Here is a 144,179-nt window from a genome sequence, read left to right on the forward strand (position 1 = left end):
CCTAGAGAGACTCAAACCCTATACCTTGTGTTTGTAAGGCAAACACCTTAACCATTAGGCCACTCTCCCTATAAGACACCTGCAACAGCTGGAAAGACCACAGAAGTATCTCACCAAGAGAATCACTGGCCACAAACAGATGCCCTATGCAGCTCGACTGAAGAAAGTCCAGCTGTACTCGGTTGCATACCGCCTACTCAGAGATGATCTCTGCCTGACATACAAGGCCATGTCCAACCCAGAACTGAAGGACATGCTCCACCTAAAGAAAAGCTTATCCCCACGAGCCACATGCTCTAGGGATCTAAACCTCACCACAACAATAAATAGGATGTGCTGAAGGAATAGATTCCTGTCACAGAGACTTCCCATGCTTTGAAACAAGATTCCAATCTACATTAGGCAGAGCTCCTCACTAAAACTCTTCAAGAGGAAACCTTGACGAGTGGATGGGAAACAGAAAGTTTACCCCAGGGATCACTTCAGTGACTCTGCTGGACAGAGGCACAGGGAACTAATCTAAGGGGGTGGCGAAAGCCAACACATTCTGGCTAGGCTTCTAAATGCCTTTTGGGCAGATTGCCTAGTACCTACCTATGAACCTATTATGTTAAAGGCAAAAACAAAAATCACTATTAGATATGTGATGAATAGTGATGTGGTGGATATTTATAAGGAGAAAAGCACAAAGGGTGTGTAAGCATGTAGAGAATAGAATAATCAAAATGAGATTATACACTGCATACTGTCCTGCAGAAGTCTGCATCTAGCATACGTTTGCCGTAGTACATGTATTACTGTTTGCATATAGTACATTTCAGCACGGGTCTACATTATGATATGATCACAAACTGGGCCAGTAAGAGTTTTCAGACAAACCAATCTCTGGAAATGTATACCAGCAAACCAAGCTGTCTGTGGGCAATTACAGCCAGCACTACTTTTATGTGAATCATGTAAATAATATTAGACATAAATGTCTAATTGGCATAATGGTTACTTCTGTAATCAAAATTTGTACATGGGCATCACAAGACTTTCATATGGTGAGGCAGTGGTGATTTCAGTAAGCATGTGATACCTCTACCTTACAATTCTACTTTGAAATGCAAATCATCCCCGTTTGGCAAAATGACTAAGGTCTTCATAGTAGAACAGAAGAAACCTTCTAACACCGAACTACTCTCTGTGACTACACCTGGCCTGGAGGCTTACACCTAACCAAAATCAAAACAAGCTATATTTCCCTCATCCCCGTTTGGAAAAAGGACTAAGGTCTTCATAGTAGAACAAAAGAAAGTATGTACAATCACTGCTAAACCTTGTATTATTAAAGATTTCTAAAGTCCTGCTAGGTGGTCAGTATGCTCCCTTGCCAGGAAACCCAGCAGCTAAACACTAATTTCACCCTGTACCACCAATATTAGCCCTCCTCTAGCCCACCTTTCACCACTCTCCCCCTTAACTTAATCCAGCCTAGGGATCTACCCTGGTGATTCTACAGGTGCATTTCTGCTTTAGTCCACTAGGTTGCACCCTCCCCACACTTTTCCTGAGTTTCCGTACCTTTAATTTACTCCCTAGTATACTATACAGGTTTTAACTTACCTACTTTCTTTCTCTATCTGCCTTTTCTAACGCCGCTGGCAGCAACTCCCCATTAATCCCCTGTCACTTGTACTTACCTTCTCCATTCCATAGGTTCTCGCTCTCATCCTGCCTCCCTTGGCTCTAATTCTGGTTACTATTCTCGTTGCTTGCTCTCTATTCCCTCACTATTTTCTCACTCTTCTTGACACATATTGTCTACAATAGACTGTAATATCCTTAACCTCCACTACCCTAATTAAACTCAGTACTTTACCCCCCCTTCCTGTTCTTAACATTCTGTGTACATACTCAGTCACCCTTTCCTCCTCCTCCTTCCTGTTTTCACCTACCCATCTACTTACCCAGCTAATTTGTGCTACAGATCTTCTGGTCTGTACCTACAAACGCCCACCCTGTATTCCCCCCCCTTACCTAACATCCTCCCAGAATTTATAAAACCCCCTGATCCCAGGGCGCCATCTTTAAAGTAATTCTGCCCTCGGCTGCTGCGTGTCCTGGCATTTAGCATCTGCAACACTAGTAAGGTAAAACTTGTTTGTTCAATCACTGTACCACTACTTGTTGTGATATAACAGAGGAAGAAATAAGTAGATTATTAACCTATGCATGCATGTATGGTGGGACGGGCGCAAGAGGAATGGAGATAGTTGCCTGATACCTAACAAAGTCCTCATACTGAATTGGGCTGGATAAATGTACTGTAAGTTGGTTCAGCGGTTAATGCAATGTGTTAGCTAAACCCAACCTACTACTGAGCGTACTTTTTGTGAGCGCTGCCAGAGGGTTATTAACAGCAACTCCTGCAGGTGATTGTGAAAGCGGTGAAACGCCACCCAATTTTAAACTCACTTCCTCGTGCTAGCTAATCGTAACCCAGTATTTAGTGAAAGTCCTGGGAGTACTAGGGCGATATCACCAACTCCCGTATGCACATTGAATAAGCGATGAAACACTATCCAGTTCCGACCTAGATCTCACAAATTTATGGGTGTACTGGCTACTGATATCTAAATAATGCCAGCCCTGCTCGTGTGATGGTCAAACGTTCATCGCTTATCACTTGCAAACCTTAAACCTGTATTATATTCATTTTAATACAAAAGAAAGTCTATAATAAGGACTTGCGTGTACTGGCCAGAGATATTTCAACAACGCCAACCCTTGCACGTGTGATGATTATGCGCTCAACGCACATCACTTTAATAACATTTACCAGCATTATATTTCCACCAATATAAAGGGTAGACAATCAGCAAGGACCTTCATATTTAAATAATAAGCGTGCGATAACTGTATAAGGAAGGGCAACGCACAGCTGGTCCTAAGGGAATCACAATCTATAACAAACTAACTGGTGCTCGCTGAGAGCGTTAGACAAACAAACAACGGAAAACGCCAACCTCTGCATGTGTTTGCTTGGGATTTCCTAATTAATACCCAGCTCAAAAACTTTTTTCCGATGCTGTTTTCAGGTATAGTCTACTGAAATAACACCTAGCCCATATAACACTGCCCATTCAGAGGAAGTAGATTGTTTGTTTTTCCCCTGGATTGCTTTACTGTAGTGCGCCTGTTCTAAAGCATGTGAGGACCTAATTCTTTGTGATTTTGTGTATGTTACTATAGCGGCCAACGATTTTCAGAACTGCTTACTAAGGTGCATTTACTTGTATGGTTTAATGGATAGTATGATGCAAATGCTACTCTGAATACCTGTGTTTAACTGTTTTACCGCAAAGTTTGTTAGAAAGTATGATGAACATGCTATTCAGAATACTTGTGTTTCACTGTGCTATTACAAAGTATATGCAATTGAGCCAATGTGTCTCTGCTACTGTTTAAACTAAGTGAAATTTCTCTCTCTATATACCCTCCTATTTTCCAGCCTTCTAACCCCGAACTACTCTCTGTGACTACACCTGGCCTGGAGGCTTACACCTAACCAAAATCAAAACAAGCTATATTTCCCTCATCCCCGTTTGGCAAAAGGACTAAGATCTTCATAGTAGAACAGAAGAAAGTATGTACAATCACTGCTAAACCTTGTATTATTAAAGATTTCTAAAGTCCTGCTAGGTGTTTGGTATGCTCCCTTGCCAGAAAACCCAGCAGCTGAACACTAATTTCACCCTGTACCACCAATATTAGCCCTCCTCTAGCCCACCTTTCACCACTCTCCCCCTTAACTTAATCCAGCCTAGGGATCTACCCTGGTGATTCTACAGGTGCATTTCAGCTTTAGTCCACTAGGTTGCACCCTCCCCACACTTTCCCCGAGTTTCCATACCTTTAATTTACTCCCTAGTATACTATACAGGTCTTAACTTACCTACTTTCTTTCTCTCTCTGTCTTTTCTAACTCCACTGGCAACAACTTCCCATTAACCCCCTGTCACTTGTACTTACCTTCTCCATTCTACAGTTCACTGATAGGTTCTCGCTCTCATCCTGTCTCCCTTGGCTCTTCCCGCTCAGTTCGCCCTACGGGCTCACTCCGCTCCCCTACCCTGCCCCCTATTCTCACCCACCCCCACTACCTCTAGATTTATATCTTCATAACCCCACCCACTATACAACCCAACCAGTCACACAAAATAACTTTCTCTATAGCCACTTCCTCACCACGCCCTTTCAAACATTAGTCATCTCCCTAGTAAACCCTACCTCACCAATTAAAACCATCTACACCAGTCTACACCCTTTACCTAAACCCCACCCATATAAACCATTACTCTATACCATCCCTCCACAACTATTTCAAAGACATACATAGTTACTGCACGTAGAACCCCACAGCTCCTACAAGTTTACTTTAAACAACATAGCAATTCCTAACTATCATCTTTATCTCATGTTTTTTCCAGAAACTATCTCTACAAATGTTCCCTAAATTAATACCCTCCTATACTTTACCACTATTTCTCCTCAATATAGTCTACATCTATTACCTCACCCAGCCCATATATATTAACCACTCACAAGCCTTCCACATAACAATACATCTAAACTCACCTCATACAAAAACACACGACAATATTTCCTCATCTTTACCCTATAAAAAAACACCTACTTTTTACCTATAAGCTTATCAACACTCAAAAACCTCACACTTCCACAGTACCTAAGAAATCCTTCTTCAACATAACAAAGAGCAACTCAAACTCTATATACTCCAACCACTTCTCCAACCTAACCCTATATATACTAACCTCTCTAATATCAGGTGACATCCACCCCAATCCCGGCCCCACCACCTCATCTACCACTCATAAATCTATACTATTCACCTCACTTAACTCCCAACGCATAGTAAACAAAGTCCCAAACCTTCATGCTTGGCTTACATTTAATAAACCAGATATCCTATCTATCTCTGAAACTTGGCTAAAATCCCACATAAAAGACCATGAAATAACACCACCAAACTACTCAATCATGAGAAAAGACAGATCCCACAAAAAAGGGGGTGGAGTAGCTCTACTTTACTCATCCTCATTGACAGTCACCCCTTATAACAAATCCATACCTAATTTCAATAATGCTGAACTACTCCTATCACTGCTTCAAATCAATAAAAACAAGCACATATGTATAGCCTCCCTCTACATCCCTCCTGGAGACAATATTACTACTCTTGAGAATATCCTACTCTGGCTCTCCACCAACATCAGTAATGAAATCATAATTTTGGGAGACACTAATATCAATTGGTCCTCCATTCAATCTCCCACAAACCCACTCAATATCAACCTTTATAACTTCTCACAACTAATTAACAACATAACCTGCCCCTCAAAAACTCCTTCAAATGGTAGCATTCTAGATTGAATTTTAGTCTCCCACCCTCACTACTTCTCAGATAGCGGTTCACTCCCAGACTCCCTTAGTGATCACCTACCCATCTTCACATATCGTCTCCCCACTCCTATACAGAAATCACATAACTATATTACCACCTGAAACCAGAAAAACTTTAACCCAACAACTTTCTCTGACTCCCTAAAAGTAATAGACTGGAACATTCTAAAAACTTTACCTCTAGATAATGCTGTGGCCCACTTCAACACAACCTTTTTAAACCTCCTAGACCTCAATGCTCCTCTAAGAACTAAAAGAATTAAATTAAAAACCTCCCCCTGGCTAACTAAAACCACACTTACAGCCATGCGACATAGAGACAAAGTCTGGGCACTCTACCTGAAAAATAAATCTCCACTCATTCAAAATTAATTCAGAATTCTTAGAAACAAAGTAAAAAAGCTTATTATCTCTGATTGACAAAACTACTTTTCCACTCTCCAAAATACTAATAAAACAAATCCTCAGAAATTTTGGAAAGGTATCTTTACCCTTATCAATCCTAGCAAAACAGTCAACCCCAGCCCAGATCCCAACACTACTGACATTAACTTGGCTACTCAATTCAATTCTTTTTTTTTATAAACTCTATTTCTAAACTAACCTCTTCTTTCTCAAACACCACCACATCCACAACTCCTCCCCATCCTCCTCTAATAACACCCCTCCCCCCACTCCCAACACCACACTCACTTCCTCTCCTATTCCACCACCCTCAAACTCACTACCCCCCTTCTCCCCACCTTTCACTGTAAAATCTATCTCCACATCAACCATCAAACAATTCCCCAGACAATATTCCTTCATACTTTCTTAGCATAGCTGCTGAAGCCATTGCCTACCCTAACAGTATTCTAATCAACCGCTCTATCCAAGAAAGCTTAGTACCACAAATTTGGAAAAAAGCCTTCATCATACCTTTGCATAAAGGTGGCAACAATAACAATACTACAAACTTCTGTCCCATAGCTATCCTGTCCCCCATCTCTAAACTCCTAGAAAAGTGTATCCATCTACAGCTCCTACCTTACCTATCAGACAATCACCTACTAACTCCAACCCAACATGGTTTTAGACCTGGCCATAGCACCATGACAGCCCTCCTCTCCTTCTCAGAAACTATAAATAAAGCTTGGGACTCTGGTAACATCATTTCTACCCTGCTACTGGATCTCTTAAAGGCCTTTGACACTATCTCTCACAAGCTACTTCTAACTAAATTCTCCCAGCTTAACCTATCTACTTCCACATTGAACTGATTCTCCAGTTACTTACCTAATAGATTTCAAGCAGTCAAATGGAAAAAAGCCACCTCCTCATTCCTTAACACTCCAACAGGAGTCCCCCAAGGTTCCATATTGGGTCCTCTTCTGTTTAACATATTCATAAATGACTTCCAAAATTCTATCCCATTTTCCAATATCATTCAATATGCAGATGATTCAACTATTATCTGCTCAGCCACAACCCACCCAGTACTCCAAAAGCTTACACAAGACGCATTCTCAATCACAGAACAATGGATGAAAGAAAACCACCTAGCACTCAATGCCTCTAAAACCAAATTAATGATATTTGCCCCCTCTAAACTCAACTCTATCAACCCAAACTCCTTTTCTATCACCAGCAATAACAATACATCCTTAGAACTGGTGCCAGAGGCCAAGTTACTTGGGGTTCAAACTGATAATCAATTCAAATTCAACTCCCACATACAACTAAATATCAAAAAAACTCATCAAAAACTAGGCATGCTCTACCGACAAAACCGCTACCTTACACTCTCCACTAAAATCACTCTCTCTTCTACATTCCTTATCCCCTCTCTTCTATATGGAGCCCCACTCCTAACTAACCTACAGTCTTCCCTCAAAACACAACTCTCCTCATGCTACAACAAAATAGCCAAATTCGCTACGAGTCAAAAAGCATCTACCCACCATTGTTTTCACTCCACAAACTAAAATGGCTTGAACTACCCAATCAACTCACCTATTCTCAACTTACTCTAGCTCATAAGCTCATTTTCAAACCCTCCCTTTGTCCATCCCTTTCCTCTGCCTTTAAAATGCATCTCCCCAATAGAGTACTCAGAACTAATAACCAAAACCTAAATGAAGTATACAAACCAACTCGTCCCCCAGCCAAAAACCTCCTATCCTATGGTCTAGCATGTCTCTGGAACTCTCTACCTCCAGCCATTCATACCACTTTCAACCATTTTACATTCAAAAAATCTCTTCACTCTCATCTACTAACCCAATGGGAATGCTCTTGCTTCCATCCTTCATAATTCTACACTGCCTCACCTCCTCTCCCTTTTTCCAACAACATGCTTGCTCCTGCCTCTTCTACCCAAAAAAAAAAAAAAACAGTATTTTTACCAAAATCTTTCCATTTTCTAGTCTGTATCAACTGTAATTGTCATCTGAATCTGTAAATAAGGTATCACGGAACACCCTTTTCGGGTCAGTATTTTAACTTGTAAATATTTAATGCTAAAACTGCATAATTTGTAAATATTGCAATACATATTGTAATTCCTTCTTTCTGGAGCTTTTCTCCCCAGGACTCCTTGAAAACGGGTTCATTTTGGCCCAATGGACTATCCTGGTAAACCAACTGCAAATAAATAAATAAATACATTATTATGTTTTGTCCATTAACACTGTTCTGTTTACAGCACTGTTATAAATGTGAGTATTTGAGGCAGACATGATAGCCCAGAAAAAGTAGCTTGTTTTACTTGGAAAAACACTATGTTTCCAAATACTATGAACTATGCATCCCTGTTTTATGACAGGAGGCCATGGTGCTGCATAAATAAGTGTCCCACTGTCAGAAAGAAAAGGCTAGAACTAGGAAACAATGGATGAGTTAAGTCTCCTGTGGTGATGTGTCAATCAAAGCAACAACAGGTCAAATAGGGAGGGGAAGTGTGAAGGGGGGAGGGGAGATGATCTAAAGAACTGCAACTCAGGCATGACAAAAGAGTGAAAAGTAAGATCTCTGTAAAGAAGAAGCAGTTAAAAAAAACACTTACAAAGTGTGTTCTGTGTCTTTGTCTCAGTTAGTTTTTTAAGTAGTCATTGAACAGCAGGATATCTTAGTTGAAAAATTTCTGACTGATAAGACACCAGTGTATGCATGCAAAATGAATGCAGTCACAGTAGCTTCTGAACATTGAAGCCTGCATGATGTAATGTGTTAAGGACAATCACTGCATTCTGGGATACATGGAGGTTTAGAAAATTTGTGAATTCTCATCAAAATGCTAGACCACATGTGGCCACACTCTGAAATTACATATAAAAGTATTTAAAAACCTGTAAAGAGTTCCACAGTGCTGTTAAAATATTGGAAACATCTAAACATGATGAAATAAACATGTTTTTTGAGTCTGTGGCTGCAGTTCTCCTTTAAAAAAGGTGACTGAGGAAGTCAAGGAAGTCATCAAAGGAAAGGATGAGTACAGGGCAAAGTACTCAGCGCTCAATTACCCCAAGACAAGTAGATGACTAAACAGACTTAGTTGAAGAAGAATGGCAGCACCTGAAACAAATGGCAGCACCTCAAAACAGCATGTGTTATGACTACAGAACAAATGCCTGGCCATGCAAGCGATAGAAATAAGGTACTTAAAAAAAGATGACTGAGGAAGTCAAGGAAGTCATCAAAGGAAAGGATTAGTGCAGGACAAAGTGCGACATGGAAGAGATGGACTAGGCCAGGAAGGAATACGGGATGGCTAAGAAGGAAGCTAAGAATGAAGTTCTACCAGCGTCTAGAAAATGACCTCAGTACTTGGCAAAAAGAAACAAACAGGCTGCAAAACAAAGACAGAAAGAGAAAGTCAGACCAGGCCCACCAGGCAACAAGGTACATAGAATAAGGAAAACATGGAAACTGTACTGCCTTATGATGAGAGTAGAGAAGGAGCATTGGTCAGGCTAGACTCAATTGAGCTACTCCTTGTCCAGCCTGACCGATGGCAAAGTCTCCCACAATACCATCGCTAGTTCCAAGATCTCCACTGGGTACGATGAGAAATGCTCAGTATACCTGAAGGATCTCCACTGGGTACGATGAGAAACACTCAGTATACCTGAAGGTACAGAGAGGGCATTCAGCCCAACACAGGACTGATGGCTGATGTAACATGACCTCAATCATAAACAGACTATACAACAGAAGGCAAAAATTTCTGTCTAAAACTAACCATTCAAGCCAAAAGGGGTCACAAAGGCTAACCTCTCACTTGCACTGGGAGTCATGGCACCTGCCATTAATCCTTGATAAGATAAGATACTTAGCCCCACCCAGCTGCTCTAGGGCTTCATCTTTCTTAGGTGTGCAAGTAAGCATCTGACTCTATGTCACTATTTAATTTCCTGTAGTCCACACAGCACCTGGTGCTGCCACCCTTCTTAGATATCAGCATCACTGGGGAGGCCCAGGGACTGCTGGACTCATGAATTACTCCTACTTCCAACATTTCCTGTAGCTCCTCCCTCAGAGTCTGTATGACTCTCTTAAGCACCCTATAAAGGGCCTACATAATAGGCCTTTGGAGTCCTGTATCCACATGATGCTGCACCAGGTGAGTCCACCTTGGTTTCCCAGTGAACATGTCCCCAAACTCCTGTAACACTGCTTGGATTTCTGGAACCTGGGTAGGGGATAACTGCTGGGCCATTGCTATCCCTTCCACTGAGGTGTCAGCTTGAGACTCACTGAGGAGATCAGTGACCAGATTCCCCTCAGACTCCGACTGCCATCCACTGCAAATACTCAGCACAAGGGCCTCTCTATCATGGTAAGGTTTCATTACGTTAACATGGTACAATTTGTTCCCATGCCTCCTGCCACTCAGTTCTACCATATAGCTAACATCACTGACCTTCCTTACTACCTTTTAGGGTACTTCCCAAGCTGCCTGCAGCTTGTTGTGTCTGATAGGAATGAGAACCATTACCTGCTGCCCTAAAGCATACTCTCTAGCTCGAGCATTCCTGTCATACCCGACTTTCTTCTGCTGTTTGGCTTCTGCCAGGTTTTCCTGGGCCAAGCCCATGAGTTCCATCAGCATTGTCCTAAAGTTTAGGACATATGCCACAACAGACTCCTTGTGAGATTCACACTTACCCTCCAACTCATCTAGAACCAAATCTATCGGTCCCCTCACCCTATGCCCATACAACAATTCAAAGGGTGAAGAACCTATAGATTCCTGGGCAGCCTCTCTACGACTACTGGTGGACTCTATTGGTGCAGTAAGAAAACAAGTGATGGGGCAAATATTTGCCCCACTCCATCTTAAACTGGTCTGTAAATGCCTGTAGCATGGACTTGAGTGCAGAGTTTAACCTCTCAACAAGACCATTAGTCTGTGGATGGTAGGGGGTGGTCTTTAGGTGCTTCACCCCCACAGTGCTTTCACAGATATGTCAGCAGATCTGACATGAAATACCTCTGTCAGTCAGTATTTCTTTTGGGAAACATACCCTGCTGAAAATCTCTAGCAAAGCATTTGCCACATTTTCTGCCTCAATGGAGGTCAGAGCCACTGCTTCAGGGTATCTGGTAGCATAATCTACTACCACTAGGATATACCTTTTCCCTGTGGAACTTGGGGTACTCAGAGGCCCCACAATATCCAAAGCTACCCTCTGAAATGGCTCCTCAGTCAAAGGCAAAGGAGCTTTCACCTTGTCTCCTGACTTTCCTACCTTTTGGCACTGCTCACAGGTCCTGCATTGCCCTGTTACATCCCTGGAAATCCCAGACCAATAAAAGTTCTGCATAATACATCTCCAGTACATTTTATGCCCATATGACCTGCAAAGGGGATATCATGGGCTATGGCTAGTACTGCCAGATGGTAGGCTCTGGGCACTACCAACTGCTGTATTATCTCGCCCTCTAGCCCTCCATCAGGGGTCGACACTCTATACAGTAACCCCTTGTCCCAGTATACAGATTCCCCCTTCCCTTGAGAATTTGGTGCCTCACTAGCTACCTCCCTCAGGCCTTGTAATGTAGGCTCTGAAAGATAAGCCTGTGTCAACTCTCTCCTTGTAACCCTTTCAAGCTCCCCTTCCACAGGAAGTCTGGTATCCTCTGACAGCGGTGCCTCACTGTCAGCCTGGGTACTACTACTCATCTCTGCCCTTGCAGTCACTCTATCCAAGGGAACATCAGTACCCACAAGCAGTTGTGGCTCACCTTCAGCCTCACTGCTACAGAGTAGCTCCCTCACTGAAGTAACCAATTCACCTGGGTCTCCCCCAGACGACCAGACCCACATGCTTGTCTCCAAGCCTGTCTGCATGTAACTGCATGCACACAGGGTACTGCATTATCAAAATCATTCCCTATCAAGACATCTGCAGGAATATCCTCAAGCACACCAAGTTGCTGGCTTCCTTTTCCACCCTCCCAGTCAAGGTGAACCCTAGCCAAAAGTATTTGGAATCGGGTCTCTCCTAAAGATCTGACTGGAGTAGACTGCCCAAGTAGTACTCCTCTGTAACCACTGTAGGCTTCACAATGGTTAGGTCAGAGGCTGTGTCTCTCTTAGTGGTGTCCTCTTTCCAATCCGCTAAGATAGGATATAACCCCTTATGGTAGTTTGGTACACTTGTTGTCTCAAGCCAACTTACTGCTGGCATTTTGTCATTCCCACTTACTGGCTCTCCCACCTTTTGTTCCCCACCTTCCTCCATGGACAACTATATGCTACATGGCCTCACTGGTTGCATTTATAACATTTAACCCTTGGTCCTGGGCATGTACCTGGACTAGTGGCTTCCTCTGCTACTGGTGGACTCTATTGGTGCAGTCTGGGCTGCCCACCATGGTTTCCCTTAGACCCATGAGCAGCACTGGGTGTCCCTTTCCTTTTTACAGTGAAGCCCTGATTGTTAGGTATAGGTTTCCCTTCTTCCCCAACTCATCTGCAGTATTGCATTGTCTATCAGCTAACCAGATTCTTGTGTCCTCAGGCAAAGTGCTAAGGCCTTGTTCCCTCACCAAAAGGTCTGCCAGCAAATAAAATAAAAAAATACCACAAGGAGGTATACCGAAAGTAATCCACAAAATCCAAGACACAATAGCGTACCAAGATTTATTGCCCGCTTTCATCAAACGACTTCATCAGAATAATGTCAATGAAAAAAACAACGCTTTAAATACAATAGTTAACAAGCAATTATCAAAGTTAATTAAATAATGATGAAAATTTAAAAACACACACTCTCATGACTCAAAAAAGAAAGATGTGTCACCATCTTTGTTAATATAAAGTTTGAGATATTTTATAAAACACTTAACATTAATAGCCTCATTTAAACCTGGAATTTTATCTGATTTTAACTTAATCTGCCAAATGGTCTCCCTTTGTTCTAAATAATTCTTAAAATCACCTTCTCTCATATCAGATCTACCTATTTCTAACACTGAGAAGGTGATTTTTTTAAAACAAGGACAAACAATAGAATGTTTGTATAAAGCATTAGTTTGATACCTAATTTTAATACTGTACAAATGTTCCTTAATACGTGTACTTAAGCTTCTTGTGGCCATTCCTACGTAAAACGCAGGACAAACAGTACACATACTAATGTAAACGACTCCATGGGTATTACAATTTACAAAGCCTGGTACTTCTAATATTCTATTAGATGTTTCAACGGTAATATAAGGCCCTTCAGAAATATATCTACAAATGTTGCACTGATGGCAACAATGCATACCCTTCTTTTTAGTTACTAAAAGATTTTCTTTTTTACTGTTGTGTTCCTAGATTTTTTTAATATTATAATTATTCCGAAACACAAAGTGGGGTTTGGTTCCCAAAGTGTAAAAAATATTAGGGTTACCCTGGATAACTCTCCAGTTCTTTTCAAGTAGAGACCTAATACGTTGACAGTCAGCACTCATTTCAAGAGAACGAATTAAGTTGGTATTAATTTCCATGGCTTGTCACTCAATATTCCCATCTAAATTTAGTGGTTGTGACATTGTTAATAGCGCTGGATAATGTGTCAACCATTTGTTGTAGATTTCAGTGCCACTATCTATTAGCAATTGTTCTTCATAACCCCTTTGTAAAAACAAGGAAATAATAAAATGAAATTCCTGAATTAAATCAGAATCTTTCGTAGTCATACGACAGGCCCTAATGAATTGTCCTCTGGGTATATTTCTGAGGGTATATCTAGGATGGCTACTCTGAAAATGTAAATACCCATTAGTGAATGTTTCCTTCCTATGGATACGACTATGAAATTTATTGTCTGTGGTATCCCACCAGAAATGAATGTCCAAAAAATTAACTTTCAAACCTATATCACCTTTTGTGAATTTTAAATAACCAGGTTGTGAATTTATCTGTGAAATAAAGGCTTCAACAGTATCATTTTTGCCTTCAATAATAAAAACTAAATCATCTATGAACCTACAGAAAAAGTTAATGTTAAACTTATTTCTTAACAAAGGAATACATTCAAATTCCCACCAAGCCATAATCAAATTTGCATAAGTGGGTGCAGCTGGAGAACCCATCTCCACCCCTCTTTTTTGTTTGTAATAAATATTATCAAACAGGAAAAAATTGTTGTGTAAAATGATTTCTAAAAACCTACAAATTGTAGAAATGGCATTACTCCTAAAGTGTTTCTTTTTAAACAAAAAACTTCGTACTGCATCAACACCGTCATCGTGTGGAATACAGGTGTATAATGAGACTACATCAATTGTAAAAATTATGTGCCAGCCCAAAGTGGTGACCTGACATCCACTTCCACACCTATAAAAATAAGTGCTTAGTTCAGCAATATGTTCACAGACACTTTCATCTGCCTTGCGTCTATGCTCACAAAACTTTTTCCTATAAGCTTCAGGTGTTAACTTTCTAACAAACACATTTTGACTGTATTCTAATTTAAGAAATCAGTATCAGACAATGTAGAAATAGCAGTTACAGCTTTACCATGGAGTAAGGGGGACAGGAACCCATACCCAGAGCCCTTGTTCAACATTATACTATTTACATATTCTCTCAAACATATGGATGAAACTGTCAAAATTATCCCCCTCTGTAAATTACGGAAGAAATTTACTGACCTTTGTTGCTTCTAAGGTTTGATTACTCCCTTCCCCATTACCTCCATGACCCTGGCAAAGAGAGAGCATCTCCTTTTCATGTTGCCTATGCCTCTCATTATCCTTTGCTTTGAGGCATTGCAGTTTCTCATTTTCCTCAGCCTTTAGATGTTGCAGTTTCTCATTTTCCTCAGCCTCCAGTAATCTCAATCTTTTTGCTGCCTCTATTTCCAAATGCTTGGCCTTATGCTCAAGTGTCTTTAAATCCAGACAGATTTTTCAGTCCTCTGTGGACAAATTGAGCTGTCCATTTTCTGAGAGCTGTACATCTCCAAGGCCAGCCTGGTTGTCCTCCTGATTGTTGGTCTGCAATGCAGCTGTGCCCAAAGCTACAATAATTTCTGCCTTAGTCAGGTCAGCATGCACCAGTCCTTTAGCCTGGCACATCTCAGCCAACTGGCTCTTTGTCAGCTTGCCATACTCCTCTTCTAACATGCTTGCCTGCTCTCCCTGATTAACTAAGCTAACAAAAAAATAAAACAATTGTGATGTGAAACTCTGAATGTTCACTGCATGGCTGACTGAGAGCACAAACGTCTTCAGTGACCACTGTACACAGACTACAGGAATTCAATATCCACACCACTACAATCCAATTTATATGTAATGTGGCTCTCTCACCACTGTCAACCATTTAATATGTGATGTAGATAGCCCACTACTGTCCACCAATTACTATGTGATATGGATATTCCACCACTGCCAACCAATAAATATGTGACACCCCTGCACTGGCCCACAAATCAAAGAGTCTCATTCCTCACCACTGGCAACAGTGAGGGATGTGCACAATGGGAGGATGACAAGTGCACAAGTAAAGTGCAATTTCCCCTAAGAACACACAGAGATCACAGTCAATCTGGGGCTGGTTTCTCCCTCTTTCTCCAGATCCTCAATAAGACTTCCCACTGGCACAGCTGTAGGATTGAGATCTCAGCTGAGTGGCCAAGCTAAGACCTCCAGCACCCTTTCTGTCCAGCCAGTGCTTCATGTCCCTGCCCAAGTAGACACACACACACACACACACACACACACACACACACACACACACACACACACACACACACACACACACACCTGGGGAAGGCTGACACCACTGGTTTACTAGCTATGCCCCCTTTTGCCCAAACTTTAAGGTAGTTCCAGCTGCCACCAGCCAATTCTTACTTATCATCTACTATATGGCCTTTACAAATGGTGTCCATTCCTACTGTGTAATGTTACTGTTAATCCAAATGGTAGTCTGACCAAACAAGGCTATTGGAGCAGCCTGTACAATGTCACCTAATTGATATGCAAGTATTCTAAGAGCTTAAATATGTCTCACAAATATCATCCACAAGACAGGTTTAAATACATTTAATAATAACTAATTAAAGAACAAGACAATACTCAGTCAATCAACAGATGTACTTCAGAGTTCAAAATCACAGGAAATATTTTAAAACAACATTGCAGGACAGTCTCAAATAAATAAATACAGAAAACATCTAAACTAATATTTACTATAGTCAGGTCTATATCTAAAAGAGATACTGTGCCCTAAATCTTACTTACAGACAAACAAGTGCAGATGATTATAATGAGTGGATGTTCTTGCTAGATCTAAGACAAAATACAAAATGCCCAGTCTCTATCTGAGAGAGTTCTTAAATTAATATCACATTTTACTGCTGTGTTAGTCTGGATGGCATCACGTTTTGTCACCTGACTTCAGTTCCCAGGCTAAAAGAGAAACTAATAGAATTTTAACATAGCTGTGTTAAAAATACATATCTCTCAGATGTTTGCCAGATCTTGGAAGTCGTAAAACAATAAAACATTTACATTTTTACCTAGTAATTACTTTTCTTTCAAGACAATAGTAAAACTTCCAGCTCTAGACATTGTGTTTGTTATTGAACTGAAACTGAGTGATAACATCTTTTGTTTATGGCCCAGCTATAAAGTAACTTAACCTCAACTATTCTTAAGTTTTGCAGTTTAATCTTCTGTGTTCCAGCAGGGTATGTTGTGGTTACATTCTTAAAGCTTAGTACATAACATACAGTTCTGTATAAATCCTATCAGTATTCACAAATGACATCGAATTATTTATAAAGCTGCAGAAAGCAGGGATGGCAGCATGACAGGTTGTACAGTAAATTAATTATCCAAATGTGTCAGTGGGGATGGGTTTTAAATATATGTACCATGGGCAGTTTTGAATCATAATAGTATAAATGGGTGAGTGTATAAAAATCTGAAGTGAATATAGTGGCATTTACTGTCAACATGTGGATAAAGCTGAAATGTGAACCCACTTACCTAGGATCAGTTAGGAACCCAGACAATAGAAGATCCAACAGGGGAGGCTGGGAGTGTGCAGCAGATTAAAGTTCACCCATCTTGAGGGAGGGAAAAACCAGGCTGAGTGCTGTCCTGTTATCCAATGAAGGCTGGGGATCATCACTGGATTCACCAGCAGCAGTTGGGCTATGTCACAAGGGAGCACACCAAGCAGTGTAACCAGAATGATTATCCATGAAAGAGCAGATGTTTGAGACTTGTATTGCAACTGCCACTTACAGTTACTGTGGTGATGAATGGATTATGGCACATCTACAGATAACTCCTATCTTAGTTTGGATTGTGCTCTCCACTTGTACAAGATTCTTGATCCCTGTAATATAGCCAGCAATGAATGAACAGAAAATGTCTCCCCTCTCACGTGCCATGCTCTAAATCACATGGGTCAGGAGGAGAGACGGCTTAGTGGTCAGCAGGCATGGCTGAATAAAAATGAATATACGAAACATAAAAAATAATACTAGTCAGTCAAATAGTTCCTTTTTGTTTTCAGATGTTAAGTTTCTGTAAACTGTATTTCAAAAATCATATTTCCCTACTTGTCAACATTCTAATATGGAGAATAGATTTAGACCGGTCTAGAGAACAGTATCATGAAATATGTATCTCCCGTGCCCATTAACTGTCCAGAATTGTGATTAATGTCCAGATTCCTGACTCACATTTTCAGTCTGTTCCTCAAAAAATGTGTACTTTTATGGCAAATCAGCATGGATTGATGTTACTAAATAGTGACAGACATTTGAGCTTAGACATCATATCATTCAGAAAATACATGCTAATCCAAAATTAGTTATTCTCTCAGCTTTCTAAGTTTATAAGAACATATTTATAATCTGTCATGATTCTGGACCTTTATCCAATCATTATTTTTGGTTTTGTCCTTATTTTTTCTCATGAGGTTACGAGGTATGCCATTTCTTATGTGAAACAAGTACTGCCGTTGCAAAAAAAAGAAGAAAGAACGAAAAAAAAAGATTTGACCTTGCTATTTTCCTAGTTTTCTAGCACCATAGTATATAAAATAATTCTCTACATATATTCTTCTTTGAACTGTAATATATCTTGAACATAACAAGCATTTACCTCTGTGCTTGTGTTGTAAACAATATTGTACACTACTCTAATCAGATAGAAAGTAATCTTCTGTCACATACAAGTATGAAATGCTATGGTTTTATATTTTTGCCATGTGTCAATGGCCTCCCATCTGTCATACATGTATCAGTCTTCTCCCCTAGCCTCTTAGCCCTGACAGGCACTGAAATACAGTTTTCATAATGAATGTGCCCAGATTTTAGGGAAAGACAGTTAATGGAGTAAGACTGCAGGAGTGACTTGTCTGCATGGTCAGTCTGATGGATGACCTTGCTAAAAAATGAGCACTGCTCTGTGTTTGAGTCTGAAATTTCATACAGTCCTATGATTCCTGACCTATGCCTGTTGGACTCTGTTTTCTTTGCAAACTTCATAACTGTTTATTAAAACAAACTTTATAACATCAGATTTGCCTCAATTGACATTACCAAACAACTTTTTTCTGTACTCTAGTCTTCCCTCACTGGTCCAGAAAAGATGTTACCCCTCATCCTGTAATCTCTAACTTTGGACATCTGTCAGCAAGCTTTCATTCTATTCCTTGCTCACTAGACCTGCTCCTCTCATAGTCCACTTTCCAGTGACCCTCTTCTGCTGAAGCACCATTTGCTGATGTGGCAGGAAGTAAACTAGTTATGCTCACAATAATGGGTCACCCTTAGTTTACTTATTTTTCAATCAGTAAGAATATTGTATTAATGCATCATATCAGAATCATTTCTATTATTAGACACATTCATATTACATAGACTGTGGTCCATGCTTGTTTTAATGCAGGCCAGTAACAATTTGCTTAATCCTCTATAGAATAACTAGACCCAGACATGCCTCACTCATAAATCCACTTTAACAGATGAGCTATGAGTTCTCCTATTCAGTCTGCAAAGTTTTCAATGTATAGTGCCATACTTAATATAGCTACATTACTCAATGTTTCTTCAGTGAGGTCATGCTAAAGCATAACATTTGTCAGGTGCAGCTCAGCATTTTATTCTTCTTTCGGTCCTGCACTTAATGTGCTTTCCTTGCCCTTGTTAAAGTGCAATGATAAAGTCAATAATTCATGGCATGTGGGAAAGAAATTGCTGCATGTCCAACAGCAAACATCACAATGCAAAGCCAAAAATATTTCTTCAACCTCAGTTCTGCTGATTAAAAGCATTTCTTAAGTTACCTTGTTACATAAAACAAAGCTTAATAATTTAATTAAATCACTAAAGTGTTCATGAAATATTTCAAGTCTTGAAGAGTTGAAAGAATGTCTAGGTAACCATGGCAGCATTAAATTGGACCAGAATGTAAACAAATATTGCGGTTGGAGAATGCATACCAGGAGAATGCTAAAATCATGAACTAGCCCCAGATGATAAATGAAAGAAAAGGCAAATCATAACATTTGGAGGGTGGGGAGTGATTCATAAACCCTTTGGAGCCTGCACTAAACTGGAATAGATGCAAAACAATGCACTTATAACGTAGCATCAGTGGGAAGCTGACAACTTCATTACTTAGTGAAGTGTAAAATAGTTTAGTTAGGCAACTGCTACTGCTTGTTTTATATGCAAACATTTTTTATGAGTGTTTCTTTTGTCCTCAGGTTTCATATGGTAAATCAGCTTTCAAATAATTAAATGAAAACTTCAGCAGGAAATACTAATGAGATTTTTAACATATAAAAGCTATCCTATACTTATGCATGTAAAATGTAAAATCATGTATAAAACTATTTCATATCATACCTGGCTTTGATGTGGTACTTTTGCAACCTTAGACTTGGAAAGCATTTTAACACTTGAATAACAGTAATGATTTGTAAATGCACAGTAAATAACTGGGAAGCATTTTAACACTTGAATAATAGTAACAATTTTTAAATTCACAGTAAACATCTGATTTCAGATTGCACAAATTAACTCACTTTTTTGGCATATTGCTTTTTCTTTGTTTTTGAAATTGCTACATCCTTCCCAGCATTCTGCAGAAATCTTTAGCACTTACATCAAACAAATTATGCCAACCAAAAGATATATACATTTTGGTCCTCCTAAAAAAAAATTACATCTCCCAGTTACCATATCTGACGCTCAATGTTAGGGAAGCTAAAATACTGATTATATTTTTTAATAATAATAAAGAAATAGTTTACCCCTTCTATATCCAAATAGACCTGTCCCCCACCTTTTGCTTTCTGTAGTGTGTGTGTGTGTGTGTGTGTGTGTGTGTGTGTGTGTGCGTGCGTGTGTGCGTGTGTGCGTGTGTGTGTGTGTGTGTGTGTGTGTGTGTGTGTGTGTGTGTGTGTGTGTGTGTGTGTGTGTGTATAATGTTATCCATCTTTGTCCTTCTCTTATCTGAGTAACCCTCAGACCTATTCGATGAGTGTGGGTGCTAGGAAAAGGGAGTGGGTAGAGCATATAAAAGGTCTACCACCTGGACAGAAGCATGGATGGTCAAGCCCCCAGAATACCCTTAAAATTCACAACTGGCTCAGCAATACTGGAGTAGTCTAGCAGTTGCTAAGAGGATGGCTTAAAGGTATGGCAAGCTTAGAGTTGGTATATATAAGAATGTCAGGTCTTTCCTCTCTGAAAAAAACAACTTTATAAGAGAACAGACATTTTCAACATTCACAAAAGTCCTATATTTTTGGACTTTTTACTTTTTTTTATAATTCAATGACTTATACTAACGTGTTTTGGAACTACAGAATGGAGACATTTAGTGACCTTATTGGTGACTGGGGCCTTCCTCTGTATTCCACTGATAATGTCTCAGTTATAGTGGCTGCCTGTGGGCTATGTAGCACTGCAGACTACATTTCCTTGCCAGGACATTCCATCTTGGGTAAACTGTAATATCTTTATATACACTGAGAGCAAAATGCCACAATACATATATGTACTCATTCAGTGGATTCAGAACTTTGTTATTTTAAGAACCAGGTTTAAAGACATTTTTATTGCTGTAAAGTGATTATTAGTAAGCAAGGAAACTGCTAATTACAGCACTACTCTAAAGACAGCAAAATGTCCTGCCCCTTCAGAGTTTTGTTGTTGCAGTGGGATGGCAATGGGATACTTTTGCTCTCTCTTGGCTGTTATATCTGATATCTCTAAGAACACATAATCTAATTGCTAACCAGTAGGAACATTTTGGTGTTTTGTCCGACCACTTTTTCTGTAGTAATAATGCACTTAGGGTATGAGTACCCTATGCAGCTTTAGAATTATTGTTCTTCTCCTTGTATTATGACCTCCCTACCTGTGATATTGGGCTTCAACTGGTGGCAGGCAGAAATGCTATACACTTCAGTGGTATATGTCACCACTAACTTATCAGAGTAATGTGATTAAATTCATGTATAATACACATTACTAAGCCCACACATTCATGTTTTGCAATCTGATAGTGAATGGAAGATGTCTGAAATACCTGTAAATAGTCTCATTGTATGTAAAGCCATTATTTATATCTTACAATACAGCATGAGTCATCCATGTGTCTTAAGATGTCATGGTCAAATTTTCTTCTTTATCTTGAGAATCCAAGTTATTCATTTACTATCTTTTCAAAAAGATGCTGGCATTCTTACAGTTATGTGTGATGTCTAAACTATGGGATACTATATTAAAGTATTGAAGTAGCTGCTACCTCTACATGACTATTCAGCAGTTGGATGTCCATATAGCACATGTGATTGATGTCTTTAGTCATGGCCATTACAGGATAGATCAGCTATAAAGAAGAACAATCTGTGGTCACATCAGGTTAATTCTGTTGCCCAGATAATGAAAGAGAGTGCAACAGGAAGTAACCTTCTGGCAGGCTAGAAAACAAAAATTATAAGTCAGAAACTTATAGGCAATACAAGCTCCAACTGTATGCATGAAAGCACTTTATATAAGATGTCCCAGTAGTCAGATGGGCTATCAAAATTTCCAAAGAATGGTACAGTACATAACAGTTCTGGTATATACATACAGGAGGTTGGGGGAACCTGTCGTACAGTAATGATTTGTGAGTTGACTGTTAAGGTGTATTATAATACAGTTGTACTCAGGATCATTGCTTGCTACTGGAATCAAACACACACACACATGTATATATATATATATATATATATATATATATATATATATATATACATACATATATATATATATATATATATATATATATATATATATATATATATGGGATCACTACATAATCTCGAAAGTTTGAAATACCGAATTTCAAACTTTTGAGACTATATAGCCGAAACCCCTAATTACCAAAAGACCAGAAGCGCAAATTTCAAAATCACGATCACTGGGAGTTTGACATTCGTGCTTCTGGTGTTGTGGTATGGTGGAAGGTCAGGTAAGTATCTATGGTTAAATGTGTTGGTTAGGGGTTTAGTGTGTAAGTTTGTGTTGTGACTGTGTTGTGTGTGTGCGAGGGGAATGTAGGTGTGTGGTGGTTTTTGTGTTTGTGAATGTAGTGCGACCTTGGAGTTAGAATATTTAAGTGGGGGGGGATGCAGGGGGGGCTTGCTCCCCTGCTTGTCTGTAGTTTAGGTTTGTGTGTTTGTGTTCTGGGGGAAGGTGTGTGCTTGTGTATGTGTGTGCTGTATGTTGAGTGTAGTTTTCAGTAGTTTGAATTTTCCGGTTTTGATGTTTCGGTATTTTAGTTTTTTGGGTATTTTGTCTCAGGATTTTGGGCATCAGTAGTTTGGGTGTTCGGGATTTAGTAGTAGTTCCATATATATATATATATATATATATATATATATATATATATATATATATATATATATATATATATATATATACACACAGAGAGAGAGAGAGAGAGAGAGATCTAAAATGGAGACTACAAAACAATGCAGTTTATAGGCTATATATATATATATATATATATATATATATATATATATATAGATATTATAGATAGAACTGTTTATCTATATATTCATACAGCTAGATAAGTAGATAGATAGATATAGATATCTGTAGATACAAGTAAATGCAAGAAAATGCAATGTAAGGCGAAACAATGAAGCCACGGAGGGAGATTCAAACCAACAAGTTTATTCTGCTATAACATTAATGTTGACACAATTTGTTGTCACAATACATTTGACACAATTCGTTGTCACAATACGTTTGTTGGTTTGAATCTCCCTCCGTGGCTTCATTGTTTCGCCTTACATTGCATTTTCTTGCATTTACTGGTGTCATTGTACTTTGGTGATCACTTTTGGTTATCTGTAGATACATATAGATATAGGTTCATAGGTTCAAAGGTAGGTACTAGGCTATGTAGGTAGGTACTAGGCTAGGGCCTATACAAGCCTAGCCAAAAAGGTTCCCTGGCTTTCACCACCCAAGAAAATTATTTTCCTGTGCCCCTGTCAAGCAGATCCACAGACATGATCTCCTAGGTGAATTTCTCATTACCCATCCAATCAACCAGATTTTTCTTGAAGAGTGCTAAGGAGGAGCTCTGTTTGACATAGATAGGTAGTCTGTTCCAGAGTATGGGAAGTCACTGGGACAGGAATCTATCCCTCCAGCATGTTCTGTTTATTGTGGTGACAAGGTTTAGGTCCCTAGAGCGTGTAGCTTGGAGGGATTGGGATTTCTTTAAGTGAAGCATGTCCAATAGCTTTGGGTTTGACATAGCTTTGTATGTTAGGCAGAGACCACCTATGAGTAGGAGATATGCAACGGAGTAAAGCTGGAGTTTTTTGAGACGGTCTGCGTAGGGCATCTGTTTGAGGCCAGTAATCCTCTTTGTGAGGTATTTCTGCGGCCTTTCCAGTTGTTGTAGATGTCTAGTGATGTACATACCAAAAGGGGCATTGTACTCTATAATGGGTCTAATGAGTGATGAGTAGAGTGAAACAATTACCTCTTTTTTTCTGGATGAGAAACCTTTTGTGATGAGGTGTGCCATGTAGAAGGATTTCCTGACCACTGTGGTGATGTGATTATCAAAGGAGAGACTACTGTCCACCTGTGTCCCGATTTTAAGTAGATTACCACTTATGTGGTAGTTCATGGGTAAAGAGTTTTTACCAAAGGGGATGACAGTGCACTTTTTGGCATTGAGTTTGAGACCATGGCTTTGACACCAGGCATCTGTCTCAGTGAGGCCCTTTTGTAGGATGAGGATGTCCACATCTTTAGGAGTTTTGATTATGGCTCCTAGTTTGCAGTCATCTGCTAATTTAGTTAGCCAAAGACCTTCTGTGTTAGCCTGTACTTCAGAAAAGTAGATACCAAACAGGAAAGGACCCAGGACTGAACCCTGTGGTACTCTACTTGTCACTGGTCTGAAGTCTGATTTGGAGTCAGCTACTTTCACAATGTGAGTTCTGTCAGTAAGCCTGTTGGCAACCCATCTTGTGACATAGGGATTTATACCTAGTTTAGTAAGTTTATCTATAATTCCAGAGTGGGGGATGGTGTTGAACACCTTGGCGAGATCTAGATAGGTTGTGTGAACCACCTTACCCTCATCTGTGGCTTTGGTGACTGCTTCAAAGAAGTCTATCAGGTTTAGGAGACATGATCTGCCTTTTACAAACCCAAACTGTATCTCTAATATCTTTGTTTATGAGTTCCATGATGATACGTTCCATGGCCTTGCAGACCAGGCTTGTCAGGCTAATGGGGCGGTAGTTCGCGGGGTCTGTTGTGACCCCTCCTTTGTGGAGTGGGATAACCATCATGGTGCACCATGCAATGGGCACAAAGCCTGAGGTGAGGCTATGATTGAACATGGTACTTAGGTGGGGGGCTATTTCATTCTGTAGTTCGTGTAGAAGGCAGCTTGATATGTTGTCAGGTCCCATGGATGCTGTGTTCTTGGCTTTGGAGAGTGAGGTTTTTACCTGTGCAGCCGTGATTACAAGAACTTTGCATTCTTCCGGTATAAAGATGGGCCATTTAGGGGGTGAGAGGGGGGTAAAGTTAGCACTGAACCTATCTGCCAGGATGTTGGCAATATCAGTTGGTTCTGTATATTTAGTGTCATTGTGCTGTAACTCAGAGCAGATCTGAGTGTTTCCATTGAGATTCTTGACACAGCTATAGAATGCTTTGTGGTTGTCTTTAGAATCAGTGGTGATTTTGTTTTCATAACTAGCTTTGGAGGATTTAATGAGGGATATCAGCTTCTTACTGAGGCTGACCAGGGAGTTCCTCCAATCGAGGGATTTTACTCTTTATTGCAACAGTTTCTTTCTTCTGTTGTAGAGTTTGTTTATGGCAGAAGATCACCAGATTGGCTTCGTTTTTTTTGGAGGATAGCATCTTGGTTCTGTTAGGGATAGCACGATCCATGCACTCGTGTAAGTGCTTATAAAGTGCATTTATGTAGGATTCAGCAGTCGTACCTCCATTGTCCATCTGCATGGGTGTTGTGAAGTTTGCCACTTCTGTCTTAGGAAGCTTGAAGTTGGTTTTGGAGAAATTCTTTACGGTTGTTTTCCTAATAGGGGGGTGGGCGCATGATGTGGATAAAAACTGGAGACCACACAGCAATGTAGTTTAGTAGCTGCATAAGGGTGGTTGATCTATATACCATCTCCTGAGGTTCTGCAACAGCACACTAGATTGAATTCCTAATTTGTAATGTTTGGACAATGTGTGGATGGATGACTATGTGGCAGCCCCCAAATACTCAGTACAGAAACATTTCTAAAGATGGTTGCCATGGTAACATGACCTGGTAGATTCAGTTCTGACCTGTCTAGAAATTTTCTGTTGTCCTTATCATAACAAAAGACAATAAAATTAGCTAACGACTTGGAAAAGGCCTGTTGCATTACTGGCAATCCTGCTTCCCTTTTATGATAAAAAAAGAAGCAGACTAGGATATGTTGTAACTTTTGTCTTTTCCACATATTACCTTAGAGTTTGGTATATTAATGCAGTACAAGATTCTTCCCTCTTCATTTTCCTGCCTGTGGTACAAAAAATGCAAGCAGAAGAAATGTATGCAACATAAATTCAGATACCAGGTTGTGCATGCAGGCTAGGTTAGTCCTAAAGGCACATTTTCTTTGTGGATGACTGTTTAAAACCCCCTTACATGCTTTGGGCTACAGCTTCGAAAGCATTCTAGTTTTATTCTCAACACTAACAAGATAACCTTCAAAGACAAATATTTCATGTAAGCAGAGAGGATTGCTTAAAATGGAGTAATAATTTAGATGTTGTGCTGAAGTAAGCAGATGTCTTGAAGACTTTACATGTAACATTCCCTGTAGCAGTTAATGAAACGTTGTTTATGGCTAAAGTATGCTCCATAATCAGACTGGAAAAAAGGCCAAAAGCTGTACTTTAACAGGTAAGCAAGGCAGCCCTGTATTAAATCAGGTATCAAACAGCACAATGCTTATGAGAGTAAAGCAGTATCCATGTTAATGGGTATGCTCTGAAATGAGTATCATAGGGAACGATTGGATCTTCTAATATTAGGATTCCTAGCCTTTAATAAATAGGCAACACCTCATTAGAGAAAATAAATGACTGTTAGGGATTACACAGAGGATAGCATATAGGAATTTCCTCCTTGCAATGTAACAGTATTAGTTTTGAGATATAGTGTGAAGGGCTCAGCTATTGGCATTTGGGTTAGCAGCGAACAATGCTTGCCTTTTCCAAAATGAAGCAGATTTACATTTGCTTTTTTTTCCACTTTCATCTTTAGAAGAATACTTCTTATCAAAGAAGGCAAATACATATAGTATAACCTGACTGAAAGGAAATGAAAAGTCTTTCATTACATTACAAGATGATAAGGTAACCTAGATCAGAACCATAGGAGTTGATTGAAGTGACATGACTACATCTGAATAACCATATTTCTTAACCAGACTGCAACACTTGTGAGAGTCTGATCTTTTTCTGGTTAAAATATGTTTTATTCTAACTAACATGCAATGTCAGTTTCTTGTTAAGTGCCTTTTTCCAAATTATCATTGTCAACATGCCCAGCTGACATCATGAAGTACCCCTATATCTATTTAACATGATAGTATTCCCTGTTACTCTTCACATGGTACTCAATATAAGTACTGCCCCAGTAACTAATATATTTATTTTTTTTTAAATCTGGGATACAGACCAAATTTCCTACTCCTGAGGCTCTTGAAAATACACCCCTCCAGTGTAATGTAAGGTACCTGAAGATAAATTCTGATGTGAGAAAGAATGAAAGACAGGGAGACTTATTTTTCATGAGCAGTTGCCAAAATTACACCATACCTTCTGACAGAACAGAATCATGAATCAGCAGGAAAACATAGGATGCAAATCTCAGTAACTTCAGGAAAGTTGTCACCATTAAATATGTTTGCTTCATGGCCAGATTGAAAAATATTATTTTTTATTTATTATTTTATTTGCAGTTGGTTTACCAGGATAGTCCATTGGGCCAAAAGAACCCGTTTTCAATGGAGTCCTGGGGAGAAAAGCTCCAAAAACAATTAGCAAGGTTACAATAAGGTATTTAGTTTCAATTATACAATTCCTATGGACTTGGAAATACAGTAGACTAGTGTACAAACATATACAAATATTACAATCTTGTATCGCTGAAAACAATTTACAATATAGAAACTGAGAGGCTTTTACAACTTAGGGTGGGTTACACTGGAGATATCTTTCATACATTCAGGATGAGTAGCTTAATGCAATCAAGAGAAAGGTATATGAGCTGACATAGAACCTTTCAATATAGAAACAGAGAACATTTTCCATCAGAGGGTATATTTACACTAAGGTACCTTTGAGTATTCAGAAAAAGCTAATACAAGCAAGAGCAAGATCTATGAGTTTATGAGAGTAAGTAGAAATTCTCATTATGAATAGGGGAGGAGAAATGAAAATTCTCAGTATGAGGAGATTATGTTGGGTGGGAGCAGGAGCATTCCCACTGGGAAATTAGGTGTGAGTGAAGGGATTTTTTGAATGAGAAGTGATTTGTGATGGTACGAATGGATGGGGGTAATGAGTTCCGGAGACGAGCAAGACTGTAGGATAAGAGATTTTTTCCAGGGGGATGAATTGGTTTATACAGTTCAATTAAGTTTTGGTTGTTAGATCTTAGAATTCTATCAGGGAGGTGCATTTGGAAGGTAGAGGAGAGGGATGGACAGAGGGAGGGATTGAAGATGAGTTTGTGTGCAAGAGTCAGTTGGACGTAGGTGAGGTGATTGGGTAATGCTAACCATTTTAGTTTGTGGAGAGCTGAACAGTGGTGTGAGGAGGACTTATGGGAGGTAGCAAACTTGACAATTTTGTTATAGCAAGGGGAGAGTTGTGTTTTATAGGTTCATAGGTTCATACTAGGCTATCTGCCCAAGGGCATTTATAAGCCTAGCCCAGAGTTTTGTGGCTTTCGCCACCCCTTTAGTTTGGAGGATACTATGCCCATTATTTTGCTGTGCCTCTGTCAAGCAGTGACACTGAGATAATCCCTGGGGTATATCTGCGATCTCCCATCCATTGGTCAAGATTTTTCTTGAACAAAGCCAGCGAGGTGCTCTGCCTCACATGTACCGGGATTTTGTTCCACAGCATAGGGAGTCTCTGGGTGATGAATCTGTCCCTCCAGCACGTCCTATAAATAACCGTATCAAGGTTTAAGTCTCCCGCCCTTGTAGTTCTGAGGGATCTAGATTTTTTGAGGTGAAGCATGTTCATCAATTCTGGGTTGGACATGGCCTTGTATGTCAGGCACAGGTCACCTCTGAGCAGACGGTAAGCGACTGAATAGAGCTGGAGTTCCTTCAGTCGGGCAGCATAAGACATATTTTTGAGACCCTTTATCCTTTTGGTGTGGAACTTTTGGGGCCTTTCCAGTTGCTGCAGGTGTCGTGTCAGATACATTCCGAATAGGGCATTGTACTCAATCATTGGTCTGATGAGTGATGAGTACAGGGGGACGATGACCTCCCTTGATCTAGATGTGAATCCCTTCATGATCAGGTGGGCAATGTAGAAGGTCTTCCTAACTACTTTGGCAATGTGAGTGTCAAACGAAAGGTTACTGTCAACCTGCGTCCCCAGATCCCTGATAACCTCTTCTGTGCTTAGTGGGTTGCCGCCTATATGGTAGCTAGGGGTAACCTTGTTTTTCCCGAAGGGTATGACTATGCATTTTTTGGCGTTTAACTTTAGGCCATGGCTCTGGCACCAGTTATCCATTTCTATAAGACCCTTCTGAAGGATATCTGTGTCAGATGTGTTCTCAACTATGGTGCCCAGTTTGCAGTCATCTGCAAATTTTGTCAGCCATAACCCTCCTGTGTTTGCTTGTAATTCTGAAAAGTAGATGCCGAACAGGAGTGGGCCCAAGACTGAGCCCTGTGGGACACCACTTGTGACAGGCTTTGAGTCTGACATGGCGCCAGCAACTCTGACCCTGTGGGTTCTGTCACTTAGCCAGTTTGCAACCCATCTTGTGATGTATGGGTTTACATTTAAGCTGATGAGTTTTTCAATGATACCTGAGTGGGGTATTGTGTCGAAAGCCTTTGCCAGGTCAAGGTAGGCTGTGTGGACTGCCTTTCCCTCATCAATGGCCTTGGTGACTGTTTTGAAAAAGGCAACCAAGTTTAAAAGGCATGATCTGCCTTTGACAAAGCCAAACTGGGTTGGATCCAAAGTCTGCAAGTCCCCTATGTCTTTATTTATGAGTTCCATTATGATCCTCTCCATAGCTTTGCAGATCAGGCTTGTCAAGCTGATGGGACGGTAATTTCCAGGGTCGGTGGAGGCACCGCCTTTATGAAGTGGGACCACAGTTGCCGTACGCCACTCCTTGGGCACTTATCCTGAGGTGAGGCTAAGATTAAACAGCTGCACTAACTGCGGGTTTAATTCCTCATTGAGTTCGTGGAGCACGCAACCGGGGACACCATCTGGTCCCATGGATGCTGTGTTTTTTGCCTTGGAGAGAGCGGTTCTCACCTGAGCGTTAGAGATGTTTGGGGGGCTACAGTCCTCTGGTATAGATATCTCACCTTTTGGGGGGGGGGAGAAGTTTGCACTGAACCTGTCAGCCAGTATGTTGGCAATGTCTGTAGGTTCAGTAATTTTTACATCGTTTTGAACTAATTCTGAGCATATCTGGGAGTTTCCTCCCAGGTTTCTAACATAGCTAAAGAAGGCCTTATGATTGTCTTTTGAGTCCTTAGCAACTTTTCTCTCAAAATTTGCCTTGGATGATTTTATGAGAGATCTTAGTTTTTTACTTATAATGATCAAAGGTGTCTTCCCTTTTAAGGATTTTGCTCTATCTTGTAGTAGATTCCTCCTTTTGTTGTAGAGCTTGTTTATGGCTGGGGTCCACCAGACTGGACGCTTGCCTTTGGTACAAAGAGTCTTTGTTTTGCTTGGGATTGCCTGATCCATGCAGTCCTGTAGGTGCTGGTAGAAGGCATTTGTAAGTGATTCAGCGGCTTGAGTAATGGTTTCCGCAGGCTCGGGGGCCTTAAAAGAGACCACACCAGTCTTTAGAAGTGTGAAGTCGGCTTTTGAGAAGTTCTTCACTGTGGTCTTTTTAATCTCAGGTGGGGGCGGGATGTGGACTTCCAGTGAGATTAGTTTATGGTCTGATCTCACCAGTGAGGGGCATACTTCCGGTATTGAACATTGTGACCCCATGTTCGTGATGATGAGATCTAGTATGTTTTCTCCTCTTGTGGGGATGGTGACTAGTTGTTCCATGGCATTTGAGTTTATGAACTCTAGGAACCTTTGGGCTAGAGTGTTGGGGCTTGAGTAGTGATCCCAGTCTATATTCGGGTAGTTGTAGTCACCTAGTATGATGGTGTTTGGAGATACATTTATCCCCTCCAGTGTTTTCAGGAAAGCTATGTGAGGTTCCTGAGATTGAGAGGGTGGCCTGTAACATGCTACAAATTGCAGAGCAGTCTTGCCTATGGTTAATTGCACCTGGATGGTCTCTGATGCATCGTGCATTGCCACTAACCTTGAGGTGTGGGTGTCCTTGATGAATATAGACACCCCCCCCCTTTCTTGGTGTTGTCCGGATTTTGGGTCCGGAACGCATGATATGAGGTAAAACCTGATAGTGCTGGGGTGCTCTCGGGAGCCTTGAACCAGGTTTCAGTCACAGCACAGACATCAATGTTCTCCATACTGAGAAGGGCCTCGAGTGCGTGCATCTTGAGGTTGAGACTTCTGGCATTGAGCAGCATTACCCTTAGTTTTTTTCCTTTTTTGTGTTCTGGGGTGGTAGGTTTAGAATTTGAGCCTTGCCTAAAAAAGGCACTATGGGGGTGGCAAGAGCCTTTGCCAATATCCGGAAGCCCAGGGGTGACAGGTGCAAGCTGTCCCTTGCGAAGCAGCGTGGCTTGTCCAGCATGTCATCCCAGGCAGACAGACATTGGATCCCCTTTGAATGACACCAGAGTTTAAGCCAATTATTAAAGCTGATCATCTTGTCTCTGTATTGTGCCATCATTCTTGGTGAAGGTAGGATACTGCTCAAGGTCAGGGTCATACCTGCCTGGGCTACATAATCAGACAGCTCCTCTATGTCTCTTTTCATGTAGTCCAAGGAGGTACGTCTCAGGTCGTTCACACCAGCGTGGACAATGACAGAGTCGTACTTGTACCTGCTGTTGAGAGACCTGAGTGCTTGCATTATGTGGCGGATTCTAGCGCCCGACAGGCAGCTTACTGTGACCTTCTCCTTACTCAATCTGGTGAGCGGGACGTCAGTGTGTCTGACTATGGAGTCACCAATGACGAGTGTGTCTGGCATTGTGTTTGGCCTTAAGGGCTGTGACTGTTTGGCACACTGACTATGTGGTCTATGTGTTCCATGTGTTGTGTCCTGAGGTGGCAGTTGTTTGGGTGTCTGCTTTGGTGGCCTCTGCTGTTTTGGTAGATTTTTGATCAGAGCCTCCGAGTATGTCTTTGTGTATTTATGTGTATGATTTGCAGTTGTGATAGCACTATGTGAGACTGGGTTTGTGGTTTGTGTGGTTACCATCTCCTCCTGTCTGGTCTTGCCAGTCCTATTTTGAGAGAGCTCAGCCTACAGTTTGGCTATATAGTTGCATCTCTCGCATGTATTTGTGTTTTGTGGGAGAAGGAGAGGGTTGTCCGTGTACATGAGACAATTGTAACATTGCCTCAATATTCCCAGATTCACCAGCTGAGCAGGAGAGGACACTAGCAACTGATCCCTCGACATGCTAGAAGGAATAGACAAAGACTTTAAAAAGACTCCGGGGGATGTGGGTGATCGAAAAGGGTTTTTTTGGCTGGTGGGGTACTATGTATAATAAAAGTGCTATATCAAAGTAAAAAAATACTTTAGGAGCAAGTGCTAGGCTTTACAGATAGAGAATAGTCTACTTAAGAATCAAGTAGAGCTGAACTTTTTAGATATAGAATACACTGGTTTGATCAGCAGTACAGTTCAAGGAAGGCTGTTTTAAGGGAAAATTTGAAGAGTGGACTTTAGGTAGCCCGAATAGTTTAACCTTGATTAACCGCCGCTGCTCTTGTGTGCTCCTGTAGCAACTCAGCTAAATCAGCTAAAGCGTGCTTTATAGCAGGGGGCTGGAAAAGACAGGAAATGACCCAAAATGGCCAATAAACTACAAGTTACTGCCTTAAACCACTCCTCTGAGGACAAACAGGCAGCTCAGTACTCCCCACACTCACTGTTGAGTAAAGAAACTTCCCCCTGACCAAACAAGGAAAATGGAGAAACACAGGAACCAAGACAAAGCCCAGGGATCAGCAAAATCTAATCACTGGAACAAACTATTAGGAAAGTATGGAAAACAAGAGTATTTTTTTTTGTTTTTTTCAAGTTTTTTTTTTTTTTCAGATAGGCAGAAAATACAATAAATGCTGTGTTTTTCGACTAATTGCTATCAAAAGCTAGTACACTTGAGTGTATTAGCCTGTTGTTTAACTTTTAAGCAAAACTTAAACAAGGAAGTGCAACAAACAATTCAAGCTATTAAAAACAGTAAAAACAGGTAATAACTGAATAAAACAGGCAGAAATAGTCGTCGAAAGGCTTAAAAAGAGAAGATTGTAGGTTAGTTAGAAGTGGGGCTCCATAGAGGAGGGATGGGATGAGAAATGTGGTAGATAGGGTGAGTTTGGTGGAGGGTGTAAGATAACGATTCTGTCTGTAGAGCATGCCGAGTTTTTGGTGGGTTTTTTTTATATTTAGTTGAAGATGGGAATTGAATTTAAGCTGACTATCAATTTGGACACCAAGTAATTTGGCCTCAGATACCAGTTCTAAGGGTGTATTGTTGTGACTAGTAATAGTGAAATTACTTGGATTGAAAAGGGTAGATTTAGAGGGGGTGAATACCATTACTTTGGTTTTGGAGGCATTGAGTACAAGGTGATTTGTTTTCATCCATTGTTCGGTGGTTGAGAATGCATCTTGAGTAAGCTTTAGCAGTGTGGGGATGGAGGTAGTAGAGCAGATTATAGTTGAATCATCTACGTATTGGATAATTTTAGTTGAAGGGATAGAATTATGGAAATCGTTTATGAATATATTGAAAAGCAGGGGACCCAGTATAGATCCTTGCGGAACACCGGTTGGGGTGTTGATGAAAGGGGAGGTGGCTTTTTTCCATCTCACTGCCTGATATCTATTGGATAAGTAGCTAATGAACCAGTTCAGAGAAGAGGGTGACAAGTTAAGCTTGGAGAGTTTAGTTAGTAATAAATTGTGGGAGATAGTATCAAAGGCTTTAGAGAGGTCTAGTAGGAGGGTAGAGACAATGTGTCCTGTGTACTGGGCTTTGTTCACAGCTTCCAGGAAGGAGAGTAGGGCAGTCATAGTACTGTGTCTTGGTCTGAAACCATGTTGTGTTGGAGTTAGTAGATTATTGTCTAAGAGGTATGGTAGGAGTTGTAGGTGAATACACTTTTCTAAAAGTTTAGAGATAGGAGATAGACTAGCGATGGAACGGAAATTAGTAGTATTGTTATTGATGCCTCCTTTGTGCAATGGAACAACAAAAGCCTTTTTCCATATTTGGGGTACAGAGCTTTCTTGAATGGAATGGTTGATTAAAATGCTTATGGGGTAGGCAATGGCTTCAGCAGCTATACTGAGAAAGTAAGAAGGAATGTTATCAGGGGCATTTGAGCATGGTTTTAGTTTCTGCAGTAGTTTTTTTATGGTGGATGTGGGTATAGGTTTTAGTGAGAATGGTGGGGGGGAGGGGGGATTTGAGAATGTTGATGATGGAGTGGAGATAGGGGGATGACCAGTGGTGAGGGGTGAAAAGTTGGTAGGGGAGGATTGGGGTGTAGTGGGGGGTATGATGGGGTTTGAAGATGAAAAGGATGAGGTTAGTTTGGAGATAGAATCAATGAAGAAGGTGTTGAATTGAGTGGCCAAGTCTATGTCAGGAATGTTAGTGTCTGGGCTCAGGTTATCTGGTTTGTTGGGGATTGAGGAGGGTAGACATGCATTTCCAAAATTTTTGAGGGTTTGCTTTGTTGTTGTTTTGGATTATGGAGAAGTAATTTTGTCTATCAGAGATGATAAGTTTTTTTACTTTGTTTCTGAGTGTTTTGTATTTGTTATGGGCTAGGGGAGTCCTATGTTTCTGATACGATGACCATGCCTTATCTCTAAGGTGCATAGTTACTAGTGTGTTTTCTGTTAGCCAAGGGGCAGTTTTGTTCTTATTCATTTTGTTTTTATGGGGGCTTGTTGCTCTAAGAGGTTTAGAAAAGTTGAGTTAAAGTGGGCGACAGCATGTTCCAGGGGTAGAGTTTTTAGGGTGTACCAGTTGATTGCTTTTAGAGAGTTGGAAAAGGTAGTGGGGTTAAAGTTTTTTTGGCAGTGAGTAGCACTAAATAAAATTGTAAGTAAGATGTAGGGGTGAAGTTAGTCGGTGTGTGAATGTGGGCAAGTGGTCACTAAGGGAAGCAGGCAGGGTGCCACTATGTGAGAAGTAATGAGGGTGGGAGACTAATATCCAGTCTAGGATACTATCACTGGTGAGGTTTTTGAGGGCCGAGTTATGGAGTTGATCAGTTGAGAAAAGTTGTAAAGATTAATGTTAAGTGGATTTGTGGGAGACAGTATTGCAGACCAATTAATATTCATGTCACCCATAAGTATAGTTTCATTGTTAATGTTATTGGAAAGCCAGGAGAGGATATCTTATAGTGTAGAAATATTGTTGCCTGGGGGATGTAGAGGGAGGCTATGCATATGTGTTTGTGTTTATTTACTTGAAGCAGAGCCTGGAGTTGTTCTGCATTATTGAATTGGGGAGTTGGTTTGTTGTAAGGGGTAACTATTAAGGAGGATAGGTATAGAAGGGCTACTCCACCTCCTTTTTTGTTTGTTCTATCTTTTCTGATTATAGAGTAGTTGGGTGGAATTATTTCTGAATCTTTTATATGAAGTTTTAACCAAGTTTCAGAGATGGACAAAATGTCTGGTTTGTTATATGTAAGCCAGGCATGCAGATTTGGGATTTTGTTAACTATACTTTGGGCATTTAAGGAGATGAGTAGTATGGATATTTATCCATTGGCGGGGATGAGGAGGGGCCTGGGTTGGGGTGTATGTCTCCTAATAATAGAATAGAAGTCAGGTATAGCGTTAGGTTGTGGAGGTACTTTGTTTGCTTAGAGACGGGGTTGAGTTTAGCTAGATTTAAGGTAGTTGTTGTAGGGTTCGGATAGTTGTGAGGAGTAATAAGTTTATAAGAGAAGAAAAAATGGTGTTTTATGGGGTATAAGCATGGAGAGATTGGGAAGTGTTAATGTAAGACAGGTAGGTTAAGATGGTTAGTAGTATGAAAGGATGGAGTGTGGTTATAGTTAGTTGGCAGGGTCAGGTAGTAGATATAGGATATGTTGAGGAACAGTACTAGAGTACAGAAGGATATGGCTTTTGAGAGCATAGTGGGATAGGATATTGAGGGAAGGTATGCTGTGGGTGGCTAGTTTACTAGGTATGTGAGTTATAAATTTTGGGAGGAGACAGAGAGGGGAAGTATGGAAGAGTATTGGTGAAAGGGGAAGGAGTAAGAAGTGGGTGTGAAAGGGAGGAGGTTACTAGTTGGTTGGGGCGGGGTGATGGGTGTGGCTAAAGGGTATAAATGTAGAGGTGCTGAGGCGGGTGGGAATTGGGGGCAGGGTAGGGGAGCAGAGTAATCCCACAGGGCGAACGGAGTGGGTAGACCCAAGGGAAGGCTAAGAGTGAACAAGAACCAAACTGTGGAGCTCTAGTAGCTGAAGGTAAGTCCAGGGGACAGGGATTAGGTGGGATGGGGTGGGCCTAGAGTGGAGAGAGGGTAGTAGAATAAAGTTTATTATAGATCAAAGCAGATATCCAAATAAATAAGTAATTAAGAGATAGTGGAAATAAAGAAATCATGAAACAGGAATTATGAGGAGAGGATGCCACCTAGTGGACAAATACTATAGTACACCTGTGGCTCCACAAGGACAGATCCCTAGAGTGGGAGAATAAGGGGGAGTCTTTTTTAGACTGCTGCAATTGTTCTTGTGGGGAGGGGGAGGATAAGAATAGACCAGAAAAGTGGTGGATAGCAGTAGTACGATGAAAAGGGCTGCCCCTGATTTCACAGATATGCAAGCCTACAGAAACAATAAGAAAAGTCAGTAGTTACTCTGACTTGCTTATTTTGCATACCTGTCTTATTGAAATAAAATAATCCAATTTTACCAAGGAGTTATGTGGAAATTAGGAAGACAAGAATTTATAAGAGAAAAGGTTTAGTAGAACTAGAGAAACAGCAGATTATGTCCTGACAGTAAGTATATAGTCTTGGCTCTCAAATAATTTTCACATCATGAGAGGGAACTGGATCTAACATTTGTATAATAGCAGGACATGCTTACTTGCTGAAAATGCAGAGAATCATATTCAGAGATGTTGTTTAGATCAGGCAGTTATCCAAATACAGATAAATTTGATCTCCTGTCAGTGTCAAACATGTTAATACTGGAGCTGTACTGTAAATCTCTGAGTGCAGAAGAAAGCCAAAAAGGCATGGTAACTGCCTAATCTAAACCTCAAGATGTTCTTGTCATAGTCTAAGATTGTAATATGAAGGCAGGCATCCTGTGTGCTCAGTCACTAGAAAGGATGTTTGCTGCAGGAAAGACAGGCAAAAGGTTCTGCAGTGAAATGTTAAACTTTTCTGTTTCTATAAACATGTTCAGGTGAGATAGCTCTAATTTACATTTCTACATTTTCTATTATTCTTTAGGACCAGAAAAATAAAACCCCTTAAGTAAAACCCTGCTCCATGCTTTGTCTATGCAACTTTTGCTTTCCCAAAGGTATGGAATCATTAAAACAGCCAAGCAGCTTTGGAGTAAAGGGGATGGGGCCTGTTACTGGTTTAATCTGAAATCATATTGAGGACAGTCTTGACATCACCTCTCTGATCTGTAGGTCTGATGTTAGTAGATGTCATTTGTGCTAAAAAACTCTGCCCTCTTTTTTCACTGTGTGACAAAATTCATGGAACAAGCAACAACAGGGCTCTGACTCATAAATGTGAGAAGTATCTGTCCATTTTAGAGGAGGTGCTGTCATATTGTTGCTATTGGCATTTATCCTTTTATGTTTGTTTGTTTCCTTTAAAGCTGCTTCTTAATATGAAACTGCTGCTGTCTGGTTTGCCTCCTTTAATATGGGCAGTTTTTTTATGGTTAAACTTTACAAATAAAATATCTGTTTTACATTATATACAGCTTTAATATTTTCTTCTTTCTGTTGCACAACATGCTGTGTTAGTTATCCAAAATGAAAAGACTTATCAAAGGTGACATTTGGTATCCTGTTTTTTTTTTTTTTTGAATCTTCACTATACATAACTGCAAATAAAAGTACCAGATATGGCAGCTCTGTTTAGCTGTGTGGGATCTAGCTGTATCTGACGTATGACTCATTTATTTCTTATAGTGACATCTGCATTTCCTTAATCAAATCATCAATCTGCTACAAAATATCAGCTTGATGTACAGCCATAAGGGTTTGTATCATTTAAAGCCTTGACCCAGAATGTAGTTCAAGTATAAACCTTTAATCAAAATTATCAAAAAGGCTAATTTCTCAGGTGTCATAATGGCTTTGGATCAGGGGGTGATGCCAACTGATAATACTCCAAGTCAGTTAAATAAATGGATAAATCAATTTAAAAAACACCTGTAAGGATTATGTGAGCAGTAGATCTACCACAAACATATCCTTCCTGTCAAATACCATCCTTAATGGTCCTAGTTGCATTTTCCAAACTTCCTTCCTTTCCACTCCCCATCATCTCCCTAACCCTGATATTCAGTCACATCTCAACTCTTTCTCTAGACTTTTACTATAGAAATGTCTATTGTCATGAAGTTAAAAACCTCCTGGAAAAAGCTCCCTATAGCAGCCACTTCCCACTAGATTTGTCAGTCACCTAACTTGTGCAAAGGGAACAATCATCTTCAATCCACCATATTTTTAATCTATCCAATATGTCATTGATGATATATGGAAAACCACTGTCATCCATTTTTTTAGCTAAAGCTACTCAAACAAAGCAAATGCAGCCTTCAGACCAATTTCTATTCTCCATACATAGGAAAAACACATGAAAACTCATACACTCACAAGCGTATTTATTATTAAAAAATGCTGATTTTCATCCTTGAACCATCATGGAGTATGGTCTAGTAGGAGTACTTGGACTGCCTCAAGGCCCCTCACCATGACCTCTTACTTAAAATTGATAAAGAATAATCGTTTGGGTGTAGTGTTCATTGATCACACCAGAAACTTTATTTTAGTAGACTATAAACTGCTAGAAAAGCCCTCACCAAAACAGACATCAACAACAAATCAGCTAAATAGTTTTCCAGTTTCATATTCTAGACATCTTTTCCCACTAAAACCAATAACTCTGTCTCCACCTCTACCACTCTTCTCCAGTGTGCTCCTGAAGAGTCAACCTTATGCCCTTTGTCCTTCCCTCTTCACATGAACTGCTATCTGATTTCTCAGGTTTAATATTATCTTTTATTAATCTAACAGTATGGTGATCTGTCACTCAACTTTTTCTAATTTTCAATTAAAATCATCTAGAATCCACCTTACTCTTATCTTATCTTGGATTGTCAAAAGCAATTTCTGTACCCCTCACCCCACAAAAAAGGACCATGATCTTGGCAACAAAGTAGAAACTTAGAAATGTTTCTCAAAGTCAGCACATCAGTGACTACTCTCATTCCTTTCTTTAAACCACTGCTGTTTTGTACTTTAAATGTTCAACATGATGTTTCTATTACCAGATTAAGATTCAGTCCAGTGACCTGGTCACACCATTTGATTACAGAATTCATTGCCTAAACTCCAGTTTAACATCCCCCTTAAGTCTATTACACTTTCTGTAGGAAGCTTTCAGAAGTTGCCACAGAAAACTTTATTTCTGATACGTATTCATTTCCATTAAATATCTCAAAGGATTTGGATGATCTTGTAACTACCTACAATATGTTGTTAAGACATTCTCTTAATATGGTTGTTCTTGTTCAGAGCCATCCTGTTAGCTTAGTCCCATGAGAGCTGTGGTATAATTCATCTTTACAGTCTGTAAGGAGGACTGGTTGTAGACTTGAATATGTGGCCACATATTGGATTGTTGGAGGACAGACTTTTTTGGACAAACACTTTGTAAATTATCATGTTGACAATTTCATCATAAATTGGCTTACCTTTCTAAACATATTGCTCAGGCTGCCAATTGCCCATCTGCTTTATTCAAAGTGGTTAATCACTTTTCTAACCCACTATGTCTTCTCACTAGATGGACCTTTTCCATTGAGGAATGTGAACTGTCTGCATATTACTTTTCTGCTAAAATTGTTTATATTAGATGGTCACTCCCTTCTTTGAGCCCTTCACACTTTACTGTTTCTCACAGGGGGGAATCTTTTTACTCTAACAGGAAAGAGTTTGCTATTCATGACCTGTATGCTCTGATCTCCAGTATGCATAATGATACTTGATCTTTGGTCCCATGTCCATCTAGGCTTGTGGAGGCATCTCTACAAGCTGTTAGCCCACTGATTTATGACATAATCACCACCTCTTTTAACCTTGGTGAGTTTCCTTCTTTTGTAAAAGGTTACTGTAATCCTTCTAAAGGCTTCCCTGGATCCTAGTGATCTTGACAATTATTACTCTATGTAGAACCTTCCATTTTTGGGCAAGATTCTTGGAAAAGTAGTTTACCTTTAGCAGGAGTCATTCTTGGATAGTCAGGTGATTTTAGATCCATTCCAGTGTGGATTTAGGGTGATATATAGTACTGAGCAGCTCTGCCCAGAGTTTTTACCCCCCCCCCTCGTTGTAAAGATCAATGTTACTATTCAGTTTTGGTCTTTCTCAATGTCTCATCAACATTTGATTTAGTGGATTACTCTATTATTTTAGATCATTTGGAACATTACTGTGAACTCTGTTACTGTCCTTGATTGTTTCACCTCTTATTTATCAAAGTATACCCAGAGGGTGATATCTTGGTTTTAATTCTTTATCTCCCCACCCTTTGATTTGTGGGGTTCTGCCAGATTTTATTCTTGGTCTACTATTATTTACCATCTTTTTGTATTCCCCTTGAAGATACTATTCATTGCAGAGTTTTGCTATATGATTCGTATGCTGGTGACATACAGCTCTACCACTCATTCCCTTAGGAATATGTGTCAGCCCTTGCTTCCATTTCTTATGAACTAGAATGCATCCATGGTTGGATTGCCAGTAACAAGCTTAATTTCAGCACCTCCAAAACTGAAGCTCTGATGATTCAAGCTACCTTAACAACCTCTTCCATTCCATTTTCTGGCACCCGATATCTTTTATTGTGGTGACAAATTTAATTTTATGTCTAAGTTGTACAACCTTAGCATGATTTTTGATGATAGACTGACGTTTAAAGATATTTTTTCAGCTGTTTTTGAATTTTCATATTTTCACCTTTAGAATATCACCTTTATCAAGCACCTCTTTCCTCCTAGTAACCTTCCTATTGTTGTCCATGATTTGATATCTTCTTGTCTGTACATTGCAATGCTTTGTATGTAGGCCCTTTTGATTCTGAAATTATATGGCTAAAATTAGTCCAAAACACTGTGGCTTGTCTGTTTTCAGGGTTTTTAAGGGGTCACCATATTATCCAAATATGGAGAGGTTTGCAGTGCCTACCAGTAAGACATCAAATAAACTGGAAGATTCTCTTTGTGGTTTATCTTTCACACCATGATCTTGGTGCACACTACTTCTGAGACCCTCTACATGGTTATAATCCAACACATATTTTGTACTCTAGTTTGCAAGGTCTTCTTCTCATTCCATCTTACAAATTTGATTCCTCTGGCTGTTGTTCTTTTTTGTGCCCTTGACTATTTAGTGGTTATAAGGAGGAAATGTGGCCTTTCTTCTTGTAATAAGAAGCTGTAGACAAACCAAGCTTATGTTTAATGTTTATTATAAAAATGTATTTAAAGTTAACTTGCCTGCTGGAGCTGTGAATTCTTATACTAATGAGGAAAGCATAGAAAAATATGAATGCCTTCCTGTAGGATAAGAAAGGCCAGGGAACATCACTTGATCAGGTGAACATCCCACATTGTCATACAGCTATATTGAAGAAATACTATACCCTTATGCCATTTAAAATGTTAGTTAGCCTTGATTGAAAGATAACTGACAGAGAAAAGGAAAGCAACAATTGCAATGTGTCAAGAGTGCATTTCCTCTGAGAGACAGTGTTGTAAAAATGATATTTTATTTGACTTACTTTATAATTGCACTGTTATGCTCCAGTTAAGTACATTTGACTAGCAGATGGTTCAAACTGATGCAGTAATATTGCAGTTCTTGCTGGGATAACTGGAATTTCTGCAGCTTATCCTCAAATGCAGTTGACTGTTTCTTGTTTTCTTCAGGGGAATCTGAGATGTGAAGAAACAGAGATTATCTTTTGCCATGTGGGAGCCTCTTTTAATTCATTAGAAGCATATCATGTGCTTAAAACGGGTTTCTTATAAATAGATAATTATATTCTGAAACATTATTACTAATAGTAGCAAATTCTGTTAATTATAGCTACGACACATTTGTCTACTGTGTTATTTGTACAATCTCTCTGACTTTTGTTTTAAGTCTGAATCATTAGTCAGAAGAGTTTATGATTTGAATTCTAGCAGTGATGTTAGGCTACAATGTGCTTGCTTTAATAAAGATGAGGCACTTTGTTACTTTAGATCTATATGTGATTACCACAGCTCTCCAGCAGAATGTAGTTTTGCCTAAAGACAAAAATGTAGTTTGAAAATCACAGATATCTGATCCATTTCATTCAGGGTATTATAGTATAGATTTTCTATCTAGATTTTGATAATTCTTGCTGGCACATCGAGAAAAGTGTTAACTTTTTTTCTTGAAACTTTAAGTGTATTATCTGAGAGGAAGCAAATTATTATTTTTTCATGTTTTCCTGTGATTATTACTTAATTTAATTACTTATTGTTTCACTTCTGAGTAATTAACCTTTGCAAGCATTCCTAAGTGCACACAGTTTGATGAATGTTACATATTTATACACTTGGGTTATGTCACTAATCTCTTTTATCACCATAATACCATACTCAGAGACTTATCAGAAGAGAAAGCTGATGTTTTTCTTAGGGAGCAATTGCTGCTCTATCCTATTTCTTGGAGTGCTATGTCATGTTTTGACACCAATGAGTCCAATTCAAGTAGAGTTATACTGTCTCCTTCCTTAGAGAGGCTTGAGTCATGTTTTCCAAATATTTTTTCCCAGGTTTGAAATTTGTGTTTTTTACATTTGCTCTTTTATTTGATAATAACAGTTGGTAAGGTAGGGATGTCTATAGCTGTGTGTTGTGTGTAAAACACAATTGAGTTATAGCTGTAATGAACTACTTTTTTAACACAATAAATAGAGGCATAAAGTATTTATTTCAATTAATGTCAATTGCCTTACATCAGTTGTCAAGAGGGACAAATTATTTTGTTATATGAAAAAGGCTTGACCTTGTATTCTTGTATTATAGAAAATACATCTAGATGATTCTAAGCATAGCAAGTTACTCAAGCTAAGATACTTTGAAGTGTGTATATGTATATATATATATATATATATATATATATATATATATATATATATATATATATAGTTATCCAGAGGATATATGTAGAATTACACTCAGCTTAATTCATGGAGGAATTATATAATAAAATAAGGTGATGCTGATAGATAAGAATGGAAGACATTTTATCTCAAAACCATTCTTAGAGGAATTAAAAAATGCACCCATTAAGCTTTATATTCCTCCAGTGATGATTCTACCACATCTTGCATTTATTTTAAGAGAATGGATGGCTTTACAAGAAGGCTGTACTATTTACTCAGTAGACTGGAATAATGTTTCAAGTTTTAACAAAGTCATAATGTGGCCATGAACTTATAAAATCCTCTCATTAAGTAATCCTGGCCAAATATGTGGTAATCATGAGAATGGTTGACATCAGTAGAGTGGATGTTACGTGATGAATGTTTTGACGTATTTTACCATATGAGTAAAAAATATTCGAGGGCACATATGATTTCTATAAAAAAGAAGCATATTTTGTATGGTGAGAGAAGTTGTTACTTTACCTACTGCTAGCACATCACACAACAATTTATTTTAGTCTATTTTTGAGACCAGATAATCCTCTTAAACAAATAAATTTAAATGTATATTTTGTAAGGAATATCAGTGATCTGGCAATCTCTTCCGTCACCGTAAAGAAATAAGTACAACACTGTTGCTGTGTTGGCCCAGCCCAGCAATGAGAGGAGTTTAAAACTCCACTGACAGAACAAGTGAAATTCTTTTGTTAGTCATTGATTGTCCAAGGGCCAAGTTACAGAATTCAGGAAAACAACTGTATGAGATAAAATATTTTTTTTTTCTTCAGGATTTGAAAATGGAGCAATGCAGGAAGACTTTTAGGGACTTCATATAAGCAATTGTTACACTGTGACACTGATTAGACCACTTCTAGTGACAAGCAGAACATTACAGGGGCTTGGGTCTTTTGCTAACTTATAGTTTAGGCTCAAAATCTATATTACAGGTATTAATCTGCAAATGGAATATATCACAGGAAGATGACATTATAAAAGGGAGTGGGAGATTGCTCAATGTTCATTAATATGAAGCATTTAAACATTAAAGGATAGAGCAGGTAGTGCAAAAAGGTTTAACAAAAAGATCCATATGCATGCAAAAGATATAAGCAATGCATGTACATTTATAATGCTCCATCCTTTCTGTGAGAATACTGGGAAGAGTTATTTGACTTCTGGTTATTTCACTTGCTCTTCTTCTGATATTGTTTATGAAGCCTATTGTATTGCATGTCAGTCATGTTATGTTGACCGTACTACAAGAAACAATGTAAAACTATTTATGAGATTTATGTGATTGTAACAAAAGTCAAAACAAATGCAATGTGAAAAAAATTCTGCAGTATGCACTACTTTTTAAAGATTTTTTGTTTATATATATATATATATATATATATATATATATATATATATATATACACACACACACACACACATATACATATATATATATATATATATATATATATACACACACACACACACACACACACACACACACACACACACACACATATATATATATATATATATATATATATATATATATATATTTTTTTTTTTTTAGATGCATGCTAGGGATTAATTATTTTGTAACTGTTTAATTCACAATATTAGTTTGTCTGAAGAAGTCTTTGCATGGTTAGAAGATAAAAGTATTGTTTTATTAGAAGCTCATTGCCCTTGAACTATGCCCAGCTGTAAGGATATATATTTTTATTTACTGCATTGACGTCAGTACAAAACAAACTCTTCCCACTTATCTCACAACACAGAAAACATGGAAAGAAACAAACACATCAGATATCAGAGATAGTTACTAACCTTAAAAAGCTTTGCAAAAAAAATCCTCTATCCTCAAGCAACCAAAAAAATATTCTGGTTTCAAGTATGCCAATCATAAGGAGAAACCAAAAAAAAAAACCTGGAACCTCTTATTCAACCCCAATAACCCAATCACTTCAAAGGAATTCCTTTAAGTTATTCAGTTAGCTGTCCTCCCCTTTCCACATATCCACAAGCTCTTTAGCTTCAACCACCCTCCCCTGAACATACCCAATTAATCTCCTTCAAAACCGTCAAAACAGATGAAATTGAGGCTGTAGTAAAAAATCCCTTGACACAGTCCTCCAGACACAGACAGACACAGACAACCTTGAACCATGGTTTGTCAAAGCCTGTCCTGATCATGTAATTCAGCATTTTATGCACATATAATCTTTGCCACTATCATGACTTCTTTAAAATGTGACAGGATGTTATAAATCCATACCAAAAATAAATAAATCCAACCCCTCCACAGAATTTAGACCTGTGTTCATTTTCCCCACTTTTCAGAAAATTGTTAAAAAGCTAGTCTACAAATACGTCTCAAGCATCACTCTAACCCATGTTTCCCACACCGACATGGTTTCTGGATGGGACAAACTACCATGACAGCCCACTTGACCTTAACTGATGATATCATTATTGTGGTAGAAAAAAAAAACAGCTAACAGCATCAGTAGCATACCTCTCAATTGTCTAGAGTTTCATAGAATGTGTAGATTTTTGCCTTGTGTTTTTGGTCAGTTCCTCATAAAATCTGTGGTTTTCTATGTAATCATTGTGGATTGAAGTCAATAAATAATGACATACATTTGAGTTTCAGACTACATATACTTCAGAAAATGTAAGGTAATGAAAAAACTGTTAGTCAAGCAACTTTTTAATATTATAAGAGCAATATTTAAAATTTGTACCTACTGTATTTTTGGTACTTGGTCCTCACAATTACTTAGGGCTTTGTCCGGATTTCTTGTGCTAAGAGGTTGAAAATCATGATCAATACTCAGCAATACTTTGGGGCATCAACTACTACCTCCTGTTAAATTTCCTTCTGGCTCATGGCATTAAGTAATAATGACTGCCATTGGTCCCATAGCGTCCTATCAAGCTGGATCTTCTGAGTTAAAATGAGCCAGTCCACCTGTACCTGCTCCAGACCACCCCTACTAAAAGGATTGCAGGCTCTGTACTCTTCCCTCTGCTTTTTCCCTAGATACCAGTCACCTGTCTTCACTCAACCTACATCTCACCAGGTTACACTTTGCAAATGAAATTGTCAACTGTAGATCTGATTATGGAAATCAAAAACGTAAAACTGCAAGTTAAGTGCTAAGTAAACCCCATCAAAACTAGTTATTCTGTTTGGAATCCATGAAAAACTGTATTCTGTGCCAACTATCCAGTTCATTCTTGACCACTGTTATCTGTCCCTAGGAAATCATCCTTTAAATAAATTGGCCTTGCATAGACCTAACTCAAAAATTTCAACTTCACAGCCAAAAAAACAGAACAAAATTCATCAGATTCTCCTCTACGCTAAAAATCTCCTACTTACTTTCACCATTCAACAGAGAAGGAAGCTAAAAAAAATAATTTGAAATGACGGGCTTCCCCAGCTCTGTGGCATAGAGGGGTGGTTCACTTACTGTAACAAAGGCAACTCAAGACCGATTAGCAGCTCAGCCACTAGAGGAGCTGGGGGGATGAAGTGGGATGGAGCAGCATTTTCCTGGCTCACCTACATTGGAAGAAAGAGGAGGGGGTGGGACTTCTGTCTAATATTTGGCACTTTCCTTGTGATTATAGCATGTTGTGGTTGCAATATAGATTGCCATTAAAAATTGTGCATTAGATGATAGGAATGGAGGTGACATTGCGTACAGTGATGTGTATGATGTTAGCAGCTTTGGCCAGTTAAGGTATCTCAAAACAATTTCCCACATACAAGAAGACATCATACACATTGCCACTAAAGGCTTTGCGCCTTGTTTTCTCATCTCTGGGTATTTGCTCCTATAACATATGTCCACCTAGAAGGCATGCAGGTAGGGAGGGTTGATCCCCCCCAAAAATTGAACTGACAATCTTAAGTAAAAATTCCATATAAACATCCCAAAATCCTGGGGAAAAAAAAACATTAAAAATCTATAACATAATAAAATAAAATCATGGTAAATATGCTAGGACTTTTTTATTTAAAATTAAATTATAACATATTTTGTTCCACAAAGTAAACAAATAATTCCCCCCCAAAAATTGAACTGACAATCTTAAGTAAAAATTCCATATAAACATCCCAAAATCCTGGGGAAAAAAAACATTAAAAATCTATAACATAATAAAATAAAATCATGGTAAATATGCTAGGACTTTTTTATTTAAAATTAAATTATAACATATTTTGTTCCACAAAGTAAACAAATAATTCCAAAACATATATATATATATATGGATTACCTACACAAGAACGACAGCGCAAAACACCGACACCCACATAGCCGACACCACATGTGTTAGAAAAATATGTATTAATGTGTGTATTAGCAATATGCTTAGTGCATTTAGAGCTGGAAAAGAGTTAACACATTTATTCTATTTCATACTGCATACATCTGTACAAACTGCAGTTGCTTTCTGACCTTGTACTGTTAGTTAAAATCTTGCTTGTGCCTTGGAAATTTACTGAGAAGCAGGTGATTTCTGCTTGTGTTAGGAAAATAATGAATAGAACAATAGTACTTGTATGAAACTTAGACAAGAAGTTCTGCTGTGCCATGAGAAAATACACAGCTGTAGAAGTTACAGATAATTAGTACAAAGCCTGCTTGAAAATATGAACTGCAATCAGCATTTGCTTGTATCTGTATTAGAAGAGTACCTTGAAATGTAACACTGTACAATAGATGCTTGTAAATGGATTAATAGTCACCAAGGCCAGGTTGTTTTTTTGAAAAGTTTCTCACAAATCTAGTCATGTCAGCAGAAAATCTGAAGTAACATCTGCTGTAGAACAATGTTAAAAGTTGTGTTTGATTACGTCAGCTTAGAAGGCCATGTCTTGTAAAATAGTATAAGAATGAACATACTTCCTGTTAGTAGTTAGACAAATCCTTGTATTTGCATGTTTTTGTCTCCTTGCTGCAAGTAAATTAAAGTGCCTTAACTGAACCTTACGTGTATTGGTCTTTGAAGTTTTTTTTCCTTTGACAGAAACCTTCACTTCCCCTTGGATCAGACAGGCCAGGTGGCTTGAAACCTTACTGGGAAGAAACCACATCGGTTCTTCTTATTTGAAAAGTCCTCCGACTGAATTGTTGTACAAGAGAGGCCAGCCACTTTCTGATCTGCGACTGAAGGACGGGTTTACTCGAACCAGGTCAATCACGAAGGCTCAGGTAAGGTGAATTCACCTTCTTTTTTCTGTTTTAGATCAGGGACTAGATTTGTATTTGTTCTGTTGAGACTTTATTTATAAGTCAGGGACAGAAAGATTACTGTCTTGTCATAGATCAGGGAAACAGAGCAGGTAGGCAGTCATTCTGAAGAGACTATAAAAACATCCGTGGTACCATGTTAAAAATAAGGTGTTACGTAACGATTAAAAGGGTAGAACAAAAATGGGTAATAATTGTACAAAAAGGTCCCAAAATCTGCCGTCAACCGAAGATGTGAAATACATGCAGTCACAGCGTGCTGATAATATTAAATACTACTCAAAATGGGTTAATAAGTATGAATTTGATGGTAAACTAGAGAAATCCTCACTTGTCAAACTTGTCAAACAGCTTAAAACTGATTCTAGAGGTCGGGTAAAAAAGCAACGTCAATTAGGAATTCCTCAGGCATACAAGTGGATTGAGGAAGTAAACCGAAGGGAACAAAAGAGTAATAATTCAAAAGCAATGTTTTTAGATAAGGAGGACAATAATTTAGTAATAGCATCAGCCCCTCTGCCTCCCTTACCAGAATATGAGGCAAGTGAACAAGTTAGTCCACCCCTGTGATATCCTGCTGTCACTGTAAGTAGAGACACTACAAAAGCGAAACCGTTTATTAGAGATCCTGTCGAGACCAGGTCTCGAACATGGGCAGGAAACTCAAAAGGGGACATTGAGTTATATCAAATGGGTAGAAATTCACAATTTATGAGTGAAGAAGAAATATGCCCACTTATAGAAGTGCATAATCTTCAGGCAGGGCAAGAAGGTCAGGACCCAACTATTCTAGTATATAGACCCTGGACTCCGGAAGACATCCGGAAAGCCATTGAGGGAATTCCCCATCCAAAAGTTAATTTTAGAAAGTTCTTAGAAGATTTGCAAGGAATGAGGCTGAGTTATAATTTAAATGGGGAAGAGGTAGAAAAAGTAGTCAGACAAATTGTGGGACCAGATTGGCACATGATTAGTGGTGACTGGAATCCCCATGATATTGAGCTCAGGCCCCTCCCACATAGCAGCGCAGAGTTAGACAACCGAGTGAAAGGTCTTACAGACCGATCTCTGAAAAATGGAAGCCTAGGGCAGACTGGACTTGCATTAATCAATGCATCCAACAGGAAGGTGAAACTGTTGACAGATATTATGCCAGACTGTTAGAATGTTTTAATAACCATTGTAGAATGCAGGTTCCTGAAGATCAGTCACACGATTCCCCATACGAGCAGGAGCTAAAGAATGCATATTTGAAAGGCAGTATTGCACCTATAAGCAGCTTTATTACAAAACACATGGTAGATCATCGTACAAGCAGGTTACAGTCATTGCTTGAGTATGCTACACATGCCGAAAGGCATTTTAATAGCAAAAAGAAAAATAAAGCCCAAGTATTTTCTGTAGAAGATAGAGCAGAAGTATATGTAGCACAGTCCAGGAAAAAGGGCAAGAGAAATGCCCAGGGAAATAAACAATCTGATCAACGATCAGAGGACTTTGAAGGGCGAAGGAAAAGGGGTGAATGTTTTAAATGCGGTAAGAAAGGACACTTGGCAAGGGATTGCAAAAAAAACAAGAAGGCAACCATGGAAGATAAGGAGGGTGAGGACTGACTATATGATAGTCAAGAATCACTAGATGGGGATAGTAGAGACAGGACAAATGAGTATGTGATAGAGGGAGTAGAGAATGTGACGGAAGAAATAGAGGAAGTGCAAGAAGTCACGGATAGTGAAGAAAATGAAATATTGGATTTGGCTTTATTGAGCTTAGAGCTCTATTTAGCAGACACAAAACCAGAATTTACACTCCTGGTAGAAGGGAGGGAAGTCAGATTCTTGTGTGACTCAGGGGCATCACGGACCCTGGTACATCCCTCCAAACTGCCAGAGAATTCAGAGTCACCTGATTACATATTAGTGAAAACAGCTAATGGACAGCTGTATCAGGAGCCCCTCTCCCATAATATTGTGATAACTGATCCTGTTTCAGGATTGCCCCAGAAAAGTAAAATTGTTGTATCTGCAAAATGCCCAGTAAACCTCTTGGGCAGAGACCTTATGCAGTTATTTGATATAGCAGTAGTTCCGACTATGCAGGGTATGGAAGCACAGCGACAAATTGATACCTTTGCAGTGCAATCGGAGGGTGAAATGTTTTATTGGTACAGCCAGGACTTGGTTACGACTGGTCCAGGGGCAGTGACCGAAGAGTTGATGAACGTAGCCATCAGCAGGTCCCCCTCCCTTGACATTGATAAACAGCATTTGTTGCACTGTACTCTGTATTATTGTAATACACCAGGACCTGATAAGGAATATGAGCAAGAATTGTTTAGAAATCGTGCAAACAGATTGGTATTATGTAATCTGTACTGGGACACAGAAGGGAACAGTGTAGCCAGCTGTTCATTGCCCCAGGAGTTCTTTGCACTCTATAAATCTAATCGATTACCACATGTTAGCTTAACTATGGACAAGAATGTAAAATGGGTAGACTTAGGAGAAAAAGTCATGAGATGGGAAAAACAGACAGAGTTAGAACTGTCAGAACAAGGCATACAAGTGCAGAAGCTGAATTGGATAACTCAGACCCACCCAGCTGTACACTTGCAGTCTAGCAAGGACAGCTGATTAGCACTCCTATTGAATGAGGAAGAAAATGCCTTACAGAATATACCAGAAAATCTCTGGTCAACAGGAAAATCAGATGTAGGACTTATTCATACAGTGGGACCAGTTACTATTACGCCAAAGTCAGCATTTAGACCACAAAAGAGGCAGTATCCCTTAAGAAAAGATGCAGAGGTAGGAATCAAATCTATTATAGCAGCTTTACTTAAGGAAGGGGTGCTGGTGCAATCTCCTGATTCACCATGTAACACACCCTTATTTCCTGTTAAGAAAGCGAATGGAGAATGGCGTATGGTCCAAGATTTACAAGCTGTAAATGACGCAGTAATACCAAGGACACCTACTGTGCCAGACCCACACACCCTGTTGAATGATTTAAAACCTCAACAGAAATATTTTTCTGTAGTAGATGTCAGCAATGCGTTCTTTTCGATACCAATACACCCTGACAGCCAGCATTGGTTTGCATTCACATTTCAGGGGAAAAGGTATACATATACGTGACTACCACAGGGGTATTGTGAAAGTCCAACAATATTCTCACAAGAAATGGCAAGCAACTTGGTGGGATTTACCCCACCAAGAGGTAGTCAGCGTTTGCTTTATGTTGATGATATCCTGCTGGCGTCCCCCACCCAGCAAGATTTTAAAGAAGATACCATAGCGCTATTACAATTTTTAGCCACTGAAGTACATAAAGTAAACAAAAATAAACTGCAGCTTTGGGAAAAACAGGTTAAATACCTAGGATATGTGATATCCAAGGAAGGTAGGACATTAGATGAGGACAGAAAAATAGCGATTTTGCAAGCACCAAAACCCACTACTAAGAAGGAAATTATGTCCTTCCTGGGTACGACTAATTTTTGTCGGAGTTGGATTCCAAACTATGCTTTGGAATCTGCACCGTTGACTAACCAGGTTTATAAAAAGCCTATGGCAGCACAGGATTTGTTACAATGGACACCAGAAGCAGAATCTGCTTTCTGCAAACTGAAACAGTTAATAACGGCCTCATTAGTTTTGGGATTACCAAACTATCATAAACATTTTTTCAAAACTGTAGATTGTAAGCAAGGTTATATGACATCAGTGTTAACACAGCAGCATGGGGACAAACAACGCACTATTGCTTATTATTCATCACAACTGGACCCAGTGGCACGGTCTTTACCTCACTGTGTACAAGCAGTAGTTGCAGCTGCAATGGCTGTACAGGCTTCGGCCTCGTAGTGTTGTTCCATCCTCTCACATTGAGAGTGCCTCATGCAGTCACGATTATTTTACTACAAGAAAAGGTAGCATATCTTTCCCCTGCTAGGCATCTTTCCTGTGTGACTATACTGTTGAGCCAACCTCATATGACAATCGAACGATGTACGACTTTGAACCCTTCTACCTTGCTCCCAACCCCTGCAGATGGCACACCACACAGCTGCCTGCAGGTGATTGAGCAAAAGACACTGCCAAGAAAAGATCTTACGGATGTTCCCTTGGATGATGCCGAGGTGACATACTATGTGGATGGCTCATGCAAAAGTGGTCCTGCAGGACAGAACCTAGTAGGATATGCAGTAGTTTCTGACACAGACATTATAGAAGTGAAATCTTTACCACATAGTTTATCTGCACAGGCAGCAGAATTGATTGCCTTGACACGGGCATGTACCTTAGCAAAGGTTAAATGCGTGAACATTTTTACTGACAGCCAGTATGCTTTTTCTACTGTACATGTTTTGCGCAACAGTGGAAAAATCGAGGAATGATAACATCTACTGGCAAACCAATCAATCATGCACATTTTATTTTAGATATTTTAGAATCTATTCAGTTACCTCAGAAAGTAGCTATTTGTAAATGCACAACTCATACCAAACAACAGGACAGGATTTCAAAAGGTTAGGCGAGAGATGATACAGCTGCAAAGCAGGCAGCTTCAGAAGTATTTCTTTTGAATGAGGAACTACAACCCTCTGAGATTTTAAACTTAGAAATGTTAAAGACAATGCAAACACTTACTATGCAAACTGAAAAACAAAGATGGGTAAAATGAGGAGCAATTCTCGAAAAGGGGCTGTACATCTCTAAAGAAAGAAAACCGATATTGCCGTCTAATTTGTTTAGATATGCAGCTTTGTTGAGCCATGTGCAGTGCCATGTCTCAACAGGGGGGATGGTACAGCTGGTGAACCAAGTGTTCACGACATATAGATTTACAAATGACTCTAAAAAATTTTGTTCGTTATGCCACATCTGTAATAAACATCATGCACAAGGGGCATTAAAGCCCAAGCAAGGGAGTTTCCCTACACCACCGTATCCGTTTCATACTATTTGTATGGATTTCATAGAGTTGAATAAATGTGAAAATAAGAAGTATTGTCTTGTCATTGTAGATATGTTTTCCAGATGGGTGGAAGCCCTTCTGACTAAAAATCCAGATGCTACGACGGTGGCCAAAGTTCTTGTTAAAGAAATCATCCCCAGATTCGGCATTCCGGAATGGATCTACAGTGACAATGGCACACACTTCGTGAATCAGTTCATACAGCAGTTAAGTAAACATTTTTGCATTTCCCTAAAAAATCATTGTGCGTATCACCCGCAATCAGCAGGTCTAGCAGAGAGGCATAATGGGATTTTAAAGAGTAAGCTAAGAAAATTAGTAGCAGAAACGCAGAGAAACTGGGTGTACTGTCTGCCCCCTGGCACTGTTGAGCATAAGAACTGTTCCGAATGCAAAAGGATTGACTCCTTTTGAAAAGCTCGTTGGAAGGGCTTACTATATACCTCAGTGGAAATCTCTCATGCCCGCAGACCAGGAAGCTGACAGTACATTAGCAGAGTATATGCGTAATTTGTTAAATTCTAAACATTTGTTGCAGTTAAATTCTGTTTCAGATAAAGAACGAACCAGACCGTCAGAAGTGGCAGTGCCCCCTGGAGCGTGGATCTGGCTGAAGGTAGTTAAGAAGAAAAACTGGGCATCTCCGATGTGGGAAGGTCCATATCAAGTGCTTTTGTCAACACCCACTGCAGTCAAAATTGCAGAGCGTGCCTCCTGGATCCACCTGACGCACTGTAAATTAGTTAGATTTTGAACTGGACAAAAATCTTGTTACATGCCAAGAGCAAAAATGATAGAGTCCAGAAGAAACAGGAATGCAGAACAACCCTTTCCTCAGAAGTATTGCATAATCATCCTGTTAACTGTACTAATGACAATAATCTTTTTATTGTGGCCTTTTCTTTTCCCAGCCACACAGACTGAACTGAATAAACGTGAAGCGTTACTCATAAACTGGCATCCAAACTTTAACACTTACCAGGCAATTAAATATGTGTATGCTGAGACATTCAATGTTTCGAATTGCTGGATTTGCACAGCTTTGCCGACAGCATATGGGGGGTTATTAATGACCACAGTCCCCCTAGGGGTCAATGAGACCTGGGAGAACTTGATTTATGATATCTCAACCATTACAGCACAAGATAAAATAGCATTGCACTTGTCTGTTCCACAAAATGGAACTGTGTGTTTTTATAAAAATGATACTGTTCAGGTGGGTTGGAGCAATTGCAATATAACTGTTCCTTATAGATGTTACACTAAAGGTAACAAAGTAGATCTTTATTGTTATGCAAACTATGATTCATTTCTTGGATTGATGCACAAAACACTTGATGAAGTAAAACATAATTCTGTTCTTTATGAACAGCTCTCTATAATTGATAGAAAAATGTTTAATGCAGGGCGAGTGTACATTCATAGCAAGGTTACTACTAAAGTAGAGGACTGTTATTTTGTGTGTGGCAGAAAGGCATACAAATGGTTACCTGAGAATTGGTCCGACAGTTGTTTTTTGGGTTACCTGGTTCTGGCCGTACGACACACTGCAGTTTTGCCTCATGGGAAAATTCGAAATGTCCGAGAAGTCGTCAAAAAACCTGTAAATCCAGTGGGACAAATCGATGCACGTTGGAAAGACCATCACTCTTTAGGCAATGGACTGACACACATGGACTTGAGTGATAGCGTTATATCATGGGCAGGCATATTACCAGCATATGGAGCAGTGAAATTGATCTGGGAGCTGAAAAAACTGTCAAAGCTTCTCGAAGTAATGAGCAACACAACTTTTTCTGCTCTCGAATTGGTGACTGATGAACTGAATGCTATGAGAACTGTAGTGCTCCAAAACCGCATGGCTCTTGACTTCACCCTAGCGGCGAGAGGTGGTACGTGCCCTTTAATCCAAGAAGAATGCTGTTCATATATTCCTGACCATAAACACGAGATAGACAATCATCTTGAGGTAATTCAGCAAGTGTCGGCCATGACCAAACCAGGCCCAAACCCACTGACAGACTTTTTCCAGAAATGGTTTGGGGGGTGGGGTACCATCCTAATGAACATCTTGATTGCCATTTGTGTAGGTATGCTCCTACTGGGAGTATGTGTTTGTTGTGGCATCCCCTGCATGAAAAGACTGATTAAAGTCCTTATAGACATGTCAGTTTCTGAAACCTTATATCAAAGTACTGAGTATGAAGAATTGTTAAAGACTAAAAATGCTTTCATAAGTTTAAACTGAATGACTCTCTTAACTGCAAATCTTGAGTGGAAGAGGTTAGGAGAAGAAAACAAACTGTTTATGCTTGTTTTGAAAGTAGAATAAAAGTATTAATAGGGGGGAAATGTTAGAAAAAGATGTATTAATGTGTGTTTTAGCAATATGCTTAGTGCATTTAGAGCTGGAAAAGAGTTAACACATTTATTCTATTTCATACTGCATAAATCTATACAAACTGCAGTTGCTTTCTGACCTTGTACTGTTAGTTAAAATCTTGCTTGTGCCTTGGAAATTTACTGAGAAGCAGGTGATTTCTGCTTGCGTTAGGAAAATAATGAATAGAACAATACTACTTGTATGAAACTTAGACAAGAAGTTCCACTGTGCCATGAGAAAATACACAGCTGTAGAAGTTACAGATAATTAGTACAAAGCCTGCTTGAAAATATGAACTGCAATCAGCATTTGCTTGTATCTGTATTAGAAGAGTTCCCTGAAATGTAACACTGTACAATAGACGCTTGTAAACAGATTAATAGTCACCAAGTCCATGTTGTTTTTCTGAAAAGTTTATCACAAATCTAGTCATGTCAGCAGAAAATCTGAAGTAACATCTGCTGTAGAACAATGCTAAAAGTTGTGTTTGATTATGTCATCTTAGAAGGCCACGTCTTGTAAAATAGTATAAGAATGAACATACTTCCTGTTAGTAGTTAGACAAATCCTTGTATTTGCATGTTTTTGTCTCCTTGCTGCAAGTAAATTAAAGTGCCTTAACTGAACCTTACGTGTATTGGTCTTTGAAGTTTTTTCCTCTGACAACATGGTCGACAATCGAAACATCGACAATGTAATTACTGCACAAAAAAAGGAAAATAAAATTTCCTTTTTTGTGCTAGCAGGGAGGCTCCACCCACCTGTACCCCCCATGGGGGGGTCCGCCCCCACCCCCTCGTAACTTTAATATACCAACTCTGAGATCACACTACAGTGCAGGAATGGAAATCTTTCCATTCCGCACTACGGAGACATATCGTTTCCCCATTGTCGGCATTTTGATTGTTGACCATATGGTGTCGGTTATGTGGGTTTCGGTCTTCGGTCGTTCTTCTGTAGGGGACCCATATATATATATATATATATATATATATAGATAGATAGATATATATGTATATATATATATATATATATATATATATATATATATATATATATATATGTGTGTGTGTGTGTGTGTGTGTGTGTGTGTGTGTGTTTTATGCCTGGATGCAGTTCTGATCAGGGGAATGTTTAACTGCTGAAAATCTGTTCAAAGAACAGCATTCTCCTCTCTGAGACATCTCATTCATGTGCATATATAAATGGGTGCACTGAAATGAAATGAAACACCCAAATACTGACGTTCACAAAGTCGATTGCAAAACATCAACAGTGCAAATATCAACATGCTACTCCACATACAAGCAACAATATTAGTGCATGCAAAACTTCATTTAAAAATATAATAAAATATCATTTTTATAATGGAGCAAGCCCCCTGCACTCCCTACACCCCACTGTTAATTATATATACTAACTCCAAGACCACACAATGTTGGAGAAAGAGCATATTTCCCTACCCTTTGAATTTTTCACTGTCACGCACTTGTCGATCATCTGTGTGGTGAACTACATTTTGCTTGACCAAACAGATATTGATCAATGATAGAGTCGACAAACTTCAGTGGACCAATATGTGTGCATGTGTGTGTGTGTGTGTGTGTGTGTGTGTGTGTGTGTGTGTGTGTGTGTGTGTGTGCGTGTGTGTATAAATACACACATATATACGTGTATACACACACACACACACACACACATATATATATATATATATATATATATATATATATATTTATAAAGACACACACACACACACACACACACACACACACACACACACACACACACACACACACACACACACCTATGTATGACATATCTATATATAAATCAATCTTGCAGCAATGGACTTTAAGGTATGCATTAAACAATGATATAATAAAAACTACAGCAGTTAGTCACAGGAGATGTCTAGACATTTTTTGCCACTGTCAAGTGCCTGAAAATGTAGGTTTGGCTCTTTTAAATGTAATTGGAATTAGATGGCTGTGCTTATGGTTATGTCCTACCACTCAGATGCAGAGCTGATTTTATTATGGTTTGGGGCACATTGGTCGAAGCACCCTGAACGCTGAACAGGAGAGTGGGAAACATACAGGAAAACTCCAAATCAAAGGCTAACTTGATCACATTCATTGAAAGTATCACAGCCTTTAAATAAATTACTGTAGCTTTTGATATTGTGGCTTGGTGCAATTATAGCTGCATTGGACTCAGGTGACACTGAGGCATAGAATACTTGCTATCATGCATTCATTGTTTGTGAATTTAGAGTCATAATAAAGTATATAATTTGCTAACCTTGTTATCTAACTTATTGAAACCATTTAGAGTGGACAGTGAAAGCAATGTGGACTTCTCATAAAATTTCAGAAACCCACATATGCAGTTCTTCACCACACTAGACAGCCTAAAAGTGTTTCCGGTGCAGTGAAGTACTGGGGCAAACTACGGGACCCAAGCAGACTAACATTAACTCAGACTGACATAGAATGACATTATGTTTAGCACGTACACAGATATTTGTCAGTCTTTCATTTTCAAACCATCATAGATTATATGCAAATTTCTCTAAAAACAAATATGCACACTGGCTCATGAATGCACAGTGATACACAGCTCTGTAGTAATGCATTCAGGCCAACAAGTCAGACTCTTTAAGCAATAGTCACGTTTCAACATTATAGCCACAACATTATTACATTTCTTGATGTGGCCTATAGAATATCTAAAAGGGTTAATATGTACTTCTCCAGTCAGACGTCAAGAATGATAGGCACAACCATAAAGCATACATAAAAAAACATGTGTGTATGCAAATTGCTTTGGCATAAATCATTTCTACAAACATGATAATTAAAATCAAAATCTGAAGCAAACATTGGAAACAATGTGAGCAAAATTAGTAGCAGTGACCATGAATTAGGGTTACCACCTGTCCCAATTTGCGAGGGACAGTCCCTCTTTGGGCAGTTGTGTCCTGCAAAAATATTGTAAAAATGGCAAATGTCCTGAAATTTTATGACAAAATTATTTCCTATATTTTATTTAATAGTTGCATAAAACAGTTATTCTGTATCTGAAACATCTAAATGTTATAAGAAACAGAATAAGTAACTAAAATGCTACAAGAATAAGCTTTTATTTAGGCAAAAAAGTGAGGTTCTGTCCTTTGTACTGGCTGTGGGTATGTTTTGGCCTGCAAAATCTGACGTTTGTACCAAAAATGTCCCACTTTGGGCATTTGAAAAGGTGGCAACCCTACCATGAATTAGTCAAAGTATGAATAAGAACATTTCTCAAATGTATGTTCAGTTTCACTGTGGATAGAGTGCAGTAGGATCAAAATAAGGCAGAATCGTAGGATCAAAATAAGGCAGAATCGGTATGTTAAATATACGTATATCCTCCATGAGCTAAAAATATGTCAGCTTCATGAAAAAGCCTTTATATGCTGAACTAAAAACATCAATCTTCTTACAGTTCAAATCTGTTTAACAATCTGTGCTCGGTTATAGAAAACATAACCTGTAACTTCTTGAACAGAAAGAAAATGGCTAGTGAACGGTGAAAAATGTTTTCTGTCTTTAAAAAAAATGATAAAATTATATTTAATGGTACTTTTTAAAATAGCACATTGTCACACATTGTACCCACAAGATGCCATTTTCTTCTGCTTTGCCCCTTCCAGCCATATTGCAGATGTTCATAATATTGACCACTGCAGCAGTAGACTTAGCTATATGAATTATATCCTGCCAAGGATATAACAGCTGGCCTACTTCCAAAGCTTCAGGATATCTTCCCTGCACTCAAACTGTCAGTCAGCTCAAGCTGAGTTGGCTAAACAAACCTATGTGGGCGCCAAGCCCTTTAAAGCTTTCCTGCTGCCTAAGAGTACGCCTTTCAAGGATCATCTGTCGGCTTGCGCTGTATCTTTGCTGAGCAGATAAGTTCCCTTTTTGGGAAAAAATTCAATTAAAAAAACTATTTTATTTGATGACACTTTTCTGTTCTGGAAAGTTATTTTAAAGCTAGGAGTTTGTGTTTTAATGGGTTTTTATGAGACCGCATTATACTTTTAAACAAGAGCATTTTTTTCTCTCTCAGTTTAAAAGTTGTTTAAATTATTTACACACATTTTTTCTTTGGAGAAATTGTGTTTATTTTATTTTTTGGGGCTGGCTTAGTGTTCAAAACAGTTTTTTTACTGTGCTTTTCTGTGAAAAATGTAAATTTTAAAGACTTTAAATTTTTACTGGATTTTGCTGCGTGTTTTCCCTGGCAAAGAGGCACCATTTTTAGATTGACCATGGAACAAACTGTCAGTCCCATGGTTGGTCCTTCTTCCAGCTACAAAATGAAAAAAGTTAACCAAACAGCTCTACAGGCATCATACATTCCATAAGAACAAATCTGTGTGGCAGACAACCTGAGGGGAGTTCCTCAAGCAGACCTATTTGCCTCATCTGTGAGCAATCAGTTTGCAAGATATTTCTCCAGGTCTCCATGCAGGAAGGCCTGGAAGACAGATGCCTTTTCTTTTCTTTGGACAGGAATGTTCATGTATGCTTTTCCATCATTTCCACTGATATACAGATATTTCTGAAGATTCACAATCAAGATTAGTGTGGTGACTCCCTCTGGAGCAACAGATGTTCTCCGTTCTTTTGGAAATGGCCAGGGGCAATTACCACAAACTTCCTCACAGACTGGATCAACTCACACAAGATCAGGGGTGTTTGATACACCCATACCCCAGTCAACTTTAAATGACTGCCTGGATAATAGGGTCTTAATTCCCCTTAAGCACCTGTTTAGTGACGACATTAAGCAGGTACAAGTGGAAGCAAGAAAGCCTGCTACTAGAAAGTCATGTATTAGCAGAGGGAAAACATTTTCTAGTTGCTGCCATCAACATACCCAATACCAATTCAGGGCTAGCTGTTCTCTAGTTTTGTAATATTTGTGTAGGTTATCATATGGCTTTAAAGTGCATTTATCAGCCATTTCAGCATGTTTGCCCATGGAGCCTCCTCCTTCAATGCATTCTCATGTCAAAATGTTTTTGAAAGGGGGTTTTCATAAGCAGCATCCCAGAAAACGGGTGACCCCTCCTTTGAATGTTAATTTTGTGTCAGAGAAGCTAAAACTTGCTCATTTAAAATCAGCTAACCTGCCTGAATTGAGGTTCTTAGCATGGAAAAACTGTTTTACCAATTGCTCTGACATCTACAAGAAGGATATCTGAGTTGCAAACTCTTATGTTCAGTCAACCTTATCTCATTTTCTACTGGGTTTCTTTGAGAACTAATCCTTCTTTTGTGCCTAAAGTGGTATCCAAGTTTACATTGAGACAAACTATCCAAGTACCCATTTTCTTTCCTGAACCTAACAATGAGGGAGAAAAAAAATGCTCCATACCTTCCATGTTCATGAGCAATTCAGGTACTATCATGATAGAATATAATCTTTCAAATCTTGTGAGAGTAAGAAGGCATACCCTCTGTCCAAGCAGATTATTTCCAAATGATTGTCTAAGGCTGATTACTACCTTTTGTTATACTCATCACATGAAAACTGTTCCAGGCAGAGCCAAGGCCCACTCTGCTAGGGACTTGGCTTCATCTATGGCTTTTTGGAAAGGGTTGGGCTCTAGACGTATTCTAGAAGCAGAAACTTGGTCCTCTTTGCATACTTATACAAAGCATTATAAGCTTGATTCCTTCTCTAGGTCAAGATCAGGCTTTACTAAGACCATTCTCCAGGGGTTTCTAGACTCTTCTTCCAACTTCCACATGTAATAAGCTAGGATAATCAATGCATATGGCTAAGGCTAATGCAGTAATGATCAATATGATGAACATAGTGCAGTTGTGTAAGTAAACTTACCATAACAGTAAATGTTCAAATAATCACTGCTGCAGTAGCGCTCCCTCCTTTCATCCCTTGTATGTTTTTCTTTTGGGTGTGTTGTTTAAGCCATGGTGCAAATTCTTATCTTTTGCTATTCCTAGCATTTTCCTTTCTGGGCTCAGCCTCTCTCTCTGTCTCTATTGGCATGAAAGTTCTGAAGGGCTTGACTCCCAAACCTGTCTTTTTAATCGGCTCAGCTCAAGCTGACTGATGGTATAGGCATTTGGAAGGGGCCCTCAAACTTTTTAAGCTGGCCAGCTGTTATTTCCTTAGCAGGGTATAACCGATATAGCTAAGACTACTGCAGCAGTGATCATTCAAACATCTGCTGTTATGGAAAGTTTATTTATATAACTGTATTTTTCTACTGATCATTTCCAGTGGTACTGACACCTGTTTTTTTGAGCCATAATGTGCCATTTTATAGGATTTCATTACCAAACTCTGAGACAATGGGCTTCTTAATATTTTCTCACTAATTTCTTTGACCTCTGCTGTGCCATTTTCAAGGTGTGAGATATATCCCTTCAAGCCTGTACACATCTCTGTATGTTTTACTGTTCCTGGTACCTGAAGTGACAGAGCAGCAAAACTTCATACTCTACACTGCACTTCCTTACAGCTTCAACAAGGTGTTACTGATGTCGACCAAAGTCCCCCAAAATAACCACATTTCCCATCTGGACAGCATACAACCAGGCACTTCATCACTGCCCTCCCTCCAAGTAATCCGTTTACTGGGATAAATATTCAACTCTTGGACATGTGACAGCATTCTTTCTTGCACTGTTTGCGTTGCCTATTGAAGCTTATCTCCACACTAGCGTTAGGTTATGTAACTTGGTCTTTCATCTACAACAATGCACTACTGAAGGAATACATCAGTGAATTGTAATAGAAGCACTATTTATTGATACATAAGTGCCACTTAAGGAAAGGAAGAGTGCAATCAGACTGAGAATAATTAAAGTGCAACAATTTGAGAAAATTATTTTTTTTAATAATAAGTCCTAAGCGTAGAATTCATAACCAAATTATTTTTTACTCTATCCTGCCTACACATTACAACCTCCAAGCTTTAAATTTTATAGCACTGGCCTTTGAAAGTCATAGCAGATAGCCAGAATGAAGAACATTTTTTTCTTATTTTTCATAATAAAATCTCTTAATATACTTGACCCTGCATAGTTAGTGATGAGGGTCTTTGTATAAGCTTATTTTATTTATTTATTAAGTAAGGTATTTAGTCATAAACCAGTCTAATTTGATGAGGAACATCAATATATCTGTAGGAAGAGCAAGGCTAAATCTGTGGGCCAGAAATCATAATAGTATACCTAAATCACAGAAGTAGAGAGGTGTGATTTAACCACCAAGCAGATGTTCTCCCCACCCTCCTTAGTTTTTTTATTTATTTTTTTTCTTCATGGATGCATTTAACAAATGTTTGTCTTCCTTCTAGGTGAGAGTCTTTCTCTTGCTCTCTGTCTATCTCTCTTTATCCTGTTTCCATACTGTGTGGTACATCAGGCAAGGAGCACCTTTCAGTGTTCACTGTTTCTGTAGCAGTTACAGGCTCAGGTTGCTAGCCACAACCCAATCTAGGTGAGAGTGGCTGTGTTTTTTTTTTAATCTGGATCTTTTTGGCTGACCCAGTCTTCCTCCTACTGCTTTACTAGCACATTCTCCTTCCTCCTATTTTATTTTATTATGCTCCAAAGAGCTGTACATTGTTCACATAATTGCAAAGAATACAAAATGAAATTTTCTCCCTTTCATAATTTAATAAGTAGAATCATATGCACCCTGTGACGACTGTGCCCTGGCCCAACAATCAAGGAGCCTCAATCCTCACCACTAACACCAGGGAGGTTGTCCCCTAGAAGAGGAAAGGATAACTAATGCACACAGTAAAGTACAATTTCCCTTACACAGAGATCACAGTCAGTCTGGGGCTGGTTGCTCCCTTGCTCACCAGGTCCCCAATAAGACTCCCCAATGGCACAGCTATAGGGTCCAGGTCTCAGCCTAACTGGGCAAGCTAAAACCTTCAGTACCCTCTCTGTCCAACCAGTGCTTCGTGTCCCTGCCAAGTAGCTGACACAACACACACACACTTTGAGATACGTATTTATACACCTTCACAGACACTCCTGGAAAAGGCTGACAAAGATTCTCCAGCTGTGCCCCTTTACCCAGACTATATGGTAGTAATTACTGCCACCACCCAGTTAATAATATCAGCTACTAAAAGGCCTGTAAAAGGGTGTCCAATTATTACTGTGCAATATTAATATCCAATGGTAGTATGACTAACAGTCAAGGCTTACTTTAGAGTGGCCTATTACAATAACCTGTATAAATATGCAATGTACTCTAGAGCTTATCTCTACACAAATCAGCCACAGGTAGAAGGTTTTAAAAATATTTAATAATAAATAAATAAAACACTAGACAAAACTACTACACCACAGAGATATCTAAGAGTTCAGAGATCACACAAAACTTAAAATAATACAGTAGGACAGGTCTGATTTCAAAGAAAAATACCTAATTAATCTTCACTAGCTTTAACTATTCCTACAAGAAACCACATTGCTAAGACTTAAATGTGAGCATAAGGCAGAGTGCTGGTAAGTTGGATATCCAAAATCAAAATGCTTTTTCTCTTATGAGAAATAGTATTTAAAGATTACTAACAAACATGTTTGCTGGGTCCCTCCCCAAATTATATCATTTTTGACACTTAGGTTTTCCCAGGCAAACAAACTGCATTATTTAGCAATCTAACACCTGCACAGAAACTTACAACAATATAAGACATTTCAAATGTATATGCTAGCTGAAACCAGAGTAATAAAGCACATTCTATATCTAAATTCTGGTCATAAACTTTAGCTTTAAAAAAATGAGCATGAAACTTTCATCCAGCCACCCTGGAGCCAAATTCTAATATGAAAGGATCACAACATGTTTCACTGGGCCAGTAGAGTGCAATGTTGTCACATATTTTGCAGTTTCACATTTTAAAGTAATCTTTTACACACAAGAAAACATGCCTGTATTTTACATGTATTTACAAATGCCAGAATTATATATCAAATTCTATTTGACTAGGCTGGCAGCCTTCGTCCATCTCTCCCCAATCATCACAAACCTTGTTTTTTTTTTATTTGATAACAGACTGAAGCAAGTCTTTCAAGTGCCCCTTGAGAAACGTCACTTGAGAGTGTCAGGTCTATCTATATGTACCTCACCCCATTCCCTATCTTAAGAGCCCATCTGCATTGGCATTGCTACTCCCACTGCGGTACTGCACTGACATATTATATGCTTGCAACCCCAGACTCCATCTTAGTAACTTGGCATTTTGATGACTGGCTCTGTTTAACCATGCTAGAGGGTTGTGATCTGTCATTACAGTGAATTTTCTTCCATACAGATAAGGCTGTAGTTTTTGTAGTGCTCACACTATGGCTAGACATTCCTTTTCTACTGCTGCATAGCATTCCTCCCTGGGTTGGAGCCTATGACTGAGATAAACCACTGGGTGGTCTTCTCCCTCTGAAGAAATCTGGCTAAGTACAGCCCCCACCCCATAGTTTGAAGCATCCACCTGCACAACAAAGTATTTGCTGTAGTCTGGACTGGCTAACACAGGGGGTCCTCCCAACGCTTCCTTAAGCTTCTGAAATGTCTGCTCACATGCTGGGGTCCACACTACCTTATCTGGCCTGTTCTTCCTTGTCAGGTCTGTGAGGGGAGCAGCTATGGTACTATAATTGGGAACAAACTTTCTGTAGTACCCTGCTGTCCCCAAGAATGCCCTCACCTGCTTTTTGGTAACAGGTGCAAGCCATGCCTAAATAGCTTCCACTTTGGCAGGTTCTGGCCTTATCTTACCACTCCCCACTCTATGTCCTAGGTAGGAGACCTCTGCCATACCCACCTGACATTTGCTCGGCTTAATGGTCAACCCTGCCCTCTGTAGTCTGCCCAGCACCTCCCTGACATGCTGAAGGTGCTCTTACCAGGAATGGCTGTAGATAGCAATATCATCCATGTAAGCAACGGCAAACCCTCCTGCTCCTGCTAAGATATGATCTACCAGCCTCTGGAAAGTCTCTGGGGCATTCTTCATCCCAAAGAGCATCTTTGCAAACTCATACAAGCCAAAAGGAGTCACAAAGTCTGACTTCTGTCTAGCACTGGGAGTCAAGGGCACCTGCCAGTAACCCTTGGTAAGATCAGTGGTTGTAAGATACTTAGCCCCACACAGCTGCTCTAGGGCCTCATCTGTCCTAGGCATGGGGTAAGAATCCGTCTCTGTGTGACTATTTAATTTCCTGTAATCCACACAGAACCCGGTGCTGCCAACCATCTTTGGCACCAAGACCATTGGTGAGGCCCAGGGACTGTTGAACTCTTGAATCATCCCTAGTTCCAACATCTCCTGTATTTCTTCCCTTAGAGTCTGTTTAACTCTCTCAGGCACCCTATAAGAGGCCTGCCTGATAGGCCTTTGGGGTCCTGTATCCACCTGGTGCTGCACCAGGTGGGTGCTCCCTGGTTTCCTGGTGAACATGCCCCCAAACTCCTGCAACACTGCTCACATTTCTCGAACCTGGGTAGGAGATAGCTGCTGGGACATTGCTACCGATTCCACCGAGGTGTCAGCCCGAGCCTCACTGAGAAGATCAGTCCACAGATCTCCCTCAGCCTCCTCTTGCAACACACTGCAAATACTCAGCACAAGGGCCTTCCTATCATGGTAAGGTTTCATCATGTTAACATGGTACAATTTGTGCCCCTGCCATCTGCCTAGAACTTCCAACATGTAGTTAACATCACTTACCTTTCTTACCACTTTGTAGGGTCCCTCCGAAGCTGCTTGCAACATGTTGTGTCTGACAGGAATGAGAACCATCACCTGCTGCCCTACAGCATACTCTCTAGCTTGAGCATTCCTGTCATACCACACCTGTTTCTGTTGTTGGGCTTCTGCCAGGTTCTCCTGGGCCAGGCCCATGAGTTCCCTGAGCCTTGTCCTGAGGTTCAGGGCATATACCACAACAGACTCCTTGTGAGACTCACACTCACCTTCCCACTCATCTTGAATTAAATCTAGAGGTCCCCTCACCCTATGCCCATACAGCAACTCAAAGGGAGAAAAACCTGTGGATTCCTGGGGAACCTCTCTGTAAGCAAACAACAGATGGGGCAAATATTTGTCCCACTCCCTCTTAAACTGATCTGCAAATGCCCATGGCATGGACTTGATTGCAGAGTTTAACCTCTCAACAAGACTATTAGTCTGGGGATGGTAGTGGGTGGTATTCATGTGCTTCACCCCACAGGACTTCCACAGACAAGCCAGCAGGTCTGACATAAAATTGGCACCTCTGTCAGACAGTATTTCCTTTGGGAAACCTACCCTGCTGAAAATGTCTAGCAAAGCATTTGCCACCTTCTCGGCCTCAATGGAGGACAAAGCCACTGCCTCAGGGTATCGTGTAGCATAATCTACAATCACTAGGATATAACTTTTCCCTTTGGAACTTGGGGTACTCAGAGGACTTACAATATCCATAGCTACCCTCTGAAATGGCTCCTCAATCACAGGCAAAGGCATCAAAGGAGCTCTCACCTTGTCTCCTGCCTTGCCTACCTTTTGGCACTGCTCACAGGTCCTGCAGTACCCTGTTACATCTCTGGAAATTCCAGGCCAATAGAAGTTTTGCATAATATGCCTCTTAGTACGTTTTATGCTCATATGACCTGTAAAGGGAATATCATGGGCTATGGCTAGAAGCGCCAGATGGTAAGCTCTAGGCACTACCAACTGCTGCACTCTCTCACCTTCTAGCCCTCCCTTAGGGGTCCACTCTCTGTACAGTAACCCTTTGCTCCACTATACAGATTCCCCCTTCCCTTGAGAATCAGGTGCCTCCCTAGCTACCTCCCTCAGGCCTTGCAATGTAGGGTCTGAGAGCTGAGCCTGTCTCAAGTCTCTCCTTGTAACCCTTCCTAGCTCCCCTTCCACAGGGAGTCTGGCATCATCTGACAGCGGTGCCTCACTCAGCCTGAGTACTACTACTCACCTTCCCTCTATCTTTGCAGTTACCCTGTCCAAGGGAACATCAGTACCCACAAGCAGCTGTGGCTCACATTCAGTCTCACTGCTACAGCATAGCTCACTCCCTGAAGTAACCACCTCAGCAGTCCTGGCTGAAAGTATGCAGTCTGTCTGAGTCTCCTCCAGGCTACCAGACCCACATGCTTGCTCCTAGCCTCACTGCATGTAACTGCATAAGTACATAGTACTGTCTCATCCAAATCCTTCCCTCGCAGGACATCTGCAGGATGGTTGTTCCATACCCCTGTTGTCTCAAGACAACCTACTATTGGCGTTTTGTCTTTACCACTTACTGGCTCCCTCATCTTTGGTTCCCCACCTTGCCACCGTGGACACCTGTATGCCCCATGGCCCCACTGGTTGCATTCAAAACATTTAACCCTAGCCCCTGGACATGTACCTGGACTAGTGGCTTTCCCTGCTACTGGTAGTTTCTGTTGGGGCAGTCGTGTGCTGCCCATCATGGGTTCCTTTAGACCCATGAGCAGTACAGGGGGTCTCTTTCCTGTGCAGGGCTGCCCTGCTTGCTAGATATAGGTCTCCCTTCTTCCCCAACTCCTCTGAAGTAGCACACTGTCTATGAGCTAACCAGATCCTCATGTCTCAGGCAAAGTGCTAAGGGCTTGTTCCCTTACCAAAAGGTCTGCCAGCCCTTCAAAAGTGATGACCTGACATCCACTCACCCAGCTATGAAAATAAGTGCTCAGTTCAGCAACATATTCACGTACATTTTCATCTGCCTTGCGTCTATGCTCACGAAACTTTTTCCTAAACATTTCAGGTGTTAGCTTAAAACATTCTAATAAATGTCTTTTTTTTACAGCAGTATAATCAAAACAGTCAGCGTCATGCATTTTTGCTAAAGAAGTTACAGCTTTACCATGGAGTACGGGGTCAGGAACTGTACTCAGAGCCTTTGGTCAACTTCATACTGTTTACATACCTGCTCAAACATATGAATGAAGCTATCAAAATTATCCTCCTCTTTAAACTGTAGAAGAAATTTACTGACCTTTTGTGCTTCTGGGGTCCAGTTACTCCCTTCCCCATTACCACCATGACTCTGGCGAAGAGTCATCATTTCCCTCTCATGCTTTCTCTGCCGTTCCTGTTCTTCAGCTTCTAGACTCCTCATTTTCTTGGCTGCTTCCAGTTCCATATGCCTGGCCTCCAACTCAAGTCTCTTTAGCTCCAGCTGGATTTTTAAGTCCACTACAAAAAGGTTGAGCGGTCCATTCTCTGAGGATATTGCATCTCCATTGTCAGTCTGATTGTCATCCAGGCTGTTGTTTTCTGATGCAGCTGTAACCAAGGCTGCAATCAGGTCTGCTTTAGTCAGGTTTCCATGCACCAGTCCCCTAGCCTGGCACATCTCTGCCAGCTGGCTCCTTGTCAGCTTTCCATACTCCTCTGCTGATATGCTGCCTGCTCACCCTGACTAACACTAAGCTGACACAAGAAATAAAATAGTTGTGATCTGAACTCTGAGCATACACTGTGTAACTGGTATAGAGTACAAAACACTTTTAGAGATCACTGTACATAAGCTACAGGAATTCGCTCTACCCACACCACTACAAGCCAATTAGTATGCAAAGTAGATCCCACCACTGCCAAACACTTGTGACGACCGTGCCCTGGCCCAGCAATCAAGGAGCCTCAATCCTCACCACTAACACCAGAGAGGTCATCTCCTAGAAGAGGAAAGGATAATTAATACACACAGTAAAATACAATTTCCCTTAAGTGCATACAGAGATCACAGTCAGTCTGGGGCTGGTTGCTCCCTTGCTCACCAGGCCTCCAATAAGACTCCCCAACAGCTATAGGGTCCAGGTCTCAGCCTAACTGGGCACGCTAAAACCTCCAATACCCTCTCTGTCCAACCAGTGCTTCGTGTCCCTGCCAAGTAGCTGACACAGCACACACACACTTTGAGATAAGTATTTATACACCTTCACAGGCACTCCTGGGAAAGGCTGACACAGATTCTCCATCTTGCCCCTTTACCCATACTATATGGTAGTAATTACTGCCACCACCCAGTTAATAATATCAGCTACTAAAAGGCCCTTAAAAGGGTGTCCAATTATTACTGTGCAATATTAATACCCAATGGTAGTATGACTAACAGTCAATGCTTACTTTAGAGTGGCCTATTACAATAACCTCTATAAATATGCAATGTACTCTAGAGCTTATCTCTATCTTATCTGCATTATTTAGCAATCTAACACCTGCACAGACACTTACAACAATACAAGACATTTCACATGTATATGCTAGCCAAAACAGAGCAATAAAGCACATTCCATATCTAAATTCCGGTCATAAACCTTAGCCTTAAAACAATGAGCATGAAACCTTCATCCAGCCACCCTGGAGCTGAATTCTAATATGAAAGGATCACAACATGCTTCACTGGACCAGTAGAGTAAAATTTTGTCAAATATTTTTCAGTTCCACATTTCAAAGTAATCTTTTACACTCAAGAAAACATTCCTGTATTTTACATTTATTTATAAATACCAGAATTATATATCAAATTCTATTTGACTAGGCTGGCTGCCTTCGCCCATCTCTACCCAATCGTCACACACCCTTGTTTTTTTTTTTATTTGATAACAGACTTGACATCAGGCTAGATGCCTTTCACTCACTGTCTGTGCTGATAAGGCATGGCTTTTGTAGCACATTATACTTTGACAAAGTGTGCCCAAGTGAAGTTCACAGCCCTCAGTTTTCCATAATGAGTGACCAGTACTACCTGTAGCATTTGTTCTCTCACTTCAGTTGAGAATACCTGCTTGAACAATGCAGCATAAATAATCCAGATACAGATAATCCCTTTGCACAATTCATCATCCCTTACCTGTCATCTTCCTAGTTTCCCAGTCAGAAGAGCACATAATAATGTTACTTTATGCAGTCTTTTCATGAGAAGTTGGCAAAAACTTGTCTATGTCCTAGTACCTCACTATATCTCTTGCATTTCTTTAAAATACCATATAACACCAATGAATAACATTTTATGCTAAGATAGCCCTATTTGCTGCACAAAAGCTGAATTATGTTTAGACAGTTACTGCTATAAATTCACCCTGGCATAGTGATTTGCTACCAGAAGGAGCCAGAGTGTCCATAATGTACTCCCATTTCTTCCACCTCTCTCTCTACACAACTATTCCTCACACTACAGTATTTGTACCTGTACTCCATATTGTGTATACCCCATTCAAGGCATATATTGCCTGCCACTCTCCAGTGACACCCATTAATCTATTACACATTTACAGAACTCATTATGTGAATTAATGCTTCATTTGCTCTTCCCCAGAAGGAAGAACTTAGGTAAGAAATGGAACTCTCTCCTTTCCACACTAAGGACAATGTCAAACACAAACAACTTCAAAACTCATCTTTACACCTACCTCTCCTCCAAATGGAAATGTAATTGCATTCTCTCTACCTAGAACTTTTTAACAAAATGCCCCTGGGAGGGTATCCTCCTGAGTTCCTAAGCACCTTATAGCTGGCTATAACCTTCTATAGCTAATTCCCATACAATCTCTCACACTCTGCAAATATTGTAAATAGCTTTTGACTTTTGATGTTAACTGTGTGAATTTGTTGTTAAAATGTATCTGCACGATATTTTTCTACTATGGGCAATATTGCTCATGCTTTGTATTATTTGATATGTATTTATACTTGTACTTTTATTTTTATTGGACTGCTATCTTTACTGTAATCTGTTTTATGGAGCTTTTCTCCCCGGGCCTCCACTGAAAATGGGCTCTCTGGGCCCAGTGGATTTCCCCAGTAATCAAAGTGGTATCTAGTATCATCTGTTGGGTTTAGATCATTGTCCTCCTGCTCTGGTTTTAATGAGTCATTATTGACATGTAGTATATGGACTATCACAACGGTCCTCTGAAACCATGAAAAAGATAAACTTGTAAAGTACTTTTCTAACATGGATTATTGATTGCACATTCATTTATTGCCTCATTGCATTTTACTTTTCTAACATGCAATCCAATCTTAACAGCACATAGAGGGGCTTAAAAAAACCCTGTTAGGGACAACCAAGTGCCATTAAGATTGGTTCTCACACTAGGGACAAATAGCAGAGACCGCCAGCTAGCAGACAACAAAGGCACAAGGTAAAACTACTTTTAAAGGCTATTATTACTTCTTTCTGTCCCCACTTATAAATATAAAGTATGGCATAATGAAAGAAAGGTGTAACAACTTTTATAGCTCTTAGTTCCACAGAGGAGCACTTCCTTTCTGCCTGATTTAAAGTTGTTTACCACCTTTGGAAGTCTGTACAACTCTCTGCTTTCCTACACTTCATTTCTGTAACTGACATTAAATGGAGCAGGTAAAATTTCACTTACCACAAAGAATTGTGACCTGATCTCAAATCATAATCCTGTTTTATGTGTTCTCAACATGGATGCTGAGATTCACCCTCACTCTCGACGTGAATTTCTCAGCATCTATGTCTCAAACACATACTAATATGGTTATGATTGAGGACCCAATCATAATTCACTATTATGGTCATATGAAGGTACTTTTAGTTCTCTGTGATTCCAAAGAAGACACTGGTTTGCGTGTACCACCTTTCTTTAGTTGTTTCTCCCAAAGTGTGCACCTTGATTCCTCCCAATATTCTATCTAATCTCCCATTTCAACAACTGCCCTAATGATTCAGCTTTTCACATCATCTACTTCAGTAATATGTGCTTCGTGTACATCCTTTCTCTTTTCTGCTGCCACCCCTATGTTGGTCCTGAATATACTGAGCAGCAAATGCCACAGTACCAATCCTGGGTCCACCTCTCTTCATCTGCATCTCTATCTATTTCTCCATCTCTACAGATTACAGTATTCACTACCACTTTGACTTCTTTTATATCACTGGCAGTGTAAAATCTGCTAATTCTCTTTTTCTGTAGTAAGCTTCTTTGTAACACATTGTCAAAGTCCTTCAGGAAGACCACCCATGGCATGTTTTCTTAATCGAGTTTAACTGCCATGTGGATGTTAATGTATGATAAAGTTAATTTACTAGACCAGTAAGTAATAAGAATTCTACTTGCTTCTATTACTGTATGTGTTTCAGTATTTTTCCAAGGACCTTGGTGAGGATCCTTGTCTCTGATTCTCAGGTCCATTCCAGCTTCCTCATCCACCATGTACCATTAGCTTCTTCAACAAGAGTTACCAGACTTGTCTTTTTTCAGAGGGAAAGAAAAAGGATAGCAACATATTACTCAGAAAGGCCTACTCCCTGACACTCTGCATCTCTGCCAAAATTTAGAGTAGATAGATAAATAGATTGCAGATACATAAAACAAGGAACAAAAATGGACTATCATATTTGGGAACATTTTATCTGCCTAGTTTAAATGATGACATTTGAGTTTTATGATTATTTGGATCATTTATAAACTACATAAATATGGGATGTTTTGCATAGTTTAATATTTGAAGTAATGAAGGCCATGTGACTTAATTAGGGCATTTAAGTAGTGTGTATCTGTCTTTCTTTTAGATAAGTTGACAAAGCCTAAATGGTGACACTGATACTTATCTTGGTGAAGTTTTGCTAATAAATATTTTACATCATCCTTCTGCTGGCTCTGATTTTTTTACCTGCTTGGATAACATATCTTTTGTCATGATTTCAACCAAATTATCTCCTTTGAAAACATCCTCTACAGGGCTGATATTACTGGGTTCACAGCTGTGATGGAACCTAGGGGATTTTTTGAAAAACACTGTCAGTGACAAAAAAAATATAAGTTCATCCTGATTGGCAATTCAAGTCGCCAGACTAGGATCAGTGCATCCAGACGGCTGTATCAGATCATATAGGATCCCAAAGCATTTCACTTTCTAGAGCTGTTTTTTTTATTATTAATTCCAACATTCTGCTGTTCTTTGTCACATTTTTGTATTTATGCCCAGTGGGAATTGTGAACAAAATGAGACATGTGCTCACATTCATCAGTACAGGAGCCTTTTACAAAATAAATGTTTTTTCAATTCACATTGAATCTCCCAAATGAAAAGACTTCTTCAAGAAAATAGAATTGGTGCAACAATATCCTTTCTGGAAGTGGCTAGTTAGGGTATATTTAGATACAGGGGATGTGTTGTCAGGTCTGCTGTTACCACCCTGATTTTTTAAGACACCAGGAAGAAATAATCAAAATAGAGGAAATTGCCTCTACAAAGAGACCAGTCACCAGTGGAGTTTTCCAGAGTTCTGTGCTGGGTCCTCTCCTGTTTGGCATCTACTTTTCTGAAGTAAAAGCCAAAAACAAAGGGTTCTGGCTGACTAGATTTGCAGATATCAGTAAGCTAAGGGCAGTCCTTGAATCCCCAAATGACTTAAGTATCCTGCAAGAAGGTTTGTCTCAAATAAATAACTGGTGTCAAAATCATGGTCTGAAACTAAATGCCAAAAAAAATGCATTATGGTATCCTTTCAGAAGTCTTCTACCCCAGGAAACTACCACATTGACAATACTTCCCTAAGAGTTAATCCAGTTGTTTTGGATTTGGGAATTTATGTGGGAAATACTGGTCATTGACCTAACTTTTGACCAACATGTCAATTTTATAAGAAATTCCATCTATACTGCACAGCTTATAAACAAAAAGAGTGTGTCTAGATCTACGGATGTCATTGTCCCCCTTTACTCAGCCCTCTTTAAGCCAGTCATTAAATACAATACCCCACTTTGGCATGTATCTGTCCACAGATATGAAGCAACTGGAATGCCCACATATATACTTCACTAAAAGGAAACAAGATCTAAACAACATGTGCTACAGAGATGGACTCAAAGTACTGTCACTATACTTGGTATCTTGCAAACTGCTAAGAGGTGACCTCTGTCTGGCATACAAGGCCTCCTCCAACCCATTACTGATAAATTTACTGAATTTCAGCAAGTCAAATGGCATCAGGAATACTCGGTATAGGGATCTATACTTCTTCTGCAACATCAACAGAACTGTTTGGAGGGACAGGTACATTTCACAGTGGATGCCACTACTGTGGAACAGACTCCTCATCAACATAAAACAAAGTGCATCCCTGCCCATTTTCAAATGCAACTTAGATCTATGGATGGGAAACATAACAGATCTATGGATGGGAAACATAACATTTACCCAGCTATATGCTAGATAGCGTGAGCAACATCAGTGGACCCAAGCTCAGCTTCATTGGTGGCTGACTGTAGCTAGAGCCTCAGGTACCTCTTCTGGATTACTTGAAAAATGAAGACACTAAAAAGATATCAGCATATTTGTGCTATATTGTACAATTAAATAAAGTATACCCACTATGCTATGCTGTGTCATGCTGATAACTGGGTATGACTCCTGTAGCAGTCATCTGTGTTGCTGTAATTATTCTTTTATGCTGCAAGGCAAAGACACTTGTCAATAAATGTCACAGGTAAAGGTACGCAGTTACCATGTGGAAATGTGTGGAAATAAATCCATTCAATATGCCTGGCTCCGGTCATGACAGCCATGTACTCTGTGATTATGATCCTTGTGCAGAAAAAATTAAAACAATATTAGTTCCCTTCATGCAGCATGAGTTAGCTCTCCTAAGGGATGCAGAAGAACTAGGCCTTGTGCCTCCAAATGCCACAGTAATGCCAGCAGACTGAGGAGCACAGCAAAATGGCGATTTCATGCATACATGAATGCAGGTGTTCAAGAACTGTGAAAAGTGAGGTGCAGCTCAGCTGTGGCCAGTTCGTTGCCTTCTGCTTTTGTATTGAGACATCCTGGATGCTGAAATATGTTTCATGTACAGATTTTATAGGAATCCCATGCTCTATGAATGCACAAAAAAGTTTTTCAGAAAAGGTAGTCATATGGATCTAACTGACTATGTACTACATAACCATATATAAACTTTGAGTGTTTAGACATGAATCACAGTTTTGGTTGCTGGATTGCAACATATCATGCAAAGTTGTGCAGATTGGCATATGGAATTCTAACTCAGTTTGTCTGATAGCTGCTTATCTGGATTTGGATGGTAATGTATATATTTTTCAGTATAGCTGTGCTTACACTGAAGAGGGTTATTAGTACAGTATTCTGATGTGTCAGGTATATTATTGGGATCTATTAATGATGTAGTGTACCTGCAAAGAATGTTCTAAACATATCATTCACTGACACACTTGGGTCTGTGACGTATACCAAGAATGATGCTCTTTGCAACACACAAATACATATCCAAGATGTTCCCACAGACACTACAGAAGAACAAATCTGCCTAGTGCCCAGGTCAGTCATATATTCATTGGGCCAGATTCATGATGGCTTGCACGGAGTCTAAGAGTAGAGTAAAACTCCATGCAGCCATCATGTCCGACGAGCGATCCAGGAACAGCCTGTAGGGGCATCTAAGAGAGCTTCTAAAACGGCTCTTACATGGACAGGGCTGGGACATGCAAATCATCTCAATTGCAGGTGAAAGGCATGCAAATGAGGTAGATTTGCGATTCAGGAAACCCGAACCTGTCCGAGTAAGAGCAGTGTTATTTGCAGAAATGTACTCAGTTGACAACTGAGTACCATTCTGCAAATAGCAAAACGGAGCCGTGACAGCTCCAAATAAAGGTTGCATCCAGTGCAGGAAGCATGCCAACGACCAAATATATGGCCATTGGAAATGTTCCCTTATGCAAAATTAAAATAAAAATATATTTTTTTACGCCGATTTCCAATGTTTAAGCGTAGCGCAGTGCCGCACAAACAGGCTGCGCTCTAAAACCAGAATACTAAAAATTATAACCCACAAATGTGGATTTTATAGAAATTGTTAATGTACAATGCAAGGGAATGGCAGGCTGAAGACAACATGGAGACCGAGTAGAGGTTGCTAAGGGGGGAAGCTCAGTCTAAGACAAGTAACCAAGCATTAGTAGGCAATCCTATGTAAATGAGTGTTAGGATAGTGAATCGCTAGTTTACATGGCAAATGAGCACAGTCAGTGGAGTGTAGGAGTAGGATATGGGGAGTAACAGAGTAGAAGATAGGTGACATCATGAGGGGGATATGTTCGAAAGAAGTGAAGCTCATTGGAGCAGAGTGGCATGTGTCCACTGTCAGTTAGACATCATGGAAAGAGGTGTGTCAACAGGTAGGCTAGGGAAAGCCAAGAAATGGAAGGTGTATACCATGGATAACACCAAAGTTTCTTGCTGTGCGTGCATGCACATGTGTGAGTGCATGTAAATGCGAGTAAGACAGAGTGCGCGCGTGTAAGCGTGAGAGTGCGCGTTTAAGCCGGAGTAAGCATGTATAAGGCTGTGTAAAGAGTTGTAAGCACGTTTGAACTGGTGTGTGTGCATTTTAACCCGGATAAGTAACTTTTAGTCCGTGTAAGCATGTGTGCGTGCGTGTTAGCTGCAGTGAGCTTGTTTGTGCTTGTGTGCGCGGTGCCCCCCCCCAAGGAAACGGAAAGGAAAAAGGAAGCACAACAAATAGTAGGAAGCTACCAGGGAGTACTAGCAGAGCTAGCAGGTGAAAACAATCAGAATCAAGCTATTACACAGGCAGTACACTAACCCAGCCCAGCCTAGCACTTAAAACTCTGCCAACAACAGTCCTTTATGTTTCTCACAACAGACACTGCAGTAAGCTAATAGAAGTGAAAACTGAAAAAGCTTTACTGAGACAAAGAAATGTTAGGGGCTGCCATTGCTGTTATAAGGCGACATATGCAACATGCTGAGGGTGGTGACAATGGAAATGCTGCTGGACAACCCACAGTGAGGAGATGGAGAAGAGTGTACAGGCCCAGGGTAACCTACCAGGGGTTACATGAGCTGGAGATAGTGGAGCACTATAGAGTGGACAGAGACCTCCTGCAGCAAACTGTTGAGCTGTGCAGGCCATGCCTCACACACAGAGCCAACAGAGGGGAACCCATCCCAGTGGAAACCAAGGTATGTGTTGGCCTAAGAATATTAGCAAAAGGTACCTTCCAAAGACCAACTGGTGATATGATGGGGATATCACAGGCATCAGCATCCAGGGTACTACACCAGTTCCTGGATGCCATGTCAGCGCATGTTGGTGATCATGTATATTTCCCCAATTCCTGTGAGGTATTGGCCAGCAATATGTGTCTCTTCCAGCAAATAGTGGAATACCCTGAGGTAGTAGGTGCAATAGACTGCATGCACATATGCATCAAAGCACAAGACGGTGAGCGGGGTAGGGTCTACTTCAACCGCAAGGGTTTCCCCTCCATCAACTGCCAGGTCATGTGTGATGCCCAGGGCATAATACTGAATGTGTGTGCAGGCTGCCCTGGAAGCTACCATGATTCCCATATCTGGCATCTGACACAGCTGTACCAGACATTTGCCAATAGGGACATCCCACATGGTCACCTAGTGGGGGATGCTGGCTATGCACTGGAGCCGTGGCTGATGACACCCATCAGAAATGCACACACACCTGAACAGGAATGCCATAATGAAGCACACGCACAAACACGTAATGTAATAGAGCATGTGTTTGGGCTGCTCAAGTCATGGTTCCGGTGCCTGGACATATCTGGTGGAGCCTTGCAGTACTCACAAACTACATGTACCCAAATTGTCATGGTATGTGCTATGCTACATAATATGATTCTGAGAAAACAGCTGCAGCAGGACCAGCATAGGCCTGGGTCAAACAGCCCCCCACCATTTCCAAGGCCATCACAGGCAAAGTGTGACTCAGAGGAGGAACAACCTGAGCCTGCCCCAGTAGGCAGAAGGAGGCATGCCCAGTATGCTTTTCCCTTGGCAAAGAGGCAATGCATAGCACATACACTGGCTCAGTAGAAACTCTGAAAATGATACCCCTCTCCGACTCGCACATAAAGTAAAAGGGATGCCTAAGTTGACACTACCTACTTCCAAACATGTGCAGCGATTGTAGTATGTGCATCCGACATAGGCAGCCATGCAGCACCAGATAAGGCATGAATGCCATGTGTTAAGCAATATAAAGCAGTGCCAAACAGCAATTACCACCATGTAGTATATGCAAACAAAATCGCACACACCAACTAGCACAACTGTGGTCAATGTTCAGTAATATTGAGCAACGTCCAGCAATGTTGGTGAATATTGAGCAATGTCGGACAAGCCTGGTCTAAGTAGGGCATAGCTGAACAAAAGCCAACATTCTCATATTTGCTTAACAGACCCTTAAGCAGTCTAGTCTGCTCAGTATGAAAATATAAAGCAATGATGGGCCTCGAACCCAGGATACGGTGCACTATAGCCAAAGTACTGAACCACTAAACTATGATAGTATTGCAGTGGTCCACCTGTATGACGGAATGTTGATAAGTCTATGCAAAGTATTCCATGGAAACACTGCAGGCACAGCATAATCCTTGTTGAGTTATGACACAAAGGTGAGTCCTGCAGTGAGAGCAGAACCTGACTTCCAACACACACAGTATAAATGTTAATATTGGTCATGTTCGCACACATCAGCAAATGTAGTGGACCTCATATAGCAACATACTGAAGGTTCACACTGGACATGCTCACACACTTGAATAAATGAGACAAATGTCAGGAAACAAAACATGTAATGTCAGAACTGGGCATGCTCACACACTTAGTCTATGTCTGAGTACAGCAGTGGGCCACGCATATCTGGCAGTTTCATGTGTTAACCTAGGAACCTGTCACTATACAGCAATCCGCCCTGTGCACACAGTTATATGACAACAGGCACATCTATAATATAGTGGAACCCTGACATAATCAAATATGTTCTGCAGATACTGAAGTTCTTCATGGAAACTGGTAAAGCAAAGATGATAAAGTCCTGCAAACAGTATCAGCAATAAACAATGTGCATCATGAACATAAGCATAGGTTCAGAGGTCGATACTAGGCTATCTGCCCTACGGCATGTACAAACCTAGCCAGAGTGTGTTTGGCATTCGCAACCCTGTCACATTACTACACTGTGTGTGTGAATAGTAGGTCACACATGATAGCCCATGTACGTTTATGCTAGTGTGCCTCTGTCTAGCAGGGACACAGAGGATATCCCAGGGGTAAATATACAATCACCCATACAGTCATCAAGATGTCTCCAGTAGGTGGTCAGTGGGTGGTTCTGCCTATGGGAAACTGTGATTACATTCTGTAGTGAGTGTAGCCTCTGGGATAAGAATCTGTCCCTCCACAATGTCCTATTAACATCTGTGCTGTGGTATATGTCCCTGCAGTGTGTAGCTCCAAGGGAGTTGGATATCCTGAGGTGGAGCATGTCCAGTAATACTGGTTTGGGTATAGCTGTAAACAACAGGCACACATCATATATGAGTAGGTGGTAAGCGACTGAGTAGAGCTGGAGTTACTGCAACTGAACTATACAGGGCATCTGTGTGAGTCCCTAGATCTGCTTGTTGAGGACCATCCGTGGCCAGTACAGTTGCTGCAGGTGTCAGGTAAGGTACACCCCAAATGTGGCATTGTAACCAAGCATGGATGTGATGAGTATAGGGGCACAATGACCTCACTTGATCTAGATGTGAAACCATATGGGATAAGGTGGCACACATAGCAGGTGTGTCCAACCACTTTGGCAATGTGAATGTTAAAGGCGACAGTACGAACAAGTGATGTCCCCAAACCCCTAACAACCCCTACAGTATGTAATGGAGTACTACCTACGTGGTAATGTGTGGGCATGTTGTTACACCCAAAGGGGATGACTATGCAACTAATGGCATTAAGCTGTAGGCCATGGCTCAGGCACCACTCATCCATCTCTGTGAGACTCTGATTGAGTATGCATGTGGCAGCTGGAGAGTTGATAATGGCACCCAGTTTGCAGTCAAGTGCAAACATGATCAGCCATATTCCCCCAGTGATAGCCTGTACGTAAGACAAATATATACTGAACAAGAGAGATCCCAGGACCAAGCTGTGTGTGATGCCATATGTAACTGGTGTATAGTCAGACATGGCACCTGCAATCCTCACCATGTGGGTGCTATCCCTGATCTAGGTATCAATCCATTGTGTGATATATGTGTCCAAATTGACGCTGGTGAGCCTATGCATAATTGTCTAGTGGGTTATTGTGTTGAATCATTTTGCAAGGTTCAGGTAGGCTGTGTGGATAGCCGTCCCTATGTCGATGGACCTGTTAGCCATTTAAAGAATACCTACAGGTTCAAGAGGCAAGATCTGGCCACAACAATGCTGAAATGAGTAGGACACAGTGTCTGTAGGTTCCCGATGTCTATGTGTAGGAGTCCTATGACAATATGCTCCATAGCTTTGCAGAACAGGCCACATAGGCTTCTATGGCAATATTGTCTGTGGTCCGTTGTGGCACCAACTCTGTGGAGCAGGACCACTGTTGCAGTATGCCATTCCTTGGGTACACATCCTGTGGTAATTCTGATATTAAACAGTGATGTAATGTGAGGGTTGCATTTGTCATGATGCTCATGTATGATGCAGGCTGGGACACCATCTGGTCACATTGATACTGTGATGTACACTTTGGGGAGGGCAGCATTCACCTGTTACTGTGTGATGTCAGGGAGGTTATACTCTGTTGGGATGGATAGTTGCTCCTTTGGGGAGATGGGTGGGAGACATCTGCACTGAACCTGTTTGCCAGGATGTAGGCAATGCCAGTGGGTTCAGGCTAGGTTTAGTCAGTATGCAGTAACTCACAGCATATCAGTGAGTGTCCACCCAGGTTCCTGACATAACTGAAGAAGGCCGTGTGATGGTCCTACTTGTCAGGTGCAATTGTCTGGTAGAAGCGTCCCTTAGAAAAGTCCACGAGTGATTGTAGCTGTCTGCTAGTACAGATCACAGATGCCTTCCCTGTCTGGGATTGTGCTCTATCATGTAGTAGTGTCCTCTTGACATTGTACAGCTTATTAATGGCTGGGGTCTACCAGACAGGTCCCCCGCCATTGTAGTAGTGGGTCTTGTTGTTATCTGGGAGAGCACAATCCATGCGGTCCACTAGGTGTCCATAGAATGTGTATGTAAAGGATGCAGTAGTGTGAGCCGTATATGCCACTGTCTCAGGATCTCTGAAGGATACCACCTTGCTTTGGTGAAGTGAGATGTTGGATCATGAGAAGTTCACCAAGATTACCCAGGATGGGTGTGTGGAGGGTATATGTATGTCCTGTGAGATACATGTATGTTCTGACCTTACCAATGAGGGGTATATCGCTGGTGTGGAACATAGAGTCCCCATGTTGGTGATGAGCAGGTCCAATATGTATTCCCCCTTCTGGCTGTACTGACTGATTGTGCCAAAGCATATGAGTCCACAAATTGTAGTGACTGTTGGGTAAGGTTGTCGGAGCTTGAGTAGTATCTCCAGTCAATATGTGTGTATATGAAGTGTATATGAAGTCACACAATATAATGGTGTCTGTGGAGACCTGTATATTCTCCATAGTTCCCACAAAAGCCGAGTGTGGTTCGGGAGTGTGTTCTGTAGCAGACAACAAATTGAAAGGCAGTATTGCACAATGGTAGTTGTCTATGTATGGTCTGTGATGCTTTGTGCAGTGCTACTAACCTGGAAGTGTGTGTATCTGTGATGTATATGGATACTCCCCCTAGTTGTGTTGTCTGTTCCAAGTCTTGTTGTCAGACAGCATGGTATGGAATATAACCTGGTAGTGCTGGTGTGCATAAGCGAGCCTGAACCAGGTGTCTGTCAGTGCACAGATATTGCTCTACTCCATACTGAGGAGAGTCCTGAGTGGCCACAATATGAGGTTAACACAACTGTTGTTGAGCAGCATTACCCTTAGTTTCATTTAACCTGTAATGTCTATTGAGGTGGGTTTGTCTTCTGAGCCCCGAGTAAAAAAGGCACTCTGGTGGTAGCAAGAGCCTTAGCCAGCATACCAAAGTCCAAGGGTGACAGGTGCAAGCTGTCCATAGTGAAGCTACGTGGCATGTTGAGCTTGTCACCATAAGCTGACAGACACTGTATCCCCTATGAATGAAACAAATGTGTTAGCCAACTGTTAAATGTAATATGTGTGTCCGTATACTGTGATATCATAATTGGTGGGTGTAAGATGCTAGACAAGGTCAGGGTCATACTGGCCTGGGCCATATGATCAGAGTGTACCTCCATGTACCATGTCATGTGGTCCAGGGAGTAATGTCTGAGGTGACACACACCAGCATGGACAATGATGGCGCCAGTCTTGTACTTGCTTTGGAGTGACCAGACTGCCTGTGTTATGTGGCAGATCCTGGCACCCAACAGACAGCCCAAAGTGACTATTCCCTTGTTAGGGCTGGTGAGTGGTACGTCAGTGTGTCTGAACATGTTCATAGGTTCATAGGTTTATACTAGGCTATCTGCCCTAAGGCATTTATAAGCCTAGCCCAAAGTTTTGTGGCTTACGCCACCCCTTATATGAAAAAATACTGTACCCATTAGTTTGTTGTGCCTCTGTCCAGCAGTGACACAGAGATGATTCCCGGGGTAAACCTACGATCTCCCATCCACAGGTCAAGATTTCTCTTGAACAGAGCCAGCGAGGTGCTCTGCCTCACATGGACCGGGATTTTATTCCACAGCATAGGGAGTCTCTGAGTGATAAATCTATCCCTCCAGAACGTCCTATTTATATCCGTGCTAAGGTTTAAGTCGCTTGCTCTAGTGGTTTTGGTGGATTTGGATTTTTTGAGGTGGAGCATGTCCATTAATTCCGGGTTGGACATGGCCTTGTATGTCAGGCACATGTCAACTCTGAGCAGATGGTATGCGACTGAATAGAGCTGGAGTTTCTTCAATCTGGCAGCATATGACAGATTTTGGAGTCCTTTTATCCTTTTGGTGAGGAACTTTTGGGGTTTCTCCAATTGCTGCAGATGTCGGGTGAGATACATCCCGAATGGGGCATTGTACTCGATCATTGGTCTGATAAGTGAAGAGTACAGGGGAACAATGACCTCACTAGATCTGGATGTGAATCCCTTCATGATCAGGTGGGCAATGTAGAAGGTCTTTCTAACCACTTTAGCAACGTGAGTGTCAAAAGAAAGGCCACTGTCAACCTGGGTCCCCAGGTCCCTGATAACCTCTTCTGTGCTTAGTGGATTGCCACCTATATGGTAGCTTGGAGTTACCTTGTTTTTCCCGAAGGGTATGACTATACATTTTTTGGCGTTTAACTTCTGTGTCACCTATTACAAGTGTATTAGGTGTGTTGTTTAGCCCGAAGGGCAGTGACTGTGTGGCACACAGACATTGTGAACTTAGTGATATGTGGGTATTGTAGTGGGGTAGCAAATGTGTGTGTGTCTGCTTTGGAGGCCTCTACTGCTTAGGTAGAGTACATTTACAGCATCCAAGTATGTCAATGTGTGCTAATGTGGTTTGAGTGCTGTTGCTAGAGGATATGTGAGAATGATATGTGGTGTGTGTGTGTGGTTACCTTCACCACCTGATACACTGTGCTAGTCATGGGTCGAGAGATTTCAGCTCCCTGTATGTCTATATAGGTGCATCTCACACATATATCTGAGTTTGTCGGGAGGAGGAGAGGGTTGTCTGTGTACATGAGGCAGATATGACATTGTGTCATTATCACAATATCCACCAGCTGGACTAAAGAGTACACACAAAACCGACCCCTGGACATGCCAGGATATTATCATGACATACTCTGTAGCCTGATCACAAAGGATCAGTAGAGTGTTAAGCATGTAAAAGAGTATAACAGGGATTAGTGCTCATGTTCGTTAGAGTGTTGTAAAGAGGAGCTGAGAAGGAGTCCAGACTGAATCATGGCACCTCCTTCCGCTATGTCATAAATATCAATGTACCCACATATATGTCCTGAGTCAGGGCCAACTGTACCTGAGTGTCAATGCCAACATCATGACAGACAGGCCCATATGTACATACCCATACCCCACTGACAATAGTCCACATCATCATACCAAGAGATATCACATGCAGAATGGATGAGCAGCTACCCCCACTGCCAAAAGCATGGCAGCAGGTGGAATACATTGATTCACAATATGTGTCATGCACAAACTACAGAACAAACAGATCATGCACATGAATAGTTAGCTGAGCCGCACCCCCTACACAGGATGTGGAACTGTTGAATGTGTCACAGCTACATATGGCACTCCCCACAAGTGTTGGTGCACAACACACCATGGGAAGTCAAGTCCAGTACGCCTATGAGGTCTGATCTGCAAGGTCATGGAGTCCATTATGGTTGCAGTCATAAACAGAGCTATTGGAAGCTGTCACACACACAACCCTACCAACTGTGGTATGTTCATGTGCGGATCATGGTTACCCAAACATGCTAGACTGTTTGCAAGGCAGCCACCCAGGACATACATTAATGAACACATCTACACATGTGTCACATAGACTTTGAATAGCCCTTTATCAACATCCCAGACACATGTAGTATCCACAAAACCAAGAAGCTGTGCATAAATATGTGTTGACATATGACGGAATGTCAATGTGTCCACAGATAGATCACACAAGGTAAGGATACTGAGGTCATGTTCAAGCTATTGACACCTGCTGACCCACATGGACCATTCCTGGAATGGCATAAAACAAACTGTACACACATCACCATGTCCAGTGTAATTATGTCACCATCCTATAAATACAGCAGGAGAAGGAAACCCAGCTAGTAAAGCAAATAGCGTGCCATGTTAGTGCGTCTCTCTCTAGTATCATAACATAGTTAGGTAGGGGTTTGAATCCTGCAATCAGTGAGTGTGTTTGTGTGTGGGGGGGTGTATGTCTGCAATTGTCTTTGAAAGGAGTGCTCTTTTTGGAGACTGTGAAAACACACTAGAAGATGTACATTCATCTTTGGAAAGACTGATGATGTCACCATCCTAGAAATACAGCAGGAGAAGGGAAACCATCCACTAAAGCCAATAGCACGCTGTGTTAATGTGTCTCTTTCCAGTATCATAACGTAGTTAGGTAGGGGGTTTGAATCCTGCAAAGTGTGTGGGGGGTGTGTGTATATGTGCAGTTTCCTTTGAGAGGTGTTCTTTTTTGGAGACTGGGAAAACCCAGTAAAGGAGGTACATTCCTCTTTGGAAAGTCTGATGATGTCACCATCCTACAAATACAGCAGGAGAAGGTAAACAAGCCAGTAAAGCAAATAGCGTGCCGTGTTAATGTATCACTCTCTAGTATCATAACATTGTTCGGTAGGGGATTGAATCCTGCAAATGCTGACTGTATGTATGTCACTGTTGGTCAACACGGTGTGGGTTTTGCTTTTACTATGGTATGACATAGTATGATGACAACAGTAAGTGCATTGCAGACATCAGGTATATGTGTGGCAAATATATATGTGTACATGTCCCCTCAATCAGTACATAGGTGTGAAGCCTGCATACTACATGAATACATTTGTTTCCATTGACAGGTTGTGCCACTGCTACTCAGATCGTAGGTCACATATGTATGTATGTGACATGGCTATCCACTGTCGTGTTCTATGACCAAGGTCATCTGTGGCACACACACTCATGACAGTTACTGAAGAGTAGTGTGAGTGAGGGTATATGGCTGGGGTATATGTCAGACATGGTCATACACAACAAAGTCTGCAAGAATGGACAGTCTTTATAGGTGTATGACTGCCTTGTGGATATGCATTCAGGCCTCTAATGTCTGTGATACATCTTGGGACTCCACAATACATATGGATATGTGGATACGAAGGGACACATGACATAGCATGGGTCTGTATGTACACAATGGTACCCGACATACATGTTGAGGGCTACCACCGGTGTGGTACTGATGGAATACTATGTATAGTACATGAAGATGACTATGCCATAGCCGGATTACTGCTAAACAGCATGTATCACACAACAGGTATTTGTCTGTATGATACCCTTGTGTAGGATATGCGTCCCATCCAGGGAATGCATTGTATGCCATTCCATGCATTCCCAGATTTGGATGGACACATCCCTAGTGTGTCTGCATGTACCTAAGGGGGCTATATGACACACAGGTGTGGTCACAGTAATGGGTGGCGGTCATCACCACTGGTTAGTGTTATAGTGCAGCACCAGAAGGATCCAATTGATACTGGGTTCCCCACTACTGTGTGTCAATTGTCAGGACATCATCCAATGATTGCTTATAGTCATACTGTTGATGTTGTGTATACTACCAGACTGCAAATCATTGACTGATATTAATGGTATCACCCGCAGCATAGTGTCAACCCATGTCATACACACGTCTACCCATGTTAGTACATAACTGTAGTAGAATGCATACTGGCCATTGAAAGATGCAATGGGATGTTAATAATGTGTACGACAGGTTATGCCACACATCCCATGTGTCCACTATACACGTACATCCAGACAGTGCACACCCACCATGTTCACAGATGTACACTTGCTAATCTGTAGTGCACACATCACGCATGTACTGTCCACTCGCTAACACATGCTGGCAACACATCACACATCAGCTAAGTGGCACATGGGTGGATAATACATACTCAGACCTAACAGTGGTGTAAACAATGCTACATTGACAAACAGAGCTTTGATGCACAATGTCTGCTCAGATATACCTACAAGGATGTAGTTAGACTTCCATGTTGACAACTCGCTATTATTGCTACACTGCTATAGTGACACCCTGTGCATCAGCACCATGTTAGCCTGTCCGTCCATTGATAATGCAGATGACAGGAGGCGGCACAGGTATCATCATATGCACAGGGCATTTTGTTGTTTGCCAGAGCCTGACATTGACCCATCCAATCGACCTGTCTGTGTGTGTGTGTGTGTGTGTGTGTGTGTGTGTGTGTGTGTGTGTGTGTGGGTGTGTAACAACAGTACAGCATGGGCCAATTTTGATGTAATGTGTGTGTATATGTGAGCCCTAGTTGTTTGCTTAATGTATGTGTGTCTGCATGCACACAGCTCCTCCATGTGGCTGCCATATACGGTGGTTTGTGGGACAGCCACAGACTGTACCTGCTTGGCTGTACAGATCACTGTCTCTGGCCATGGACACAGTACCTGTGCCTGGCAGAGGTGCTAAGGACGGTATCAGGTACCAACCCTGACTGGGTAGTGTCATCAGAGGCAGAGGTATGACGACTGGATCCATGGCCCTGTTGGCACTGGCCAGAGCCACGTGCATGTGGTTTACTGGGACATACAATGGACAGGCCAGCCCCAGCATTGCTGGGGCTGGTACTGCCACTACGGGAGTGGCTGTGAGTTGTGGGCTGTCCGCGACCACTGCCAGCTGTTACTGTTGCTGGCATGCATCCGCATTGACGTCGCAATCATCCCGCATGGTCCTGGCTTGAGGAAGACATGTTGTGGAGGGCATCTGTTGTCTCCCCCCAGCGTCTTATCAATGACCTTGGTGTATGTCCGGATGGCACTGGCAAGGTCACGGATGCTGTCATTGATAGCGGTGTTATGTGTCCTCTGCACCATAAGTCCCTGCCTGGTATACCATTCCATACTTGCCTAAGCCTGCATTACAGCCAGGAACATAGTGGTCATCGTAAGACCTGTGAGGGCATGCCTGCCAGGGGCAATATGTCCAGTGATGCTCCCCCAGGAACCCCTGGACCTCCACTTATGTGGTACCATTGCGGGTCTATGGCTATGGCTGCTTTGAGGGGATGCATGTGCCATGGGTACCACACTCTCCTGGTCAATGCCAACTATATGCTGTCCCTCCCCTATGGCCATTGGTGGTGAGGGATGTAATGGCAGTATGAGTGTGAGCATAGATGGGGTTGAACGCTGTGTACTGCCGATTGGTGGACCAACGATAAACCCTGTCAAATCTCTCTGTGCCAAAATACATGTTTCATCATCACCACTATCTGTGGCAGTGGCTTCAGGTCACCTGCTGCTTTCGCCAAGCCCTACCTCAGCACCTGTGAGAGGAAGACAAGAAACACACGTTATGGTCTGCACATGCACACATGCACACATGAAGACATGAACACATGCACACATGCACACATGAACACATGCACACATGAACACATGCACACATGAACACATGAACACATGCACACATGAACACATGCACACATGCACACATGAACACATGCACACATGCGCACATGAACACATGCACACATGCACACATGCACACATGCACACATGAACACATGCACACATGCACACATGCACACATTCACACATGCACACATTCACACATGCACACATGCACACATGCACAAAGGAACACATGCACACTCCTCACTACAGCAGATACACACACACAACAGAAATCCTAATCATACTCAATACTGGTTGAAGGTGGGTGACAGTATAACAAGGCAAACAGTCATGCACACATGTCAGCATGTAGAATAAGTGTTGCTCAAGACCATGCAGTGTGAGTGTAGGCAGCCATAGTTGATGACAGTGTACATGGCTTTGGTGCATGTGTGTACATGTTCAGTGATTGCCTACACCCTGGAACACAATGTGTACAAGGACACGATATTTCTGTGCAAGTATTATAAGCTCTGCAATGTCCTGTGCACCACCACACACAGGTATACATACCATGACTGCGTGTGTTATCTGTGTGTCACATGGATTTCCATGTCTGATTGCAGTGTCTGTGTCTGTAGCAGATAATTGTGGACACAGGTATAGCACATGCATGCTATGCACACACATGGGATGGGTGGTGTATGTGTACGTGATGGGATACCAATCCTGGACATGGCCATTGTAACAGTATGGGGTGTAGTACCATTAGCCATCATCATCATGCATCATGTGGTCACTCAAGGCCACGAAAGTGTGCTAGACTACCGCCTAGCAATCTGTACCTGAACCGCAGTGCTGTGGCTAAGTTCACAATTACACAGCCACATTGCACAAGGGTGTGTGAGGTGTCCAATAGGGAGCATTGCATAACATGACTGTGTTATGTGTTGAGGAGTGTTGCACAGCTCCATGCTAGGCCCCTACCCCTCAGGTATGGTATGTGTGGTGTGTGGATGACATCTGGGATACTAAAGTGTGACCTGCCAGTGGGTGTCCGGTTACACTATTTGTAGCATGTTGAGGTGTACTGCGTATAACAAACGTGTTATGTTGTGTACATGCATGTCAACTATGCCTATTCAATGTGCAGTACAGTGTTGCCACATTTGTGTCTGATGCTCTGTGCTTTGCATGTGAATGAGGCAGCTACTGACATTACTGAGATGTTTCACGTCTCACAGCAAACATGCACAGCATGCATTATGCGTAGGTGTGTTATGTGTACATGGCCTACACCTCACCTATGACATGCACAGTTCAATACCAAGTTTAATGTGTTAACACACTCACCAGCATGTAACATCTGCCCTGCTGTCACACCAGGGGGACCTGCAAGAATATGACACAGTTTGTCAGTGGCCACACCTGTGGCATTGCTACTGTGAGTGTGCTAAACTACAGTAGAACAACAGGCATAGGTGTACAGATACTATTCAAATTGTCAGTATTGCACACAATAGGCAGCACAACTGCTAAACACAGTACACATCTCACACATGCATAATCTAACAATACAGATAACAGTAGTCTACAGCTAGGGCATGTTACCTGCATGCTCCATGTCACTATGCTGGGTGGCTCCGGCCTCCATAATGACACATGTGTGATGTTGTTGTTGCTGTAGGCCAGGGGCCACCACACTTAGCAGCAGTTCCTCCACTCTGGTGAGGGGGGGATGTATGGCCACCCCACCACCTGTGGCAAGCTGTTATCTGTGGATATCAGACGCACGCCACCGGACATGTCTGATTGAATCACTGCAGTGATGGCGTACCTGCTCATATGTCTGGTTATGCATGCCTATGTCATTTACCCGACGAACAAGTTCTTGCCACAGTGCAGTACGCTCCTGCTGGTGCTGGCTGGCCCTTGAAAACAGCAGGGTATAGTGCTGTACCAGGCTGTGGTGGATTTCCTGTTCCTCTGCAGCTGTGTAGCAGGGGTTCCTGTGATGAGCCATTAGCCTGGAAGACAAGTAAACGATATGTGTGAACAAGTCATGTGGCACACTTAACATTATACAGTACAGATATCAGTTAACTGCCATATATAGCATCTGTTCGTCTGTCAGAGGAATATCTGTGAATCTCAAAGGGGAGACTACTGTCCACCTGTGTCCCATGTTCCCTTCTGACACCTTCAGTGTTAGTCAGGCAACCACCTATCTGGTAGTTAGTGGGTAAAGTGTTTTGGAATGGGGTATGGCACTGCAGTATCAACAGTGGTGTTCAGTCCATGCCTTGGTCACCAGGCACCTGTGTCTCCCTCTCTCACTATGTGTATACATATATATATATATATATATATATATATATATATATATATATATATGAATATTTATATACATATACATTTATATATCACTCTATATATACATATCTATATATATCTATATATGTATATATATATATATATATATATATATATATATATATATATATATATATATACACACATATCTATATATATATATATATATATATATATATATATAGATATCCATACATATCTGTATATATCTATATATCTCTCTATATATATATATATATATATATATATATATATATATATATATATATATATATATATATATATATATATATATATATATATATATATATATACATACTTGTAAACAGCCACTGCTGTACATATACATGCACATATATGCAGATATGCTGGCCACCTTTTATGGTGGGAATATCAATTATGGAACAGTTGTGAGACATATGATTATGTAATAATATTGCACAGTGTTGTGCAGAATGCATTTCACTATCCTCAGGCCGTATAGCCGTAGCAGACCTCACTGGCTGTAACTCGGTCCCACAGCATTTAACCACCACATGACATATACCTGCACTGCTTGCTGTTTTCAATGCCACACACTACAACCTACATAGATATGTGCACATCACAACCTTCAAATACATATATATGTCCAGCCTTCACTAACAGTTGCAGTATGTCCCTTGCCCTATGCACATCTGCATATACATATAGATACGGACTGCTATCACATAAGGAGTGTTCACAGAATGTAGAGTACCCTTCAGACACATCATTCAGATGCCGGCAAATACATCTGTGTTACATACTTTAGCTTTGTATGTCTCACCTCAGTCTGTTGTACCTGTTGATGTGTTTTTATTTTTATTTATTTAGGTCGGTGTCCTTCACTGCCTCTGTTTGTTTTAATTTTTGTTTTGCTTGGTCGGTGTCTCCAACCGCCTCTGATTTTTTTTTTTTTGGTTTGGTCTCTCCAACTGTTTGTCTGTCTGTCTGTCTGTCTCTCTCACTTGCTCTCTCTCTCTCTCTCACTCTCCAGTTGCTGCAATGATATTATTGCATGTGTGGACAGCAGGTACAAGCTGCTTTTGTAGGTATCTGCACATGTGCATATAATGGCCTCTGCACCAATTGGTGCCCACCATTTAGTAATTGCATGCAGCCTGCTGTGTGGTAATTGCAGTTCTCAGTGTGATTTCAGGACACTGCTATAAAATGATAGGTTAGGTAGGCGTAGGCCTTCCAGTTTTTCAAGGTGGGGACCATGCTTGTTTGCTGTGGACACTGTTGTGTCAGTCAGAAGGTTGGTATATGTCTCATATCTGAAGCTGGGTTGTAGCCAGTGAAATGCATGTTGCACTAAAACCTGACTGTTGCTTCTTCAAGTACACTCTTCTCAGTGTGTAAGTTTACTCACACCTCCTAATGCTAACACTGGATACATGGGGATATGTACTTTCTTTTGGAATTAGGGAATTAACGGGCATACAACAGTAGTTATTGCAATGCATTCCTATGGCTTTCCTCGTTTCCCTTTACATCCAGTCCTTGTAATGCATGTCATATTTCTTTATTGCAATGTATTCCTATGGCTTTCCTATTTTCCCTTTACATGCACTCCTTGTAATACATGTTATATTTCTTTCAGCACCAAGTTATTGCATATATGCTGTGGCTTAGTGGTACATCATGCAGACTGCTGAGTCCAAGGTGTGGGGTTTGAGGCTGACAAGGGTATTTTATTTTGCTGCTGAGCAATACAAGGGCCTTGTCATACAGAGTGACAAAGGCACTTTGAAGCAGTTGTAAGCGAGTTGGCGTGGGTTTGCACAACGCTTACCAATGCTAAGCAATGCTTAGCTCAGCTTAGTGTATTTTAGCAATACTAAGCTAAGCTTAGCTTAGCTCATTTTATGTTAGCAATAGTAAGCTAAGCTTGGCGGAGCTTATCATATCTTAGCAATGCTAAGCTAGGTGCACACATGCGCACACTGGTGCAAACCCGCTTACTACTGTTAACAAGTGCTCACTCCCGCTAACCCCCGTGCTCATGTCTTTGACAGAAAAGTAAATGGGGAGATAGGAATGTGGTGATAAAGGGTGATCAGAGAGGGGAAGACAGTAGGGAAACTAGCTTGGGATGTACACGATGGGTGTGGAGAAGGTCCATAGCTGCCCATTTCTTTACCAGCAACAGCTGTGCATATGCAATATATTAGGTGGGATATTTGAAACCTTCCACCCCTGAGAGAGTGGTGAGGACATCTAAGTATGTTGTACTACCAATTATGAATATCAGGCACATGCACTGTTTGTGAACTGCTATACTGTCATTAGTACGTTACTCACAACTGAATAGTTTGTGGTTTGTGTTGGCATTAGCACAGACTGCTCAGGATGACTGGACATATTTCTGTACTGTGTATGCCTACCTACACCCTTGGTTGTGCCTGACTACATGGGTATATAGTACCTTTGGGTAGGGGTGCAGAACTGCAGTGTGCATTATTTATTATCGTGTGATGTTTATCTTACTGAACATGCAGAGTTGCTATGTACCTGTAAGTCTATGAAGGCTTGTAGTCTTTCTGAGTAGCTCCCACCTGTGGACATATCCAGATGGTAGACAGAGGTCAGCCTAGTATTCTTTGACTGTGCACCACAGCAGTCTTTTCAGCACCTGAACAATGGCATTGTCACAGGTGGTTGCTAGCAGTACATGGCTACATCCTTTGCTATTTCTGTGTTGTACTTCTACATAAGGGCATGCTTGTGGGATTCATTCTACAGCTATTTGCAGAGTGTTTAACAGCAGACAAGCTGATATGCCTGTGTGTTTCTGACTCTTCCAGGCCTCAGATACTCTCACGTATATATTTGAACAGCCTCAGGGAAAGGTACATATAACTGGGATACATCTGTCATATAGCTTAGACATTTTGCAGTTCAGACTTTGGGTGATTCAGAGCATTTCTATTACTACACCTTTTCTGATGTGCAAGCAGTGTCTACTCTCACTTATTGACATTTGTTATTAAGTGATATTCAACACCTTTCTGCCTACTGTTAGTACATTTCACAGAGAGTCAGAGGTGCACAGCTAACATTTGTTTACAAATTAGGGTCATCAGTGTAGAGCAGTCACTGTTGGGAGGTCTGGCCTGTGACCTATGCAAATATGCCAGTGTTTATCCTGCCCTGATACTGTGTGGGGTTTGTAAGCTACTACTGTAACCTTATTCCCTACTAGCATGGCTGATTCTCTTTTCACAGTCATGTTATGCAATTCGACAACACCTGCTGGTTAAGGCCCACAGTACAAGATTTGTGTTATGGCATTCCTATTTTCCCTTTACATTCCCTCATAGTAATGCATGATATATTTATTACAGCAACAAGTTACTGTATATCTGCTGTGGCTCAGTAGTAATTCATGCAGTCTAGTGTGTCCAAGGTCCGGGGTTCAAGACTAATAGCGGTATTTTATTTTGCTGATGAGCAGACTACAGGCCTTGTCATACAGAGTGACTAAGGCACTTTTAAGCAGTAGTAAGTGGGTTTGCGTGGGTTTGCGTGACGCTTAGCTATGCTTATCTACGCTTAGCTAAGCACACATAAGCGCATACCCACTGACTACTGCTTAAAAGTGCTTATTTCTTTTAAAGAAAAGAAAATGGGGAAATAGGAAAGTGGTGAAAAAGGGGCACAAAGAGGGTAGGACAGTAGGAAAACAAGCTCGGGATGTGCAGGAAGGATGTAGGGAAGGCCCATAGCTGCCCAATTCTTTACCAGCAACAGCTGTGCATATGTTAGAAATTTAGAGAGAAATTTGAAACCTTCCACCCCTGAGAGAGGAGTGAGGACAATGAAGTATGTTGTACAGCCAATTGTAATTATCAGTTTACATGTCCAGCAGACATGTGTGCGAAATGGGCAGCTATGTATGGGGCGTAATTTTTTTGCGGGCACAGATTGCCTTTTTGTTACTTTTTTTTCAGGTAGGAGTGGAATGTGAGGTAAAGGAAGTACGAATATTGAGGGAGGTGGGTTGGAGTGGTTAACAGACAAGACAAACAAGATGCATACAGGGGCGGAGTATGACACATGTGGTGGGTATACACAGTTGACGGGGACAGATTATTGGATATCGCAAGCCCATGAGCCCACAGATGGCAACTGTGGAATTGAGATCCTCACCTATGGGCAGTTACCACTGTGCCTTCACAGCCCAGGCTGAGGCTGTGCTGGGGGGTGGATAGGAGGGGCAGGCACACCCGTGAGTTGTGCCACTCTCGCCTCAAGCTGGCATAGGGGATCAGTCACGGAACGCCTGATCTCACTACACACCACAGCCCGGACCCTTTGGAGGGTGAGTGGAGGCTCTCCTCTGGCCATGCTTGCAGAGGGGGGGTGAGCCCCATCTCCTGCAGTGCTTCCACTTGAAGGTGGCACAGGGCCACTGGAGGAGGAGGTCCCGGGCTGGGCACTGGTGCCAGTTGCAATCGCCAGCTGAGGTTTGAGAGGTGGGTCCGCTGGGACCCGCCTTCCCTGTTGTCCTATATATTGCAGTATTTAATGGCATTTTGGGTTAGTAACAAACAACACCATTCCAAATTAGTTGTAACAGCATGCATTAGTATTCCCATTAACCAAAAACACACATGAATTCCAAACGTTGAACAGCAAGCATAACACATGCATATTTAGAACAACAGTGGACATTCCAACAGCATGCAGAGTTGATTGGTGGCAACGGCCATCAGGTTTGGATATGTGAACAGGGCACATGCATCAACGTACATGCAGATATGTATAAACCAACAGGACAAATGTCCATATGAATTAATTGTGAATAGACATACCCAGTTTGGTGTGGAATGGCATCATTTGTGAACATAACATAGGATGTAAAATATTACATTAACAACTTAAAATACCTATACATATACTGTACATTTCTACTAGCTGCAGATATATATCCCCTACACGTATTAGTACAGTTCCTTGTATGTAACCTTAGAAATGTTGGTGATGGAGATGTTATTGCTGCATTAATATACATTCCATTTGTATTCATATATGTTCATATCTGGCTGTCTTCAGGTAAAGTATCCTGCTACATTTGAACAGTTACGTACAGTTCTAGCAACACACTGACATTTGTGGGATCACAAGCACAAGCTGCTCATGTGCAAGATTAACATGTACATACTATACATGACACAGTTGAGGACTATAAATATTCCTCTGAGATACTGGCATTTCCCATCAGCCAGTTTATATGGGCCTAGACAACTGTGGATGTTTAGCACTTCATACATCCATACTATCTCCATAATGCAAGGGTACAACAACATATCCAAAATGTGGGATGGACACAGTCCAGGTATTGTACTTTATTAAAAACATTTCACTCTTTGGTTGTGGCTGTCTCATTCATTTCATTATGTAGTGCATGCAGTATACCTTTATTCCAGACTTCTTACACCTTTATTGGTAGCTTCAAACTCTTTCTCACCACTCTCTCACTTATTTTATGTTTACATTTCAGGATGGTACTTAATTCCAGACTTTAATTATTAGAAATATTATTTTATATTAACAGTAATTGAAACACAGGCAAAAGTTATGACAGGAAGATGTCTTTTCATATGCAAACATGTCCTCTTTTGCCAAACAAACCAAAGCCGCAACATGTAAACTAGTAACATGTATTTCCTGCATGTTTAAACTGGGTTTGTCATGACCAGACAATAAGGTATCTGAAAAAGGCTGTAGATGTGGTATATAACAATCTATTATGTAGATGTGGTATATAACAACCAATAAGGACCCAGCTGTGATAGTCTCTGTTGCAGAGCATTAATGCTTTGAAGGGCCACAACAAAAGTATGGGCCATTATCAATTGCACTTCAGTGATGTAATCAGTAACGCAAAGTGAAAGATGACACTACACAAAGGAAGAGATACAAATAGAGAGTGTCCCACCATGATCAACCTGACTGAGCTATGTAGAGAAATTTCTGTTGTCTCTCTCTGGAGATGCTGCATTGAGAATCATCCTTGAGTGTAGTGCTTATATACATGTTCAGCTGGTCCATCTACTATGTGTTTCTATGGATCAGGTAAATGTTACTTAATATAGGCTTACCTCTAATGGTTTTACATGAACCCAGAGTAGGATAATCCATGTGGTACAACACAAATTTCTCTTTATATGAATCTCAGGTGTGCAACATTGCCTTCCCATCACCAAAGCTAAGGTTGGGTACAACTTAATTTCCTGTCTGAGCATCCTTGCTCTGCATTCCTAGACACTTATCTGTCTGTGTTCACAATGGTGATCTGCATGCTGTCTATTCACAGGTGTCAATGCTGATGGGCAATATACAATTATCTTTAAAACTAAATACAAGACTGATGTGTGTGCTAAAGGGTAGCCTGATGATGATACCCACACAGATGGTTAGGACTCACATTCTGGGGAGTCAGCAACTCTGTCTGTCTCACTCCTGGTTAGGATGTCACTCTCCAAAGAGGGCAAAGGGGCAGTCACAAATGTAAAAGACTCTGTGGTTGCATAGCTGGACATCACAACATTCTTAATAAGAATGACACCTCCTGTGCTATTGCTTTCATATGTCACTCTTTTGTGATAAAACAGGCAAGCTTATACTGCATATCACTAGTGCATACCTACCATAGGTAAGTAACACAGGCAAATACAGAGGTATCCCAGCTGTCTTGTAACACCTGAGTTGTACGCAGTGCTAAGGTTAAATCAGTAGATGTGTAGGAGTGCCATTTAAGGACAGACAGCTACTACATACTCCACAATGGAGTAGGCAAAGTTGTGGCCTGGCATTCAAGAGGATGCTGTCCCACACCATTGTGAGCTCATTATGGATAGAGAGTCACTCCACTGGCAGCTGTATGAGGATGTGGAACTCTGTAATTATGAGATTCGGCCTCCCTAAGGTCTATTGTGGCACATTTATTTATTTAACTTTTGTTAAATGGGATGGTCCAACTGGGCATAAGAACTCTTTTTCAGAAGAGGCCCAGGAAGAAAAGCTCCTCAATACAGTAACTATACATTAGTATTTAACATGGAACAAATATGTACATGCAAGGTATACGTATTTATATTTGATGGTCATATGTGATTACAGAATATTACATTACAATGTTGAAATACATTTCAAGAGGTAGTAGCAGGAGCTATATTCATTGAAATGCCATCAAAGGAAGAATGCCACATACATGTGGCACATAAGTTCAAGGACTCTTCCAGAGTAAGGCAACACACCATAATCTCAAAATGCCAAGAAGCTCTAGCACCTGTCATCATGGAAAGGGAAGATGGCCCATCTCCAGGTCTAGGAGTGGCATCCCATTTCATTCACAGTGGTTCTTAGGAGCTGTCAACCTTCACCAACAGAAAACAAACCTCTATCTAGAATAATTTAACATTCCCAACCACCATGGCCTTTTGCCTTCCTTTGCAGTATACTTTCCATCATCTGCTAATTCCACCCCTCTCTCCTCTTCTCCCTTACTCACTCTCTTTTACCCAATCACTCATAACCTAGCTTTGTCTCTCCTATTGAACTTTCTGCCTCTTCTAGCACTTTGTACATTCCCTCATTCAATACCCCTCAACCTCTTAGTGCAGGAAATCTGGAAAAAGCCTGGGATGCAAAGGCCCAAAAATAGTTGCATATTTTAAATATTGCTCTTATTAAGTTTACAAAAGTTACTAGATAATAATGACCATAAACAGATACTCAATATTAATGTAATCCTTTACTGTGGCACACCATCTCACACAATAATATATATACCATACTCTAAATAACTAACATTGCTTGTTTTGTTAAACAGTTGTAAATACTTGGTTGCGTAACTAACATGTTTGTTATTCTTTTTTGCACTTCAAGCAGTGCCTATATATTTTTCTGGAGTCCCAGTGCTCCACCACAGTTAAATAAATAATTAAATACATAAATAACTAAATAAATAACTCTACATCACCCAGTCCCACACCATCCACATGCCAGGAGGTATCAGCCCCCTGTCACCATTGATGACTCCCCTTGCACAGTCCAACATAACCAATAGCCCCTACTATTAACCTTCTGCTGTGCCCCTCATGTGTGTGTGTGTGTGTGTGTGTGTGTGTGTGTGTGTGTGTGTGTGTGTGTGTGTGTGTGTGTGTGCCATTTTTCCCACCCTTGTGTGCTCATGTATATGATGTCTCCCATCACCATGTAAATGATGATGACTGTGATGCTCAACTCCCTTCATCCTGTTTTGTATTCAGGTGAGTTCTGACCACAACATGCGCTAACCAGCACATGTTAATAGTAAAACTAATGGTAAAACTACATGCATTGCATTTATTCTGTATGACACTGCCACTTTATCACTGTCTTGTCCCACATTGTTTGATAAGATGTCATTGATTTGACAGCACTGCCATATAATGTGCCATTAACTTCCTAAGTAGGGATTTTGTTGGACATACATTGTCCTTTTTAGCAACAGTATCCTGTCCTTCTGCTGCCACTGTGCTGCATGGGACAGGTCCTGTCACACATGTCATGAGACTGACCATGTTTATGAAAGATCTTGTTGTGCAGTGTGAAACAGACAACATCCAGTTTGCAGACTGTGCTGGGACATATGGCACTGTTCCATCAGATGTATCAATATGCCAAGTTTGTGCATTGAGCATATCAAATACACATTTATTGACTTTCTGTGCCTCAACATGTGCAGTGCTATATGACATTTTAGGAACAGTTTTGGGCTGGCAGATAGGAGTCATTAGCCAAGGCACCATGGTTTATCCAGCATCACCTGCATCATACACAAAAAAGGGGAGGGGGATTAGTGGACTCATACACAGTTTTTGTACTATTGCATCTATGACTTGCTCAATGAGCCTGTACCAGTCACATTACTGTGTTGTAAGTCACCTTGCTGGAAGTAGCAGTACAGATTAGACATTCGCCAAAAGTAATTATCATGTGCACTGGCAGGCAGATGCTCACAAATTTTGGAGGTAATCCTTGTTGACATTCATATCTAAGTGAGATCCATTTGGGGCCCTTATTGAGATAAGTATGCAATCGTACATCATGGAGATGTTTGATGTTATAAATATCATGTATAATGATTGCTGTAGAATCATATATGCTCTTCCACATGCAGAAACATTTTGTTGAAAATTGCAAAGTACTTAGGAGGCAGACATCTGCAGTGTACCTAACATGTCCCAAGTCTGCTGCATTAAGGTCCCAGTAGAATCGCCAGTGCTACAAATACTTTAGTGTCCATAAGGAAGAACATACCATGCATTCCCTTAGACTCAGCATGTCAGTGATACATATCTACCAGACTCTTTATAATAGCCCTTTATATCCATAGTTGATGATCTAACTGGTCAGTCCAGTTGTGAAACGTCTTCAGTCTGAACAGCTGTTGCTGCTGTGTGACACCATGATGCACAATCCTGCCCATACCTGCCACTACTATAGCAATAAGTGGTGATGAACACATACAGATGCCTTATCTAACATTATTCCATTTTAGAACATTAATCTCTGAGCTGCCATGACAGTATCAGCTGCACACCATGCATCGTTGAAGAGTCACAAAGGTGTCTAGGTCAACAAGCACAGCTATTGCTATAAATCATGACATTAGCATGTCTCTGCTCATTTGCTTTCTCATATAGTTGTACTACTTAAATTGCATCTCTTTGTGCAGCAATTTGCATGCATTGCATGATGTGTACTGCAGGCCACTGTGCTTCAGCATAACTTGGTTCTCTGATTTGCAATTGTGAAAACCATCACTGCATACTATGTTACTTGTTTGTGAAAGACATCCTTCATGTTTTAGTTATTAGTTGAATGTCAAGAAGTTATTAACATGCACATGAGTCTTGTTTACTTTGCCTGGCAACCTTTGACCCAGATCATGGGTGAAATGACCTTATAACTGCTCACATACCCTATTCTGAAATAAATGAATGAATGAATAAATGCAATATATAGAAAAGATGGACTTACGTTTAATTTAAGCAACTGAACAATCCATAATGGATACCCAAACTGCACTGGAAACAATTTACAGCTCACATCTTCCCTTGTAAATTTAATCTAAACCAAACTTACACGGCTTTTGACTGCTGCAGTATTTTAAGTCTCTTTATGGGTACATTCAGGCTAATGAAAGCCAAACCCCATTAGATGTAGGCATGCATGTTTCAGACTTTTTTTGACCTCATCAGTACAACTTAAGTGGATTGATACCATGTAGCTGAAACACTGGTATGTCCTTAAGGGTTCATTTCCACATATCCCATGGATCTCCACTACAAGGGGTTTAAGGTGTTAAATAGTAAAGACTCTAGCATGGAAGAGCAGCTGCTCACCTGAGTACCACTTGCAACATTGTAGGGCCAGAAATGTTAAAGTGTTTTGGTGATATTCTAAAGCCTGAAGTAACAGACCTTTGGAGTTGGATATAACCTCCTTACCATATATAATGCCAAATTATTCAGTTTTAGAAGCAAAGAGTGTGTTGCTTTTGCAATTTTGCTGGCAAGGACGGCCCCTGAAAATGTTTCTCCATGCTGAAAATCCCTACCGTGACATCACAAAGACTGAACCTACAATGCCTCACTACCAAAATGAATGTATAAACCATAGTTTCTTTCTCCCTAGGAAGGCAAGTACTCAACTAGATTTTTCAGATGGAGCACCTCACATTGAAATTAACACATGATGATGCAGTAGTGAAACTACAATATAAATAAGATGCAACTCCTCTAATAAAGTCAGCTATTTAATTTTCCCACACTGTTTTACACGTATGTAAATTTTTGCTCACTACCTATCATGGCATCATTGTGCAGGTGTGATTACTGAAAAAAAAATAGTAAGCTTTGAAACTAAAATCTCAAATAACACCTTATGATCATATATATATATATATATATATATATATATATATATATATATATATATATATATATATACACACACACACACACACATATATATATATGTATATATATATGTATATATATATATATATATATATATATTTTTTTTTTTTTTTTTTGCAAAATCACATGTAACTTTATTATGTGAGATACAACAGGAAAAGATAGTTGCTGTAATACAAAGATGCTTCCAAACATGACCAATACACTTTAGTCTCTTAATTTTTTGAGAGCGCAACCACTGCTTTGGGGAAAGCTTTATATTTCCATACAGCTTACCATGATCTGATTAAGTGTTATGACAGTGTCATATACAAATTTAAGGATATAAAGGTAAATTAAGCTGTAAAGAGTTGAATCCATAATTGTCTGTATGTTGCTGTATAAGAGGTAAGAATAAGGGGATTCCTGTCCTCACCATTCCTTGTCATCAGTGGAATATCTGAAAGCTCTGTCTTTTTTGCATCTTCTTTCTAAACGTCAAAACTAACTGCACTGTCTATCTCACCTAAGAGGACAGCAGACTTGGGAGTACTGTCCATAATCCTAATGATAACACCTCCCTTCAAGCAGTACTCAATAATATATAGAAATGACTTTATCATTAGTGTAAAACAATACAACCTTTGGGCATTGGCAATCCCCACCACCACTAGCAGCCTTATATACAATTGATGAGCAATAACTAAAAGTTGACAAAACAATATAAGACCTTGGATTCTTTCCAGATGATGACCTTTTGTTTCATATCCATATATCTACTACCATCCACAAAGTATACAGGGTTGCATACCTGATCCTCTGCAGAGTGCAGAAACAGGGCAATGAGGCACATGTCCCCCTTCAATCCAACTCTTACGGGACTAATTACAGAATATTTACCCTATGCTGTAACTTGTCTACATGCTACCCGGCACAGTTGAGGAATGTACAAAGATCTGTTGCAACAAGAATTGAAGGGCTTCACGTCTTATTTTACACCAAAGGACTACAACCAGTTGCTCCTTTCTTGTATCTTAGTGACTTCATAGAGGAGACCATTTCCTAACAAATAGAATTCAAAGACCCCCCCCCATTATTATATGAAGCATTTTGCTGAGAATACTGCTGTCATGACATAAACATGAGGACTCCCAGCCTCAGTAAAAATTAACATCAACCATCCCGCAAAACCTGATAACTTTGTATGACAACTCCCACACCTATGCAATAAGTTTTTCAACTCTGTTAAAAAGAAAACTCCACCCTCCAACAGTCATAGCCTTACCCCAGAGTTATTTTTCTTTCTTCCTATATCACATAGATAATGTTTAGTGCTCATAATCCTTTCAGTACCTCTCATTATTTTTTTATTCTTACCTGTTCCCCTGTCACAAACTGTTCGGTTCCTTCCTTTTTCCCTCTAGAAATCACACATTGATTTAGAAAGGTATTTGTTTCTCCTTGCATGACCTAGTCTAGACTGTAGAGATTTGACAGTTTTAGTATTAGTCACTGCCCAAAGTTTCACATCCTGTCCTGTCTTTCTGAGGTCACCAATGTACTGTAAATTCCTAAAATGAAACAAATAAATGAAAGCTGCTCATGTTATACACGATCTTGAAAAATGACCTGCCATTAGCTCACCATTTCCAAATATAGCTCCAAACGATCTCTTACATCCTAAAAACCACTTATTAGCTTTCATCAAATCAAACAATCAATATGGAGACACATTGCATGCAATATATATTGCCAGACTATGTACACTATCCCCATAGACTTTAGAAAAGAAAAGAAAACTAAATATCTCCAACAAAAAATCAGAAATTATCTAAAGACCACATGATCCAGCTCCTGCTTCAGTAGATAATCTGCACCAAATAAACTGCCCTTTTAGGATATCCACACTAAGACTAATATTTTTTGTCACTTGTTAAAACAACTCCAGTCCTCCCACCACTCTTGGCTCAAAAGATTCCCTCAGTAATAATAAACATACTGTACTACACCCTTCTCTTGTATCTTAACTGTTCCTCCTAAACTCCCTCAATAAAATGTTAATATACATTGCTAATTCTCACTAACTCATAACTAAGTTTCCTGCAAAGGTGAGGAATGCTACAAAATATATTTTAATGCATCATATGTTTCTGTAAATGTAAATCTCAACATATAAATAATTCATTTTACTATATAAATGGCTTCATAGTTTGCATAAAGCTATGTTACTGATGCTTATAAATTAATCTATTTGTTACTATTAAAAGAACTTCCATATTTGTATTTCTCTTGTAATATTTGAAGCTTTTCTTCTCATGTTTCCACTAAAAGTAGCAGTCTTTGCTCAGCTGGACTTTATTGGTAAACAAGCAAGCAAACAAACAATAAATAAATAAATAAATAAATAAATAAATAAATAAATACATAAGCTTTCCAAAATTAATTGTCGCAGAAATCTCTATACTAAGATCATGAATGAATTACTCTGCAATACTACATAAAGAGTCTGGAAAATAATCTCATTTCTGGTGTGAAAAATTTGCTTTCAAGTATGCCTGTGCAAAATTAAGCAAAGTATCAAATCTCTAGGCAGCTGTTATTAACTCTTTGTAGTGGTAGAGGAAGGCTGACATCTACCACATCCTGCAAATGTGTGGGGGAGGAAAGAACTTCAATTTTTTAAGGATAGCAGCTCTGAACATTAAAAAAATGATTTTTCATTTATTTTGTACTGAATATATTAGGAGTGTACCAGAATGATTTTAGGAACCTAAAGTAAGCAGAATGCAGAATAATTCAGTTAAACAAAATGCCAGCTGAGCTTTCACCAGACCATCGGAAAAGCCAGTGACTCATAGTACAGTCATCCTAAGTAACAGAAGAAAAACAAAAAGCTCATTTACAAATTCTAGTGTGTATCATATTACAAGGACACAAATCCCAGTTTGGGAGAAGGACAAAGAGAATGTAAAACAAAATTATATCAATATGGCAGTTCCTATGACAGTGATAGCAATAATAGGGTGTATGATGATGATGTGAGGTTGTGCCAGCTATACCAGAGAGAGTAGGGTAGTGCATGTGTAACATATGCCAGTATAGCAAGCTAGCCGGAGTTTTGTAAAGAATTTTAAGTCATTTCTATATCAAACTGATTTGTACAGATGCTTGTGTTAAAAATGTATTTGTATAGCTGCTTGTATTAAAAATTTATTAACAGTGGGTCCTGTTGAACAAAAAATAAATATACATGTATATCAGGCTGTATTGTGGTAACTGCTGAAATGTATGCATGTTAACAGCAGATGCTGGAAGGGAAGCAGTTAAGTTCAGCCCAGCTACCTTAAGAAAAATTGCTTGAAATTAAATGACTTGGTTTAGGTCATAAAAATTTAATCTGACAGGCCTGAATGCAGCCAGAGACACAATTGTCTGGTCTGGGATCCTGCTCTTATTGTCCTTAGTGGTGAACTAATTGCTACACCAGGGTGCCAGAGAATGGCTGGTTAGTCTCTACTAGAAGGATGAAAATATTGGAATTGTTTTACAGTCTCCAGATGCCTTAGCAAACATCTGGGTGTATATTGTGACACATCTGTGCTAGATTCTGGTTCAGCTTCTAGTCAGGGGGGTAGTGTGGGAACCAAAGAATCAGGTGACCAGATGTGATGTCATTCTATAGCCAGCACTGAAATTAGTTTAGATATTAGTGAGGGATGCGATAGTGAAACTCAGCACTCTACTTTTGGGAACCTGACAACAAAGATCACTCATCCACTTCATCTTGCCTTGCTTTAGTAAGTAACCAGGGAATTGTAAATCTTCAGTCAGGTTGGAAAATAGTGAGATTAGCTAAAAGTATTGTTTTCTGTATCTGTCTGATTCTTTCCATCTGTGTTATTTTTTATATTTCCTGTGAATTGAACTGGTATTTATTGTAAATAGATATTCAGTATTTTCATGTTTTCTATTTTATTATTTATTATTAAATATATCTAAACCTTTCACTGTGGCTGGTCTTTTTGAAAATAGTTTAACCTTGGAGATTAACTGCATATATTTGGTGGCACTATGGGATTCATGCCCTTAAAAGTATTGCTACTTGGTTAACACTACCATTTACATAAGTATTAATTTTACTAAGAGTAATTGGGTACCCTAGTAGAAGCCTGAAAGTAGCTGGCTGGTGGCAGAGAATCTACCTTATAGACTCGGTAGAGGTAGTATAGCTGGTAAATCTGTGCCAGCCTCTTCCAGGTGTGTGTGTGTGTGTGTGTGTGTGTGTGTGTGTGTGTGTGTGTGTGTGTGTGTGTGTGTGTGCACGCGCATGTGTGTGTGTTTGTGTTTGTGAGTGGTGTGTGTGTGTGTGTGTGTGTGTGTGTGTGTGTGTGTGTGTGTGTGTGTGTGTGTGTGTGTGTGTGTGTGTGTGTGTGTGTGTGTGAAAATCAAATCATAAAGAGTGTGTGTGTCAGCTACTTGGAACAGGGACACAGAGCACTGTTTTCTGCAGAGAAAAAGGTGAACTCTTATTTGGGACCTGCAGAGGAAAACCCAGTGCCCAGACTGAGTGTGCTCCCTGTGTGCTCTTAATTGAAATTGTGCTTGGTGCAGAGAACTACATCTGAAAATAATGTGCAAATCCATTTTTGTTCTAAATGCATGTTCCCCACTCGTGTCAGTGGTGAGGATTGAGGCTCCTTGATTACTGGCCCAAAAGATGGCTGTCACTGGGTGTAGGAATTTAAATATAATATAGCAAACACTTGAGTGACTCTGTTGCATTAGTAATCCATACAATTTTGAGATATGATGAGCACATATATGTATGGTTACAGCTTCCGAATGAAGTTTTCCTTTAAAATCAGCCCATCTAATCATACATTTAAGAAGGAATGGGATGTCTACGTGGCTACCTGGAAGTTCCAATATGGGATGCTTGGCATCAAGCTTTTGATGGCCAATAAGCCCTGAGCTCATTCACTAAACCCATTAATCTAAAGTATAATTCTCAAATTCTCAAATTTTTTAATAATACCGTCAAACCAGAAGAAGACTGTAACAGTATAATTCCAAATGAAATATTGATCAAAACACCTGACTCACCTGAAGCCACTCATCTTATTTACTCCGGAGTCAAGGTAACAAGTTGGAATGCAAAAAAGAAAGTAGCCATTCTTGAGTAGATATACAGAGGATCCAGACATAAAGCTCCTAGCAAAGCACAGAACTATGTATACAAACATATTTGCCTTCCTTTATTGAAGGAAATATGCAAATTAACCCTGTAAAAATAAAAATGGTTCAGCACATAGGCTGAAATAGGTAAGGACACATAGCACTTCAATGCTTCAGTCAAAACAGTAAACAGATTATGATATAAATGGTAAGTGGCTTAACCTAACTAATGGAAGAAAGGGGAGAGCATACTAGACTACAAACACTGCTGTTGAAAAGAAAATGAGCTATGAAGGTAAGTTTGTTTGACAAATGTTGCAATAATTATGAAGACAAGTGTGAAGGTGAATATAGTTAGACTAATTATAACTGGAACCTATGGCTATATCATGCTTATCCACACTACAGCATCCATATAACAAGTTCTATGTGCCCACTAGGCACCAAAGAGAAACTGGCTTGATCTGCAATCTCTCCCACACTGACCAGTTAAGTCTCCACAACATGCCTAGATACTGGCTGTTTATTTATAATCAGAACTGGCCATTTTGTGTATAAATAGCACATCTGCTGGAAATTTCCATCTGGCACTGGAATCTTTTCACTTTTGACAGTGTGAGTGTGCTTCCTTGCTGTAATATCCAAATTACACCTGCAGTCATTTTCAGCTGGTCTGTCTGTACCCACGCTGCTGTACTCTCAGCAGGAATGCATATGGTAGCAACATGATCCTCATTACGTATTATTTCATATATAGTTAATTTCTGTGACAGAATCGACTTGACAAAGCAACAAATCAAAACACTCCCAATTCAGGGCAAAGTAATAAGAATAAAAGAATCCACGACAACTGCTTCCAGCAACCAGCAACCACACCAAGCCTAGGAAAGTATGTCTTTATTGCACACTGACTAAGTGCTTTCACCAAATAATTGGCTTCTTCAGAGTCAATGCCCACAGAACAACATAACCATTTTATACAAAAAACTAAATGACATCACAAACCCATTCAATTAATTAATGCACACACCCATTCAATCAACCAACAAATTGTTACACCAATTTTATACAACTAAACCCAGTTCAAGCATGTATATACTTATTAAAAATCACTTTAAAAATCACTTTTTAAAATCACTTTTTTAAAATTTACATAGAAGTTCTTGTGCAAAAATCACGAATGAATTCATTTACCAAATTCACATAACAAAAAATCACACAAAAATCTTATGCATTTTGTTGTGTATAAACATTAATACACATATATATCATCATTTGTATCAACTATATAATACTGGCCCTGTATTTCAAGACTGGTTTTATTGAGATATAATCATTTATACCCGGTTGCCTTGTGGCATTTAATCTCAGCTGCCATGTTGTTTCTAAAAGTGCTACTCTATTGCTAACATCACCTCCTTGTTCAGTAACAACCCTATCTATTATAAAAAATACAAACTTTTTAAACCCCCTACAAGTAGTACTATGAAGGTATAGTGCATTATGTGGGTCCTTGTTCTTCACTGCTCTAACATGCTCAACTACCCTTTCACGTAGTTTACAGGTAGTCATACCCACATAAAATGCATCACATGCTGTACATGAGGCCACATACACTAAATTCTTTGTATTACAATTACAAGAACCCGGGCAAGGCAAAGTGTGCCCATACCCTTTTACACAAACATACGTGCCCTCTGCAATATACCTGCAGCCTCTGCAACAACCACATTTTGACATCTTAGATGTCCTATTCCTAACCTCTCTTTCTAATATACCTTTCAAATTGTCACCTTTACTAAAAACTATCTTAGGACTAGTACCTACAATCTCTTTAGTAGTACCACTTAAACAATATCCCCACATCTTACGTAAAACAACTATAATATCTGTGGCTTTCTCATTGAATTTTAAAATAAAACTTAATCCTAAGGGAGCTGTTACATTAGGTACTTCATAACTATTCACCCTCACATCAACCATACTAACTTTATTCAAAATAGGTGAATATAATGAAATTCTTTTTCTGTAAATCTCTCTTTTTAAATTCAATAACAATCTTAACGGATACCCCCTATCAGTAAGCATGCCAATTAATTTGAACATTTCCTGTTTGAACAAAGCATTGTCACTCACTAGTCTAGAAATCCGCACCATCTGTCCCTTAGCAACACCCTTCTTCTGGTGATAAGGATGACAGCTCTTAAAGTGCAGCAATGAGTTGGAATAACTATCTTTTCTAAAACTGAGCCCTTGGCTTCCTTTGTTGATGCTATGTGCAAGGAAGTGCTTGGAGGGGTCCCTCATGTATTGAGAGACTCATGGCATTGCCTTGAGAGACTGAGAGAGGTGAAGGAAAATAATGATTCATATGGGTTTATAACCATTGATGTAGTAAACTTGTTTTCTACTATCCCCCACCTTGAAGGATTAGAAATGTTTCGAGAGAGCTTAAACGCATGTACCAATATTGACAAGAGCAGGATTGATTTAATTTGTGATTTGATGGAAATAGTTCTTTTGAACAATTTTCTTAAATTTGAAGGGGAGATGTTTCAGCAAAGCTCAGGTGTAGCAATGGGCGCTAAATGCGCCCCAATTTTTGCGAATATGGTTCTTTTAACATGGGAAAGAACTTTTGTTTTTCCATCTAAATTCATGCAGAACATTATTTTATACAACGGGTTTTTAGATGATTTACTCATTATTTGGAAAGGGGATGAGTATGGGGCAGTTGAGCTTGTTGAATATCTGAACAGTACAACTAGTTTTTTGAAATTTACGTTTGAGTGGAATAGAGATAGTATTAATTTTTTAGATATTACAATATTCAAGAGTGTGGAAGGTTTATCTAGTACTATTTATAGAAAAGATAGTTATTCCAACTCATTGCTGCACTTTAAGAGCTGTCATCCTTATCACCAGAAGAAGGGTGTTGCTAAGGGACAGATGGTGCGGATTTCTAGACTAGTGAGTGACGATGCTTTGTTCAAACAGGAAATGTTCAAATTAATTGGCATGCTTACTGTTAGGGGGTATCCGTTAAGATTGTTATTGAATTTAAAAAGAGAGATTTACAGAAAAAGAATTTCATTATATTCACCTATTTTGAATAAAGTTAGTATGGTTGATGTGAGGGTGAATAGTTATGAAGTACCTAATGTAACAGCTCCCTTAGGATTAAGTTTTATTTTAAAATTCAATGAGAAAGCCACAGATATTATAGTTGTTTTACGTAAGATGTGGGAATATTGTTTAAGTGGTACTACTAAAGAGATTGTAGGTACTAGTCCTAAGATAGTTTTTAGTAAAGGTGACAATTTAAAAGGTATATTAGAAAGAGAGGTTAGGAATAGGACATCTAAGATGTCAAAATGTGGTTGTTGCAGAGGCTGCAGGTATATTGCAGAGGGCACGTATGTTTGTGTAAAAGGGTATGGGCACACTTTGCCTTGCCCGGGTTCTTGTAATTATAATACAAAGAATTTAGTGTATGTGGCCTCATGTACAGCATGCGATGCATTTTATGTGGGTATGACTACCCGTAAACTACGTGAAAGGGTAGTTGAGCATGTTAGAGCAGTGAAGAACAAGGACCCACATAATGCACTATACCTTCATAGTACTACTTGTAGGGGGTTTTAAAAGTTTGTATTTTTTATAATAGATAGGGTTGTTACTGAACAAGGAGGTGATGTTAGCAATAGAGTAGCACTTTTAGAAACATCATGGCAGCTGAGATTAAATGCCACAAGGCAACCGGGTATAAATGATTATATCTCAATAAAACCAGTCTTGAAATACAGGGCCAGTATTATATAGTTGATACAAATGATGATATATATGTGTATTAATGTTTATACACAACAAAATGCATAAGATTTTTGTGTGATTTTTTGTTATGTGAATTTGGTAAATGAATTCATTCGTGATTTTTGCACAAGAACTTCTATGTAAATTTTAAAAAAGTGATTTTAAAAAGTGATTTTTAAAGTGATTTTTAATAAGTATATACATGCTTGAAATGGGTTTAGTTGTATAAAATTTGTGTAACAATTTGTTGGTTGATTGAATGGGTGTGTGCATTAATTAATTGAATGGGTTTGTGATGTCATTTAGTTTTTTGTATAAAATGGTTATGTTGTTCTGTGGGCATTGACTCTGAAGAAGCCAATTATTTGGTGAAAGCACTTAGTCAGTGTGCAATAAAGACATACTTTCCTAGGCTTGGTGTGGTTGCTGGTTGCTGGAAGCAGTTGTCGTGGATTCTTTTATTCTAGTTAATTTCTGTATTTGATGCAGTCTATGTTTTTGTACTATTATGTCCTCAAGATTAATATTCTTTACCTATGCATACTACTTAGCTGCACATACTTTCTGCACTGCAAATTCATAGACTGAGTGGCCCCTGAAAAGTGTGAGATATGCATGTATTTCTTCTGATCACTTTCTCCTGCTGTGTTTTCATTGTAAATCAACTTGCAGTTCTCTTTCAATTGTCCTGTGTTCAATTTTGAAATTCCATATTATTTACTTTCCTCAAATATATATTTTCTATAGCCCCTCTACCTTTAAGCTATAATTAGGATTTCTGCCTAAGTTGCATTTGTCTGCCCTGTAGGTACTGTTCTTAATTTATCTTCACTTAACTGTACAAAAGCCAAATAACAGATCAGCACTCTGTATTCCATTCAATATTTGGTAAGTTATTTGCTTACTATATATTCCATTCATTATTTGGTATATTATTTGCTTACTAACCTAATGCACATACACAGCCATAGTTCTGGTTTTATGTTTGATTATTGCTAACTATACATTGCTTATACATAGTGTCGCTCATCTCTCTCTAAAATAGATGACAAGGAGGTGAGGTATTTTGTTTAGATGCTTTAATACATAGAAACACATCAGGATGAATAGCAGCATCGTAAAATATGAACAGACTAGTTAGCAGAGAGACCTTACATATATACATGCTTACATCTCAACAGCTTACTACAAAATGGCAGTCTAGCTGCACGTGCTCAGTATTTATACACTTTTGCAAGCCCTTGGATAGCTTCTTAAAGGTATATACACACACATTGAGCTACATCCTCCCTCTTAAAAAGATTGCCCTTTGTATAAACAATATCAGTTAGACATGTATTATTATATACATTAGAAACAAAATACAGTGTTCATGTCCAAGTTGCTTCATATCTGTTACAGGATTTAGAGATGCAACCATGTCTCATAACATAATAATTTGGACCAAATTTAGCAACATTGATAGTCTGCGGTTCACAACTCATATAAGGAACTTCTGGATTTGTCACAGGAATGGGAATTTCCTCTGGAACTTCCTCAGGAATTGGAACACCGGACAACACACTCTAAGATAAAGAGTCTTTCTCACAGGCTATGTGCTGTGGTATAGGCTTAGACACCGGTCTCAAATGTTTCTGATTCCACCTAAAGACTGCTCCTTGTGATTACACAATGTATGATCTTGGCTCTGCACAAATATTCTTCATGATACAAATTCGATCATAACCTTTGGAGGTCTGCATCTTTACCACTTCTCTATCTCGTAATGGATTGAGCGGTTTGCTGGTTTTACCATAGTAGGACTTCTGGGTTAAGTGCTTCTTCAACAGATTGGTTTTCACTGATCTGTTGTTCCCGACACATGGAACCAACAATTGACTACTGATTGGTAATGTAGTTCTGGTTTGTCTCGACAGAAGTCTGAGCAAATGGACCAATATGTTTATCATGAGGAACATTTCTGAGATTCAAGAGATTTAGGAAAACATCACTATTATCTTGTTTTGATTTTGCTAGTAGCTGTTTTGCACTTTGAACTGCATGTTCTGCCAATCCATTTGAATGCAGGTACTCTGGGCTACTCATGACATGAGTAAAGTCCCATTCTTTAGCAAATCTTTTGAACTGTTGGCTAGTAAACTATGTGCCATTGTCAGAAAAAACTTTGAGTAGACTACCATGCACTGTAAAATGATGCTTCATCTTAGTAATGACAATACTGGATGCTAGGTTAGGAAGTAGGTCAATCTCAAACCAAATAGAGCAAGATTCTACTAACAGAAAATAATGTTGACCATTCCACTCGAAGATGTTGGTGGCTGCTGTCGACCAAGGTAGTTCCGGAATCTGGTTTAGCTGAAGTGGTTCCTTCTGTTGATGTGGCTTAGTACTATTACATACTGAGAAAGAGGAAAGTGATCTCTCATTATCTTGTGACATAGAAGACCAAAATACTAGCCCTCTTGCCCTTCTTTTGGTAGAGTCAGTTCCTGGGTGACCATGATGCAAGATAGTAATATACTCTGGTTGCAAGAATTTTGGAACAATTACTTTCAGATATTTCATAATGACACCATTATCAGACAAAATCTAATCTCTGTATGGAAAGGTTGAACTTCTTGAGGTAAACTCAATTGTTTTGAAGGCCATTCTTAATAGATAAAATGGTCAAGCTTCTGTAAAACTGGAGCTGTGGTTGTGTGATCTCTCAGCTCATCAAGACATGTGGAAGAAAAAATTCTCACTTCCGTATCTTCAAAATCAAGGTTCTCATTCTCATGCTGTTCTGTAGTGTTTCTGGGTGATCTGGATAACATATCAGCAACATAAAGAAGTATAACAAAGCACAAACACCGAAACTGTACCAGCCACAACGAGTTTAATGCTCAAAAGTATTCCAAAATGCTTCAAAATGCTCGAAAAGCTCCAAAAATGCAAACAGTATACAACATACGAACAACTAAGTGCTTTCGCCATTAAACTCATTGTGGCTGGTATGGTTTCGGTGTTTGTGCTTTGTTACATGTTTTAAGGGTCATTGACCTGTTTTGTTTTGTTATTAACATAAAGAAGTATGCCTTTCTTGTAGACAAAGACTGAAATTATACTTTTGCAATCTCAGCATCATATGTTGCAAGTGGGCTGGAACTGAATGCATAGGCTTTCTCAAGATAGTGACTAAAGGTCGGTGGTCTGTTTCAATCTGGATAGGTCTACCATAAACGTAATCATGGAAGTTCAAACATGCAAACACAATTGATAAAAGTTCTTTCTCTATCTGGGCATACTGCATCTCAGTTTGGGTAAGAGTTTTCAATGCGTAGGCAACAGGTTGATCCTCTTGTAGAATGACCGCACCAAGACCAAATTTTGAAGCATCACAGGAAAGTATAACTGGCTAGTGAACATCATAATATTTGAGAGTTGGTTTACTAGCAATTCTCTGTTTCAGGACTTCAAATGCTTTTTGGTGTTGCTCTAACCAAGACCTGGATACATCTTCACGTGTCAGCTCAGTTGTCTCTAGTTTGGAATAAACTTTCCTAGGTAGTTGACCATGCCATGGTAGTTGAACTTGCTATATTCAACTGGACGTATAAGAGAATTTAAGTACCTTTATCTGATCTTTTTTTTTTTCAAAAAATACAGTATTTAAATTGATTTTAACTGTGTGGAAGGAATATTAGCTGAACTGGAAGTTAGTCAGTGTTTGCTGAATTTTGTTATTTGCTAGTAATTACAGGTGTGGGGGTAGTCACATTCTTTGATTTCCTGTCCTTGCCTATTTAAGTGGTACAGTGTGAAATATTTTCTGCTTAAAAACCTCAGCTTTGGCCGGCTAAGAACTTGCTATATTCAACTGGACGTATAAGAGAATTTAAGTACCTTTATCTGCTCTTTTTTATTCAAAAAATACAGTATTTAAATTGATTTTAACTGTGTGGAAGGAATATTAGCTGAACTGGAAGTTAGTCAGTGTTTGCTGAATTTTGTTATTTTCTAGTAATGACAGGTGTGGGGTAGTCACATTCTTTGATTTCCTGTCCTTGCCTATTTAAGTGGTACAGTGTTTAATATTTTCTACTTAAAAACCTCAGCTTTGGCCGGCTAAGAACTTGCTATATTCAACTGGACGTATAAGAGAATTTAAGTACCTCTATCTGCTCTTTTTTTCAAAAAAAATACAGTATTTAAATTGATTTTAACTGTGTGGAAGGAATATTAGCTGAACTGGAAGTTAGTCAGTGTTTGCTGAATTTTGTTATTTGCTAGTAATTACAGGTGTGGGGATAGTCACATTCTTTGATTTCCTGTCCTTGCCTATTTAAGTGGTACAGTGTGAAATATTTTCTGCTTATAAACCTCAGCTTTGGCTGGCTAAGAACTTGCTGTATTCAACTGGACATATAAGAGAATTTAAGTACCTTTATCTGCTCTTTTTTTTCAAAAAATACAGTATTTAAATTGATTTTAACTGTGTGGAAGGAATATTAGCTGAACTGGAAGTTAGTCAGTGTTTGCTGAATTTTGTTATTTGCTAGTAATTACAGGTGTGGGGTAGTCACATTCTTTGATTTCCTGTCCTTGCCTATTTAAGTGGTACAGTGTGAAATATTTTCTGCTTAAAACCTCAGCTTTGGCTAAGAACTTGCTATATTCAACTGGACGTATAAGAGAATTTAAGTACCTTTATCTGCTCTTTTTTTTCAAAAAAATACAGTATTTAAATTGATTTTAACTGTGTGGAAGGAATATTAACTGAACTGGAAGTTTTCACTCTGCTCTTCAGTTAGTCCCACCCATCCTCCCTGTTTTTGTTTTGGTGTTAATCTTAGTGGCCTTGCAACTGCCCGCCCCTCTTGTAAATTTGTGTTTGGAAACTCCTTCTGGGCCCATCTCATTTGCTCACTCAACTGAGTGCAGTGAGATCATATTCTGATTTCAGGCACTCCTACTGTGTACAAAGAGAGCATCTGGGAAACAGAAAAAAAAATATTTAAGCTTGTTTCCTGCCTTTCTTGTTAAGTGGTATAGACTATTTGTAGGCTTCTGAGCTCCCAAGCCCTTCTGTGTTGGAGGGAAGCTTTCTAGCTTGTTTTTTTTTTTCTTATAACTACCAGTTTTCTAGTTTCAACACTCAAATCTGTTTCTTTGATCTCAGCACTTGTTCAGAAAAAAAAAATCATCTGCTTTTACTGTACTTGTGTTTCTACCTACTTTTTTACTTTTGCATCATCTTAAAAGTACTCAATTGTATTTATTACTTCTTGGTGTAACTCATTCTAAGCCTTCTGGTTTAAACACTTGGGCTTCGGACCAGTTGTTTTGCACTGAGAGGGTTTGTGGTCTGCACTGTAGTGGCAGAACAGGTAGCTTACATCCTTCTAGGTTGGGAACTGCTGATTGAGGGCTCAGTGTCTGTTATTCTAAAAGTGTATTAATTCTGGTTTAAGCACTAGGGCTTTCAGGCCAGTTATTTTACATTAAGAGGGTTCGTGGTCTGCACTCTTGTGGGAGGAGAAGCTGGACTCTGCCCTTCTGAGCTGGGAATTTCTGGTTGAAGGCTTATAGTGCATGCATATCTGAACTGCTTCTTACTGAAGTTGGTACACTTTGTTTGCTGTGGCATAGACTGGATTCGGGCCTGCTGGATCTAGATTTGTTTGTGTAACTTGAGCACTAATCCAGGCATTCTCTAAAGTATTCAACTGTATTTATTACTGCTTGGTAGTAACTTGATTAAAGTGTAGCTATCATTCTAAGTCTTTTGGATTAAGCACTTGGGCTTCAGACCAGTTGTTTTACATTAGGAAGGTTTGTGGCATGCACTGTGGTGGCAGGACAGGTAGCTTTCATCCTTCTAAGTTGGGAACTGCTGATTGAGAGCCCAGTGTATGTTATTCTTAAAGTGTATTAGTTCTGGTTTAAGCACTTATTTATTTTATTTTTTTATTTTACATTTGTTAACCGGGAGAGTCCGACTGGATACATGTCCATTTTCAGCGGAGGCCCGGGGAGAAAAGCTCCAGGTACATAACAGACATATGAACATTGTTAATGCAAAAAAGGAAGATAGTTGAGTTCTAAATACAATATAAAGATACAGCACATCTTGGGAAAAAAATAACAGCAGCATATAAAAAAAAACATAGGTCAGTTACAAAGGCGAGGTGCCTTGTTAAAAAGCGGTTAAGGATAGTGAGGTAAGAGAAGGGTAAATGATAGTGGTTAATCAGGTTTGGAACAGGGACATTGCCTGCGAGTATTGAGATGGGGTTTAAGCTTTTATTTGAATTGTAGGAGTGAAGGTTCTGAGGTGAGCATGGTCGGTAGGGAGTTCCAAATTTTACCTACAAAGTTTGAGAATAGAGAATCCCCGACAGAATTATTGGCTTTGGTAGTTTGAGCTAAGATCTTATTGGAGGAGCGTAAAGATTGCAGGTCAATATAGGGGTGAATGATGTTTTTCAGAGCTGGTGTTTTCTCTGGGTGATACAGTATCTGGTGAGCCGTTTTGAGTTTGTTGAAATGGAGTTGGCTGGAAAACTCTAACCACCCTAGTTGCTTCAAGTTAGTGCAGTGGTGCATTCTAAAGGTGGAATTTGTGGCAAATCTAGCTATGTGATTGTAACAAGAAGCAAGTTTGTTAAGGGTTGTCTTGTTTAGGTTTGTAAAGAGGGGGGAGGCATAGAAAAGAGTTGATAGTAGGTGTGTGCTGGCAATTGTAATTTTAGCGTGAGGAGTGAGAAAGTGTTTTACTTTATAGAGAGCCAAGCTTTTATTGATGGTTTTGATGGTTAGATTGAAATGGGTGTCAAATTTAAGGGAGTTATCAATGGTAACACCTAATAGCTTTGTGTGAGCTTCTGGTGATATAGTGATTCCATTGGAGGATGTAATAGAGAAGGTGGGGAAGAGTCTTGTTAGTGGGTGAGAAAGTAAGTAGTTTTGTTTTGTTGGGGTTGAGAACTAGTTGACGACTTGAGAACTATTTTTCTATTAGGTTGAAGGTGTCTTGGGTTGAAGCAGTGAGGTCTGCCAGGTTGGAGGCAGTGCTGATGATAGTCAAATCATCTGCATATTGAATGCATGTGGCATGGGGGGTGATTGTGGGCAGGTCATTAACAAAGATGGTGAAGAGAAGAGGGCCAAGAATAGATCCTTGGGGAACTCCAAGTGTAACAGGTAGGCATGCGGATAATTTGTCCTGCCATAGAACAGCCTGTTGCCTATTGGACAGGTAGGATTGGAACCATTTCAGCGTGGAATTGCTGAGTGATAGTTTTTTTAATGTATGGAAGAGCTGAATGTGGTTCACCATATCAAAGGCCTTGGAGAGGTCTAAGAAAAGAGCAGATGATAGTTTATTATTGTTTCTGAAGTTATTGATGGTATTAGAAAAGGATAGTAGGGCTGATGTGGTACTGTGATTTGGCCTGAAGCCATGTTGGGAGTTGGCTAGAATTTTATTTTTGGTGAGGTGTTCCATCAGTTGTTTGTGGACACACTTTTCCATAATTTTGGCCAGGGATGAGAGTATAGCTATAGGTCTGTAGTTGGTTAGCTCTAGTGAGCTACCACCTTTATGGAGAGGAATAATGTGGGACATTTTCCATATGGAGGGGATGAAGGCTTCTGACAAGGTATGGTTTATGATTATGGAGATGGGATAGGAAATGGCCTCAGCTGCTTTTTGCAGAAACTCAGCTGGGAGAAGGTCAGCTGCTAGCTTCATGGGTTTTAGTTTTTTAAGAAGAGATGTTATAGAGGATATGGGTACTGGATCGAAGGTAAATAGATGATCTGATGTAGTTGTAGTATTCTGCTGGCATGGGTAGTGGAGTGGGCTGGTGGTTTGTTTGAATTGTGTGGCCAGGGATTGTATAGTTTCTGTGAAGAAACTATTGAATGTGTTAGCAATGTTTACAGGGCACTGTTGTTTGCAAGTTGTTGGAGTGGGGGTGGTTGCCAGTGGGGACTTGGGACTGGAATTGTAGTGTGGCTTAGGCTTGGGCCACTTGGGCTTCAGGCCAGTTATTTTACATTAAGAATGTTTGTGGTCTGCACTCTTGTGGGAGAAGAGGCTGGACTCTGCCCTTCTGAGCTGGGAATTTCTGGTTAAAGGTTTATAGTGCCTGAATATTTGAACTGTATCTTACTGAAATTGGTACACCTTGTTTGCTGTAGCATAGACTAGATCCAGGCCTGCTGAATCTAGCTTTGTTTATATGCTTGTTGTTTGTTTGCTTGTTATTTCCCTGGAATGCTAATTCCACCTAATACATGACTTCTCAGTGCTTCTGTGGATCACTAGTAATATCTGCATTGCTAACTGTACTTATTCCCTTGTTTCACTTGAAAGAAAGTTACTGTTTGTTGTTTTTGCATTTAAGTTACCTGTAACACATTGCACTTAAGTTACCTGGCACTTGCTCACTAAAGCAATTATATAAGTCAGCACTAAAAATTAAAAGCACTACACCCTCACTCCCCACTGGCCCTGGTTTTCAATAATTAAGGAATTCCCAATATTATTCTAGCATGTCCAAAGGTCAGTTGTCAATCTCCTCTCCGGTCCAGCTGGTGAATCTGGGAATCTTGAGGCAATGTTACAACTGCCTCATGTACACAGACAACCCTCTCCTCCTCCCAACAAATTCCAACACATGTGAGAGATGCAACCATATAGCCAAACTGGAGGCTAAGCTCTCTCAACTCAGTACTGGCATAACCAGTCAGGAGGAGAAGGAAACCACACTCACTACAATTCCAGTCTCACATAGACCTACCTCGACAGCAAACCAAACACATAATCACACAAAAACATACTCGGAGGCTCTAAATAAAGATCTGCCAAGCAGAAGAGACCTACAAAGCAGACACCCAAGCATCCGCTACCCCAAAACAAAACACGTGCAACACATATCTCACAAAGCCAGTGTGCCAAACAATCACAGCCCTTAAGACTAAACAACACACCTGATACACTTGTAATAGGTGACTCTATCGTCAGGCACACTGACGTCCCGCTCACCAGGTTGAACAAGGAGAGGGTCACGGTGAGCAGCCTGTCGGGAGCTAGGATCCGCCACATAACACAAGCACTCAGGTCACTCCAAGGCAAGTACAAATATGACTCAGTCATTGTCCATGCTGGTGTGAATGACCTGAGATGTACCTCCCTGGACTACATGAAAAGAGACATAAAGGAGCTCTCTGAGCATGTAGCCCAGGCCGGTATGACCCTGACCTTGAGTAGCATCTTACCCTCACCAAGAATGATGCCACAATATGAAGACAAGATGATCAGTTTCAACAATTGGCTTAAGTACTGATGTCATTCAAAGGGGATCCAATGCCTGTCAGCTTGGGATGATATGCTCGACAAGCCACGATGCTTCGCTAGGGATGGCTTGCACCTGTCACCCCTGGGCTTTCGGATATTGGCAAAGGCTCTTGCTACCCCCATAGTGCCTTTTTTAGGCAAGGCTCAAAAGACAAACCCACCTCCATGGGTATCACAAGGGATAAGAAACTAAGAGTAATGCTACTCAATGCCAGAAGTCTAAACCTCAAGATGCACGCACTCAAAACTCTCCTTAGCATGGAGAACATCGATATCTGTGCAGTAACAGAAACCTGGTTCAGGCCTCCCGAGAGCACCCCAGCACTACCAGGTTATACATCATACCATGCTTTTCGGACCCAAAACTTGGACCGAACCACAAAAAAGGGGGAGTATCGATATTCATCAAAGATACCCACACCTCAAGGTTGGTGGGAAAGCAAGAAGCATCAGAGACTATCCATGTGCAACTAACAGTGGGTAAAACTGCCTTCCAGTTTATAGCCTGCTACAGACCACCCTCCGAAACCCAGGAACCCCACTCGGCCTTCCTGAGAACACTGGAAAATATGAAGGTCTCTCCAAACACCATTATATTGGGCGACTTCAACTACCTAAACATAGGCTGGGAGCATTACTCTAGCTCCAACACCCTAGCCCAAAGGTTCCTAGAATTTATAAACTCAAATGCTATGGAACAACTTGTTACCACTCCCACAAGAGGGGAAAACATACTGGACCTGATCATCACCAACATGGGGACTCTATGCTCCAGACCAGAAGTGTATCCCTCACTGGTAAGATCAGACCATAAACTAATCTCACTGGATATTCACATCCCGACCCCACACCCTGCCCAGAAAACCACAGTGAAAAACTTCTCTAAAGCAAATTTCACACTCCTCAAAACTGAGGTGGAATCCTTCAAAGCCCCGGCCTGTGGAAAATACGGCCCAGACCGCAGAATCCTTTATAAATGCATTCTATGAACACCTTCAGGAATGCATGGATCATGCAATCCCAAATATAACCAAGACCCAATCCTCCAAAGGCAGACGTCCTGTCTGGTGGACCCCAGCCATAAACAAACTATACAATAGAAGGAGGAAGCTACTAAATGATAGAGCAAAATCCCAAAAGGGAAGGCATCACTGATCAGTATTAGCAAAAAACTACGGGCACACATAAAATTGTCTAAGGCCAGCTTTGAGAGAAAAATTGCACAGGACACTAAGGATAATCACAAGACTTTCTTTAGTTATGTTAGGAACCTGGGTGGTAATTCCCAGATATGCTCAGAATTAGTCCAAAATGACAAAAAATACACTGAACCCACAGACATTGCCAACATCCTAGCTGACAGGTTCGGCACAAACCCCCCCCTCCCCACCAAAAGGGCAAATATCTATCCCAGCAGAGTGCTGCCCCCCTAACATCTCAGATGCTCAGGTAAGAGCCGCCCTGTCCAAAGGAAAAAACACAGCATCAATGGGACCAGATGGTGTCCCGGGCTGCGTCCTACATGAACTCCAAGAAGAGCTAAACCCAAACATAAAACTACTGTTCAATCTCAGCCTTACTACAGGATATGTGCCCAAAGAGTGGCGTACAGCAACAGTGGTCCCTCTCCATAAAGGTGGTGCCTCAACGGATCCTGGGAACTATCGCACCATAAGCCTGACTAGCTTGGTCTGCAAAGCTACGGAAAGGATCATCATGGACCTCATAAATAAAGATATTGGGGACCTACAAACACTGGATCCCACCCAGTTCGGCTTTGTTAAGGGCAGATCCTGCCTCTTAAACCTGGTTGATTTCTTTGAAACAGTCACCAAGGCCGTTGACGAGGGGAAGGTGGTCCACACAGCCTACCTGGACCTCGCAAAAGCCTTCGATACAATACCCCACTTGGGTATTATAGATAAGCTCACCAGCTTAAATATAAACCCCTATGTCACTAGATGGATTGCAAACTGGCTCAAGGACAGAACCCACATGGTTAGAATTGCTGGAGCCATGTCAGACTCCAAACCAGTTACAAGTGGTGTCCCACAAGGCTCAGTCCTGGGACCTCTCTTGTTCGGTATATATTTCTCGGAGGTACAGGCCAACATGGAAGGACTGTGACTGACCAAGTTCACAGATGACTGCAAACTGGGCACCATAATCGACTCTCCAGCTGACACAAGCATCCTCCAAAGGGCCTCATAGAAACAGACAACTGGTGCCAGAGCCATGGCCTCAAGCTAAATGCCAAAAAGTGTATAGTCATCCCCTTTGGCAAAAACAAAGTGCCCACAAATTACCACATAGGTGGTAATCCATTAAGTACAGAAGAAGTAATTAGGGACCTGGGGACCCAAGTTGATAGCAATCTCTCATTTGACAACCACGTGGCCAAAGTGGTTAGAAAAACATTTTATATAGCCCACCTAATCATGAAGGGATTCACATCTAGATTATGGGAGGTCATCGTGCCTCTTTACTCATCCCTCATCAGGCCCATAATTGAGTACATTTTGGGATGTACCTTACCAGACACCTGCAGCAACTGGAAAGACCCCAAAAGTACCTCACCAAGAGGATCAAAGGGCTCAAACAGATGCCATATGCTGCCCGGTTAAACAAACTCCAGCTCTACTCAGTGGCATACCGCCTGTTCAGAGGCGATCTGTGCCTGACGTATAAAGCCATGTTCAACCCGGAATTAATGGACATGCTGCACCTCAGAAAATCCAAATCCCATCGAGCTACGCGCTCGAGAGACTTGAACCTCAGCACTGAAATAAATAGGACATGCTGGAGGGACAGATTCATAACCCAGAGGCTCCCTTCACTCTGGAATAAAATCCCAGTCCAGGTTAGGCAGAGTCCCTCATTGACTCTCGTCAAGAGGAATCTTGATGAGTGGATGGGAGATCGTAGGTTTACTCCGGGTATCACTTCTGTGTCACTGTTAGACAGGCACAGTATACTAACCTCGAAAAAGGGCATAGCAAAATAAATTTAAAATGGGTGGCGAAAGCCAAGCACATTCTGGCTAGGCTTATAAATGCCCTAGGGCAGATAGCCTAGTATGAACCTATGAACCTATGAACCTATGCCAAGAAATCATTGTAGGGCTTGAACATTATCTGGAGCTGGCATCTTGAGAATGGCTATTTGCTTAGAATGGTCTGCTTGTAGGCCTGTACTTGTAAATAAATGATCAACATAAGTGACTTCTTGTACCCTGAATTTGCATTTCTGTGGACCGAGCTTAAGATTAACTTAACATTCCCTTTCTTGAACTTTTCTGAGGTTTCTGTCATGCTTTGCTTCATCATGACCTCCTACTAGTATGTCATCTACTATAACAGCACAAGGATACCCAGAAAAAATTTTCTCCCATTGCATGTTGAAAGACTTCCTTTGCAGAATTTATCCCAAATGACATTCTCAAAAATCTGTACTTGCCAAACGGAGTACTGAATGTAGTTACCAATGATGATTTTTTTGTCAACCGGAATTTGCCAAAATGAATTCTTTGCATCTAAGACAGAAAAAAATAGTAACATTTGGCATCAATGCTAAGACTTCTTTGACTGTACATATTGCATGATGAGGACATTTTATGCTTTGTTTAGATCTCATGGATCAATACATATTCTGATGTCATCTGAGCTTTTCTTATGAGCTACCACCATGGAAGATACCCATTCAGTTGGAGTTTCAAATGGACATATCACACCTTGTCGCACCATTTTATCTAGCTTGGCTTTGACTATGTCCTGGAATTCATTAATTCAAATACCCTGGAACAGCTCATTCTTACCCCCTGTAGAGGTAGCAGCATCCTTGACCTGGTCATTACTAACATGGACATGGACGACCGTTGCTCTACACCAATAGGTAACTCCTCTCTGGTTAGATCTGACCACAAACTAATCACCATGGAATTCCACATCCCTCACCCCCCAACCCCTGCAAAGGTAACCACCATGAAAAACTTATCCAATGCTAACTTTGGGCTCCTAAAAAAAGAAGTGGCTAACTTCATGGCACCCATGTAAATGGAGACTAGTTGCATGACTGCCGAATCATGCACCAATGCACTATACAAACACATACACAAATGCATGGCTCTCACCATACCCAATAGAACCAAGACACTCTCCTCCAAAAAAAGGAAGCCAATCTGGTAGTCCCTTGCCATAAACAAACTCTACAACAGAAGAAGGAAACTGATGCGGAATAAGGTGAAGTCCCAAGACTGGAAAAACTCCCCTATCAGCCTCAATACAAAGTTGAGATCCTTCATCATATCCTCTAAATCTAGCTATGAAAACAGAATTGCAGCAGATAGTAAAGACAACCACAAGGCCTTCTATACTAATGTAAAGAATCTCCATGGCAATACCCAGATTTGTTCTAAGCTACTGCACAATGATACATCCTGTACTGAGCCAACAGATATTGCCAATGTACTGCCCAACAGATTCATTGCCAACTTTACCCCCCCAAAGGACAAATCACAATACCAGTAGATTGCCAGGCACCCAGTATTACTGCTGCACAGGTTAAATAGCACTGTCCAAGGCCAAGAATATAACTTCCATGAGACCTGACAATATCCCTGCCTGTGTTCTACATGAACTACAGAGTGAACTGGCACCTTACTTGTGTGCCCTGCTCAATCACAGCCTCACCTCAGGCTTTGTCCCTACCAAATGGTGCACTGCTACAGTCATCACTCTACACAAAGGAGGAGCAACTACAGACCCTGGGAACTATCACTCCATTACTCTGATGAGTCTGATATGTAAAACTATGGAATGCATAATCATGGACCTAATAAACAAGGATATAGGGAATCTCCAAACTCTGGATCCCACACAGTTTGGTTTTGTGAAGGGCAGATCATGCCTGCTCAACTTGGTTGATTTATTTGAGTCAGTCACCAGAGCTGTGGATGAAAGCAAGGTGGCTCATACAGCCTACCTTGATCTGGCCAAGGCATTTGATATCATTCCTCATTCAGGAATCATAGAAAAACTCACTAAGCTAGGCATCAACTCCTATATCACTAGGTGGGTTGCAAACTGGCTCACAGAACCCACAGTGTGAAAGTAGCAGACTCCAAGTTAGACTGCAGACCAGTCATGAGTGGAGTCCCACAGCTTTCAGTCCTAGGTTCTCTCCTGTTTGGTATTTACTTCTCTGAAGTCCAGGCCAACACAAAGGGTCTCTGGATGACAAAGTTCACAGACAATTGCAAGTTGGGAGCTATTATTAACTCCCAAAGTGATGTTGATATCCTACAGAAAGGCCTCACTGAGACCAACGACTGGTGTCAGAACCACGGACTTAAGCTCAATGCCAAAAAACATGTCATTATCCCCTTTGGGAAAAACCCAGTTCCCATGAATTACCACATCGATGTTAGTCCACTGAACACAGAAGGTGTTAAAAGAGATCTGGGAGTACAGGTTGACAGCAGCCTGTCTTCTGACCACCACATTGCCACTGTGGTCAGAAAATCCTTCTATATGGCACATCTCATTACTAAGGGTTTTGCATCCAGGAAGAAAGAGGTCATTGTCTTCCTTTACTCTTTCCTCATTAGGCCACTCATCGAGTACAATGCCCCATTTTGGCATGTACCTCACTAGACACCTGCAACAACTGGAGCGGCTGCAAAAGTACCTCACAAAGAGGATCCTAGGCCTTAAACACTTGCCTTATATGGACAGACTCAAAAAACTCAAACTATTCTCTGTCCCATATCGCCTACTTAGAGGTGATCTCTGCTTGACATACAAAGGCATGTCTGATCCAGCTCAGCTAGTAATGCTACATCTAAAGAAATCCCAATCCCTCCACATCACACGCTCCAGTGACCTCAACCTCATTACCACAATTAACAGAACATGCTGGAGCGACAGGTTCATAACCCAGAGACTGCTCTTGCTATGGAATACACTTCCCATACATGTCAAACAGAACACCTCACTGGCCCTCATCAAGACAAACCTTGATGAGTGGATGGGAAATAGAAAATTCACCCCAGGATCACTCCAGTGGTTCTTCTCAACAGAGGCATTGGGAACTAAGGTTGCGTGGCACGATGTCAGGGTAATCCTATGGGCTAAATTTGTAAAGGCTCCAGTGCCATTAGCCTAGTACATACCTATGAACCTATTGCTATTGGAACTTTACGTGCTGGCCTGATAACTGGACTGACCTCTGGATCTAACTTCATGGAGTTCACAACTGGAAGTTTGCCTAGTTTGTCTTCAAAAAGATCAGCATAGGTGGAAAAAAGTACTGGGTGAAATTAGAGTAGTGATCTTTTAAGTTAAGTTGATGGATTTCCTTATTAAATGAAAGCAGTCCCATTTTCAAGCTGTCTCTGATCCCTAATAATGTTTGGACATGCCTCTTGACACATAAAATAATAAATCAAAGCTTCTTCCAGCAGAGTAACATGAAAGTACTACTGACCCTTCGGTTTGAATTTCTTCACCTCCATAAGCAACAAGCTTCACACACCTTGCCAAATCAAGTCTTTTACCTTTACACACTAGCAAACGTTTCTGCTGACATAACATTGCACTTGGAACCTGTATCAGCTTTGAGCTCTACAGGTTTGCCATTTATCTGAACAGTACAAAATACTTTATTCTTTGCCCTTAAATCTACTACATTAACTGTTTCATGAAGCACTGACACACCATCCACATAAAGCATAGGGTTCAGCTCTCTAATTGATCAACTCATTTCTTAAAATGTTCCCTTTTAATAAAAGAATGTGGGCCATTTGATTTACAAAATCTTTTGAAATTACTCCATTTATTGCATTTGTGGCATTGCTGACCAAAAGCTAAATATTTTTCCTTTTTAGATTCCTGACTTCCACCACAATTACGACAGTTGGCAATGAAACAGGGTGGGGGTCCATGCTTTCAGTTTGCTGACTCACTCTTGTGCTTCACTGAGACTCTGTGAACTCTGGAATTTGTTAGAATTTTCGGAGGTTTACTAGTGAGTGCTGCAGGGGCTGCAGTTGCTGCCATGTGCTTGGGCCTGTTTCTTTTAGCTATGTGCTGTATACTATCAACATGAGCTCTGTCACGGTGCCTTCTGGAGCTGTTCTCATTTGTAAGGATATTTGTGTGCTTTTCTGTGAGCTCGTATATCTGACAAATCTCAATGGCCTTATTCAAAGTTAAATCACTGTCAAGAAGCAAAATCTTTCTCACAGCATCATCTTTAATACCACACACAAGTCTGTCCTTTATCAGCTCATCCCTTAAATCACTAAATCTGCACATTTTAGCTTTATTTCTCAGGTCATTTATATATGCTGCAAAAGTTTCACCAGGCTTTTGATCCCTTGTATAAAATAAGTGCCTTTCCATTGTAACATTTTGTCTGGGGGTTACACATTTCTCTAAATTTATGTTTTAAGCACTCAGGGTCAGGGTCCTCCCTTGACTCAGCCTGTACAACAATATGATGGTTCTCCCCTTCTTCAGTATAATTAGCAGGTGCATACACAAATGAATGTTCCCTTTCTATGGCTTTTGACCCAGCTAAATTAAGTAGAATGAATGCCTTTGTATGGTCATCGTTTTCAGAAAATGCAGTCTGTATGAAAATGTCATACTCTTGCTCAAACACTCTCTAGTTCTCAGGAATATAACTGTCAAACGCAAGTGCACTGGATTTTCAAACTCCATCTGCCATGCCCACAAAGTGTACACAAACACACTGAAAATATGGCCCTTGTAATTAAGTATGAACAAATTGTTCTGTGAGCTTGTTCTTACATTCAGATGCACAAAAAATTCTTCGAAATATTGTACTTTGCGAAATATACTCTGTAATGGCTGTATTCTGCAAAATATACCCTGTAATGTCTGTACTTTTGTGAAATAACCTTACTGTAACATTGCACAAACATGCGAAGAATTTATGCACTTCTGATAACTTGGATATCTTTCTTAATATGAAAATATATGCTTTGCGAAAATGTGGTCATTTCATTTTATTTTACTTGTTTCATGCAGTTCTGACTTTATTTCAAACATTTTCTGTAGTAATTTGAATATTTTTAAAAATATCATACTGGCTCACTGACAGAACTCACACTGTGAAAGTAGCAGACTCCAAATCTGACTTCAGAACTGTGACAAGTGGCGTACCACAGGGTTCAGTCCTGGGTCCTCTCTTATTTGGTATCTATTTTTCTGAAGTACAGGCTAACACAGAAGGTCTTTGGCTAATAACGTTCACAGATGACTGCAAACTAGGAGCCATAATCGAAACTCCTACCAATGTGGACATCCTACAAAAGGGCCTCACTGAGACAGATGCCTGGTTTCAAAGCCATGGCCTCAAGCTCAATGCCAAAAAGTGCATTGTCACCCCCTTTGGTAAAAACTCTGTACCCATGAGTTACCACAAAGGCGGTAGTCTACTTAACACCAAAAGTGTGATAAGGGACCTTGGGACACAGGTGAACAGTAGTCTCTCCTTTGATAATCACATCGCCACAGTAGTCAGGAAATCCTTCTACGTGGCAGACCTCATCACAAAAGGTTTCTCACCCAGGAAAAAAGATGTCATTGTTCCCCTCTACTTGTCACTCATTAGACCCATTATAGAGTACAACTCCCCTTTTGGTATGTACCTCACAAGACATCTACAACAACTGGAAAAGCTGCAAAAATACCTCGCAAAGAGGATTACTGACCTCAAACAGATGCCCTACGCAGACTGTTTAAAAAAACTCCAGCTTTACTCCATCACATATCGCCTACTCAGAGGCGATCTCTGCCTAACATACAAAGCTATGTCAAAGCCAGAGCTATTGGACATGCTCCACTTAAACAAATCCAAATCCCTCCGAGCTACAAGCTCTAGGGACCTAAACCTTGTCACAACAATAAACAGAACATGCTGAAGGTATAGATTCCTGTCCCAGAGACTTCCCATACTCTGGAACAAATGACCAATCTCTATCAAACAAAGCTCCTTATTAGCACTCTTCAAGAAAAATCTTGATGATTGGATGTGAAATAGGAAATTCACCCCAGGGATAACCTCTGTGGCTCTGCTCAACAGGGGCACAGGAAAATAATTTTCTTGGGTGGCGAAAGACAGGGTACCTTTTTGGCTAGGCTTATATAGGACCTAGGGCCAATAGCCTAGTACCTACCTATGAACCTATATAAGTTTACACAAATGCCATTTAAAATGTTCTGTATGCCTTGTTTCATATTTTACAAATAAGAAATAGTGCTGAGCAAGTTTTAATATCGGAAATTCATTTCTGATCTGTTTTGCAAAGTATGCACATTTTAGGTATGATTCACTCTTGTATATTCCACCACCACCAGTCCCAAGCAAGTCCCTTAAGTCATTTTAGCCATGCTGCCTCTAACTTCATGCCCTTTAGACATGCCACTTCTGACACCATGTTGCTCTTCTCTCTCTCTGTAACATAGATGGCAAGCAGGTGGAGTATTTAGTTTAAATGCTTCAGTACATAGAAGCATATCAGGATGGATAGCAGCATCATAAAATATGAACAAACTAGTTAACAGACAAACCTTAAATACATGAATGTTTACATCTCAACAGCTTACTGCAAAATGGCAGTCTAGCTTGCACATGCTAAGCATTTATGCACTTGTGCAAGCCCTTAGATAGCTTCTTAAAGGTACATACACACATTGATCTACACATAGGTTCATAGGTATATACTAGTCTAATGACCACCAGAGTCTTTAAAAACCTAACCATGCAACCCAACCCAATTGCATCCCCTTGTAACATGTGTATTTTAATTGGGTGGAGGTATTTGAGAGGAAGTGTTAGTTAGAAGGTTGCTAAAAGTCATGTGGGGGATACATTAGTTAGGAATGTTCACTGTCAGCCTTTGTCTATGAGAGATATGAGGGCCAGCCCAGGGATGACTTTATGATTGCCCGTCCAATATTAATTATGGAATGTTTACTGTTGACCTCTGTCTGTAAGAGACATGGGAGCCAGCCTGAAGATGAATGTGTGATTTCCCATCATCAAGGTTACATTTGAATTGGTTTATTGATGGACTCTGCTTCACATGGATGGAAAGCCAATTCCAGACCATGGACATCCTTTCAGTCACATATCTGTCTCACCAACATGTTCAGTTTATGTTTCAAGAAAAGGTCATATCCCTGGATCTACTGTTTCTGGTGCTGCTTGTTTTGTAGATGTGCAAAAGTTCCATCACAGCTGGATCAAAGGATGCTTTATATGCCAAACACAGATCGCTTCTCAACAACTTGTAGGAGACAAAGCATAGAGACAAGGCTCTAAGGCAATCTTAATAGGACAGTGTATTAATACCCTGGATTCTGTTGCTGATGAACCTTTGTGGACATTCCAACTGTTACATTTGTCAAGTCAGGTACATGTAGAAGGGGGAATTGTGCTCAATGATGGGTCTAAGTGCTGAGTAAAGTGGTACAATACCTTCCTTTGACCTGGATGCCATACCCTTACTAATAAGTTAGACAACATAGAATGATTTTCTTACTACCTTGGCTACGTGTTGGTCAAAGGTCAGATAATTGTCTATGTATGTTCCCAGACCTCTAATTACTGGATCAACTCTTAGGGGTGTCTTATCAATGGAGTAATTTGCCTGTAAAGATGTTTTCCCAAAAGACATTATAATGCACTTCATTGCATTGACTTTTAAACCCATGGCTTTGTTAGACCCTCTTGCAGGATGTTAGTGTCAAGGGGGGAATTTATGATAGCTCCCAGTTTGCAGTCTGTGAACTTGGTGAGCCAGAGGCCCTTAACATTAGCCTTGGCCTCCAAGAAGTCCTATCTGTGAGGCAACTGGCAATCCAGTGAGTTGTGGAAGGATTTATGCCTAGTTTGGTGACCTGTTTTACAAAGTATGCACATTTTAGGTATGATTCACTCTTGTATATTCCACCACTCCCAAGCAAGTCCCTTAAGTCATTTTAGCCATGCTGCCTCTACCTTCATGTTCTTTAGGCATGCCATTTCTGACACCATATGGGGTACTGTGTTGAATACCTTAGCCAGGTCTATGTAAGTGGTATGCCCTATTTCCCTTCATCCATTGCCTTGGCTACCATCTCAAGAAGTCTTGCAGGTTAAGTAGGCATGGCCTTCCTTTGATAAAACCAAATGTGGATGGGTCCAATATCTGTAGGTTGCCAATGTCTTTTCTGATCATTTCCAGGACAATTCGTTCCATGGCTTTGCATATTAAACTAGTCAGGCTAATGAGTATTTAGTTTCTGGGGTTGGTTGATGGGTCATCGTTTGGAAGGGGAATACCTATTGCTGTCCTCCATTCACTTGGTATGTACCCAGTGGTCCTGATAAGTCATGTTTCAGGTTATCTAGAAGGCAACCTGCAATATTGTCAGGCCCCAGTGAGGATGAGTTTTTAGCCTTAGTGAGTTCTGCTATGACCTGATCCCTGCTGATTGCTGGGCGAAGTTATGCAGGTAGGGATTTCACTAGGAGTGGCAGGAAGTGGCACGGGGGTAAAGTTTGAGCTGAATTTGTCAGGCAGCAAGTTCTCTACGTCACTCTGTTCAATGCGGGTGGTACCATGTACTACCAGTTCTGTACATCATTGCATGTTGCATGCTACCTTTGAGGTTTCAGACATAGATGTAGAAGGCCTTGTGTTTCTCATTATCCTGAGAAGCTATTAGGATTTAATTAGTCCTCTTAGTTTTCTGTTTATTTTTATTTATTTTATTTTTTTTATTTTACATTTGTTGACCGGGCTAGTCCAGCTGGATTAATGTCCATTTTCAGTGGAGGCCCGGGGAGAAAAGCACCAGAGGTTAAAAACAGTTATTGGAAATACATAAAAAGACAAAGTACAAATGTATTATACAAAGGGAAAAAAATGTAAGTACAAATATTAAAGATCTTAACTAATCAGAATCATTCTAGGTTTAGTTTTATTAGTGAGCTCTTGTCATTATGAGCAATGGTCTTTCTGACTTTGGCCATGAGTTTTTTCCTTTTGTTATATTCCCTGTTAAGATTAGGATTCCAATAGTGAGGTTTGTTTTTTTTTTTTTTGGGGGGGGGGGGTTGAGCTTCTGGTAGGTACAGCAGCCTCAATGTAGCCATTTACATCTTTGTACAATGTTTCTGTAGATAATTCTACATAGACAGTTGTGAACTCTGGGCTGGGCAGGGCATTGAATTTAGACAAACTGTCCCATAATAGGATGCACTTTGCTTTAGAATAGTTTCTAACAATAAACTGCTACAAAATGTATCTGGGTTTTCCAAGTTGATTCAATTTCAAATGAAACAGCTCTGTGATCCATCCTTACCAGTGAGGATGTGACACAGGGGTGTATGCAGCACTCCATATTGGTGAAAACAAGGTCTAGTATGTTTGAACCTCTGGTTGAAGTGTGAACTGATCAAGGGCATTTCTGTTAAAAAAGTCCAAGAAACATTGTGCCTGCAAGTTGGAGGCAGTGTATGTTTCTCAGTGTATAGAGGGGTAGTTAAAGTCTCCCATGATAGCCTAGTACCTACCTATGAACCTATATGAAATTCACCCCGTGGATCACCTCTGTGGCTCTGCTCAACAGGGGCACAGGAAAATAATTTTCTTGGGTGGCGAAAGCCAGGGTACCTTTTTTGGTTAGGCTTTTATAGGCTCTAGGGTCGATAGCCTAGTACCTAACTATGAATCTATGAACGAAGACCATATTTGGCTGGATGGAGAGTGGCTCCAGTAGGTCTATATGTGGAATTCTTGAGACAGATGGTGACCTATAGCTTGCTAAGATATAGGTTTATAGGTTCATAGGTAAGTCCTAGGCTAGCTACCCTTGTGGGCCTTTTTAAGCCTGGGCAATTTCCCTTTTTGTGCTCAGAATAACTTATCCCATTGGTTATAAATTGACCTTACACATCCCATTGTCAATAATTATATATTACCCCAGTAGAAATAACTAGTATCATACCATAGATAATTCGAGAAGATGCATGCATGGGATAAAACCTTTAGGAGCTGCATCTGTCATTAGTAGTACAGGGGGCAGTCCTGACAAAGATTTTCTGTTTCCCATCCATAAATATAAGTTGCACTTGAAAATGGGCAGTAATGAAATTTGTTTTATGTAAATGGGGAGTCTATTCTACACCAGCAGTATCCTCTACAAAGTATAGCTGCCCCTCCAAACTGTTGTTTTGATGTTGCAGAAGAAGTTTAGATCCACAGATCAAGTGTTTCTGATGCCATTTGATTTTCTGATGTGCAACAATTTCATCAGTAATGGGTCAGAGGAAGCCTTTTATGCCAAACATTGGTCACCTATTAGCAGTCTGTAGGATACTGAGTAGAGTGACAGGGCTTTGAGTCTGTTCATGTAGGACATGTTGATTGGGCCTTGTATCCTTTTAGTAAGGTATCTCTGTAGGCATTCCAGTCGTTGCATGTATCTGGACAGTTACATCCCAAAGGGGGTATTATATTCAATGCCTGGCCTAATGAGGGCTGAGTAAAGGGGGACAACAACATTCCTAGGTCTAGACACAACCCCTTTGTTTATAAGCTATGCAGTACAGAAGGGTTTTCTTACACCAAAAGACACATTCATTAAAGGTTAGGTAACTGTCTGCATAAGTTCCCAAATCTTGAACAACTGGATCACCTCTTAGGGCAGTATTGTCAATGTGGTAGTTCCCTGGGGGTGATGACTTTCCAAAGGATACAATAATGCATTTTAGGCATTTAGTTTCAGGCCATGATTTTTCCTGCAAGATGGCTAAAATGTCTGGGGATTCAGAGAATGCTCCCAGCTTACAGTCACCTGCAAACTTAGAAAGCTAGAGCCCTTTGATACTGGCTTTTACTTCAAAAAGTCAATGCTAAACAAGAGAGGCCTAGCACAGAGCCCTGGGAGACTCCATTGGTGACTGGTCTCTTTGTGGAAGTAACTTCCCCTATTTTAATTATCTGTGTCCTATCTGTGAACTGGTTGGCAATCTAGTGAGCGACGCAGGAGTTTATTCTCACTTTATTTAGATTTTCTACTATGCCTACATGGGGAATTGTATCAAAAGCTTTGGCCAGAGTGAGGTATGCAGTGTGCACCATTTTGCCTTCATCCATTGCTTTGGTGACCCTTTCAAAAAAATCCACCTGATTTAGTAAACACAACCTAGCATTGATGGATTCAAACTGAGATGAAAGATATTTTAAGAGACTCTATCTAAGGTGATTTGCATGTGAATGAACTCCAGAGTATCATTCTGTTTAACCAACCTTGAGGTGTAATTGCTGCTATTGTAAATTGAGACACCTAAACCTGTGTGGCTGATGGTCTAAATGTGTGGAAAGCACTGTAGCCTTGCACTTCCAGCGTACTTTCTTCAGCAATAAACCATGTCTCAGTAATGGCACAGATGTCTATATTCCCTGGAGTAAGCAGAGCTTGTAGGGTGTGGAGTTTCTTATGAAGGCTCCCAGCATTCCACAGTAACACCTATAGGTTTCTTTGGATTTTATTTGCTATGTTGGAGGGTTTGTCACTTTGTCATTGCCTAAAAAGGCTCTGAAGGGGGGACACTAATTTTTGCCAACCTCCAGAAGCCCAGGGTGGACAGGTGCTGATATTTGGCAAAGAAATGTGGTTTGTTGACCATGTCCTCCCAGGCTGACATATATTGAATCCCCCTGGACTGACACAAGAAACTAAGTCAATTGTTAAAGTCAATCAATTTTTGTTCATACTGTGGCATCATCCTTGGTGAAGGTAGAATTCTGCTCAATGCAAGGCACATAGCAGTCTGAGACACATATTCAGAGAGGTCCATAATGTCTCTCTTCATATAGTCCAGAGAGGTGCATCACAGATCATTTATGCTCATATGGACTATGACTGAATCGTACTAGTACCCGTTTTGCAATGACTTTAGTACATATGTGTCTTGGAAGGTCCTGGTTCCAGATAAGCAATGGACCATAACCTTCTCCTTGTCAAGTCTGGTGAGTGGGGCATCTGTATGTCACATAATGGAATTCCCTATAACAAGAGTCCTTGGTAAGTTGTTTGCTTGTGTTATGGGGTTTGTTTTCAGGGATTCATTGTATATAGGCTAATGGGGTCTATATTATATTCTTGAATGCTGACAATGTTGAATCTGACATTGTCGACACGAAAATAGTGAACGCTCAGAATCTCAAGCGTATAAACAGAAATCTCCGTAAGGGGAGATTTCTGTTTACTGCAATGTAGTGCGGTCTCGGAGTTGGTATATTTATGTAGCGGGGGTTGCAGCACCTCATGTGGGGGTGCAGGGAGGCTTGCCCCCCTGCTTAAACCCATTACAGTACTTTTTTTCTTTTTTTCTTTTTATAAGGTCGACGTTTGAAGACATTGATCATATGGTGTTGACCATATGTTGTTTGATGTTTTCAACTGTCGATCTTATAATATAGACCCGGCTAATGTACAGTATTTGGTGTTGCTTTTGGTGTATGCTTTAGAGATTGTTGAGATTAGGCATTGCTGTTTGCAGGCCTAGGAAATCTTTGAGGTTTGGAGTGACTGCTGTTTATTGCCTCAGCATAAGACCCTATGTGTGTGTGGACACTGTGTCTGGTAGATGCACTGTGTGTGTTCTTGACAACCTTGTTTGTATGCAAGATTTTTGCATACAAGGAAATTATGTGTGTATATCTCTTATAGACTGTGTTAAGTTTCTTTAACTGATTAACCTATGTAGTATGGAATTTCACACGTCTAGCAGTCTGTGCATATCTTGCTTTCCAGAGCATTTTTTGAAAAATAAACTTTAAAAGCATAAGATAATCAAAGGTAAATACTTTGGGGACAATAAAAGCTATTAAAACTGTACAAATAGCAGTGCTATCAGGATCATAGGCTCATATGATTATAGGAGATTACTAGGCTATTGTCCCTGAGGCCCTTATAAGCCTAGCCAAGAGTTTAGCCCATGTTTAAACAAGTGTAAAAAGTATCCTTTACAGTGAGAAGAGTTGGTGCAGTCATAGTATTTTCAATAAATACTGTAATATATTATAATGCACGCAGACTCCAAATTATATTTTTGTAAACTTTCAAAAACACATTTTCATATTTTAAAAACTGTACAACCTTGGCATATATTGTTAGAATATTTTTGTTAACCAGACATAAGCTTTCATATGACAATTAGATATATGAAAATATATGCTTAACTGTATAATTAGCAAAATAAATAATACTGGATATTTCTCAAGATGTGTAATTTAAAATGCAAATATCAAATATCAAATCAAATATCTCTAAAATTGCATCTTAAAAATAGAGGTTACACCAGTAAAGAGCTAACACCTAAATCCAACATACAGCACCGAATACAAAAGAAGGTATACCCCTATTTTTCAGAGTCTAGGATGACTGAGAGTATAGTTGGTGTCAAAACTAGTAATCAAGCACCTTTAAAAGACACCAATAGGGTTAATTGCACCCTTACTTACAGCTCAGACAATAAGCAAATGTGCTCCATAATCAGGAAATACTGGCCGGTTCTAACTGAAAATGAGGACATTAGAAAAACTGTGGGGGATGAACCAAGGTTTGTCTTTAAAAATAAGAAAGATTTGAAGTGATTACTATGTAACAAAGATGGTTTCTCAAATAATCGCTCCGTTCCTGGCCAAGGTACACATAGATGTAAAAAATGCAAAGCTTGCCAAAATATTGATAGGAGCAACATGTTTAAACATCAATTGACTGGTAAGATATACCATTTCAAAGTTTCAGCCACATGTACTACCCATCATCTAGTATATCTGTTGACTTGCTCTGATTGTACAGCATTTTATGTAGGCAAGACTGACCAACAATTCAAAAACATGATTTTGTAACATGTAAGAGATATTTCTAAACAAGACACTAACAATAGTCTGGCTTGTCATGTTTTCTTTTCAAAGTAATGGAAATTATTCCCTCTTTCATCAGAGGTGGTGATATCCAAAATCGTACGGAACTGTGTGAAGTCAAATGGATTGTAAATCTGAGAAGTAACCATCATCCTGGCTTATATAATATGGTTCCTTTAAAACTGGTTTTAAAAAACAGATGTTCCACTCTGAATTGAATTTCTGGAGGTTTTTATTTTTATATATTTTTATATTTTTATCTTTACTTGTTGAGGCTTTGATCTTGTGGCTACACGTCATGTAAGATCGTTTATTGAATATACTTTGGAAGTATGTGATGTCACTGGTTATACCTCAACAATATATGTTTTCCATTCGTTGCTAATTGTAAGTATTTTTATTACTATTCATTGTTGATCATGGTGGAAGCAAAAATAATTATCACATCACTGAGTACTGTGATTGGTTATTTTGACATTAGAGATTCATTTATGACTGGTGAACTCTTGCTTCTGCAGATATTTACCCTATAACTTATGGAAGCTCTTATATTGGCTGAACATTTTATGTTTAACCAATTGGCAGTCACTCTTGCTATTGGTTATGCTTGGATTGTAAAAAAACTTCTATTGGATGTGAACTATTACCTAAGTTTTTTCATTGGTTCTAGATTGTACATTGAGCATTGGCCAGCGCAAATAGGTGTGTCCTAGATTCACTTTCTGATTGGTGAACTTTCATCTCCGCATATACATGCTTTGCAATACATGGAAGCTTTTGCATTAGTTGAACAGTCCATGAACATTACGTATAAACCAGTTGGCAGTCATTTTTGCCATTGGCCATGATCAGAGTGAATTATTAGCTAGTTTTTGTTTGGTTCTAGCTGAAAGTATTGATTATTGGCTAATGCAAATATGTGTGTTATAGTTGAGATTATGTGATTGGTTATTCTTTTGTTTTTAAACCAATAGTAGCCTTTTCAAAATACGATCTGATGAAGGCGTTTTTTGCTGAAAGTGTGTATCGATTTTAAAGGCTTATTTGTATATATTTTTATTGTTTTTAAGTTATTAAAAATATTTCTATTTTACTTTAACACTTATCAGAGATATTTGGACTGCTGTGTTGACGTTTTCAGGATTTTATTCTGGTTTCTGTATTTTGACCTGAAGCATCTTTAGCAAGCGTGGGTTTATACTTCTTTACAAATATCAAAGTTGGTTTTCTTTAACAACATCTAAGGTTTCACTTAATGTAGGAGTTGGCATAATAGGTTATGTGTTTACCTTATAGATGCAAAGTGTGGGATTTGATTCTCACATGGGATAATTGCCTAGGACTTAAAATGGCCCACAATGACAGTTAGCCTAGTACTAATCTACGAACAATGTTCATACACATTTACTTAAGGAAACTATGATCACATAACAGTTTGTAAGTCACTGGTTTCTGAAGTATTAAATACAAATGGAAGTTTTGCTTATTTTCATAATTATTAGAAAATAACTATTTATATTTCCAATATATTGTGATATAAACCAGTATTGACTGTAAATTATCCCTTCATTGGTGTTTCACATCATACACTTCAATAGTCTCTCAGTTATGAAAATATGAAAGTAAATTTGAAAATATGAGTAAGTGGCAAACAAAGATTCATTTCTGCACTGCAGGATATCCAGACTGACAGTCTTAGATTAATTTTGTTAATAACTCCTTGCCCTTTCTAATACTGTCTATTATTCACTGGGAAGTCAGTTAAAGAAGACAGACCCAAAAAGTTCTGGACATCATAAGGCGGTATGGGTATAAAGTGGAAATATACACAAAAGGTCTTTTAGGCTTCAGTGAGTTAAAGATTAAAGGTTTGTCACTTTACATGATACAATTGCTACATTTTTTCAAGATGCCCATATCTACCAAGCAGGATAAGTATACATTTGGAAATTGCATAGTCATGTTGTCCTGACCTGTATTAGGGTGGGCTATTAGGGTTTGAGGATTGGGTTTTACAAAGGTCTCCTTGGGTGGTCTCTAGGGTTAGGGACTAGAGTTGACTAGTTCTAGGATATGGTATTAGATAATGCTAGGTTATGGTGTTAGTGCTATCTGATGAGCAATGTAGCTGCTCTGAGCTTAACCTTGTCCGTTGCATCACTAAATTGTAGGTTACAGTTCTAGTGCTAGTTTTATAGTAAAGTTCTGTGTTTTTCAACACATAAAGATCAGGCTACAACCTACTGCCACTAAAGGAATATCCTAGTTCTCTTAATGTAAAAGCACAAAAAAGATTGCTTGAAAATGTATTCTACAACAACATAACTTCAACAAACTAGCTGGAAAAGTCAATTTCAAGTCAATCAACCCAATAGCAAGACAGTTTGAACAAATGCTATAATTTCACCCTTAAATACAGATTAATTCACAAATAAATCAATACGTCAGTAGCTGATCACTAAAATAACTTTTGGAAGTGTGATTTTAAACACAAATACTTAGTTTGTACCTGGATGGCACAAGATGTAAGGAAATAACTTCAGAGATACAGAAGAGGACATTAAGTGTTATGGAGCTTTGTGGGAATTAGACAATACCTTCGTAAACATGCTGAATTTCTACATGCATTTAAAACAAAGGAAACTGTGTAGAATCCCTTTAGACAGGTGAAAATTGCAGGAATACAACAATTAAGTACCAACACAAATACAAGGTACCAAATTACATAGCAATGTTTCTCAAAGCCATTAAAGCTTCTCAGAAGTGCAGTTCTCAGCAATAAGCAAACAGTACAGTATCAGGATACTTGAAAACAATTTAAAGTTTATAGAGCTTGGATGCTGCCTCTTGCTGTTTATTGCCATTACATCATTGCCCTGTTGGCTTTTTCCTACTCTGCTGTTTTTTCTTTGACACGTTATTTGCAGATGTTCTATATATATATATATATATCCCATTGCCTGCTAGACCAACACAGCTGCTGTTGTGTTTAAGTCTGTTTTGCTAATGTATAATATGGTAGATCCATACAGCTGCAATATGGTAGATCCATACTTCTGTGATATGGTTGATCCATATTGTGCAATATGGTAGAGAAATACTGCTGTGATATGGTAGATCCTTACTGCTGCAATATGGTGCATCTATATTACTGCATTATGATAGTTCCTTACTGCTGTGATATGGTAGATCCATACTGCTGTGATATGGTAGATCCATACTGCTGTAATATGGTAGACCCATATTGTTGCAATATATTAGATCCATACTACGGTAGAGCCATACTGCTGTAATATGGTAGATCCATATTGCTGCAATATGATCAATCCATACTGCTGCACTTCACCTTACAGATTTTTCATTAGCTTTAAATTGGAATGCAGTTTTATTTTTTTTACATTACACTTCTGTTACAGCATTAAGTAGCTTGCCTCAGTCATAGAGTTAAAATTGTTAATTTGCAAAGTGTCATACTAATTACACTGCTTTGATTCATTCTTTCCCATATAAGCTTGATCCAATTTGTCTTTTGCTCTTCTTCCCTTCCTTTACCCTGTAGGCAAGAAATGTTGTGTAGCTACTGAGCACCAGGGTGCGATCTTTAGTTGCTTCCTCCCTCACACTGACCGATTGTCCCTCCATGGCTTGCCTCGGAACTTCCTGTTTGTTACTACTGCTGGCCCTTTTCAGCTTTTCTGCTTGCAAAAGCTAACTTATGGGAATTGTTTTGCTTAGTTATATCTGCACTGGATTATTTTTACTTAACTGTAAAAAAATGGAACCATTTCTTGATTGTAATACCCCAGTTATAGCTGCAACCATTGCCAACTGGCTCTCTGTGCTTGCTCTGCTTTACTCTTAGCAGAAGTACTTAAGACAGCTACATGAGCTTCATTATGCATTATTTCACACACATTTCATTCCATTTCAGCAGTATTTTGCCTTGTAGGTTAGTCTGCCTTACATATACCCTGCACTGTGTTGCCCTAGTCACCCTACTATATATGTGTGAACTTAGTGGCTTCTGCATAGATGAGAGGTGTTGGCTAACTTATTTTTCTCCTATCACCATTCCCCAGCCACCCAGACCCTCTGCACCTTTATAAACTTATAACCACTTCCATACCTCTATGCATAGCACTGCTCCCTTGAAGTAATATCTGTGCAATAATCATTACCACAAACTTTTGATCATCTGTATTGTTTTATATACCACATCATTTGTAACATATTGCTATAAATACTAAAATTGCCCATGCTGTTTACAGTTTCGCTGTAGTTAACTAAATTAACAAGATTCATTCATATAATGCAAATTGCAACCACTTCAACACCAATCTAAATACATATAATTATAATGCATCAATAACCATTAAACAGAACCTTCACCTACTAATTAATTGCATAGTTGCATAACCCATACTAAATGCACACTATATTAATATCCTTAAAAAACATTTTTACACTAAACATTGCATTTGTGTGCATTTCCTTCTCTTAAATTTGCTTTATACATTAAAGTGTATTGGTCATGTTCTGAAGCATGTGTTAAGTAACAGATCTATGGAGTTGGAAGTAACCTTCTTACCATTTACAGTGATAAATTATACAGTTTTTGAAGCAAAAAGTGTGTTGTTTTTGCAATTTATTTAGTTGGTAAAAGCCCCCCGAAAATTTTTCTCAGAGCTGAAAATTCCTACTATAACACCAAAAAAGACTTAACCCACAATGCTTCACTACCTAAACTGCTGCATTTCTATGTAAGTAATTTATTCCTTCCTAGAAAGGCAAGTTCTAAATTAGTCCTTTGTTTATTAACCATGAAAGTCAAACTAGGAATCAAGGCAATTTTCAGCAGAGGTCCAGGGAGAAATGTTCCAGAAGCATGTCTTTGAGTGTGCTTGGAAACTGGAGCACCCAGAGAAAACCCACACAAATGCATGAAGGATATGCAGACTCCACACAAATGCACTCCGGCCAAGAATCGAACTGGAGACCCTCTTGCTATGAGGTGACCACTGCACCACTGCACCATCCTTGCAGATGGGGTACCTCACAATGAAAATTAATGCAAGATGATGCAGTAGTAAAACCACAATGTAAATATGATATAGATCCATTAAAGAAATGTTATTTGTAAATACCCATAATTATTTGCTTTTGTATGTAAATTTCTGCTCTGTACCTACCTTGACATCAGTGTGTGGGTGTGGTTATACAAAAAACTGAATAAACTGTGAAACTAAAAACTCAAACAGCACCCTATAATCTTTGCTTTTTGCAAAATCACTTCCAAGTTTATCATGAGGGATACAACAGGAAAATATATTTATTGTAAAACAGAAATATTTCTCAACCTAACCAATACCCTTAATATTTGCATTCCTGTCAACCACCCACACATATCCATCTTAGGTTATACATGCCATTTATCTAAACTACAGGACCTCTAAATTAACTTCTATTTCTGCTTAACACACATCAACCCATTTATGTAACCATGCATGTCACTCTCAAGGAGTTACCAACAAACACAGAAAATGTCTGATACCTTAATTTTAATCTCACTGCTCATAGCCACTGACTAAACATTATTACTGACAAGCACATAAAAAGTCACCCTAAAAATAATTAATTCCACTGCAAATTCACACAGGCATGACTAATGCATCAGCAAATTGCAAGTCATTTTATCTTTGCTTATTATCGAACCGCATTACAATACCTCCCCAGTAACAAAACAGTTAGAAAAATACTTATTCCATAACATCTGCTACACTGACTGTTTAAAAGGCAAAACGAGACAAATACATATTATAACTCTCATACTAGGACTGTATGCAGGTGATATTGTGGTTATTTTAAGACCTGCAACCTTTCCATAAACACCGCAATATTACTATTTCCTTAAAACAAACAAAAAAATAAATAAAAATTATTCATTTAAAGGTATATATGCTGTGAAGTTCTTCATTTCCAGAAAAAAAACTCCAAAATAAACATAATATATTTGTTAAAAAAACTTGGCCAAAATAAATACAATATGTACAGAAAATATTTTATTAGCAAAAAACCAGGAGACATACTCATAATGGCAAATGGCACTCTAAAGCCAGCATTTTATCCCGAACAATCTTCAGATGCAAAAGCATGGAAGCTTTACTAACTAACGCCCCAGTCATCAGCAATATACAGTTAGAAATCTGATGTGAAATTGCCTTTAGACTTCCAAGAGTATCTGTAAATAGGTTTTCCAATAATTTCTGGGGTGAATTAATAATTACAAGTGAGTTTAATATTCCTTGGAACTCTCAGACTGAATAAAATCCTGACTGCCACAAACATATACTTGGTTTCTCTCAATTTTTATCAGACCTGATATCCCAATAACTTCAGTACAAACAGAATATTTCCAAATAACCTAAGTG

The sequence above is a fragment of the Protopterus annectens genome, chromosome 3.part0, assembly GCF_019279795.1.
Source record: "Protopterus annectens isolate FY-2018-M chromosome 3.part0, PAN1.0, whole genome shotgun sequence".
NCBI classification, from domain to species: domain Eukaryota; kingdom Metazoa; phylum Chordata; order Ceratodontiformes; family Protopteridae; genus Protopterus; species Protopterus annectens.